Below are 144,179 nucleotides of genomic sequence, written 5' to 3'. Positions count from 1 at the left end.
CTTAGAGATGTCTCAATCATGAAACGTTTATTGTGCATTCGCAACTTACGTTATTTTCAAACAACGGCTTTGTAACGACCTTTGTGTCACATACTTATGTTAATGCTTCTATTCTTAGGAAGCACGTTATCTTTTGTAAAATGCTATCTTTTTATAAATGCAAAACTGGTTTTCAAACAGCATGTAGTGTTTGACCGTGTAAAGATCCTGTTGTGGACGAATCGTACACGATGGTTTTGTACGGGGCATCACAAATGTTGTTATATTGGTGACCCTTGTCGCTGTTTCTTCCCACTTCCTCTTGCCTTCTTTTATTTTTGCCTCCTCGGCCGCCTGCCCTTTAAATCTTCCCTCAATCTGGCCCATGTGACAACCCGGAAATTTCCGACTAAATTTAAACTTTAATCTTTATATTATTCCGACACGATAAGCAAAGTTTGTTAAGTTGAATTTCCAAAAATCTTAAACTGTGTTCATACAACCTCGACCAAATTCCAACGATTCACGAACCATTATATAAATAGATATGATTATATATATATATATATATATATATATATATATATATATATATATATATATATATATATATATATATATATATATATATATATATATATATATATATATATATATATTATAACTTGATAATGTTAACAAAGTATTAAAGGTATAATATTTTACATGATGTAATTGCTCCAATATGTTTATCGATGGATTAGAATATTATATCAAATGATTGAACTATTAGATACATTGAATTATGATTACGAGTCTTTATTGAGAGGTGCACATTGATTTGAGAAATCTTTCCAATTTAACAATATTCGGAAAAATGGTAAAGTGATTTACAAGTAAGAACAAATAGGTCAATTAACGATAACTGGACAAAGGTTAGTAGAGATTAACTTTCAACACAATGATTGCCTCGTGTCTTTTGATAAGATAATTATTAGTTTTCATAATATTGAAAACGTTTTATGACATAGATGAAATCTTTTAAAGAATGAATTTGAATATATACAATAAGTCGAAATGTTAATTGTTAGAACTAAATATATAAATAACTTGCAACATGTATTTAAAACGTGTTCATTAAATATATATGTTTTCAAATTAGTCAAGTACACGATAGTAACACTCGCTTAGTGATGCGATTGATATTTAAAACGTTAGTACATAAATGAATTACATCTATTTAAGTTTTAAAATGAAAACGTTATATGATATAATATTTCTATTACGTAAATGATCTAAATTATACTTGGAAATATAATTGTTTTAAAAAAAATAAATATTATATAAATATTTCAACTCTATATAAATGTATAATTTTTATTTTTAAAATATATATATATATATATATATATATATATATATATATATATATATATATATATATATATATATATATATATATATATATATATATATATATATATATATATATATATATATATTTTACAATGTAATAAGATTTTAATTGGATACAAAAAAGTTTTGGATTTTTAATTAATATTATCACATTGATGACAACGAAACGATGAATTAAAGAAGCAAATTACCACAACCCTCAAATATATAAGTTACATTTCTTATAATATGATTCATCGATGTTTAAGTCTAACTTTTGTTAAAGGTACACGTCGCATAACGTAAAGTACTAGTTTTCTCAGCGTACGAAAGTGAGTTCGAGAAACCGGAACCAGGACATGAGTCGAGTGACAACTTCCATGTCATTAAACCAAAAATTACATTTTTACCATACTCGTAAATATAATATATTATTTAAATAATTACCTAGATTAAACATACATTAATATTTATATATATGTTATATAATTTAAAACGAGTGTCGGCAACGATGATTGATCAATTGTGAGCTGGGAATGCAAGCCATGCGATCGCATGGCTGTCACCCACAAAGCCCATGCAATCATATGGGTGGGTTAGGCGGGTTACATCCTTTAAATTCGATCGACTCAGTTTGTGAAGTTCATATATCCATCTATCTCACTACAAACATATATACACATATAAATATTATAATTAATATTATTATTATTAAGATTAAGATTAATATTATTATTAATCTTATTAGTATTATTAGTAGTATTAATATTATTATTTATACATAAAATACTACGACGAGGTTCTGCTTGCATGTTTTCAAAATGGGTTTTTCGAGAGGGATAGAGCTAAGGAAGTTATGGGTTATAGCGTTGGAGGTTATGGGTATGGTTAAGGGGTATGCTGGTAAGGTCAATCTAGTGTTTATCATCTCCGTTGCGTCTACATACTTTCCTGCAATATTGAATCACAATATTGATACGTGAGCACTCATAACTTAACTGTTATATATTAATAGTGTATCTCTGACTAGTGCTCGAGTATATAAGATTATGCATGCTTGTACGTTTGATATTGTCGTTAGATAGGTTATGTTGAATCCTGAATTAGATACATATGCTACTAAGATAAGGTATATGATATGCATGTCGTTGGGAAGCTAGCGAAAAATTAAGAACTTTTCATTTAGAACTCGTGTGATTTCGATGAACGGATTAAAAGATATAGTCAACTGAATTTTATTGATTTTAGTATTATTATTGTTAAAATGATTATTATTACTATCATCGTTATTATCGTCGTTATTATTATTATTATTATTATTATTAATATTATTATTATTATTATTATTATTATTATTATTATTATTATTATTATTATTATTATTATTATTATTATTATTATTATTATTATTATTATTATCATTATCAATATAAATATTATCATTAAAAGTATCGTTATTGTTATTATTAATACTATCGTGATTATAACTAAGTTATTATTATTATTATTATTATTCTTCTTATTATTATTATTATTATTATTATTATCATTATAATAATTAATAGCATTATCATCAGTATTATCATAATTATTATTTTTAGTATCATTATCATTAAAACTAATATTAGTATCATCTAATTATTATGATTACTATTATTATCATTATTATGAATGCGATATAAAAGAAGTCGATTCGGAAATAACGACTATAAATATCATGATGAAATTAAAATATTGTAAGATTTTGATTTAAAAAAATATCATTTTCAGTATTTTATCATTATTATTATTAGTAAAAGTATCATTAATATTAAAACTATCATTTTTATCAAAATAGTCATTTTTAATAGAAATATTATTGTTATTATAAAATATCATTATTATTATCATTTTAGTATTATTATTATTAAAAATTACCATTTTATAATTAATATCATCATTAGTAAATAAATATTGTTATTACTATTACTAGTAAAATAATAATAATTATTGTTATCTCAAAATAATATAATTTTTATTCATTATTATTATTATTATCTATAGTATTTAAATATGTGATACAAATATATTTTCATCACACGTTATATAATTACATTAATAATACATACCACTATATTTTTATGATATTAAGTAAAATTTATAAATTTTATTACTTAAGATATACAAAAGTATATTTTTATCATATATATATTTTAATGTAAAATTTTATTAATAAATGGCTTTTATTAATTACTTTAATAAAATTTGTTAAATATATTTAAATATATAAAATGACTATATTTAAGTTATATAATAATCATGTATAGATTTTGAAAGTCATTTTGGTCAAATTGACTTTTATTGACTTTTGCATGATAATCTCGAGCACTAGGATTGTGATACACTATGACCTGACCTAAATTGTTAGATAGTTATTGACCAACATATAAATATATATAATTAATATAGGTTCGTGAATCCGAGGCCAACCCTGCACTTGTTCAGTTCCATCATATACATTATTGCTACGAAATACAGTATTGTGAGTTCATTTGATTCCCTTTTACTCTTTACATTTTTGGGACTGAGAATACATGCGCTGTTTTTATAACTGTTTTATTAAATTCTTTTGAGATATATTTCTAAACTGAGAATACATGAACTGCTTTTATAAATGTTTGACGAAATAGACACAAGTACTAAAAACTACATTCTATGATAGAATTATTTGGATTCAGATGTTCGATTTTTATAAAGATTGTATTATCGACCATCGGTGAGAAATTTTTGCATTGCACAATGCATTAGCTACCGAAATGGTTCGATTTATTAGCTACTATCAGTGAGAAATTTTTGCATTGCACGATGCATTAGCTACGGTTTTAGCTATCCTCGGTGAGAAATTTTTGCATTGCACGATGCATTAGCTACCGAAATGATTCGATTTATTAGCTACTATCGGTGAGAAATTTTTGCATTGCACGATGCATTAGCTACCGTTTTAGCTACCCTCGGTGATAAATTTTTGCATTGCACGATGCATTAGCTACCGAAATGGTTCGATTTATTAGCTACTTTCATTGAGAAATTTTTGCATTGCACGATGCATTAGCTACCGTTTTAGCTACCCTCGGTGAGAAATTTTTGCATTGCACGATGCATTAGCTACCGTTGGTGAGATTGTTTTGAAAATATCCGGTGTTCTTCATATGAATGATTTGTACAGCAGTGAGTAGACCTGCACAGATTGTTTTCGAAATATAAGTATCTTGTGGTCTATTATATTATTGGAAATGATTGATTATGATAAACTAATGAACTCACCAACCTTTTGGTTGACACTTTAAAGCATGTTTATTCTCAGGTATTAAGGAAATCTTCCGCTGTGCATTTGCTCATTTTAAAGATATTACTTGGAATCATTTATGGCATATTTCAAAAGACGTTGCATTCGAGTCGTTGAGTTCATCAAGATTGATAATAAGTCATTCATAGTTGGAAATATTATGAGATAGTATGCATGCCTGTCAACTTTCGTTTTAATGAAAGTTTGTCTTTTAAAAACGAATGCAATATTTGTAAAATGTATCATTTAGAGGTCAAATACCTCGCAATGTAATCATATGTTATTGTATTCGTCCTTATAGATTAGGACGGGTTGTCTCATGTGGTATCAGAGCGGTGGTCTTAGCGAACCAGGTCTGCATTAGTGTGTCTAACTGATAGTCGTTAGGATGCATTAGTGAAGTCTGGACTTCGACCTTAGCTGCATGTCAAAAGTTTTGCTTATCATTTTCTGTCGGCAATTACCTGCTTATCATTCTTAGTCTAGACACATCTTACTGCATTGATTGCATAAATAGTGTATAGACAAAATTCATATCTTAGCGTATCTGCTAATCTATATCTTAGCGTATATGTTACTGTAAACTTTGCCTAAAATATTCTGTAAATTCCTCCGTAATCTACGAAATCTTTTGTTCTATATATATATAGATATTCTATGTAATTAGAATACTATTCGATAGCCGAAAATCATTTTCATATCGAAAAACCTTTATTAAATCATACAAAATGGAACTCGCCACTAGTTCAAGTTCCTCAGATTCTGATATGGAATTCCACTCAAGCTCCGAAAGCAGTGTGACCGGAATGGATCAACCAATCAGCCATCATCTATTCTGGATGAATTGGGGATGGGTTCGTAGCCTACTTAATCACTAGAGACAAGAGGAAGGTGATCCCTTCCATCCACCACATTGCCCTCTTGGCGAAGAACCTGAAGCACTTACCGGCGAACCTATTCGTAACACCACTTTCTCTCTCATTTCCAGAGTATCTCGTCACGATTATATACTATTTCAATTTCTAGATCTTATTCACCCGCTCGTTCGAACCACCAATCATTTTGGTGTAATAGAAGAAGTTAACGAGCTTTGTGCTAGAGTGGTGCTTTAGAGAATATGATGCACAATTTGCAAGCATCACAAGCACCACAAGCACCATCATCAGCAGCACCACCGACAACATCTGCATCCCACACCTCAATATCACAATCTGTACCTCGAACATCAACATCATACTCACTGTAAATACCAAGGAGTATCAACAAAAACAAACGATGAAGTATTGATTCATAACTTCATCGAGGAAATTTTCTGCAGAGAATATGTAGTTTCTAAAAGTTTTAGAAATTATTTATTCTAATCATAGCCGTAAACCAAGATGAATGGATGGATAGAGATGATACATGGAAGAATAGAAACCCTGAAAAGGATGGTGCACGAATTACAAGCTAGACTTGTTTACCAGCAGCACCGTCAGTACCGTCAGCATCGTCAGCACTAGCAGCACTTATAACATCACAAGCTCCGTCAGTTCAAGAATCACTGCGAACAACATCACTAATCAACAACAAGTATGTCATATCAATGAGTTATGAAGTATTAACTCATACCCTCTGAAGAATTTATATGTATATTCTATATATATATAAAATTTTAAACCACAATAAATCTTTCCGCACTAAGCTATTATGTGTGAATAGTAACTACTCGGTTAATTCATATTACTGATATGCTATGATGTACATCCTTCGTCAGCGACTTAACCATCATTAACTACAATCACTGTTTCAATTCAATGAATTCCATTTCATAATAAATCAAGTGTATTATTCAAATATATGTTTGATTTAACACTATCATCATCGATGTACTCGAAACTTTTCAGATAGCATCATTCGTACCTTGCGAAGTTCACAAGAATTCCACAAACACCAACATCATGCCTCAACAAATAACAAAGTATTGATTCATAATTTCAATTACATTGAAGAAATACTCCGTAAAAGTTATGTAACTTCTAAAGTTTTAGGGATTATTCAATTCTAGTTTCAACCGTAAATCAAATGAGTTTAATTTAATATTAACTCATTAAGTCTATGTTACATCTGAAGAAAATATACACATATATATTTTCATAAAGACTGTAATAAATTTTTTTTGTACAAAATATTAATTGTCAATTTTTTTAACGGGTAGGTAATACCCGAGAGATATATAAAATTCACAATTAATATGTTATATCCTTAGGTTCTGATTCAGCAAATTATCAATTATACTCCCTATTTTCACAACAATATACATTCTTTTATAGAAATCAAAACAACCATGCTCATTCAAATCTAATTACATATTTTGATTTTGAATTCAATTCGAGATATAACCGAAATCATCACTCTTAGATTCCTACATCTTTCAAAACTATACTTTGACTTCAAAACTGTACTAGAACATCATTTCTATTCATGGAACCCAAAAAAATATTTGTATCATTCAAAATCCTAGAACATCATATGTATATTAACAATTACAATATGTGTTCAAACCCTTCGAAATTCCTGCAGACACTTCAAATAATGAACAATCGAGATGATGATCCAACCACATATTACTCACAGTCATACACCTGAAAAACTCTCGAAACCAAAGTAAAAGTTTAACACATAGCTGTGGCATTTATTAGCAAAAAATAACTTTGCGATTCCTTTTCAAATTAGCCAGTTTTGTCACAGCTCCAGCAAGTCAACTTCGACTTATCAGTTAGAATAGTCTTATTATAACCTCGATATATACGTTGCCCTTTCATCATCATTACCGGAGAACCTTTTATATCTCATCACATTAGCAGTAAACTTACCAACAACTTCATTGATCTTTAAGCCTCTCCGAAAAATCACGATACTTATTCATTGAAACTCTATCAAGTACTAATCTACAACTTGTAACAATAATTGCCATACCAACTACTGGGAATTAGCAATCAGTATTTTGAATCTCGCAGTAATTTTACGCCAACAGTTATATATATATACATATAACGTCTACCTCCAAGACTTACATACTTCGAATGTGAAGTTTCTGAAAAACACCCTGGACTTCAAAATTTTGAAAAATGCTGATGAAGCAGCAAAAACTGTAAACAATCTTAACAGTCAATAGTTTGATGCTAAAGAATAGTGCTTTGGCAAAGCTCAGAAAAAGAGAAGGATTGAAACTGAAAAACGGATTGAGCAAACTATGAAGGAGGCTGTGGACAAATCACAAGGACTAAATCTGCCTTCAAAGAATCCAAATGATTCAGTGTCTGCCGAAGTCATTAACAAATACCTTACTCCTGACTCTAAAACCCTTACAGATAATATTCTTCATCATCCTCTGATCTTAAATATTCTAAGATATCATCGTATCTTTCGTTATAAATATTCTCGATATTTCTGAAGATATATTCATAACTATTCTCATCTAAGAATATTTATCTCTTCGCGCTATCTATGTTACATCATAAAAAAACTATTTTAGTTTCTAAATTCTGAAACCTTCGAGTTTAAAATATGAATGTTTTTGAAGAAGTGTTGGGAACAGAATCATGAGTTAGTATAATATAATGACACTTGATCAACGTGATTATATTACAGTAAGTCATGCTGAGTTTCTAATGGAACATGAAGATTCACAGACCATACCATCATCATGTGGCATGTTACACGACTCTTACATTTTATCTAATCTAGAAACATATCAAGAACATATTTTCTTGATAGTTCTATCTTTCCCTTGAATTCTGGTAAGTTGACAAGTCAGATTGTGCTATTACTGTTTCTTTCTTAAAACATTAACTATGTTCATTCCGAAATTCATATCTATGAATTCTGGACCATTATTCGCTTGACTCAAAGTCGGGAAGAATAGACAAAAGCATGGAATTCTTAAAAGGAAGATATAAAGCCCAACAATAACCCGAAAATTACAAACCATATATATCAATGCATATAACAATATAAAGACACGGGAGAACTAGAAATACTATAAAACCAAGAGTATAGTAGAAGTAAATAGATTCTTCCGGCGGTAGATAAAAAAGAAGAATGACAGATATGAAAGTTAGGAATATATCAAGAAGCAGAACTGGATGAAGCATATTAATGAATGCTTTAAAGTATGAGTTGAGGAAGGAAGAATAGAAGGTGAGCTGTGGAAATAAAGATACGAAGGGAGTGGATTTATAGCGAAAAATCAGACAGAGCAATCGTGACAGGTTATCGCATTTAATCAAAGAAGATCCTAATTTCCTTAATTACCGAAGAATCAAATCTTATTACAAAGATTTTCTCTAAATCCCTTGAACTCCGAAAATCAATCCTATCTACGTCAAAAGATATGATGAATCTACATTTATTCATTTCACTCTTTTGTGATAACTTCACTCGTACTTTTCACAAAAATCGAATTGTTTTATCTATATTACTCAATGATGACAAAACTCAAATTTTCAGCTCGTATGCGTCACAAAAACATACTCATTGTCAGCCATGACCATCCCGATAAAATTTCGGGGACGAAATTTCTTTAACGGGTAGGTACTGTGACAACCCGGAAATTTTTGACTAAATTTAAACTTTAATCTTTATATTATTCCGACACGATAAGCAAAGTTTGTTAAGTTAAATTTCCAAAAATCTTAAACTGTGTTCATACAACCTCGACCAAATTCCAACGATTCACGAACCGTTATATAAATGGATATCATTATATATGTATATGTATATATTATAACTTGATAATGTTAGCAAAGTATTAAAGGTATAATATTTTACATAAACGTAATTGCTCCAATATGTTTATCGATGGATTAGAATATTATATTAAATGATTGAACTACCAGATACATTGAATTATGATTACGAGTCTCTATTGAGAGGTCCACATTGATTTGAGAAATCTTTCCAATTTAACAATATTCGAAAAAATGGTAAAGTGATTTACAAGTAAGAACAAATAGGTCAATTAACGATAACTGGACAAAGGTTAGTAGAGATTAACTTTCAACACAATGATTGCCTTGTGTCTTTTGATAAGATAATTATTAGTTTTCATAATATTGAAAACGTTTTATGACATAGATGAAATCTTTTAAAGAATGAATTTGAATATATACAATATGTCAAAATGTTAATTGTTAGAACTAAATATATAAATAACTTGCAACGTGTATTTAAATCGTGTTCATTATATATATATGTTTTTAAATTAGTCAAGTACACGATAGTAACACTCGCTTAGTGATGCGATTGATATTTAAAACGTTAGTACCTAAATGAATTACATCTATTTAAGTTTTAAAATGAAAACGTTATATGATATAATATTTCTATTACGTAAATGATCTAAATTATACTTGGAAATATAATTGTTTTTGAAAAAAAAATATTATATAAATATTTCAACTCTATATAAATGTAAAATTTTTATTAAAAAAAACTATATATATTTTACAATGTAATAAGATTTTAATTGGATACAAAAACGTTTTGGATTTTTAATTAATATTATCACGTTGATGACAACGAAACGATGAATTAAAGAAGCAAATGACCACAACCCTCAAATATATAAGTTACATTTCTTATAATATGATTCATCGATGTTTAAGTCTAACATTTGTTAAAGGTACACGCCGCGTAACGTAAAGTACTAGTTTTCTCAGCGTACGAAAGTGAGTTCGAGAAACCGGAACCAGGACATGAGTCGAGTGACAATGTAACATCCCACCTTTTTCCATTTACTTTTCTGTTATACTATTTTAAACTCCGTTATATGCTTATAACATCTCCCGTTAATACGCGTTTTAAATTATCTCGTTTAGGTAATTCACGCACCCGAACGAAAGTTGAGGGACTAAACTTGACAAGGGATCAAACCCTTGACTAGGTCAAAGGGTCAAACCCCTTTCATCCATTCATATTCATCCTCATCTTTTACTACTTCCAAATCCTCTCAACATTCAATCCTTAATTCATCATCTAAATCCGATTTTGGAGGCTAACATAAAAACAAATTACATATTTGGAATCCTCTCTTCATTCTCTACGTTTTGATACTAATTTCATCTCGATTGGGTAATTTTCTAAAAATTCTAAATTTCATAATCTTAGTGTTCTTGACATAAAAGTGTGTTTATTAGTGTCTATGGCTCATTGTGATGTCGTATATGTAATTTGTATGCTCGATCTTGTGATTTGACATAACTAGCATGAACTTGAAAAAGTGTTTGTTAAATCTTTGATTTTGGATGATGAAATATGTTTAGATGTTAATGTTTGTATGTTCAAAGTGTTAGTTACTACATTAGCTTCGTTTTGGTGTGTTGTTTGACATGAAAACCTTACATTAACATGATTATTGGTTTTGAGATTTTGGTTAGGGTTTGACAGGCTTTATATGAACTTTTGATGAATCAAATGCTATGAGATGTTGTTGATAAGTGTTTGGTTGCAATGTGTGTTTGATTACCTTCAAAACGGCATATCATATGTGTGAATTGGTTTCCCGAAACTTAAAATGCATTTGATGAACTTGAAACATTGATTTTGAACGTTTAACGATCATTCGACGAGGTTTTTGTTGTCTTAAATGATGAACTTGATTTAGGAAATGTATCTAGTTGTGTTCCTTGTCAAAAGAGCTTTCCGATGATATAAGATACATGTTTTGGTTGTTTGCGGATCATAAAATGTGTTAGTTTGGTTTTTGGTTCGTGCACTTAGGAGTTTTCTACATCAGACTTGAATACCAATCTGGACGCCGTCCAGATCTTTGGACGCTGTCCCAGCCTTCAAAGCTGGACGCCGTCCAGACAATCTGGACGCCGTCCAGATACACTGGTAGGCTACTGTCTTCGTTGGTCATTTTACGGAAAATGTTTGCTATGCTATGGACCTCCGATTCACATGTAACTTGTTCTAACATGCTCATATATGATTAAAAACCTCAGAAAAATAGTTCGGGACCCGACCCGAACATGTTGACTTTTTCATTGACTTTGACCCGACCTAAGTTGACTTTTAATCAAACTTAACCAAATGTTTGTGCAATCGTTCTAACATGATTTTATACTTGTACCTTGCATGAAACATGACAATTTGATTCACATGCTATTATGATCGAGTCTTAACGAGCCATAGGACTAATTGAACTTCCTTGATCAAATATGTTTACCATTATTGATACGACCTATTTGTTTAGGTCAAGACTAGCATTGTTCTTTGCACACGTCACTTGTCGAAGTACTTAGTTACGCTTGCGCTCAAGGTGAGATCATAGTCCCACTTTTACTCTTTTGCACTCACATTTGGGATGAGAAAACATAAACATTTCTTTTTACTAAGTGAACACAAGTACAGGAAAACAAACATTCTACATACGAGTTTGAACAAAAATCCTCAATTCGATTATCATTAGTTACACTTGCCGGGTGTAAGCGAGAACTTATGTTATATGGCCATATGGGTTTGACAAACCCTCATTCAAACGGTTCGCTACCGTTTACGAATGAAATATATTTTCATGAAACAGTGTATGTTCTAACACTATTGTGATGGGGTTCTATGGAAGGAAAGTTAAGCATTGATAATTGGGTGCTCGTGAAACAAACTTTTGGAATGTGTTACTATTATATCATTGTTGCAAATCTTGTGGTTCACTTGTACCTACTTTCTCAAACCTATGATTTCACAACGTTTTCGTTGACAGATTTCTATGTTTTTCTCAGGTCCTTGAACATTTGTGTGATACATGCTTCCGCTCATTTCTTTTGATACTTGCTTGGATGTCGAGTAAACATGCATACGTGGAGCGTCTTTTGGCTACTTTCATTTGTGTCGCATATGTTTAAATTGTACTTTAAACTTTGTTATGTAACTAGTTGTCGAACTACCTTGTAAACCTTGAAACATCTTTACTTTTGAAATGAATGCGACATACTTTTGGTCAAACGTTGTTTTAAAGACTTATGACCACGTAACGGGACCTAAGTAGACGGCGCCGTCAATGACGATTTTGTCCAGGTCACTACAGATGGTATCAGAGCGTTGGTTGTAGGGATTTAGAGTTCATTGGTGTCAACCCCGAGTCATAGGGTACATTAGTGAGTCTAGACTACAACCGGCATATAGACTTGAAGTAGGAATTAATTGACTACTTGTGCATTATACTCGAACGTTTCTACTCATATCTACTTTTATTTCATCTTAATCTCAAGTTGTTTAATTTGATTGATGTGCCACCTTGACTTAGTGAAGTAATGTCGAATGCACATATGAATTAGGGTAATATAATTTCTGGGATTATATTACGGTGACTCATATGAACGTTCCGACATTATGACACAAAGAATTTAAGGCGAGTCAAAGAAAATTTTTCTCTCTATCCTATTTCCATATCATGATTAGTATTATTGAAAATACTAATCAACGGTATTCTTGTGTTTTGAAGGAACAATGCCTCCTCGTCGTGTGCCACGCCATGAGACTCCCGAACAAGCTCTACAACGAATGATAGCCACCGCCGTGGAAGCGGCCATGGCCGATCACTCCTCCAACAATAACAACAACCACAACAACAACAATCTAGGGGCCGGTAACTCAAGCCAAGGGTGCTCTACAAAGCCTTCATGGGGTGCAAACCTCACACTTTTGATGGAACCGGGGGACCGGTTGTACTCACTCGATGGTTCGAACAAACGGAAGCCGTTTTTAGCATAAGCGGTTGTCGAGACCAAGATAAAGTCAAATATTCCACCCACACCTTTGCCGGTATCGCCCTCACGTGGTGGAACACCTATGTACAATCGGTGGGTACTGATGAAGCTCACGCCCTCTCTTGGGCCGACTTGAGGGAAAAGATGATTGTCGAATATTTCCCTCGCGAAGAAACCCGAAAGCTCGAACAAGAGCTAAGATCCTTAGAGGCGGTCGGAAACGATCTCAAGGCCTATAATCAACGATTCGCCGAACTATCCCTGATGTGTCCAAACCTCGTGAACCCCGAATCTCAAAGGGTCGAACTTTATATGTATGGTCTTCCAAAGAGCATCAAACAAGGGGTGATGTCATCCAAACCCGCTAACCTACAACAAGCTTTGAACATGGCCCGCCAATTGATTGAAACGGTTGACGAAATCATAGTTCCGGCACCTAAGGCCGAGGATAAATTGGGCGGCAACAAAAGAAAGTGGGAACCCTCCCAATCAAGCAACAACAACTTTGCTAAGAAGCCTTACACCTCCGACGGCAAGAAGGGTTATGCCGAGAACCTACCTCTTTGCAACAAATGCAACAAACATCACTTTGGTGAATGTGGCAAGTTAATTTGCCACCGGTGCCAAGGAGTTGGTCATAAGGCCAATGAGTGTAAAAGTGTTGCCCCCATCGCTCGAAAGGGGCCCAATGCACCAAAAACGGGCACTTGTTATGAATGTGGCCAAACGGGCCATTATAGAAATGCATGCCCGAAGAGGAAAGATAACCCCAATACGCGCGGCCGAGCTTTCAACATCAACACCGAGGAAGCCCGAGATGACAATGAATTAGTCACGGGTACGTTTCTTCTCAACAACACTTATGTTACTTGTTTATTCGATTTGGGTGCCGATAAATGCTTTGTATCCGAGACTTTGATTCATTCTTTTAGCACTCCACCACTCCCACTAGATACCACTTATACCATTGAAGTGGCCAGCGGGAAACTATTGAGTGCCGACACATATTACCGGGGGTGTACGATAAACATTTTGGGTAATGAGTTTGAAATTGACTTGATACCCATGGAACTAGGAAGCTTTGATGTAATAATCGGTATGAATTGGCTAGCCAAAACGAAATCTCACATCCTTTGTGATCTTAACCCAATCCGAATTCCTATCGAGAATGGTGAACCTTTGATCGTCTATGGCGATAAGAGTTGCACCGGACTCAACCTCGTTTCATGCATTAAAGTTAGAAAACTACTCCGTAAGGGTTGTTTTGCGATCCTTGCTCACGTTAAGAAAGTCGAGTCCGATGAGAAGCACATCGATGATGTGCCAATTGTTAGTGGCTTTTCCGACGTATTTCCCGACGAATTGCCGGGTCTTCCACCTCATCGACCGGTTGAATTCCAAATCGATCTTATTCCGGGAGCCGCACCCGTAGCTCGTGCACCATATAGACTTGCTCCATCCGAAATGCAAGAATTGCAAAGTCAAATCTAAGAACTACTTGACCGTGGCTTTATCCAACCTAGTCATTCACCTTGGGGCGCTCCGATTTTGTTTGTTAAAAAGAAAGACGGATCCCTACGAATGTGCATTGATTATCGTGAACTAAACAAATTGACGGTTAAGAACCGATATCCTCTTCCTCGCATCGATGACCTCTTTGATCAACTACAAGGGTCTTGTGTATATTCAAAAATCGATCTCCGCTCGGGTTATTGTGTATATTCAAAAATCGATCTCCGCTCGGGTTATCATCAATTAAGGGTTAAGGGGGAAGATGTCTCCAAAACCGCTTTCCGAACTCGTTATGGTAGTTATGAATTTCTTGTAATGCCATTTGGTCTCACTAATGCACCGGCGGTGTTCATGGATCTTATGAACCGCGTGTGCAAACCGTATCTTGATAAATTCGTTATTGTGTTCATCGATGACATCTTGGTCTATTCTAAAAGCGAAGAAGAACACGAACAACATCTCCAACTTGTGCTTGAACTCTTGAGACAAGAACGACTCTATGCCAAATTCTCCAAATATGAATTTTGGTTGAAGGAAGTTCAATTTCTTGGTCATGTTGTAAGTAACCAAGGTATTAAAGTCGATCCATCAAAAATCGAAGCCATTAGTAAATGGGAGACTCCTACAACACCTACTCACATTCGTCAATTCTTGGGTCTCGCCGGATACTACCGTAGATTCATCAAGGATTTCTCTTTGGTTGCTCATCCTCTAACCGCATTAACTCACAAGGGAAAGAAGTTCATTTGGGCGACCGAACAAGAATCCGCATTTCAAATCTTGAAAACAAAGCTAACCACCGCTCCTATCTTGTCACTTCCCGAAGGCAATGACGATTTTGTTGTGTATTGCGACGCCTCGAAACTTGGTTTTGGGTGTGTGTTGATGCAACGAACGAAAGTCATTTCTTATGCTTCTCGACAACTCAAAATTCATGAACGAAACTACACGACACATGATCTCGAACTCGGAGCCGTTGTCTTTGCACTTAAAATGTGTAGGCACTATCTTTATGGAACCAAGAGTACTATCTTTACCGATCACAAAAGCCTCCAACACATCTTCGATCAAAAGCAACTAAACATGAGACAATGACGGTGGATTGAAACTTTGAACGATTACGATTGTGAGCTTCGTTACCATCCGGGAAAGGAAAATGTAGTAGCCGATACCTTAAGTCGAAAGGAAAGAGCGGTGCCTCTTCGTGTCCGAGCTTTAAACATCACCATTCACACCAACCTTAATAGCCAAATTCGGGTAGCCCAAGATGAGGCTCTCAAGGATGAAAACGTTTCACACGAGCTCTTGAACATTCTCGTCTCTCGATTTGAAGTTAGGGAGACCAGACTTCGATATTTTGCCGAAAGGATTTGGGTGCCTAGATATGGGGACCTACAAAGCCTTATTTTAGATGAGGCCCATAAGTCACGATACTCGATTCACCCCGGTGCCAATGAGATGTACCACGACCTTAAACAACAATACTGGTGGCCGAACATTAAAAGGGACGTAGCTACTTATGTTTCCAAGTGTTTGACATGTTCCAAAGTCAAAGCCGAGCACCAAAGACCGTCCAGACTACTTCAACAACCCGAGATCCCGCAATGGAAGTGGGATAGGATAACGATGGATTTTGTCACTAAACTACCAAAAACTACGGGCAGTTATGATACCATTTGGGTTATTGTTGACCGTCTCACCAAATCCGCACACTTTCTCGCCATGAAGGAGACCGACAAAATGGAGAAACTTGCACAACTTTACATCAAGGAAATCGTAGCCCGACACGGTGTACCTTTATCGATCATCTCCGACCGAGATGGCCGTTTTGTTTCTAGGTTTTGGCGTACCTTACAAGAAGCGTTGGGAACACGTTTAGACATGAGCACCGCATATCATCCCCAAACCGATGGGCAAAGCGAACGCACCATTCAAACCTTGGAGGACATGTTACGAGCTTGTGTGGTTGATTTTGGAAAAGCTTGGGACAAGCACTTACCTCTCGCCGAGTTCTCCTACAACAATAGTTATCACGCGAGTATTAAAGCCGCACCTTTTGAAGCGCTATATGGCCGAAAATGTCGTTCACCTCTTTGTTGGGCCGAGGTAGGCGACGTGCAAATCACCGGACCCGAACTCATTCACAAAACCACCGAGAAGATCGTACAAATCCGAGATAGGCTTCGGACGGCCCGAAGTCGTCAAAAGAGCTATACCGACAAATGACGTAACGACCTCGAATTTCAAGTCGGTGACCGAGTAATGTTAAAATTCGCGCCTTGGAAAGGTGTAATTCGTTTTGGAAAACGTGGGAAATTAAATCCGCGGTATATTGGTCCTTTCGAAATCTTGGAGCGTATTGGAACCGTTGCTTATCGTTTAGATCTTCCGCTTCAATTGAACTCCGTTCATCCTACTTTCCATGTATCTAACTTGAAAAAGTGCCTTGCCGAACCCGATATCCTCATTCCTCTCGAGGAACTTACTATTGATGACAAACTTCATTTTGTGGAGGAACCGGTTGAAATTGTGGACACCTCCGTCAAGATATTGAAACAAAGCCGAATTCCGATTGTTAAAGTCCTTTGGAACACCAAAAGGGGACCTGAGTTTACTTGGGAAAGGCAAGATCAAATGCAAAAGAAATACCCTCACTTATTCCCGATTCCGGAAACGCAAGATTTCGAGGAAGAAATAACGACTACTTCGCTTACTTAAATTTCAGGACGAAATTTCTTTTAAGGAGTAGGTAATGTAACATCCCACCTTTTTCCGTTTACTTTTCCGTTGTACTATTTTAAACTCCGTTATATGCTTATAACATCTCCCGTTAATACGCGTTTTAAATTATCTCGTTTAGGTAATTCACGCACCCGAACGAAAGTTGAGGGACTAAACTTGACAATGGATCAAACCCTTGACTAGGTCAAAGGGTTAAACCCCTTTCATCCATTCATTTTCATCCTCATCTTTTACTACTTCCAAATCCTCTCAACATTCAATCCTTAATTCATCATCTAAATCCGATTTTGGAGGCAAACATCAAAATAAATTACATATTTGGAATCCTCTCTTCATTCTCTACGTTTTGATACTAATTTCATCTCGATTGGGTAATTTTCTAAAAACTCTAAATTTCATAATCTTAGTGTTCTTGACTTAAAAGTGTGTTAATTAGTGTCTATGGCTCATTGTGATGTCGTAAATGTAATTTGTATGCTCGATCTTGTGATTTGACATAACTAGCATGAACTTGAAAAAGTGTTTGTTAAATCTTTGATTTTGATTGATGAAATGTGTTTAGATGTTAATGTTTGTATGTTCAAAGTGTTAGTTACTTCATTAGCTTCGTTTTGGTGTGTTGTTTAACATGAAAACCTTACATTAACATGATTATTTATTTTGAGATTTTGGTTAGGGTTTGATAGGCTTTATATGAACTTTTGATGCATCAAATGCTATGAGATGTTGTTGATAAGTGTTTGGTTGCAATGTATGTTTGATTACCTTCAAAACGGCATATCATATGTGTGAATTGGTTTCCCGAAACTTAAAATGCATTTGATGAACGTGAAACATTGATTTTGAACGTTTAACGATCATTCGACGAGGTTTTTGTTGTCTTAAATGATGAACTTGATTTAGGAAATGTATCTAGTTGTGTTCCTTGTCAAAAGAGCTTTCCGATGATATAAGATACATGTTTTGGTTGTTTGCGGATCATAAAATGTGTTAGTTTGGTTTTTGGTTCGTGCACTTAGGAGTTTTCTGCATCAGACTTGAATACCAATCTGGACGCCGTCCCGATCTTTGGACGCCGTCCCAGATTTCAAAGCTGGACGCCGTCCAGATCTTTGGACGCCGTCTCAGCCTTCAAAGCTGGACGCCGTCCAGACAATCTGGACGCCGTCTAGATACACTGGCAGGCTACTGTCTTCGTTGGTCATTTTACGAAAAATGTTTGCTATGCTATGGACCTCCGATTCACATGTAACTTGTTCTAACATGCTCATATATGATTAAAAACCTCAGAAAAATAGTTCGGGACCCGACCCTAACGTGTTGACTTTTTTGTTGACTTTGACCCGGCCTAAGTTGACTTTTAATCAAACTTAACCAAATGTTTGTGCAATCGTTCTAACATGATTTTATACTTGTACCTTGCATGGAACATGACAATTTGATTCACATGCTATTATGATCGAGTCTTAACGAGCCATAGGACTAATTGAACTTCCTTGATCAAATATGTTTACCATTATTGATACGACCTATTTGTTTAGGTCAAGACTATCATTGTTCTTTGCACACGTCACTTGTCGAAGTACTTAGTTACGCTTGCGCATAAGGTGAGATCATAGTCCCACTTTTACTCTTTTGCACTCACATTTGGGATGAGAAAACATAAACGTTTCTTTTTACTAAGTGAACACAAGTACAGGAAAACAAACATTCTACATACGAGTTTGAACAAAAATCCTCAATTCGATTATCATTAGTTACACTTGCTGGGTGTAAGCGAGAACTTATGTTATATGGCCATATGGGTTTGACAAACCCTCATTCAAACGGTTCGCTACCGTTTACGAATGAAATATATTTTCGTGAAACAGTGTATGTTCTAACACTATTGTGATGGGGTTCTATGGAAGGAAAGTTAAGCATTGATAATTGGGTGCTCGTGAAACAAACTTTTGGAATGTATTACTATTATATCATTGTTGCAAATCTTGTGGTTCACTTGTACCTACTTACTCAAACCTATGATTTCACCAACGTTTTCGTTGACAGATTTCTATGTTTTTCTCAGGTCCTTGAACATTTGTGTGATACATGCTTCCGCTCATTTCTTTTGATACTTGCTTGGATGTCGAGTAAACATGCATACGTGGAGCGTCTTTTGGCTACTTTCATTTGTGTCGCATATGTTTAAATTGTACTTTAAACTTTGTTATGTAACTAGTTGTTGAACTACCTTGTAAACCTTGAAACATCTTTACTTTTGAAATGAATGCGACATACTTTTTGTCAAACGTTGTTTTAAAGACTTATGACCACGTAATGGGACCTAAGTAGACGGCGCCGTCAATGACGATTTTGTCAGGTCGCTACAGACAACGTCCATGTCATTAGAACAAAAATTACATTTTTACCATACTCGTAAATATAATATATTATATAATCTAAAACTAGTGTCGGCAACGATGATTGATCAATTGTGAGCTGGGAATGCAAGCCATGCGATCGCATGGCTGTCACCCACAAAGCCCATGTGATCGCATGGGTGGGTTAGGTGGGTTACATCCTTTAAATTCGATCGATTCAGTTTGTGAAGTTCATATATCCATCTATCTCTCTACAAACACATATACATATATAAATATTATAATTAATATTATTGTTATTATTATTATTAAGATTAAGATTAATATTATTATTAATCTTATTAGTATTATTAGTAGTATTAATATTATTATTTATACATAAAATACTACGACGAGGTTCTGCTCGCATGTTTTCAAAATGAGTTTTTCGAGAGGGATAGAGCTAAGGAAGTTATGGGTTATAGCGTTGGAGGTTATGGGTATGGTTAAGGGATATGTTCGTGAGGTCAATCTAGTGTTTATTATCTTCGTTGCATCTACGTACCCTCCTGCAATATTAAATCACAATATTGATACGTGAGCACTCATAACTTAACTTTTATATATTAATATTGTATCCCTGACTAGTGCTCGAGTATATAGGATTATGCATGCTTGTACGTTTGATATTGTCGTTAGATAGGTTATGTTGAATCCTGAATTAAATACATATGCTACTGAGATAAGGTATATGATATGCATGTCGTTGGGAAGCTAGCGAAAAATTAAGAACTTTTCATTTAGAACTCGTGTGATTTCGATGAACGGATTAAAAGATATAGTCAACTGAATTATTATTGATTTTAGTATTATTATTGTTAAAATGATTATTATTACTATCGTCGTTATTATCGTCGTTATTGTTATTATTATTATTATTATTATTATTATTATTATTATTATTATTATTGTTATTATTATTATTATTATTATTATTATTATTAATATTATTATTATTATCATTATCAATATAAATATTATCATTAAAATATCGTTATTGTTATTATTAATACTATCGTGATTATAACTAAGTTATTATTATTATTATTATTATTATTATTATTATTATTATTATTATTATTATTATTATTATTATTATTATTATTATCATTATAATAATTAATAGCATTATCATCAGTATTATCATAATTATTATTTTTAGTATCATTATCATTAAAACTAATATTAGTATCATCTAATTATTATGATTACTATTATTATCATTATTATGAATGCGATATAAAAGAAGTCGATTCGGAAATAACGAGTATAAATATCATGATGAAATTAAAATATTGTAAGTTATTGATTTAGAAAAATATCGTTTTCATTATTTTATCATTATTATTATTAGTAAAAGTATCATTAATATTAAAACTATCATTTTTATCAAAATAGTCATTTTTTAATAGAAATATTATTGTTATTATAAAATATCATTATTATTATTATTATTATTATTATTATTATTATTATTATCATTTTTGTATTATTATTATTAAAAATTATCATTTTATAATTAATATCATCATTAGTAAATAAATATTGTTATTACTATTACTAGTAAAATAATAATAATTATTGTTATTTCAAAATAATACAACTTTTATTCATTATTATTATTATCTATAGTATTTAAATATGTGATACAAATATATTTTCATTACACGTTATATAATTACTTTAATAGTACATACCACTATATTTTTATGATATTTAGTAAACTTTATAAATTTTATTACTTAAGATATATAAAAGTATATTTTTATCATATATATATATACTTTAATATAAATTTTTATTAATAAATGGCTTTTATTAATTACTTTAATAAAATTTGTTAAATATATTTAAATATATAAAATGACTATATTTAAGTTATATAATAATCATGTATAGATTTTGGAAGTCATTTTGGTCAAATTGACTTTTATTGACTTTTGCATGATAATCTCGAGTATTAGGATTGTGATACACTATGACCTGACCTAAATTGTTAGACAGTTATTGACCAACATATAAATATATATAATTAATATAGGTTCGTGAATTCGAGGCCAACCCTGCACTTGTTCAGTGTCGTCATATACATTATTGCTATGAAATACAGTATTGTGAGTTCATTTGATTCCCTTTTACTCTTTACATTTTTGGGACTGAGAATACATGCCCTGTTTTTATAACTGTTTTATTAAATGCTTTTGAGATATATTTCTGAACTGAGAATACATGAACTACTTTTATAAATGTTTGACGAAATAGACACAAGTACTAAAAACTGCATTCTATGATAGAATTATTTGGATTCAGAGGTTCGATTTTTATAAAGATTGTATTATCGACCATCGGTGCGAAATTTTTGTATTGCACGATGCATTAGCTACCGAAATGGTTCGATTTATTAGCTAAAATCGGTAAGAAATTTTTGCATTGCACCATGCATTAGCTACCGTTTTAGCTATCCTCAGTGAGAAATTTTTGCATTGCACGATGCATTAGCTACCGAAATGGTTCGATTTATTAGCTACTATCGGTGAGAAATTTTTGCATTGCACGATGCATTAGCTACCGTTTTAGCTACCCTCGGTGAGAAATTTTTGCATTGCACGATGCATTAGCTACCAAAATGGTTCGATTTATTAGCTACTATCGGTGAGAAATTTTTGCATTGAACGATGCATTAGCTACCATTTTAGCTACCCTCGGTGAGAAATTTTTGCATTACACGATGCATTAGCTACCGTTGGTGAGATTGTTTTGAAAATATCCGGTGTTCTTCATATGAATGATTTTTACAGCAGTGACTAGACCTGCACAGATTGTTTTTGAAATAAAAGTATCTTGTGGTCTATTATATTATTGGAAATGATTGATTATGATAAACTAATGAACTCACCAACCTTTTGGTTGACACTTTAAAGCATGTTTATTCTCAGGTATTAAGGAAATCTTTCGCTGTGCATTTGCTCATTTTAAAGATATTACTTGGAGTCATTCATGGCATATTTCAAAATACGATGTATTCGAGTTGTTGAGTTCATCAAGATTGATAATAAGTCATTCATAGTGGGAAATATTACGAGATAGTATGCATGCCTGTCAACTTTCGTTGTAATGAAAGTTTGTCTTTTAAAAACGAATGCAATGTTTGTAAAATGTATCATTTAGAGGTCAAATACCGCGCAATGTAATCATATGTTATTGTATTCGTCCTTATGGATTAGGACGGGTCGTCTCAGCCCATGAGTTTGTGAGCCATTCTACTTGCGTTCTGAATTGAGTTAGGCGCGGATGCACTTACGTTCTCCTGAATTCTCACTGGCAGCCCCTTCACAAACGCGTCAAATCTATTCTTCTTCATCCTCAAACATTCCCGGACACAATAGGGACAACTCTGTGAATCGTCGCTCGTAGGTGGTGATATCATTTCCTTGCATTCGTAGTTCCCTAAGCTCCATCTTGAGCTTATTGACCTCATTCCTGGGACGGTACTGCTTATTCATCACGTGTTTGAATGCTGACCACGGTAGTGCGTAAGCAACATCTTGTCCCACCTTTTCGAGATAGGTGTTCCACCATATTAACGTAGTACCTGTGAAAGTATGTGTGGCGTATTTCACCCTATCCTCTTCAGTACATTTGCTTATTGCAAATACAGATTCCACCTTCCCGGTCCACCGTTTTAGTTCGACTGGTCCTTCGGTTCCATCTAACTCCATGGGTTTACAGGCAGTGAAAGCCTTTTAGGAGCATCCTACACGATTTCCTGTGGAGTTAGTTCCACTGCTCGACCCTGAGTGATTGTTGTTGTTGTGCATTGCAGCCTGCACTACGGCTATGTTCGTTGCAAGGAAAGCACGGAAATTCTCCTCGCTCATGTTCAAGGTTTGTCTAGTTGTTGGAGCCATTTTCTTTAAAAATAGCCAAAAGAGTTAAGTTAATCATATAGAATATTAGGAGTAGTCAATAGTATTTTGTAGCATAATATGAACTTATTATTATAAAAGTCTTTTCTTCATATTAGCATTTTATAATTGTATTTCGGGTAGTACCTACCCGTTAAAGTTCATAGTTAATAGATAATACACAAATTAACTACTACAATTCTATCATGAAAAACTATTGTTAGTTATTATGTTATCACATAATAATAAGTAGTAATAATAATAATAATAATAAGCCTTCCATACCTATTTTTATTATTATACAGTCCTAAATAAGGTAAATTACATCGCAGATTTTCACACAAACTTAAACACACGTTATAATACATATATTACAAGGCATGGTAAAAGTTAATAACTGCGAACTCTTCAATCGGATTTATTTTCTTCTTCTTCTTCGAACTTAGTTCATTTGCCAACTGTTTGCCGAAGTGCGTACCAACCCTAATTCGAGCAGTCATTTTCATACCCTTTTCAGAAGGACCTAGTCTCTTAGATGTTCCAGGTCGATAATCAAAGTTTAAGTGATACGGGTGTTTACGTTATGAATGATCAGGGTTACTCCTGAAAACTAAAGGTCCATAGGGTTTGGGATCGGGTTTTTATATTTTGATAGATTAAGATTTTCCCTTATTATTTTTCTTTCCTTTATTGAACTGTGCCGGTGTAATTTCTATTATTTCATCGGAATCCTCTTCGGGATTCTCTTCCGGTTCCTTGGGAAATTGGGAATCTTCCCAGTATTTTTCTTCTTCGGCGTTGACACCATCGACCAATTTTAACTTTGGTACATTGGTTGAAGGTTTTGACTCAATATCTGAGTCGCTTGAGTAACTACTGTAATCGGAGTCGCTTGAAAAACTAACATGATCGGATGAAGCCATCTATCACATAATAGCAAGCACGTTAAGAGATTAATATATCATATAATATTTTCATGTTAAGAATATATAGTTTCCAACAAAAGTTTTAAGCGATCGTTTTTAAAGAAGACAAGGTCGAAGTTCAGACTCACTAATGTATAACAAACTCGATTAGACATACTAATGCAAATTTCTGGTTCTCTAAGACCAACGCTCTGATACCAACTGAAATGCCCCATTCATATTGATTATAAACGTTTCATATTAATTGGTTTCGTTGCGAGGTTTTGACCTCTATATGAGACGTTTTTCAAAGATTGCATTCGTTATAAAAAAATAAACCATAACCTTTATTTTATCAACATAGGTTTAAAAGACATATCCTAGATTATCAATCCATGATAATCTAAAATACAACGTTTTCACACCAACCATTACATAATGGTTTACAAAATATATTACAACTCATGAATCCCGAATGCAAGTTTTAATATAATACAAGCATGCTGACTTCAAAATCCTGACCAAGATAGCATGCAAACAGCGGAATTCTTTTTAATAATCACCTGAGAATAAACATGGTTAAAAATGTCAACAAAAATATTGGTGAGTCATAGGTTTAACCTATATCATAAATCGTAATAATACGCCACAAGATTTCTTTCATAAACATACAGGAATAACCATCTGTAAAAATCATTTATATGATAAGATGTCTGGTAACCGCCATTAACAAAAATGCATATAGAATATCCCCAAATGTACAGGAATAACCATCTGTATATACAAGTATCATCTGTATAATAATCGAAGTACTAAAGCATTCCATTTTCCAGAATGGGGGGTGTTAGTGCCCATAGATCTATCTTTAAGATTCGCATCAATTACTGCGGACACTAATTATTAAGGTACCAAGCAAAAACAGGGATATCCGGTATAACAAATCCATCATAGAATGTAGTTTCATTACTTGTGCCTATTTTGTAAAACATTTATAAAACTGCATGTATTCTCATCCCAAAAATATTATCTAGTAAAAAATGGGACTATAACTCACTTGAGTAGATTTTCAAATTGTTGAAAATTAGACTTGGCCTCGAAATGTAATACAATTATTTTCATATCATATTTTCAGTTATGTGTGTTGATTTAATTTGTCAAGTTAGTAGTCCATCGTTAGTAGTCCAACGTTAGTAGTCCAATAGTCCAATATATAATCTTAAAATTTAATCAAGACATATTGTATACGTATTGTTATAGACTCAATCATGACCCAAGGTACGCGTATTTTCTTAGAATTAACCCAGACGTATTGTGTACATGGTGTCTTACGATCTATCTGAACGTATTGTATAACTATTTTCTTAACTAATCAAGATTATATTATATTGTCTCGGAATTAACCAAGACTAGGATATTACAAGGAAATACTCATGACATGTTATACATGTAGGATATAGGAAAAGTTAGCTAGGATATGGTTAGTATAGATTTTGTGGAATTAAAATCGTAGCATATATAGCTTGTTTCTAACCAATATCGTTTTACCCATAATTTCTTCATTACAAATCAGTTTTGAGTGATTCAACTTGCTATGGTTTTGTAATGAACTCAATTTTCTAAAACTAAACTTTAAAAGTGGTGGTTTATAGTCAGAGTTACAGGTTACAAATCAACTTAGGAAGAGGCAGTCATTTCCGTTTTAAAAATGTCATCTTGATGACCATTTTGAAAAACATACTTCTACTTTGAGTTTAACCATGATTTTTGGATCTATTATCATGTTCATATGAAATAACATTTTCCCAGAAAACAAACTTTAATTTCAAAGTTTATGATAGGTTTTAAATATCCAACCCAAAACAGCCCCCGATTTTACTTCGACGGCGTATGCTCAGTTTTACGGTGTTCTTCGAGTTTAGAAGTTTTAAATCCTTATGTTAGCATATCATATAGATATATTACATGTGTTTAAATGTTTTTAAATTTCAAGTTAAAAGGATTAACTTTATTTGCAAACAAGTTTAGAATTATCTAAACTATGTTTTAGTGATTACCGGTTATATACTCCGAATAAGATAGCTATATAAATATGAATCGAACAAGGTTATGAACAAGGTTACTACCTCAAGTTTAGAAGGTAAACCTACTGAAAAAATAAGAAATAATCTTGAGCTTGAAAAGATCTTTGATGGCTTGGAAACTCTTGAAGAAGAATCATGGAATGAAAACAAGTTCAAGTAAAATTACTACATGATTTAATATAGTTATAGTTATAGAAATCGAATCAAAGCTTGAATATGAATATTACCTTTATTTAGAATGATAACCTACTATAAATAACAAGGGTTTCTTAATCTTGGATGATTTTTTGGAATGGATTAGAAAGATTGAAAGTAATCTTGCAAGTTTGAAAGATTCTTGAAGTGTTCTTGAAGTGTTCTTCCTATGATGATTGTAGCTTGATTCTTGAAGTAGTTTTTGATGAAGATAATGATTGGTTTGCTGGATATTTCATTCTTGAGTGTATGTGTGTGTGTGTGTGTGTGTGTTTTGAGAGAGAATTAGAAAGGAAATTGGAAATGAAATGAAGTGAATGGTGAGTGGTGAGTGGGGTTAAAAGGAGTTCTAGTTTTGTTTTCTTGCTCATAAGTCATGCTAGTTGTCTAATGGTTGGTTCCACATGTTTGTTGACTATCTAGGGCTGCTAAGACCTGATCATTACGTGTACATACCAATAGTATATACATCCAGAAGCTGAGTATTATACGAGTGAAAATACCGTATGAATACGAGTAGAATTCTTAAGAAAATCGAATGCGAATATGAGTGTAGTTATCTTTGTTGAGTATAAGTATTTTGATATATGTATTTAAGTCTTTCAAAAGTGTATTAATACATCATAATACGATACATATGTATTCATTTTGATTAAGGCGTTATTTCGTTGTTAAACGTCATATATATATATATATATATATATATATATATATATATATATATATATATATATATATATATATATATATTGTTCCGAAACCTTTAAGTTAGTAGTTTCATTTTATGTATATAGTTCATTATTAATATACTTAATGAGATACTTAATTATCATTTTATCAAGTTATATATATATATATATATATATATACCATTGTATCATTTTTACAAGTTATGACGTTCGTGAATCGTCGGACGAACTGGGTGGTCAAACGTTTATGTAAAATCCGTTTCAAACATTCAAGTCTTAACAAGTTTGATTGCTTAACATGTTGGAAACATTTATTTATGTAAATATTAATATATATATATATATATATATATATATATATATATATATATATATTCATGGAAAAATTCGGGTCGTTACATTAGCGTTGTTAAAAAACAAAATAAAAAGACATTTAATGGCGGTGTTCGACGATTACCTGCGGCGGAGGCGGTTTCATGGTGACCGGAGTTCAGATCTTTGTGAGGGATAACATTTAGCGATGGCAGAAGGCAGATGCAAGGTGATTAGAAGCGGCTGAGGTTGGTGGTGGTGGGAGACTGAGGTTGGTGGGGTTGGACGGAGCTGATTTAAAGGGAGTGGGAAGTGGGGTTATTTTAGATCTTGAGCTGAGAGTTCAAGATTTTGGTGATTTGATTCCCAACATAATTTACTTTTACTCATTTATTTAAACATGAAGACAATGGAATAAAGGACCCAGATATACTAACAACCCAATATGCCTTCATGTAAAAACTATTTACAATTAGTCTAGACAGCGGCAGAAGATATAAAAATTGACAAAATCAGAACCTTTGAAGCACCAAAAATATACTCCGTAATATTTATTTAATATTTTTGTTAATAAAAAACTCTTTTATTTAAAGGAAATGTATAATACAAAAAATAAAACTAGATCGTATTTCCTATTTAATGACGATAAGGAAAAATGCAAATGGCAACATGTGAATAATTAAGATTTACTGTATTATAAAAAGTTACTCACTGAAAGTTTATTTTAACCATCATTTTCTTTTAATTACTCCAATATTTCTCCAATGTTTACAAGATGTTGTTAAAAAACAACTACCATAGTAGACATCAATAATAAAAAAATAAAATAAATACAGTCTACAGAGTATTTATAATTATGAGATTATAAATTCGCAACATTGAACTATTGTACTAAACACCGTTTCAAAATCACATGAGAAGTACCCACTTAATAACCCAACCCGTAGTGAAGTGCGGGAAAGGCCAATTAACTAACCGCTAACCGACCAAAACCGTCGATCGTTAACCGACTGAGATCACCCCGCAGTGAAGCGTGGGTTCATTTTCCTCGTTGTGTATAAAGTTAAAGCCATCTTTTAAAATGCTACGAAATATTTTCTAGTGGTGAATTATTATCATATAACGAGTTTATAACTCGCAAATTCGTAAATTTATACAATTAAAATTTTGTTAAACATTTAAATAATGTAAAGAATTATATCAAACTTTATAATAAGGCTATTTTTTCGGCAAAAGAGAAGATTATTTTGATTACCATGGAAACCTTCATCAATATAATGAATGGTCACAATGCAATATTGTAGTGACCCGAACTTTTCCATGTTTATATATATTAATTGAGATTGATATTTACATGATTAAATGTTTCCAACATGTTAAGCAATCAAACTTTTTAAGACTTGATTAATTGAAATATGTTTCATATAGACAATTGACCACCCAAGTTGATCGGTGATTCACGAACGTTAAAACTTGTAAAAACTATATGATGACATATATATGGATATATATATATAGTTAACATGATACTATGATAAGAAAACATATCATAAAGTATATTAACAATGAACTACATATGTAAAAACAAGACTACTAACTTAATGATTTTTAAACGAGACATATATGTAACGATTATCGTTGTAAAGACATTTAATGTATATATATCATATTAAGAGATATTCATACATGATAATATCATGATAATATAATAATTTAAAATCTCATTTGATATTATAAACATTGGGTTAACAACATTTAACAAGATCGTTAACCTAAAGGTTTCAAAACAACACTTACATGTAACGACTAACGATGACTTAACGACTCAGTTAAAATGTATATACATGTAGTGTTTTAATATGTATTTATACACTTTTGAAAGACTTCAATACACTTATCAAAATACTTCTACTTAACAAAAATGCTTACAATTACATCCTCGTTCAGTTTCATCAACAATTCTACTCGTATGCACCCGTATTCGTACTCGTACAATACACAGCTTTTAGATGTATGTACTATTGGTATATACACTCCAATGATCAGCTCTTAGCAGCCCATGTGAGTCACCTAACACATGTGGGAACCATCATTTGGCAACTAGCATGAAATATCTCATAAAATTACAAAAATATGAGTAATCATTCATGACTTATTTACATGAAAACAAAATTACATATCCTTTATATCTAATCCATACACCAACGACCAAAAACACCTACAAACACTTTCATTCTTCAATTTTCTTCATCTAATTGATCTCTCTCAAGTTCTATCTTCAAGTTCTAAGTGTTCTTCATAAATTCCAAAAGTTCTAGTTTCATAAAATCAAGAATACTTTCAAGTTTGCTAGCTCACTTCTAATCTTGTAAGGTGATCATCCAACCTCAAGAAATCTTTGTTTCTTACAGTAGGTTATCATTCTAATACAAGGTAATAATCATATTCAAACTTTGGTTCAATTTCTATAACTATAACAATCTTATTTCAAGTGATGATCTTACTTGAACTTGTTTTCGTGTCATGATTCTGCTTCAAGAACTTCGAGCCATCCAAGGATCCATTGAAGCTAGATCCATTTTTCTCTTTTCCAGTAGGTTTATCCAAGGAAATTAAGGTAGTAATGATGTTCATAACATCATTCGATTCATACATATAAAGCTATCTTATTCGAAGGTTTAAACTTGTAATCACTAGAACATAGTTTAGTTAATTCTAAACTTGTTCGCAAACAAAAGTTAATCCTTCTAACTTGACTTTTAAAATCAACTAAACACATGTTATATATCTATATGATATGCTAACTTAATGATTTAAAACCTGGAAACACGAAAAACACCGTAAAACCGGATTTACGCCGTCGTAGTAACACCGCGGGCTGTTTTGGGTTAGTTAATTAAAAACTATGATAAACTTTGATTTAAAAGTTGTTATTCTGAGAAAATGATTTTTATTATGAACATGAAACTATATCCAAAAATTATGGTTAAACTCAAAGTGGAAGTATGTTTTCTAAAATGGTCATCTAGACGTCGTTCTTTCGACTGAAATGACTACCTTTACAAAAACGACTTGTAACTTATTTTTCCGACTAGAAACCTATACTTTTTTTGTTTAGATTCATAAAATAGAGTTCAATATGAAACCATAGCAATTTGATTCACTCAAAACGGATTTAAAATGAAGAAGTTATGGGTAAAACAAGAATGGATAATTTTTCTCATTTTAGCTACGTGAAAATTGGTAACAAATCTATTCCAACCATAACTTAATCAACTTGTATTATATATTATGTAATCTTGAGATACCATAGACACGTATACAATGTTTCGACCTATCATGTCGACACATCTATATATATTTCGGAACAACCATAGACACTCTATATGTGAATGTTGGAGTTAGCTATACAGGGTTGAGGTTGATTCCAAAATATATATAGTTTGAGTTGTGATCAATACTGAGATACGTATACACTGGGTCGTGGATTGATTCAAGATAATATTTATCGATTTATTTCTGTACATCTAACTGTGGACAACTAGTTGTAGGTTACTAACGAGGACAGCTGACTTAATAAACTTAAAACATCAAAATATATTAAAAGTGTTGTAAATATATTTTGAACATACTTTGATATATATGTATATATTGTTATAGGTTCGTGAATCAACCAGTGGCCAAGTCTTACTTCCCGACGAAGTAAAAATCTGTGAAAGTGAGTTATAGTCCCACTTTTAAAATCTAATATTTTTGGGATGAGAATACATGCAGGTTTTATAAATGATTTACAAAATAGACACAAGTACGTGAAACTACATTCTATGGTTGAATTATCGAAATCGAATATGCCCCTTTTTATTAAGTCTGGTAATCTAAGAATTAGGGAACAGACACCCTAATTGACGCGAATCCTAAAGATAGATCTATTGGGCCTAACAAACCCCATCCAAAGTACCGGATGCTTTAGTACTTCGAAATTATATCATATCCGAAGGGTGTCCCGGAATGATGGGGATATTCTTATATATGCATCTTGTTATTGTCGGTTACCAGGTGTTCACCATATGAATGATTTTTCTCTCTATGTATGGGATGTGTATTGAAATATGAAATCTTGTGGTCTATTGTTACGATTTGATATATATAGGTTAAACCTATAACTCACCAACATTTTTGTTGACGTTTTAAGCATGTTTATTCTCAGGTGATTATTAAGAGCTTCCGCTGTCGCATACTTAAATAAGGACAAGATTTGGAGTCCATGCTTGTATGATATTGTGTAAAAACTGCATTCAAGAAACTTATTTTGTTGTAACATATTTGTATTGTAAACCATTATGTAATGGTCGTGTGTAAACAGGATATTTTAGATTATCATTATCTGATAATCTACGTAAAGCTTTTTAAACCTTTATTGATGAAATAAAGGTTATGGTTTGTTTAAAAATGAATGCAGTCTTTGAAAAACGTCTCATATAGAGGTCAAAACCTCGCAACGAAATCAATTAATATGGAACGTTTTTAATCAATAAGAACGGGACATTTCAGTTGGTATCCGAGCGTTGGTCTTAGAGAACCAGAAAATTTGCATTAGTGTGTCTTATCGAGTTTGTTAGGATGCATTAGTGAGTCTGGACTTCGACCGTGTTTTCTTTAAAAATGATTGCTTAACATTTTTGTTGGAAACTATATATTTTTAACATATGAATATTATGTGATATATTAATCTCTTAACGTGTTTGATATTATGTGATAGATGTCTACCTCTAGAACAAGTCCCATTGACTCACCTAATAATAATGAAGAGTCAAATGTAAATTGGAATGATTTGTGGACTGATTCACAAGTTCCCAAAGAGGAACCGGAAGAAGAGTCGGAACCGGAAGAAGAATCGGAACCGGAAGAAGAATCGGAACCGGATGAAGAAATAGAACCGGTGGGGGAAATAATAAAACGGTTAAGTAAAAGAAAATCCTCAACCAACCGACCAAAGTTAATTATGGTCAATGGTGTTTCCGCCAAGGAAGCAAAATATTGGGAGGATTACCAATTCTCCGATGAATCGGATTCCGACGAGAATTCCGATGATGTTATAGAAATTACCCCAACTGAATTTAAAAAGGCAAAAGAAAATAATAAGGGAAAGGGCATAAAAATAGAGAAATCTAATTCCAACCCCGATGAACTTTATATGTATCGTCAACCCCCGAAGTCCTTAAGTTGTAACAATGACCCGGGAACCTCTAAACCACCAGGTTTTTCTAAACCAATGTGGACAACGACGGCTCGTATTAGGGGAACATCATATATCCCTAGAAACTTGGCAAAACGAACCAAAACCGAAGAAGAAGAAACGAGCGAGTCGGAATAAGATAGTTGTATTCGTGTGGTGTAATATATGTAATATAGTGTTCTTATGCTTTATGATATATGTAAAAATTGCTTGTATTAATAAGTATTTTTTTTATGAATCTAACTCTTGTCTATTTTACAGTTTAAAAACACAAAATGGATAGACAACCCAATATTTTAAGAGACCTACCCGGAGACATGATTGATGAAATCTTGTCTAGAGTCGGCCAGAATTCTTCGGCACAACTATTTAAGGCGAGATCAGTTTGTAAGACATTCGAAGAACGTTCCAAGAATGTCTTGGTTTATAAGAGACTTTCGTTTGAAAGATGGGGGATATCACATTGGGAAACCCATAAGTTACGATGTGTTTACTTTGACGCATATATTGCGGGGAACCCAAATGCTATTTTACGCAACGGGTTAAGAAATTATTTTGACTCAATATATCCGAATATTGGACTTCGTGATTTAGAAAAAGCGGCTAACATGCAACATAAAGAAGCATGTTATGCTTACGGATTAGTAATGTTCGCTTCTCACCAAAGTGAGAACAAGAACATCGGGCTACAACTATTAAACAAAACGTTTCCACAAGTGACGGAGTCGGTAATTGGGGTAAGAAATGAGGTTTTTAGATTATTACGGGCTGTTGGACATTACGTAACCCTCGTCCCTTTGATGACGTTACAACACGCTGTCTTATCAACGGCCATAACGGTTATGTTGCACAAGACCAAGGATGGGAAGTAGTCCTAGTAAAACCAGAATGCATGACTTGTTTCTGGACGTATGAATTACGTGTCTTTATTGCCTTTGCCGAACGACTTGTGTACTATCTAGAATTGTCTTCACAACTATCTTGTATCAAAGTTATTGTGTGCTATATTTCATGCTTTATGTAAAATAAGCGGTATTGTAAGTTTGTAAAATATTGTATAAAAGTTTGAACGCGAAATATTATTACAATCAGTTTTTCATATAGAATTGTAGTAGTTGAATTGTATATTAGCTACTAAGTATGAACTTAACGGGTAGGTACTACCCGAATTTAAACTTATAAAATGCTAATATGAAGAAAAAGCTTTTATAAATGAGTTCATATTATGCTACGAAATACTATTAACTACTCTTAATATTCTGTATGATTAACTTGTTCCATTTAACTATTTTGAAGGAAATGGCACCGACTACTCGACACACCGTGAATATGAATGAAGAGGAATTCCGTACTTTTCTAGCTTCAAACATAGCCGCAGTACAGGCTGCGCTACATACCAACAATAACCTTGGATCTAGCAGTACAGGAAATCGTGTAGGATGCACCTACAAAGAATTCACTGCCTGCAAACCTTTGGAATTTGATGGAACCGAAGGACCGATCGGATTGAAACGGTGGACCGAGAAGGTTGAATCGGTGTTTGCCATAAGTAAGTGTACTGAAGAGGACAAAGTGAAGTACGCTACGCATACCTTCACAGGTTCTGCGTTAACATGGTGGAATACCTATCTAGAGCAAGTGGGACAAGATGATGCGTACGCACTACCGTGGTCAGCATTCAAGCACTTGATGAACGAGAAGTACCGTCCCAGAACCGAGGTCAATAAGCTCAAGACAGAACTTAGAGGGTTACGAACCCAAGGATTTGATATTACCACGTACGAAAGACGATTCACAGAATTGTGCCTATTGTGTCCGGGAGCATTCGAAGATGAGGAAGAGAAGATCGACGCGTTTGTGAAAGGATTACCGGAAAGAATCCAAGAAGATATAAGTTCACACGAGCCCGCCTCCATACAACAGGCATGTAGAATGGCTCACAAACTAGTGAACCAGATTGAAGAAAGAATTAAAGAACAGACTGCTGAAGAGGCCAATGTGAAGCAAGTCAAAAGAAAGTGGGAGGAAAACGGTGATAAGAATCACCAATACAACAACAACAGCAATTACAACAATAATCGCAACAATTATCCCAACAATCGCAACATCAATCGCAACTACAACAAACGGCCCAACAACAACAACAACAACAACAACAACAGCAACTACAACAATCATCCCAACAACAATAATAACCGCAACAACAACAACAATCAGAAGCAGCTATGCCAAAGGTGTGAAAAGAATCACTCGGGGTTCTGCACCAAATTTTGCAACAAGTGTAAAAGAAATGGTCATAGCGCGGCGAAGTGTGAGGTCTACGGACCAGGGGTTAATAGAACGAAAGGAACAAATGGTGTCGGAACGAGTAATGGCGGAGCAAGTAGTGTCGGAGCAAGTTATGCCAATGTAGTTTGTTATAAATGTGGAAAACCAGGCCACATTATTAGAAATTGCCCGAACCAGGAGAACACGAATGGACAAGGCCGTGGAAGAGTTTTCAATATTAATGCGGTAGAGGCACAGGAAGACCCGGAGCTTGTTACGGGTACGTTTCTTATTGACAATAAATCTGCTTACGTTTTATTTGATTCGGGTGCGGATAGAAGCTATATGAGTAGAGATTTTTGTGCTAAATTAAGTTGTCCATTGACGCCTTTGGATAGTAAATTTTTACTCGAATTAGCAAATGGTAAATTAATTTCAGCAGATAATATATGTCGGAATCGAGAAATTAAACTGGTTAGCGAAACATTTAAGATTGATTTAATACCAGTAGAGTTAGGGAGTTTTGATGTGATAATCGGTATGGACTGGTTGAAAGAAGTGAAAGCAGAGATCGTTTGTTACAAAAATGCAATTCGCATTATACGAGAAAAAGGAAAACCCTTAATGGTGTACGGAGAAAAGGGCAACACGAAGCTACATCTTATTAGTAATTTGAAGGCACAAAAACTAATAAGAAAAGGTTGCTATGTTGTTCTAGCACACGTCGAGAAAGTACAAACTGAAGAAAAGAGCATCAATGATGTTCCCATTGCAAAAGAATTTCCCGATGTATTTCCGAAAGAATTACCGGGATTACCCCCACATCGATCCGTTGAATTTCAAATAGATCTTGTACCAGGAGCTGCACCAATAGCTCGTGCTCCTTACAGACTCGCACCCAGCGAGATGAAAGAACTGCAAAGCCAATTACAAGAACTTTTAGAGCGTGGTTTCATTCGACCAAGCACATCACCGTGGGGAGCTCCTGTTTTGTTTGTCAAGAAGAAAGATGGTACATTCAGGTTGTGTATCGACTACCGAGAGTTGAACAAACTTACCATCAAGAACCGCTACCCACTACCGAGAATCGACGACTTATTTGATCAACTACAAGGCTCGTCTGTTTATTCAAAGATTGACTTACGTTCCGGGTATCATCAAATGCGGGTGAAAGAAGATGATATTCCAAAGACTGCTTTCAGAACACGTTACGGTCATTACGAGTTTATGGTCATGCCGTTTGGTTTAACTAATGCACCAGCTGTGTTCATGGACCTTATGAACCGAGTGTGTGGACCATACCTTGACAAGTTTGTCATTGTTTTCATTGATGACATACTTATTTACTCAAAGAATGACCAAGAACACGGTGAACATTTGAGAAAGGTGTTAGAAGTATTGAGGAAGGAAGAATTGTACGCTAAGTTTTCAAAGTGTGCATTTTGGTTGGAAGAAGTTCAATTCCTCGGTCACATAGTGAACAAAGAAGGTATTAAGGTGGATCCGGCAAAGATAGAAACTGTTGAAAAGTGGGAAACCCCGAAAACTCCGAAACACATACGCCAGTTTTTAGGACTAGCTGGTTACTACAGAAGGTTCATCCAAGACTTTTCCAGAATAGCAAAACCCTTGACTGCATTAACGCATAAAGGGAAGAAATTTGAATGGAATGATGAACAAGAGAAAGCGTTTCAGTTATTGAAGAAAAAGCTAACTACGGCACCTATATTGTCATTGCCTGAAGGGAATGATGATTTTGTGATTTATTGTGACGCATCAAAGCAAGGTCTCGGTTGTGTATTAATGCAACGAACGAAGGTGATTGCTTATGCGTCTAGACAATTGAAGATTCACGAACAAAATTATACGACGCATGATTTGGAATTAGGCGCGGTTGTTTTTGCATTAAAGACTTGGAGGCACTACTTATATGGGGTCAAAAGTATTATATATACCGACCACAAAAGTCTTCAACACATATTTAATCAGAAACAACTGAATATGAGGCAGCGTAGGTGGATTGAATTATTGAATGATTACGATTTTGAGATTCGTTACCACCCGGGGAAGGCAAATGTGGTAGCCGATGCCTTGAGCAGGAAGGATAGAGAACCCATTCGAGTAAAATCTATGAATATAATGATTCATAATAACATTACTACTCAAATAAAGGAGGCGCAACAAGGAGTTTTAAAAGAGGGAAATTTAAAGGATGAAATACCCAAAGGATCGGAGAAACATCTTAATATTCGGGAAGACGGAACCCGGTATAGGGCTGAAAGGATTTGGGTACCAAAATTTGGAGATATGAGAGAAATGGTACTTAGAGAAGCTCATAAAACCAGATACTCAATACATCCTGGAACGGGGAAGATGTACAAGGATCTCAAGAAACATTTTTGGTGGCCGGGTATGAAAGCCGATGTTGCTAAATACGTAGGAGAATGTTTGACGTGTTCTAAGGTCAAAGCTGAGCATCAGAAAACATCAGGTCTACTTCAACAACCCGAAATCCCGGAATGGAAATGGGAAAACATTACCATGGATTTCATCACTAAATTGCCAAGGACTGCAAGTGGTTTTGATACTATTTGGGTAATAGTTGATCGTCTCACCAAATCAGCACACTTCCTACCAATAAGAGAAGATGACAAGATGGAGAAGTTAGCACGACTGTATTTGAAGGAAGTCATCTCCAGACATGGAATACCAATCTCTATTATCTCTGATAGGGATGGCAGATTTATTTCAAGATTCTGGCAGACATTACAGCAAGCATTAGGAACTCGTCTAGACATGAGTACTGCCTATCATCCACAAACTGATGGGCAGAGCGAAAGGACGATACAAACGCTTGAAGACATGCTACGAGCATGTGTTATTGATTTCGAAAACAGTTGGGATCGACATCTACCGTTAGCAGAATTTTCCTACAACAACAGCTACCATTCAAGCATTGAGATGGCGCCGTTTGAAGCACTTTATGGTAGAAAGTGCAGGTCTCCGATTTGTTGGAGTGAAGTGGGGGATAGACAGATTACGGGTCCGGAGATTATACAAGAAACTACCGAGAAGATCATCCAAATTCAACAACGGTTGAAAACCGCCCAAAGTCGACAAAAGAGCTACGCTGACATTAAAAGAAAAGATATAGAATTTGAAATTGGAGAGATGGTCATGCTTAAAGTTTCACCTTGGAAAGGCGTTGTTCGATTTGGTAAACGAGGGAAATTAAATCCAAGGTATATTGGACCATTCAAGATTATTGATCGTGTCGGACCAATAGCTTACCGACTTGAGTTACCTCAACAACTCGCGGCTGTACATAACACTTTCCACATCTCGAATTTGAAGAAATGTTTTGCTAAAGAAGATCTCACTATTCCGTTAGATGAAATCCAAATCAACGAAAAACTCCAATTCATCGAAGAACCCGTCGAAATAATGGATCGTGAGGTTAAAAGACTTAAGCAAAACAAGATACCAATTGTTAAGGTTCGATGGAATGCTCGTAGAGGACCCGAGTTCACCTGGGAGCGTGAAGATCAGATGAAGAAGAAATACCCGCATCTATTTCCAGAAGATTCGTCAACACCTTCAACAGCTTAAAATTTCGGGACGAAATTTATTTAACGGGTAGGTACTGTAGTGACCCGAACTTTTCCATGTTTATATATATTAATTGAGATTGATATTTACATGATTAAATGTTTCCAACATGTTAAGCAATCAAACTTTTTAAGACTTGATTAATTGAAATATGTTTCATATAGACAATTGACCACCCAAGTTGATCGGTGATTCACGAACGTTAAAACTTGTAAAAACTATATGATGACATATATATGGATATATATATATAGTTAACATGATACTATGATAAGAAAACATATCATAAAGTATATTAACAATGAACTACATATGTAAAAACAAGACTACTAACTTAATGATTTTTAAACGAGACATATATGTAACGATTATCGTTGTAAAGACATTTAATGTATATATATCATATTAAGAGATATTCATACATGATAATATCATGATAATATAATAATTTAAAATCTCATTTGATATTATAAACATTGGGTTAACAACATTTAACAAGATCGTTAACCTAAAGGTTTCAAAACAACACTTACATGTAACGACTAACGATGACTTAACGACTCAGTTAAAATGTATATACATGTAGTGTTTTAATATGTATTTATACACTTTTGAAAGACTTCAATACACTTATCAAAATACTTCTACTTAACAAAAATGCTTACAATTACATCCTCGTTCAGTTTCATCAACAATTCTACTCGTATGCACCCGTATTCGTACTCGTACAATACACAGCTTTTAGATGTATGTACTATTGGTATATACACTCCAATGATCAGCTCTTAGCAGCCCATGTGAGTCACCTAACACATGTGGGAACCATCATTTGGCAACTAGCATGAAATATCTCATAAAATTACAAAAATATGAGTAATCATTCATGACTTATTTACATGAAAACAAAATTACATATCCTTTATATCTAATCCATACACCAACGACCAAAAACACCTACAAACACTTTCATTCTTCAATTTTCTTCATCTAATTGATCTCTCTCAAGTTCTATCTTCAAGTTCTAAGTGTTCTTCATAAATTCCAAAAGTTCTAGTTTCATAAAATCAAGAATACTTTCAAGTTTGCTAGCTCACTTCTAATCTTGTAAGGTGATCATCCAACCTCAAGAAATCTTTGTTTCTTACAGTAGGTTATCATTCTAATACAAGGTAATAATCATATTCAAACTTTGGTTCAATTTCTATAACTATAACAATCTTATTTCAAGTGATGATCTTACTTGAACTTGTTTTCGTGTCATGATTCTGCTTCAAGAACTTCGAGCCATCCAAGGATCCATTGAAGCTAGATCCATTTTTCTCTTTTCCAGTAGGTTTATCCAAGGAAATTAAGGTAGTAATGATGTTCATAACATCATTCGATTCATACATATAAAGCTATCTTATTCGAAGGTTTAAACTTGTAATCACTAGAACATAGTTTAGTTAATTCTAAACTTGTTCGCAAACAAAAGTTAATCCTTCTAACTTGACTTTTAAAATCAACTAAACACATGTTATATATCTATATGATATGCTAACTTAATGATTTAAAACCTGGAAACACGAAAAACACCGTAAAACCGGATTTACGCCGTCGTAGTAACACCGCGGGCTGTTTTGGGTTAGTTAATTAAAAACTATGATAAACTTTGATTTAAAAGTTGTTATTCTGAGAAAATGATTTTTATTATGAACATGAAACTATATCCAAAAATTATGGTTAAACTCAAAGTGGAAGTATGTTTTCTAAAATGGTCATCTAGACGTCGTTCTTTCGACTGAAATGACTACCTTTACAAAAACGACTTGTAACTTATTTTTCCGACTAGAAACCTATACTTTTTTTGTTTAGATTCATAAAATAGAGTTCAATATGAAACCATAGCAATTTGATTCACTCAAAACGGATTTAAAATGAAGAAGTTATGGGTAAAACAAGAATGGATAATTTTTCTCATTTTAGCTACGTGAAAATTGGTAACAAATCTATTCCAACCATAACTTAATCAACTTGTATTATATATTATGTAATCTTGAGATACCATAGACACGTATACAATGTTTCGACCTATCATGTCGACACATCTATATATATTTCGGAACAACCATAGACACTCTATATGTGAATGTTGGAGTTAGCTATACAGGGTTGAGGTTGATTCCAAAATATATATAGTTTGAGTTGTGATCAATACTGAGATACGTATACACTGGGTCGTGGATTGATTCAAGATAATATTTATCGATTTATTTCTGTACATCTAACTGTGGACAACTAGTTGTAGGTTACTAACGAGGACAGCTGACTTAATAAACTTAAAACATCAAAATATATTAAAAGTGTTGTAAATATATTTTGAACATACTTTGATATATATGTATATATTGTTATAGGTTCGTGAATCAACCAGTGGCCAAGTCTTACTTCCCGACGAAGTAAAAATCTGTGAAAGTGAGTTATAGTCCCACTTTTAAAATCTAATATTTTTGGGATGAGAATACATGCAGGTTTTATAAATGATTTACAAAATAGACACAAGTACGTGAAACTACATTCTATGGTTGAATTATCGAAATCGAATATGCCCCTTTTTATTAAGTCTGGTAATCTAAGAATTAGGGAACAGACACCCTAATTGACGCGAATCCTAAAGATAGATCTATTGGGCCTAACAAACCCCATCCAAAGTACCGGATGCTTTAGTACTTCGAAATTATATCATATCCGAAGGGTGTCCCGGAATGATGGGGATATTCTTATATATGCATCTTGTTATTGTCGGTTACCAGGTGTTCACCATATGAATGATTTTTCTCTCTATGTATGGGATGTGTATTGAAATATGAAATCTTGTGGTCTATTGTTACGATTTGATATATATAGGTTAAACCTATAACTCACCAACATTTTTGTTGACGTTTTAAGCATGTTTATTCTCAGGTGATTATTAAGAGCTTCCGCTGTCGCATACTTAAATAAGGACAAGATTTGGAGTCCATGCTTGTATGATATTGTGTAAAAACTGCATTCAAGAAACTTATTTTGTTGTAACATATTTGTATTGTAAACCATTATGTAATGGTCGTGTGTAAACAGGATATTTTAGATTATCATTATCTGATAATCTACGTAAAGCTTTTTAAACCTTTATTGATGAAATAAAGGTTATGGTTTGTTTAAAAATGAATGCAGTCTTTGAAAAACGTCTCATATAGAGGTCAAAACCTCGCAACGAAATCAATTAATATGGAACGTTTTTAATCAATAAGAACGGGACATTTCAAATATTACAATGGTGGATCGACAACTCGATCATGAAATCAAAAACATTGAATTACATTGTATGAATGAAATAAATCTAAAGACATAACATATATGGATTTTGATCCCATATAAAAGATTGAAACCCATGGCATAAATTCATATTGGTAGATCAAAGGAAGACTTTTAACTTGATACTCCGAACGATGATCGAACAACATGAAAACTTCCCGTTGAAAATAATGTCATTTCTTGCTAACCAAATTGCCTACATTATAATAAGGCTATTAATTGATTGATATTGACCTACGGAGCATCTACTAATCTATCTATATTCATATAAACCTCTAAAATGATGATGTAATCATTTCATTAATTAACCTTTCAATTTTTATAATAATGATGTCATTATTATACAAAATAATAACAAAAGATATAAAATCAAAACAAATAAATACTCTAATTAAAAAAGATACAAAATCAAAACAAATAAATATCGAGAATACATCTCCACCATATATTATCACCACTCTAAAACAAATAAATATAAAATAATAGATATAAATCTCTGACATCTCCACCACATATTGTTAATCGTTTTTTCAAATAATTATTCTCTTTTATGTGTTGTTCGATTATTCATCACACCTTGAATGTTTCACGTATGCAAACCTATTTAGAAGCAATGCCAATAGTTATACATTTTGAAAATTCAATATTGTTCCTAACTGTTACTTGCAATTCACAGTATCCTGTTATTGTATGTGTGTTAAAGAACGAGAATCTGAAAACCGATAACATACGTCAAATTATATTGCGAGTATTTATAATAAAGGTATATAGTATGATAGAAGAATTCAAAAATTTTATGACAAGAAAAATATTAATTGTGTTAAAAATTGGAAGATGGTGGTGGGAGAATAAATGTAGTTCATATATTCTGACCAAGTTAAGTATATCAATATGTTTGTAAAAACAACGAAAATTTTCTTAGTCGGAATGCGTGGTTCCACAGGGCATTAAACTAAATGACTTTAGCATTTACATTCACTTAATACCTAAAACATATGATTAAATTATTTCGTTTAAACAAACCCGTGATTCCACGGGTCATTTAACTAGTGTTTTTAATAAATACATTCTTTAATATGCATTAAATAGTTTAATATCTAATGTACAAATCAGTAAAGTAGGATAAGGTAAATTTATCAATTACATGAGTGTTATATCAGCACCTTATAATAATCTTTGAAATATATTTTGTTAATCTGAATTAATCTATATTATTTCAGTTAATGGTAATCGGCATTACTTAATTATCGATTTTGTGAAAGGAATAACGCACATTTAACAATAAACGTTATTGTTTAAAAATACAATATCAACGATGATTCGCGAAATTACGAAAGTAAAGTTCATTTCACATGTTGGCTAATAATTAATTGTAATTACATGGAAGTAAAGATTTGGACAATTTTTAGATATTAAAATGCAGATAAAAGTAAAATAGAATTGAAAACTTTTTACCAATGTAGTAATAGCTCATTAGTACTCACACGATACCTTTGAAGCTAAGACCCGCTATGTGGAAGCTTTGACAAAAAATAGGCGCTCAATCCCTGCTCGCGGCATGAATTTACAACTCTTGTGGCAGTGGGATGCTGATTTCTCTTGTCACATGTGTGGAGACCCGGTGGAAGTACTTTTCCTACATCCGACTCTTTCAGACGAGTCTGGTGGGTTTCCAAAGAAAATAGAGTCGAGGTATCCCTTCCAAACGTACACCTTCTGACATAGAAATGAGAACTTTTTACCCATTACCTTTATAAAAAATAATGTATTTTAAACAACGTTTTATCATTTCAATTTTAAAACATAAGAAGTTAATGCTATTCATCATAATTCGCACATTTGTCTTATTGAAAGATAAAAATAGCTACAAATATCGTACAATATAGTATAAAATTTTAAACAATTAATGTGGTTAGATGTACATATCAATCAATCATTTAAACAATACATATATATTCATGATAATCATTATATAATATTATTGAATAAATACATTTATTTGTATCAACGATCCATAAATTTATGATAAATGGTTTGTAGACACTTACCATACTAATTGCAATTCAACTTTGAGAGGCTTTCCTTTATAAGTTTTCTCCTAACGAAAATGAAACCAACATCATGAATAAATTTTTTGCCATAAGATAAATAAAGATTTCAAACTACAACAAGTAGATAAGAAAACCACAACAATTAGTGTATGTTTTTTACTCTGACTTTGGGATAAAAACTTCAGTATTCTATTTCTAAACTTGCAAGATATATTGATGACTAATGACCCGTATATAACTTTATTTTTCATGTAGCATAACTTGGTGTCGTATGTCATATTACACGATATAGCTTATGACCATCTCTTTAGGTAATCTTTTTTTTCTTGGTTGCACCATTAGAGATTTCCGTTTCACCAGTTTTGACATCTTTTGATGATCTACCAAATAATTCACATTACTATTCTTGCAAATAGCTACTAACTAGTGGTTAAAGACATAATCTTTTGGTGTAAACCATGTTAGATCACGAGCTTTCCCCTATGAACTAATGCCACCTTTTGCACTGGACCATACGCTTGAGTCAGAGACCTGCAATTTCCGACAACTATCAATATTTGTTGCTTTATTATGTCATCAACATTTTGTGAAAATCTGTGAGTAACACTAGGGTGACTACTTATGCACAGGTTGCATGACTGATTTGTTGATTCATTGGAGATAAACATCACCCATAATGACCCATTCATAAGTCAATGGGTCACAACTCCTACTTATGAATATAAACATATAAAAGTGTGACAAAACTATTTTATTTGTTACTTATACATTACGGACTGGAACAAACTGGACAATATCTTGTTGGATCTCTAGAAAAAGCAAATTATGTATCAAGGATTGTGAGAGAGGTGTCTATAGATAAGGGCTATATATAGAACACTTAGCCTCCCTCACTCACTAATATTAGCCACTGTTTTGTAAAAAGTTCATGAGAGTCGTGGAATGATAAGTTTGACTTGTTGACTTATGCTCTCAACTTTATGGCTAACTGTCCAACATTCATCATATTCATGTATCTTACGTCCTAATAATTGGTATCAGAGCGAGGTTTCAATCATGAGACTTGCGGGTTATGGGCCCACCACGCTTCTTAACGTCTCAAATAATCCCCAAGGATGTAGAAGTCTCTTTTTGTTTTCCTTTGCTCACTCGTCAAATAAGTAACACTTTGACTTTATCACTTTGAAGAATGAGTCCAATATTGTACGTGTATTGAAGTTAAAGTCAAATCATCATTTGACTTTGATTATGAAGCTTCGTCGAATCCTATTAACTCCCCTTGATAACGAGTATGGGCACAAGTTTCAACTTTAGAAACCTTTCATGAACGTTCGAAGATTTTAGGGCGAGATTTAAACCAATCTTCATATTTAACTCACTATAAGATGCGGGATTTTCGTTGAATCTTTCTTTGCTTCTCATTAAATCAAACAATAACTTGAACATACGTACATTAACCATATACATATGTCCCCCACATATGCTTGTGTGGAATAAAAGCTTCATTGTAACATGTGGTTGATGTAATCGGCAATCCCCCAAAGTATATCAAATAACTCCAATGAGAAAAGTCGAGAGGATATTCGGACGTCAAGATTCGGACGCCAAATAATTCTCAAAATGTTAAAATCTCAAAAATATCAACTTTAGTTAGCCTCTGTTAGCCTTCATTAGTTGATTTGTATTAGTCTGTTAGGAATTTAACAGATTCGGTCAACTGTCGTTAAGTTTTTCACTTGTTGAAAATATTTTGCACATGAAGTTCTAATTCAGATGGGGACCTTCCTTGCAAAATATGAGATCCTGACATGGACTGATTTTGTAAATGTGTCAGATTCGTACATTTGGGCTCAAACAAGTTGGGTTCAACAAATTCAGACAGTCCTTTAAGAGATTCGGTCAGCCCAATAAGTTTCGGACAACCTAATTCGGACAGCTATTCAGATTAACAGATAGCCCAGTTAGCTCATATCTAGGCCCAAATAACTGTAACATAGATCCATTGATCAAATACTGTGCGAATATGAAATTACAATTATCATCGTGCGTCTAAGATTTTAAATCATTGTGCGAATCACAACCATTTCAACATCAACTGTGTGAATCATGTAACTGTTTCTGTTGTGCAAAATTGAAAAATAACCGCTTTTGTTGTACGAATCATTAGTGAATTTCCAAGCTGTGCAAATGATTCTCACTACATGTAGTATACGAATCACAAACATAAGAATCATTATCATCGGATGTGCGAATCTGATTATTGGATTTGTATGTACGATTCCTTCAAGTGGTGTTCTTAGTCCGATAACTTCATCTTCTTCACGATTACAATAACCTATATCTGTTTGATTCTGTTCGTCATCGATGAATTGTGATTTCTTAAGCTATCAATTCGAACAAATTTAAACTTGAAATTAGTTGCAATATCTTTCTAAACTAGTGACTAATATAATATGTGAAGAAGTTACGTCCAAAATAGCTTCTAATTTAAGAATCAAGTATGAACAGTGTCATCTTCTTCAAGTTCTTCATGAAGATTAAAATTTCGATTAACTTGTTTTTAGAACTCAATCTCTACATAAAAGTTTTTGCAAATACAAATACAAACACTCGACAAGTGAAATCTCATTATGAGACAACACAAGAATCACGAATTTGATTCATGAAGTTTCGGTTGACGTTTGAATCTAAACATTGAATTTGAAATTTGAAATTGATACTTCAAATTAAGATCTAGGATTTTGCAGACACCTTAACGAAATGAAATTTAATAACTCTGCACTTTTACAATTCTCAAATTCATGCCGGATTGATCCAGAGGCCAAATCACACTCGTTTTTGGAAAAATGAAGAACACGATTGAATTCTTTGAAATTTGCTTATGTTTAGCTGTTATGATCAATCATGAGTGTTAGGTTTCATGTAATTATAACTTTTTTGAGCTTAATTTGTATACAAAATCATCAAATATTGATTTCACAAAATTTTGAACTCATGAAAATAACGAACTGTATCAAATAAGAACATGAATCTCATATCGTATTGTGAATTCTGAATTTGAAATGTTGTTATGATAATGATTAAGATCTCAGGATGTTTTTGTTTGTGATTTGTATAATGAATTTATGAATCTGATAGATTTTGGTGACGTCCGAATGTGAGATTCAGACGGATGAATATGATTCGGATAGATGAACATTCATCGATATTCATGTGGATCATCTTTTATTCGTTGAAGATCCCGCTCTAATACCAAGTGTTGGATCATAAGATCTCATGAATATGAATGAAATGAATAGCCGCATGAAGTTCAAGGAAAGTAGAAAGAAAATGGTATTTTCATTCTACATCTTCCTTGATCTCATTTCATTGCATTGGCTATTATTAGTTTCTATAGAGTCCCTAGGTCCTTTATATAGCCCTCATCTAAAGGACCTCTTAGGAGTATGATTGACTCATAAATAGGGTTCTAACATATCCCGAGTAGTTAATATTCACGTTGAGCTCTCTAGTCATTGTCTATTATAATCATCCAAAATATGTTAGAAACCACACACATATCGATGCTTGCAATAAACAAATGATAATATTCGTACATTGTTAATCTTTGATTCGATGATGACAACATGCTAAGAGTGATTATACGTGGAATTAAGTAAACACGCAAGTTCATAAATCTACTTTTTCTCTAGCAAACGACTAAAACACATAACGCATAAAAGTGTCAAAAGTGTCAAATGCAGCATGTCTGCGGTCTAAGTCACGGTTGACCGCAGGTTTGACCGTGAGTGTTTAGTACCATAGTTTCTGAGAAACGTGGTGCACGGTCGACACCACGGTGGACCGTGGTTCGGCCGTAGATGTTCTGATCAAATCTTCTATCCAAATAAAGTTTAATCACCTCGGGCATCTATAATTCACGAAACATTTTTTAACATGCCTAGTATAGTTGCCCTTTTCCTATTCAAAAGAGTTCCGGTCACTACGACACTAATCCTAGTTAATTACACCTAATGATGTCTTAATGATATTTTAGCTTATGATTATGGAAACATATAAGTGTTGAAAATATATTTTTGATCCTAAAATGTATCGAGACGTATTTAGGATAGTCACCAAGTCCCATTAGGAGATGCTCCTCCCTAATACATGTGTCGGCATATTGAGTGTACGTTATGCACAATTTATTTAAATGACTTGTGTGACTAAGTGTGCTTTATAATATCTTTAAAAGGTGATAGGTCAGATCATGTTGAGATTGAGAGAAACGATAAGATAGAATGAGATTCAGTAGGCGAGAAGGAGATTCGGTAAGAGAGAGAATTGGTACAAATTACATTCCACAGCTTCTAGAACTTAGTTACAATGCAATGGCTATCTAATTAGGACTACCTAGGTTCCTTATATAGCCATCTTCTAAGGAATCTTCATTTAAGCTTATTTCACATTAACACTATACAACTTCGAGGTCCTAACAATCTTCCCCTTAGTGTTAAATGTGAACTTTACAATATAATCCTATTAAAACATCTAAAGGAACTTTGTTCCTCTGAAGTGAACTTTGGATTTGAATCCTTTGAGATTCTCATATCTTCGTATGTTCACTCTTATCTTTAGACGACTTTTCAATCTTGTGAGAATGTATTTGACAATCTCATTATCTTAAGTTGAATAGCAGTTATTGATCAGTCTCCATCTCAAATATTTGAAAGCATACATCAACGTTCCGTCTGAGTATCTTCTGAAGTCTGAGACTCTGATGAAAATCTTTGTATAGTGAGAATTGACAAACATAAACCCATAAGGACTGTCACTTACTTCAAGTAAGGACATAAATCTTAGCTCTTCAATTACTTGATTTGGCAGTTTTATTCCGAGCTTTTTGTGTCTAGATTCTAACCCCATTTGAAAATCGTGAACGGACATCCATCTCATCGAGTCAAGAATAAATCTGTAGACTGCCTTCATCGCGGTAGCATGATAAATTGTTGCAGATTCATTCAAGTTAATCAAGTGGTTGTAAATGAAAATAATGCCGTCTATCTTCAATCTATCAAAATCTGCCTCAGAGAATTGATAATCTTCATCATCCATTCTTGTTACCTGAAACAATGGCATCTTCACTCCATCCTTGTTAATCATCAAAATCTTATTTATGCTTTTGATCTCTGAATTTCGATGAACTTGAAGTTTCTCTTAATTCTTCAATTTTTATTTGTCACGAACACTCAGATAAGCTTTGAGATATTCTGGTTTCTTATGATATTTCCATGCACCCAGAACACTCATTGATGCAGAAAGGATGAGATCAGAATCACCATAGATTCTATACGCTTGTTGTTCAATGAATGGTGAACGAAGAATCATCTTCTCTTCTTCCTCACTTAATTGGAAATCAGCATCACGCTCAAGAACAATCTCTGCAATTTGAAATGGAACATTCAGATCAGGAGGAGTCGTTGTATCTTCCTTGCCATTAGAGAAAATCTCCTTATCAAAGTGTATCCCAAATTCATCAGTTGGAGATGACAAGTTAACAAATTGATGATCGTTGAATTCATTAGCGACACTCGACGACCCCTTCAAAATATCTTCAATATTATCGAAATTTTGATTATCCTCTTGAGCTGACTTATTCTCTACTTGATCAGCTGAATCCATAATCATAAGCATCCCTGAGTCACCCTCTCTCCGACCTTCTGATTCATCTAGAAAACTTTCACACTGAATTTCCTCAATTTCAATCGCTTTCAGAATCAGATATATCAACAACATCTTGATCCTTATGTTGACTAGATGTACCAGCTTCATACGTTAACCTTTAAAAACCACTGGACCGATAACCACCTTGTCTATTCTCCCCCTCATGAAGATTGTCGGGATCGAAATCATCATGATCAGGCATGTGAATTGGTCCAAGTGACTTGCATGGAGATGAAGGATATACTACTCTTGCTTGCTTAAGATAAATCATCATAGTCTCGCGAACTTCATCAAGATCAGGTCGTTTAGCAAACATAGCAAGATATAGTTCCTCCACCTCATTGTCAGAGAGATATTGTAATCCATATCTATCCGAGCTCTGAGAAGGTGACCCAGTGGGTGAAACAACCGTGTAACCACGAACAACATCAGCATCAGCAGCAACTGTTAGAGGCGATATCGGTGGAAGTGTGTGAGTTACTGTGAGGGTAGGTAAGGATGTTTGTGTGGTATTATTCTTATATGTAGGGCTGTACATACTTCTAGTCAGATTCGTGATATCCCCTTCTGATGGAGGTTGGGCAACAACCGGAGTTGTCGCTGGCGAAGTTTCTTTCGAAGCATCTGCCTCCATGACTTTAGTCTCATGGGACTCTGACAAACTAGTAGAACTACCCGTCGGTTTTGATCTCGCAGAGATATTGCTATCTCCGACTCCTGAAATCATTGATATACCATGAGGTGGTACATCTCTTTCAGTTAACAACTCATTCTCCAGACCCTGAGTTTCAGAATCTGAAAGAAAAGTGGTTTGAACCAATGGATCACTTTCATGAACCAAAGGATCAGTCTGCTGGAAGTCTGATAAATATCCCGAAGGATTGTCATGTTGACTCGTTTCCATGGGACGTGGCAGATCTCCCTCATCAAGATAAGCCGGACCTTGCGACCCTGTTGTACGTTGAGGCACAGGAGGATTTCCAGCCGATACGCAGGGTGCCTTTTCAAGATTTTTTGGCTCCCCTTCGACCGTTCTGGACTTCAATGATTGAGTTTCCTCAATCGATTTAGTCAACGCAGACTTTACTGCAGAGGAGGACTTTACTTCCCTAGATGCCAAAGCGTCTTGCTGTGTAGGATTTATTATTAAGTCCTGTTTAGATTGGATTGTCTTAGTGGTCTTTTTACCATCCTTGCGTTTAGATCTCTTGCCTACCGAAGCTTGCGCTTCATTTAGCGTAGGGCTTACTGTTATTATTGGATGTGATACGGAGATGGGTGAGGGTGACCTAATTGGTTCTAGGTCTTAGTCTGTATCACCAACGGTTGGAGTAACTGTTTGGCGGACGATGGGTGTCGAAGTCCTAGATCTAGTTACTCGTTGGGTTGGCGGAGTCTGAATCATCTCATCAGGTATAAATCGAGTTCTCTTAGGAGAAGGTTCAGAAGATGACTCAGTTACTGAAGAATTAGTATCACTGCTCACTTCGGGTATTGTTGAAAGGGTTGGTTCAATCCTAGGTGAACTAGGCTCCCTGATCCTCATGGGTTGAGCTTGGTGTGCTACCCTAGAACGTTTGAGGTTCACCCTAAGTGGAGGATTAGCTGGTCCAGGTGGTTGTACTAAAGGTTCCTCTACAACCTCTGGGACTGGAACCACGGCGAGTTCAACTTGTTCTTGTTGTGCTGGGTTAGGAAGAGGTATTCCTACAGCCTCAAAATAAGAGCGTATTCTAGCGTCTTGGAGTACATCTAGCCCCACAAGCCAATTTGGAATCAGCGTAGTGAATTGATTTTCAGAAATCACCGGGGTATTCATCTTCAGCACCCCAAATCTTTTCATCTGTAATCCATGAGCACTTGGTACAAAAATATTTGCATTTCTTCAAGCAGTGATAGCATCATGGATAAAGATACAGAAAAACCTTTCACAAGGGATGTATGAAGCCCTTGGCTTATCAACTTGTGCCTGAACCAGTTCCCATAGAAGCTCAGCATAGTTAGGAGCCTCTATTCTTATGAAAGAGTAGAACAACTTCAGCATTGGCAAGGTAAGGCTGTAGGATCCACTCCTTGTCATCAGCAAGCATCTATTAATGATTGAGAATATGACATACCACCTTGAGTGCAGATATTTCTTCTGAAACTTTGCTGGTGGAACATTGATAGCTCCAACATAACCAAGATCGAAGACTGCATTCATCATTTGCTGAGTAGCAGGGAAAGCAGGAGCATTCTGTACAAGAGGAAGTCTAAAGATCCTCCTGAAATCAGCCTTAGTGATACTCCATATCCCTTAAACTCCCCTTAGTTGAAATTCGAAGCGAGCTTGTGATCCCTCTGGATTTGCAGCAGTAGGTTGTGTAGCTTCCATAAACCTAATAGTTCTATGAAGTAGCTCCAGATCTGTCATTGCCACACTGGCAGTAGTACTGAGAGCAGGCCATAATGTGTGCCTCTCCGGTATTGCAGTCCAGTAATTGCAGGGAATGTTGGTTTTAGAGTTGATGAAGTGATTGTTTACCATTTAGCTGTATGAATAAGAAATAGAAGACCACAAGATATTTAACATAAATCACATATCTCTATTCTTATTTGCCTTTGAAATCCTTTGTATTCTTCAAATTTTATAATTTTTTATGGTTTTTCTAAGTTAAAAACACCATTTATTCCAAATATGCACAAGTAACTAACAAAGATGACATTCTTATGATATTCATTACTGTATAAAGTCATCATGCAAAGTCAATTATATAACACAAAGAATCAGAATAACACTTAGTCAATTTTAAACACAATTAAGCAGATTCGGTATACCAAAAATTTTAAGATTTGGAAACTAAATGAGTTTTGAGTTTTCAATTCAAAAAGATCCAGAATAAACATGTTAAGTGTTCGAAGATAAAAAATCAGAAAGTATCGAGGTACCAAATGTCAGACTCGGTATCAAGACAAGAAAAAATTTGATATCTTACAAATTAACAGAAAGTCACTCAAACATGCATATTCTATCACATATCATGCAAGAACACAACCAAAATCAATTAACCACTTAATTAAAGCATAACAACATGTTAATTGTTTGAACAGACTCGGTACTGTCGATAGAACACATTCGGTATATACAGAATCCATCAAATAAGCAATTAACCATGTGTCTATACTCGGTCAAATGATAAATCAATCAAATTTAACTCAGATTAGACAAGATTTCATGTTAATTATCCAAATCAATTGACTTTAATCAAAGATTAAAAGAGTACGACTCAGATTCGGTATAATCAACAATATATCAAAATTGAAAGTCATAATCCAGTTATTTTGATCTTTTCTGGTTGATAAACACTTAATTATCTCAGATCTACAATTACGTATCTTAAACATTGATTAAAATGAAAATATACCAAAGATTTGAAGAAAGAGAAGGACGAACTAGGTAGATTAGGCAGATTCGGTATGTTCAGTCAGACTCAGTAGGTAATTAAGAATAGTAAGAGAGTTAGTTTGACTTTGACCCTCCTTTTATAGATACCGAAGATAAAATACCGAATGGGCTTTACCGAATGACCCTATTATACCCAATACAGTCCAGTTTTCAAAACTTTATCAATTTAACTTCAAATCTTGACAAATTGACTTTTCCTCTCAATATTCATTTCAATATTTTCATGAAAAATAAATTTGAGACAATTATTGAAAATTTTGAACTTACCGAATCTGCACTGTTGGTTGTCAGATTCGGTATAATGCTAAAATTAGCATTTATTCAGTAAAATTCAAATATTTTTTGGATTTTTTCTTTTTCAATTTTTATGAATTTGATCAAAACAAGATTTGTACTTAGAAAATATTGAATTATGTACAAAGTACAAATCTTCAGTGATACCAATTGTTAAAACGGGTTGTATACTGAGATGTATACAAGCCTTAGTAAATTATTTCAGATAAAAACAAAGAATTTATGAAATTCACTATTGAAAAACAGTTTTCTTTTCATTTTCTCCCCCTCAAAATGTGATATACAAGAAAGTAAATCATCATTTTGATATATTCCCAAGGAAATGAGTTAACTCCCCCTTGAAATATGATATCAATGAGTTACCTCTCCCTTTCGTAACCATTGAAATTTAATCCCAGAAAGTTAACAGAATTCTAAAAGTAAGGCTCCCCCTTGAAAGATGTTATCTAAAGCAAAAAGAAGTAGTTGCTCCCCCTAGAATGTATCAACTCCCCCTAAACACAAGATCCTAAGTATAAGTCCCAACAGATCTAAGGAATGTCAAGCACTATACTCTACCATGCCAATTTCTTTGATCAAGAACAATAGCTTAAGTTCATCTAAGGGCTTAGTGAACATGTCAGCTAATTGCACTTTGGTAGGCACAAAGTATAACTCTACATCCCCTTTTTCTACATGGTCCTTAATGAAATGATAACGAATATCAATGTGTTTAGTCATAGAATGCTGGACCGGGTTGCTCGTAATTGCAATAGCACTTTGTGAATCACAGTAAATTGGGGTCTTAGAAATCTTAAAGCCATAGTCCAAAAGTTGAATTTGCATCCACAAAACTTGTGAACAATAGTGAGCTGCAGCAATGTACTCAGACTCAGCTGTTGAAAAAGACACACAGTTCTGCTTTTTGGATGACCAACCAACTAGCCTATTACCAAACATCTGAATTGATCCAGATGTGCTTTTTCTATCAACATGGCAACCGCCATGATCCGCATCAGTATAAGCAGTGAGATTGAAATCAGATCCATGAGGATACCAGATCCCAAGGTTAGGTGTACCTTTAAGGTATTGAAAAATCCTAACAACCGCTTTGGAGTGAGATTTCTTAGGGTTAGACTGAAAGCGGGCACAGACAGTTACAGCAAGTGTAATGTCTGGTCGACTTGCAGTCAGATACATTAAAGAACCAACCATGCTTCGATAAAGCGTTACGTCAAAAGGTTCCCCATTAGCATCGTTATCCAGTAAAGTCCTCATTGGGGTTGTCATTGGTCTTAAATCAGTCATTTTAAAACGTTTTAGCATATCATTGATATACTTTGTTTGACTAATAAAAATCCCATTTAGTAATTATTTTACTTGTAACCCCAAGAAGAAATTAAGCTGTTCAAGCATGCTCATTTCAAATTTGTTGGCCATAAGGTCACCAAATTCTTTGCACAAGGCCGGGGATGTGGAACCAAAAATAATATCATCAACGAAAATTTGAACCAAGAGAATGTGACCGTGGTTTTTACGGATGAATAGCGTTGTATCAATCGTTCCACGTGAGAAGCCGTTATCCAGCAAATACTTTGTCAAGGTCTCATACCATGCACGCAGTGCTTGCTTCAGACCATATAAAGCTTTCTCCAAGTAGTAGACGTGGTTTGGATGAAAGAGATCGACAAAGCCTTCTGGTTGATCAACATAAACTTCCTCTTGAAGATGACTATTCAGAAAAGCAGTTTTGACATCCATTTGAAACACCGTGAACTTCATATGAGAAGCAAATGCAAGGAAAAGATGAATAGCCTCAATCCTAGCAACCGGAGCAAACATTTTGTCATAATCAATACCCTCTTATTGTCGATATCCCTTGGCTACAAGACGTGCCTTATTTCGAACCACAATTCCATCAGAGTCCTTCTTGTTCTTAAAAATCCATTTAACCCCTATTGGTCGTTGACCCGTTGGTCTTGGAACTAATCGCCATACTTTCAAACGATCAAATTGACTGATCTCTTCTTGCATTGCTACTACCCAGTTTGGATCTAGTAAAGCTTGAGCAACCGTTGTTGGTTTAATCTTACTAAGAAAGGCAGTGTATAAACACATATTCCTAGTAGCCCTTCGAGTTGAGACTGGAGTAGATGCATCACCAATGATAAGATCAATTGGATGACTTTTAGTCCATCGGTTGTTATGTGGAAGAGGTTTTACATCAGTGTTATCCGTTGGAACATCAACCGTTGTTGACGTTGAGCCTTGATCCGCTTGATCTGATGTAACACCATCTAATGGATTCAATTGAGTATCTGGAGAAACAACTGGAGTTGTATCAACTGATGAATCTTGAATTGGTTCAAGATTATCTGTATCTGGAGGTGGGAGGGAGGATGAAGAAGCAACGGGTGAATCAGTTGGTGTTGTATCTTCATCAAAAAGACTTGATTGAGTCTCCACAGTAGTTGACTGTGATGGTGCAACCAGTATGGTTTGAACATTTATATTTTGTTGAGGAGCATAAAGACTATCAAACAAGATATCCAGTTCCACTATTGTAACCGTAGGAACACCCTTCTTCAAGAAATTTAAGTTTTGTGCGGAAGAAGTAATAGCCAGGTTAGGATCGGGTTTTGAACTGAGTTGTTCAAAAGTCATTCCCGATAATTCATCAAACCTTACATTAATGCTTTCCTTGATCGTCTTTGTCCGTTTGTGATAAACACGATAGGCAACTTTGTTCGAAGAATAACCAAGAAATATGGCCTGATCGCCATGAGGATCAAACTTTCCGAGGCTGTTAAAATCGTTAAGTACATAGCATATACAACCAAAGACACGGAGATATTTGACATTCGGGCATCTACTATATAGTAACTCATAAGGAGTTTTATCAAAACGCTTATTAATGATGCAGCGATTTTGAGTATAACATGCAGTAGAAATGGCTTCCCCCCACAGTTTCGGAGGTAGTTTGGAGTAAGCAAGCATCGTTCGTGCTGCTTCGCACAACGTACGATTACGTCGTTCGACTACTCCATTCCGTTGAGGGGTTCGTGCAGCAGAGAACTGATGTTCAATGCCTTGGGCCTTCAAATAACTATCAAGCAGGTCATTCTTAAATTACGTCCCATTATCAGTTCGAATACTCTTAACATGTTTGTTAAAAAAGCGTTGAGTCTTTTTAATGAACTCAATGATAATGATGGGGGTTTCTGACTTAGTCTGAAGAAGGAAAATCCATGTAAATCTGGTATAGTCATCAACAATGACAAGCACATGTTTCCGGCCACCAAGACTAGAAATCTTCATGGGTCCACATAAGTCCATATGCAATAATTGCAAGGACGACGAAGTACTGGGGTGTTGCTTAGTCGGATGAGAAGTCCGTTTCAGCTTACCCATCGCACATGATGGACACACATGATGCTTATCATATTGAAAGCTTGGAATACCATCAACTAAGTCTTTAGAGACTAGTCGATTAATAACTTTGTAATTCAGGTGAGACATCCGATGATGCCATAACCATGAATTCTCCTTCGTTGACCGAGTAACCAAGCACATGGTTCCATGTGATGGTGCATCATTGAGGTAAATAGTATAAAGTGAAGCACAACGTTTACCAACAAGGAGATCGTTTCCATCGGTGGATTGCACCAAGCATTGACGATGTTCAAACAAAACTTTGAGATCTCCATCACAAAACTGGCTAACACTAAATAAACTACACCCCAAACCCTCAACATATGAGACCCGTTTGATCGTTATGCCATTCTTCACAAAATCTCCATAACCCATTATTGCTGCAATCTCATCATTTCCAAAAGTAACCGTTCCTAGGAATTTGTCAATGAAATTGACAAGCAAGGATTTATCGCCCGTCATGTGTCGAGAACAACCGGAATCGATATACCAAACACAGACGTCGAAACCCTCTAAAAGTTAATTTTCTAGAGTTTAGGTACCCAAAGTTTCTTGGGTCCTTTTCAGTTAGTACCAACAATAAACTTTGGATCAACAATGAGATAATCACGTAAAGCATCATGCAATTTAGACAACAAAGCATCATTTAAAACCACATTACATGAAGCATCATACGTAATATCAAGTTTTACATCGTTATTAGAAGTCTTAACACACAACTTATTCCAAGTAGATATTTTGTTCACAGACGAAAATCGAAAAACATGAGATGATTTCCTAGGCCGACTAGTAGATTTCTTTGGTTTAGTTGCGACTTTCTTAGTCGTGGACTAAGGAACCCATACAGACTTGTAAGTCAAATTTGGATTATAACCCGTGACACGAAAAACATCTCTGTTAGTTAGTCGTCCAAACTTTTCAGTTGACACATGAGATGACTGATTTTGAAAAATTTCTAATTTGATTTTACGTTCCTTTGCATCATACTGATAATGCTAAAAATGAATATATATTTCATAGCATTATCCCTCAAGAAAGATAAGCTTTTAGTTGCAATTGTTCTATTTACAAGTGATATTCATTTAAATAATAAAAGGTGAAGACAAAAGACAGATTCGACGAATTGAAGACGCAAACGACCAAAAAGCTCAAAAGTACAAAGTACAATCAAAGTGGTTCAAATTATTGATGAGAAACGTCTAAAAGTTACAAGAGTACGAGCCGCAAAGCACAAAGTACAAGATATTAAATAGATCGAAAGGACGTTCAAAAATCCGGAACCGGGACCAGAGTCAACTCTCAACGCGCGACGCAACGGACTAAAAATTACAAGTCAACTATGCACATAAATATAATATAATATATAAATAATTCTTAAAATTATATATATATTATATTTATTTATTAAAACCGTCTGCAAATAAAAAACAAAAGCATGTGAGCTGTAAAAGAAGGCCATCCAATCGCATGGCCAGGAAGACCAAAAACCATGCGATCGCATGGTGCACAGTATCAGCTCAGGTCCTATAAAGTTCGCGTATTTTGGCCGAAAATAAGACATAATTTTCAATCTCTCTCTCTCACAGATATATATATATATATATATATATATATATATATATATATATATTAATTTTAATTTTAATTTTAATTTTAATTTTAATTTAAGATTAATAATAATAAGGGTATGTTAGCGAATGTTATAAGTGTGTAAGTCAAAATTCTATCCGTGTAACGCTACATTTATTATTAATCATTGTAAGTTATGTTCAACCTTTTTAAATTAATGTCTCGTAGCTAAGTTATTATTATGCTTATTTAAATTGAAGTAATCATGATGTTGAGCTAAAATATTAAAGACAGGGTAATTGGGCTTTGGACCATAATTGGGGTTTGGATAAAAGAATGACACTTGTGGAAATTGGACTATGGGCTATTAATGGGCTTTATATTTGTTTAATTGAATGATAGTTCGTTAATTTAATATTAAGATTTACAATTGGACGTACTTATAAATAACCACATACACTCGATCGGACACGATGGGCGGGATATTTATAAGTACTAATAATCGTTCATTTAACCGGACACGAGAATGGATTAATAGTCAATGGACTTATTAAAATAGGGGTGAATTATATACAAGGAAAATTGGTGTAATTATAGTTTAAGTCCCCAATTAGTTGGAATATTTAACTTCGGATATAAGGATAATTTGACGAGGACACTCGCACTTTATATTTATGACTGATGGACTGTTATAGACAAAAATTAGATGGACATATTGAATAATGCAGGACAAAGGACAATTAACCCATGGTAATAAACTAAAATCAACACGTCAAATATCATGATTACGAAAGTTTAAATAAGCATAATTCCTTTATTTCATATTTCATCGCATTTTTATTTACTGTCATTTTATTTAATTGCACTTTTAATTATCGTACTTTTTAATGCAATTTTATTTATTGTCATTTTATTTATTTCACTTTAATTTATCGCACTTTAATTATTGTCATTTAATTTACGCTTTAAATTAAGTTACATTTATTTTTAATATTTTACATTAGGTTTTAACTGCGACTAAAGTTTTAAAATCGACAAACCGGTTATTAAACGGTAAAAACCCCCTTTTATAATAATAATACTACTTATATATATATATATATATATATATATATATATATATATATATATATATATATATATATATATATATATATATATATATATATATATATATATATATATATATATATATATATATATATATATATATATATATATATATATATATATATATATATATATATATATATATATATATATATATATATATATATATATATTTATATACAAATATAGTTTTAAAAAAATATAGCGTTAAACTTGGCTAGTTCCCTGTGGAACGAACTGGACTTACTAAAAACTACAATACTGTATGATTAGGTATACTGCCCATAAGTGTTGTAGCAAGATTTAGGTATATCCACTCTATAAATAAATAAATAACTTGTGTAAAATTGTATCGTATTTAATAGTATTTTGGAATAAAAGTACAACTATTTCGTATACACCTCTACGCACATCAAGTATTTTTGGCGCCACTGCCGGGGAACTGCTTAAATGCCGGAAGCGAAACACTATAAAAAAAAGATTTTTATCAAGTTTTAATTTTTTTATATAAAAAAATACGTTTTTAATTATTAAAAATACAAAAATTTAAAAAAAATATAATATATATATATTTTTAAGAGTTTGTTAAATATATATAAAATTATAATGTTTCTTTATTTTTATTTTAGTTTTTAAAATATAAGTTTTTATTTACTCTATTTAAATATTTTATAAAAACAGAAAAATAAATAAATAAATAAAACATTTGAACCTGAAATTTTCGACCTGCATCAGAATCTGAAACTGCATCCATGCGATCGCATGGTTACAACGTTTTAAACTCATGCGATCGCATGAAAGGTTCTGACACGCCCAACTGAACCTGGTACTGCATTAATTACCGAGTATTATTATTAATTATTATTGATTAACCCTAATTAGGGTATAGTTATTTTATTATTTAGTTTTATTTTGTATTTTTAGTTTTAAACTAGTTTTAGTAAATTATAAAATTAATACTTTTATAAAATAAATAATATAAAAATAATATTTTTATAAAAATAATATTTTTATAAATTTAAGTTTCTTTTTATATTTATATCTTTTTAATCGTTTATTCGTAATATTTATATTTTTTCGCTCGTAATTAGTTTTAAATTATAGTTTTTGCCGTAGTTATTTTTATTTCTAGATTTTTAGGCTTTGCCGTAAAATCCCTTAATTGCTTTTTCTCTAAACTAAGATTTAGGTGCTTTAGAATTTTGCGACGCCGTTTTAAGATTTTAGTACTTTTTAAGTTATTGCCGTTTTGAATATAGAATTCCTTTTAAGCTTTAATACCTTTAGACGTAAGTTTTAATATTTAGTTTTTAGACTTTTAAGTTTCGACGCTTATTTTCTTATTTTATTATTTTTCGACGCTTATTTTTCGACCTTTTATTTTTCGACGTTTTTCGACGCGTTTTTTTTCTTTCTTATTTCTCTCCGATCTAGTTTTTAGGACATAGAATTTTTTTATTTTCTTTAAATTTCAACGAAAAATTATTTTAAGCGGTTAAATTGATTGACATCCAAAATTTTCTGGTTCATAGTAATAGTTGGATTTGTTAATGGCGAGTTGTGGGCTTCCGATTTAAAGGGTCCTGGCTACCTGCTACATCTATTGGCTATTCGAAACGTGGGCAAAATCAGAAAAGTCTATTAATTTGATAACTTATATAATTTTTATCTTTTATAACTAATAGGATATTCTGTGAATGCACTGAGCAAAACGTTCACCACCTTTTATACGTTCACCACCTGTAACTCGATCAAGACATCTAGCCAATATTGTCGCCGTTGATTTTTCTTTAGAATCGTTGTCAAGTCGACCAAATACTCCAATTCAAATTTCCGATAATCCATTTTTTGAACCCGACTTCACAATTGAGAACCCAGAGGATATTCAGGGACAATTCAGAGATCCTGATCCAGTAATCATTCATCCAGAGATTGTCGAGGAAGAAACCATTAAGTCAGAATCCTCTAGTGATTCAGATTCAAAAAATTCAATCATGGAAAATCTGGAACCTTTGAGTACGGAAGACCGAAATGAGGGTTAAACGCACTGGCCAAGGTCACGCAATTACTCACCCAGACATTAATGAGCCAGATTATGAAATCAAAGGACAAATTCTACACATGATAACTAATCAATGCCAATTTAGTGGTGCGCCGAAGGAGGATCCAAACGAACATCTTCGCACCTTTAATAGGATCGGTACTCTATTTAAAATCAGAGAAGTGGAGGATGAATAGATATATCTAATGTTATTTCCCTGGACTTTAAAGGGAGAAGCCAAAGATTGGTTAGAATCGTTACCTAAAAGGGCGATTGATACATGGGACGTTTTAGTTGAAAAATTTCTTAAACAATTCTTTCCGGCATCTAAAGCCGTAAGACTTCAAGGAGAAATTGTTACGTTCACACAGAAGCCAAATGAAACTTTATATGAGGCGTGGACAAGATTTGGAAAGTTATTGAGAGGATGACCGCAACATGGTTTAGATACTTATCAAATAGTACAAATATTCTACCAAGGATGCGACATCACTACAAGAAAAGACATCGATATAGCAGCTGGTGGTTCCATTATGAAGAAAACCGCAACTGATGCTTATAAAATTATTGATAACACTGCTTCCCACTCACATGAGTGGCATCAAGAAAACGATATCATTAGATCATCTAAAGCAGCTAGAGCCGATTCTAGCCATGACTTTGATTCCATTTCCGCAAAGATAGATGCTGTTGAGAGACAAATGGAAAAGATGACTAAAGATATTCACTCAATAAGAATTAGTTGTGAGTAGTGTGGAGGACCACATTTGACAAAAGATTGTCTCAGTATTGAACAAACAATGGAACAAAGAGAGAATGTTTCATACATGAACCAAAGGCCTGGAAATAATTATCAGAATAATTATCAACCGCCAAGACCAATCTACAATCAAAATCATAATTATAACTGAACTGTTCCATACAACAATCAACAAGGTCCTAGCAATCAACAAGTATCTAACAATGCTTACAATCAACAAAGACCTATTTTTCAAAACAAACCACCACAAACCGATGATAAAAAGCCAAATTTAGAAGATATGATGTCGAAGCTAGTTGAATCTCAAACTCAATTTTTCACATCTCAGAAACAAACCAATAAACAAAATGCTCAAGCATTTAGAAATCAACAAGCTTCTATTCAAAATTTTGGAACAAGAAGTAAGTAACCTAGCAAGGTTGATAGGTGAAAGAAAACCGGGAAGTATACCTAGCAATACAAATGCTAACCACCGGAATGAAACAGCTAAAGCCATTACCACGAGAAGTGGTATTACACTTAAATCACCTGAAATACCTGTAATTTCTGATGACTCTATTCCTACTCCACAAGAACCACAATCTGAGCAAGAAAAGGAAAAAGAACCGGTAGTTGAAAAGGTTAATGAAAAGGATAACACAGTTAAGGCTAAACCTTATGTTAAACCATACCAACCACCACTTCCTTGCCCGAGTAAAATGAGAAAAGAAAGACTTGAAGCCGAGCAGTCCAAATTCTTGGATATGTTTAAACAAATAAATGTAAATCTTCCTTTCATTGATGTGATTTCAGGAATGCCTAGATATGCTAAATTTTTGAAAGATCTAATCACAAATAGAAAGAAAATGGAAGAACTCTCGGCTGTTACTATGAATACTAATTGTTCTGCAGTGTTGTTGAATAAGATATCAGAAAAATTATCAGATCCAGAAAGTTTCACAATTCCATGTTTTCTGGGTAGTCTTAGTTCAATAGAAGCATTGGCAGACTTAGGTGCTAGTATAAATTTAATGCCATATTCACTATACGCTAAACTAGACCTTGGAGAATTGAAACCAACACGAATAAGCATACAACTAGCCGATCGATTAGTAAAATATCCTAGAGGGATAATGGAAAACATGCTAGTTAAAGTTGGTACTTTAGTATTTCCAGTAGATTTTGTTATTCTGGACATGTAAGAAGATTCTCGAGTTCCTCTCATATTAGGAAGACCATTCTTAAATACGGCTAAAGCAATAATAGACGTGTTCGGTAAGAAACTGACCCTAAGTATAGAGGACGAGAGTGTTACCTTTTCTATTGATAGAGCCATGTAACAACCACAATCTACAGATGATACATGTTATTATATTCAAACTATAGATTCACATGCAGAATTGTTAGAAGAATTTCCAGAATTACAAGGAACAGGAGAATGTTCTTTAGGAGAAGGAACTGAACCAATTGATGAAGCTGAAATGTTAGCTACACTCATGGTTAATGGATATGAACCAATAACAGAAGAAATTCAAATGCTAAAAGAGGAAGACAGATATCGATATAAATCATCGATAGAAGAACCACCGACATTAGAGTTAAAGACACTTCCAAACCATTTGGAATACGCTTATTTACATGGTGAATCTGAATTACCTGTAATAATATCATCTTCTCTTACTGAAAATGAAAAATCTCAACTCATTTATGTGCTAAAAGCTCATAAACCAGCTATTGCATGAAAGATTCATGATATTAAAGGAATAAGTCCTTCGTATTGCACACATAAAATCCTTATGGAAGAAGGTCATAAAACGTATGTGCAACTCCAACGAAGACTAAATCCTAATATGCATGATGTTGTTAAGAAAGAAATTATTAAACTGCTAGATGCAGGTTTAATTTATCCAATCTCTGATAGTCCATGGATAAGCCCAGTTCAATGCGTACCTAAGAAAGGTGGCATGACTGTCATCACAAATGAGAAAAATGAGCTTATTCCTACTAGGACTGTAACAGGATGGCGTGTTTGTATTGATTATAGAAAATTAAATGACGCCACCAGAAAAGATCACTTTCCCTTACCTTTCATTGATCAAATGTTGGAAAGGTTAGCCGGAAATAGTTACTACTGTTTTCTTGATGGTTTTTCCGGATACTTTCAAATTCCAATCGCACCCGAGGACCAAGTGAAAACCACGTTCACGTGCCCTTATGGTACTTTTGCTTACAAACGCATGCCATTTGGACTTTGCAACGCCCCTGCTACCTTTCAAAGGTGCATGATGGCGATTTTTCACGACATGATAGAAGAATGCATGGAAGTTTTCATGGATGACTTTTCAGTCTTCGGTAATACATTTGAAACATGTCTAGTTAATCTTGAACGAATTCTAATTAGATGCGAACAATCAAATCTAGTACTTAATTGGGAGAAATGCCATTTCATGGTTAAAGAAGGCATCGTTCTTGGTCATAAAATTTCAAAGAAGGAATTGAAGTGGATAGAGCCAAAGTAGATGTAATTGCTAAACTTCCACATCCCACCAATGTTAGAGGAGTTAGGAGTTTTCTAGGGCATGCCGGTTTTTACCGACGTTTCATAAAAGATTTTTCTAAAATTGCCACTCCTATGAATAAACTCCTAGAAAAGGATGCCCCATTCATCTTTTCAGATGAATGTATCAAATCTTTTAATATTCTTAAAGAAAAACTCACTAATGCGCCGATCATGATAACGCCAAATTGGAATCTACCGTTTGAACTCATGTGCGATGCAAGTGATTTTGCAATGGGAGCCGTTTTAGGACAAAGGATTGAAAAACGATTTCAACCTATTTATTACGCTAGTAAGATGTTACAAGGAGCACAAACGAATTACACAACTACTGAAAAAGAACTCCTTGCTATTGTCTTTGCTTTTGACAAATTTCATTCATATTTCGTTCTAGCTAAAACGGTGCTCTATACCGATCATTCTGCTCTTAGATACCTATTTTTGAAACAAGATGCCAAACCCCGATTAATTCGTTAGATCTTACTCTTACAAGAGTTCGATATTGAAATCCGAGAAAAAAAGGGAGCAGAAAATCTCGCAGCTGATCATCTTTCTCGTCTTGAAAATCCTGAATTAGAAGTTCTAAATGAATCGGCCATACAAGATAACTTTCCTGATGAATATCTATTGAAGATAGATTATAATGAAATTCCATGGTTTGCAGACTATGCAAACTATTTAGTATGTGGATTCCTTGAAAAAGGGTTGTCGTACCAAAAGCGAAAGAAATTCTTTAGTGATATAAAACACTATTTCTGGGAAGATCCACATTTGTTTAAAAGTTGTCCCGATAGAATAATACGCCGATGTGTATTCGGGGATGAAGCCAGTCAAATTTTAAACCATTGTCACACAGGACCAACAAGAGGGCATTATGGGCCTCAGCTCACAGCAAGAAAAGTTTACAATGCTGGGTTCTATTGGCCTACAATTTTCAAAGATGCACACCTTCTTTGCAAATCCTGTGATGCTTGTCAAAGGGTCGGAAAAATAAGTCAACGTGATAAAATTCCACAAAATGTCATTCAAGTATGCGAAGTATTTGACGTTTGGGGTATTGACTTTATGGGTCCATTTCCAAAATCTCATAATAATCTCTACATTCTTGTTGCCATTGATTATGTATCTAAATGGGCGGAAGCACAAGCTCTCCCAACTAATGATACACGAGTTGTAGTCAACTTTTTAAAATATCTTTTTGCAAGGTTCGGAACACCGAAAGCTTTAATAAGTGATCGGTGTACTCATTTTTGTAATCATCAACTTGAGAAAGTTCTCAAAAGATATGGAGTAACTCATAAAATCTCTACCGCTTATCATCCACAAACAAGTGGACAAGTTGAAAATACCAACTGAGCATTAAAACGTATTCTAGAGAAAATCGTAGGATCAAATCCAAAGGAATGGTCCATGAAATTGGAGGATGCACTCTGGGCTTTTAGAACTGCCTACAAAACTTCAATTGGAACCACACCTTTTAAACTCGTTTACGGAAAAGTATGTCAACTTCCAGTAGAAATTGAACACAAAGCATTTTGGGTTTTGAAGACATGTAATCTTGATTTACATGAAGCTGGACGTCTACGGTTAAGTCAGCTAAATGAATTAGAAGAATTAAGACATGAAGCATACGAAAATTCGTTAATCTATAAGGAAAGAACGAAGAAATGGCATGATAAAAGAATCATAAGTTCAAAAGAATTTAAAGAAGGAGACAGAGTTCTTCTTTTCAATTCACGATTCAAGCTATTTCCTGGAAAATTGAAATCAAGATGGTCTGCCATTCATAGTCAAAAGATTTTTCCCATACGGAACAATAGAGTTGATAAATTCAAATGGGATTGAATGTAAAGTTAATGGTCACAGAGTTAAACATTACATACATGATCCAATGGAAGTCGACAACGAAGTTAATCACAATTTCGACACCACAGCTAACTAAGTGTGGGGAGAATCAAGTCTTTTAAGGATAATATATATTTCTGTTAGAGTTAGATATTCTGTTTTCGTGTAGTTTCCAAGAATGGAATCCGAATGGTCTTTCCCTAGCAGACCCTAAAGAACTAGTCTTCTCCCTCCATTCTGAATTTTTATTTTTTTTAGGTTTTACGAGAAGAAAGATTCCTTTGATTTGAACCATGGTCTAGTGCTACACGCTTTGATAACTAAACGTAATAATGACACACTCCCGAGTGACCTGGTGTCAGTAATAAGAGGCATATGTGATGAAGTAAGGAAAGAACTCAGGAAAGATCATCATAAGATACATTTTGGTAAATGCAAATCAAAGTCCGCAACAAAAAGAAGAGCACGACACCTTGAAAGATGTTATAAATGCGGAAAATGGTCACACGAAGGTAAATGTTCAAATAATCAAACATATTCAAATACCGAATTTGTTACTCTATGCAGAGAAGGACCGTTCATGTGTTTAGAAGAAAAGATATTGAAGAATCGAGGTTACGCTTACGTAGCTATGGAGAACCAAATCACACGACTCTCCTATGAGTCGGCTAAAGCAGGTCTCTGAGAATTCTTTCTCATAGGTAAGTATGTACAGTTTTTATTTTTATTGCTTTTAACCTTTTGATAATAAACGCTGAATCGTTCACTATAAAGTATTAAATTGGTATTCAATAAAATTAGGTATGCGTAACCGAAATTATTGATATCATACAAAAATTTATTACATCACTGCAAAATTTACCGTTTATTCTTAAGGTATAAATATCTTTAATCAATCAACCCAAAATATTTCAAAAATTCGCCAGGAGTAAAACTAGGTTATGGAACCGAAATTACTTTACCCAAAAGAGGGACATACATTGTTGATAATATTTGATTGATTAAAGTGGGATAAAAGACCAAAAAGATTTTTAATTTTAATTTTTACCTTGTTTTTAAAATTAATATATAAATATTAAATTAATATTGTAAACTTTTTAAAATCAATATATTTAAGTTTGTAAATATTTGAAAATTTTAATATTTTTAATATAAGTTTGTATGTATAAAAATATTAATGATATTTGAATTTTTAATTTTATGCATTTTAAATTTATGTTTGGTGTGAATTTAAAAACAAAAATTTACTTTATTTCATTAAGTTAAAAATTTGATATTTAAAATTCGTCGTAAGTTGAAAACTAGGTCGTTGAACCGAAATTGCTTTACCCAAGGGAGGGACGAGAAATTTTATTATCATTATTTTTAATCTTATTGAATTAAAGTATGCCAAAAAAAACATTAAAAAATCCAAAAATCTTTGCCTTTAAAACGACGCTTAAAAAGTAACAAATTTTAAAACTTTGTTGAGAGACGGACTAGGACAACGATCCGAAACGCCCTCACTCCTAAAAAGAAACAAATTTTTAAAAATTTATTGATTTATGTTTTATTAAGTGAAGGTTTTTATATTTAAAAAAAAAATCAGACCCCATGCGATCGCATGGGGTTTCCTCTTCATTTTCATGCGGTCGCATGGAGACCGAATACTGGTCAGGAACAAAAGCCAGCGAGTGTTCTCTGCCTTCTCACAAAATATACACACACATACGAGCAAACACACACATAAACCCCTATAATCATCAATTTTTCATCAAAATCAACCAACTCTCTTGCTATAATCCGCTTTAATCATGAATTTGTTAAGAAGTTTTTCAATAAAGGTAACAATTACATCCCTAAAACTCTTTAAATTTGAATTTTAGTGTTCTTGAGCTAATTTTTACCTAATTTGATTTTGTTAATTTCTAGTGTAATTAGAGTTAAATTGTTAGTATATTATGCATGTATAACCTAGATTGATGCTATTTAACATGATTTGAAGCCAAAAACTTCAAATTTTTTAGAAATATAGGGTTTGTGTTCTTGAGCAATTTGGGGCTTTTTGATATAAGCAGGTTATGGCCAATTTTTGTCATGAATTATTGCTAAATTAAGTAGTGTAACATGTTTAGGTAGCTAAATGATCCAAACTTTGATCATAAACATGATTTTTGAGAATTAAAGTAGACTTTTTAAGTCTAAAATTCATGAACTTGATTAAATTGATATAAATGCCATTTGAAACTTGTTTCATTGCTAGTAATGGTTATTTTAACATGTTATTTGAGTTGAATGCTTATGAACTTTGTAAACATTTTCATATATGCTTATTTGAAAAAGTGTAGAATTGTTAAAATTGTGAAAATGTGTGTAAGTTTAATTTTGATTGAACATGTTATTGTAGTTGTTTTAAGTTGTTATTTTGCTAACACTAATGCATATTTGGATGCACAAATTTTGTGTTTAATGTGTTTTGCAGAGATATACCGATACTGATGGTGCATCATCATCATCTAGGCAACCTGCTCCGGAACCTGAACCAGAAATGCAATATGAACCGGAGCAACAACAGGAACAACAACAACAACCTGATCAACACGTACCATACCATGATCCGCAACAAGAATATATTAATGCCTACGTACAATTTCCGATTCATCCGATAATAGAACACCCAACGATTCATGAAGAACAGTTACATCCCAATTTGAGATTTGATCGAAGTTGGAGATATTACCCTACGTATCAAAGTAACAAATTTAAACTGGTAACGAAAAATGTAGAAGTGCCGAGGGTAATCGATTGGGAACCTTTGGAAAGGGTCCAACTAGTTAACTAAGTTAGACAGCATCTGATCCAAAGGTATGGCAGCTCTTCTTTTTCCGATTGGGAACGTTTATTCACCATTTGTAGGCCTATATATAAAGAGTGATGTGTTGAGCTTATGAGTACTATATCACTTGATGCGGATGTAGTTAGGTTAGATAATAGGAATTTTCTTAGATTTTTACTTGGCTGTAGGATGTATAGGATGTCCATGCTGGACATGGCCAGGGCTTTATAGATTTACACTCGTGGTGAATTACTACTACCTGATTGTACAAATTTGATTTATCATGGTGAAAGGGTAGATAGGAATTTTGACGCGGACGCCGTCTGGAGGCGTATGTCAAATTATAATGTTTTTACGCTGGGAAGAAGACACTCCTATTTAGATATTAACAAAGCAGAGCTTCGTATTATACATAGATTTTTAGCTAATTCGATTACACAAAGAGGTAAAAACAAGTAGAAGATGACCTTACACGATTTATTTTACCTTAAGTGTATTCGAAACCCTAGAAGCTTTGTTAATATCCCCTACTGTGTTGGTTTTTATCTGTCCAAAATGGTGGCAGGAATACAGGACGGGGGAATAATAGGAGGAGGTATTTTTGTTACTCTCATTGGAGAGTATTTGGGTGTAGATAACGATCAAGGGGGTCCACTGATGGTGTGTAGGGAACAGGTTGACACTTTTGGATTGAAGGTCTATCAGGGTGCTATGGTATTAAAGAGTAGACACAATTAGGCAGTACCATATGATGGTCATCATCCACAGGTAGAGAGAGGTTCAGATGAGGAAATGGAGGAAGCGGATGACATTATGGATGTCATTAGGGAGGCTACCACTGACATCTACCAACGTATAGATGAGGTAGAAATGACGAACGAGGCTAGACATAGTCGGTACGAGCAGTGGCAAGCCGAGAATGTGTACGAGCATTCCAGGGAACGATAGCATGATAGATGGCACTATCATCAGCATCAGATCATGAGCCGGCTATCACCTCAGGTACCACATAACTACGTACCGACCCGACCTGCTTACTATCCTCCACACCAGCCCGATATGCGACCACCATTTACTCTCTATGACCCTAACCAGGCCTATCAGTACACCTATAACCAACCATGGAACCCGACCGACGACATGAACTGGAACCCCTATCCAGATTGATACAGTTCCCATTGGTGATTTTTAGTGATTTTTATCTTTTATTATTTTTATTTACTTATGTTTAAAACATATAATATTGTGATACTTTTAATGTAATGTTTAATATTTTTATTATGTTGTACTAATATTTCATATTTGATTTGAAAGTGGGATGTTAAGTCCCATTTCAAATTACCATGCATGTTATTATTTGTATGTATGTATATTGTCAATTGTACACAACAGGGTAAAATAGCGAACTTTCAAAGACTGGCATTAAGTTCAGCAAAAGCTACTAATTTTGACGACAAAACGAAAAACAAATGTGATGTAACAACAAAACGGAATGAACAAATGATGTACACCATTTATCATTCAACAAACAAACACCAATATGTTTGGAAACTTTGATAAAATTTAATCATTTTTCTACGCTACTCACCCTCAATAATTTAAATAGCTACTGATTTCTTGCAAATGAGGGCATTGCAAGATCTTAAGTGTGGGAAGGGGTTAAATTCTTTCGGATTTTTAAATTTTTTGACTTATACACTTGTTTACCATTAAAAATACTAGTAACGCAGTAGTTGTATTAGAATCTAGTGCTCTCTGATAATAAAGAACAGCCCTAGTCTTATATACTGACTACCCAATTCTAGTAAAATTTTTCAAAATTTTCAATTAAATGAACTCAAAATCATGTTTATACATATTTATGAGCGATAAAACTAGGTATCAACACCGAAATTATTGTTACCTTGGAAAGGACATAAATTGAGAAACAACTTAAAATGTTAGAATTCATTTAAAATGGAATAGAGGAAAATAAAAAGGCAAAGAAAGGAAAATAAAAGCCAAGTGTGGGAAAAATTTACCAAAGTTATTTAGAACATATGTCACATATTTTTGAACAAATAATTGAAGATACTTTTGTTTTGGACAAAATTAACTGTTTCCTGATTTACTATAATATATTTGAAAGAAAGATGGATCTACATGATGAATCAATTCCATCATTAAAAGAAAGTAAAGTCTTCCGAAAAAGACACGCGCTTCTTGATTTAGGTCAGGAAGTTGTCATCCAGACCAGTTGTAGAGTCTACGAAAAATCTTGAAAAGTTTTCTCGAAAATCAGCTGGATATCCATGGACCTCAGCATCAAACAGGGTCGCCAAGTGGTCAGACTTATCCTAACCATGAGAGGATATGTCTCGTACAATGGGGGGCACCATCCAAATTAGCTTATAAGACTAATGAATCAGATCCCCAGAAAGGATAATCTCCTTAAAGATCAAAAATCAGCTTTTAAGACTAATATTACTCAATCCTTGAGATTGACCTTAAAGATTGAGAATTCAAACTCATGGAATTAGATGATATCTAAACTCGATCTTGAACGAGAAAATATTTTGATCAAATTACAAACCGATTTGTTTTCTGAAAACCCATTTTTAATGCGTTCATTACCATTGAACGTAAAATCCTAGGAATTTACCTGGAATTCATTAGGTCACCTGAACCAAATCGGGTGTCAACCGTAAGAACGGTGGTTGCATAGCATGGTCAAAGACAGGACCTTGTGCCAGACCAAAAAACTATAGGGTGATCTTTACTATTGATCCTACAAAGGATAGTAATTGCATCCAACACGATATAGACCATAATCAAAAGCATGTCACGGGACATTGCCTTAACAGTTGCTTGTTCAACACTTTCCTTTACAACCGGATGGTAGTTTACCGAAAGGTAATATACGGAGCAAGTATGCTGGACGTGTTACTTTCCTAAATACAAGGATAGCAAGTGGGTGACACAAAACCTCAAGTTTTGAGCTAAAATTTTTAAATATGAAACCCACAAAACCCACAAAAAATATTTTGCAAACACCGGTGAAGGGTTATTTCGGAAAACTTATCTAGGGTAAAAGCTAGATTGAATTTTCAAAAGATCAAATGTTTTCATAAAGATCCAATTTCCTTAAGGATCTAAATTTTCATAGTCATGTGGGACTGTAAACCACAACGTTACTATCATTGTTCATACCGCCAAATCGAAATCACTGATGTACAAAGTGTGAAGAATAAAGAAGTGATTCTAGTATTTTTATTTCAAGACTATATTGCTTGAGGACAAGCAACGCTCAAGTGTGGGAATATTTGATAATGCTAAAAACGAATATATATTTCATAGCATTATCCCTCAAGAAAGACAAGCTTTTAGTTGCAATTGTTCTATTTACAAGTGATATTCGTTTAAATAATAAAAGGTGAAGACAAAAGACAGATTCGACGAATTGAAGACGCAAATGACCAAAAAGCTCAAAAGTACAAAGTACAATTAAAGTGGTTCAAATTATTGATGAGAAACGTCTAAAAGTTACAAGAGTACGAGCCACAAAACGCAAAGTACAAGATATTAAATAGTACGAAAGGACGTTCAAAAATTCGGAACCGGGACCAGAGTCAACTCTCAACGCGCGATGCAACGGACTAAAAATTACAAGTCAACTATGCACATAAATATAATATAATATATAAATAATTCTTAAAATTATATATATATTATATTTATTTATTAAAACCGTCGGCAAATAAAAAACAAAAGCATGTGAGATGTAAAAGAAGGCCATGCGATCGTATGGCCAGGAAGACCAAAAACCATGCGATCGCATGGTGCACAGTATCAACTCAGGTCCTATAAAGTTCGCGTGTTTTGGCCGAAAATAAGACATAATTTTCAATCTCTCTCTCTCTCTCTCACAGATATATATATATATATATATATATATATATATATATATATATATATATATATATTATAATTTTAATTTTAATTTTAATTTAAGATTAATAATAATAAGGGTATGTTAGCGAATGTTGTAAGTGTGTAAGTCGAAATTCTGTCCGTGTAACGCTACGCTATTATTAATCATTGTAAGTTATGTTCAACCTTTTTAAATTAATGCCTCGTAGCTAAGTTATTATTATGCTTATTTAAATTGAAGTAATCGTGATGTTGGGCTAAAATATTAAAGACGGGGTAATTGGGCTTTGGACCATAATTGGGGTTTGGATAAAAGAACGACACTTGTGGAAATTGGACTATGGGCTATTAATGGGCTTTATATTTGTTTAATTGAATGATAGTTCGTTAATTTAATATAAAGATTTACAATTGGACGTACCTATAAATAACCACATACACTTGATCATACACGATGGGCGGGATATTTATAAGTGCTAATAATCGTTCATTTAACCGGACACGGGAATGGATTAATAGTTAACGGACTTATTAAAACAAGGGTGAATTATATACAAGGAAAATTGGTGTAATTATAGTTTAAGTCCCCAATTAGTTAGAATATTTGACTTCGGATATAAGGATAATTTGACGAGGACACTCGCACTTTATATTTATGACTGATGGACTGTTATGGACAAAAACCAGATGGACATATTGAATAATCCAGGACAAAGGACAATTAACCCATGGTAATAAACTAAAATCAACACGTCAAACATCATGATTACGGAAGTTTAAATAAGCATAATTCCTTTATTTCATATTTCATCGCATTTTTATTTACTGTCATTTTATTTAATTGCACTTTTAATTATCGTACTTTTTAATTATCGCAATTTTATTTATTGTCATTTTATTTATTGCACTTTAATTTATCTCACTTTAATTATTGTCATTTAATTTACGCTTTAAATTAAGTTATATTTATTTTTAATATTTTACATTAGGTTTTAACTGCGACTAAAGTTTTGAAATCGACAAACCGGTCATTAAACGGTAAAAACCCCCTTTTATAATAATAATACTACTTATATATATATATATATATACAAATATAGTTTTAAAAAAATATAGCGTTAAACTTGGCTAGTTCCCTATGGAACGAACCGGACTTACTAAATACTACACTACTGTACGATTAGGTACACTGCCTATAAGTGTTGTTGCAAGGTTTAGGTATATCTACTCTATAAATAAATAAATAACTTGTGTAAAATTGTATCGTATTTAATAGTATTTTGAAATAAAAATATAACTATTTCGTATACACCTCTACGCACATCACATACTCACTCAAATCAGGTTTTGGACCCTTGTGTTGTGTTGACTTGACTGATTTTTGTAAAAGACTTTCCTTTGATTGATTTGACATTGGAATCATAGGAATCTTTTCAGTTAACACAGAACCATTTTGAAAATGAACTTTCTTGACAACAAATTGTGTTGAAGGTGCAACTTTTGAAACACGGTTTCAAAATTGAGAACGTAGTGGGTTTTTAAGAATAGTAATAGGTTTTACATCCTTAGATGTTATTGTACCCTTCCCCTTCTTAGTCATCCCACCTACACTTGTTGACACAATGGTTTCAACAATAGATGATTGCTTAAGTGTGTTAGCCTGTTTCAGTTGAATTATTTTTTGTTTTAAGCTTTTAATCTCAAGACATAATTTCTCTGCAGAAACTATCACTTCACCTTCCTTAAAATCATAAGTACATTCTTTCTTAGGAAGTGGATGCAATTTATCACACAAAGCAAGCATTTGTTCTAATGATTGACACTTAAGTTGCAAATCAACATTTTCCTGTTCAACTTCACCTAGTATACGTTTCAAGTTTTGTACAATAGGTAAGTTCGCATAAAATTCATTCAAAGGATCAATTGGTTTGTCAAAGTCTATCAGGTTTACAGGAGTTGGTTCATCTCGAGGTTCTACCTTTACATCTAAATCAGTTTGACCTAGGGATTCTGTCTCAAAGAAGACAGTTAATTCATGTGCTAGGTCTTCACGAAAAATATTATCAGAACATGCAGGCAAATCTGGTAGAATTGGTTTCACATCAAAAGTTGGTTCATCAAACACCTCATCTATGGCAATAATGCTAGAACTAGGTTTGTTAAACACTTCATTCTCAAGCATTAAAATTTATTTTTCTAGCATGAGTGCTGGGATATAAACCAGTCTACGCTTAGGCACATAATTTTCATGTTGCATATTCTTTTCAGTTTCAACAAGTTCCTTCAAGAAATCAGGATTAGATTTACCCAATTTAGCATTAATTTTCTCATACATTAAGCTAATTTGATGGTATTTTTCTAGATTTGCGATTAACAATAATATCATCAAAATCAGCATCAGAAGCAAGCACAAAATGATATGGTAAACTAGCTTGAAAGTAATCAGAATGATATAATCCTGGAATCTTTTTGGAAGCATTGTCTAAGATCTTAGGATCTTCATAACCCAACCCCCACTTGTTACCATTAATTGTTTTTGGTCTATTCATAAAAATCGTTTGTTTTGAAAGTTTCATATTCATGATAGCTTTGGATTGATATGTTCGATAGAGTTTTTCCTCATATCGAGCAAGTTGTGCCTTCATTTCAAAAGATTCTTTTGAAGACGAAGAGATTTCAGAGTCCTTTTCAAGGATGTTGTTTTCCAATTGAATAATTTTCTTGTTTAGCTTTGAAAGTGTGGGTTCATGTTGAGTTTTCAAATCAGAAAGATCATTTTCTAGAAATTGAACTTTTCTGCAAGTCGTTCCAATTTTAGACGATAATCTGTCCTTTCGACCTTAATCTGATGAACTGATTTTTTAAGATCTTCCAACTCAGTTTCCGTGGAGCTGAGTTGGACAGTCAATCTTTGCAGTTCCGATTGTAATTTAGATGAAGATGGGTTGGTCTCAAAAAGTTTGATTTTATCTTTTAAAATCTTGTTTTCAGATTTTAAACCTTTAACTTCTTTTGACATTGATAAAATCAGGTGGAATTTCAGATGATTGTACCTCATCATCATTAGATGCTGAGTCAGAATTCTACATTGCTTCCGTAGCTTTTATGAGCTTAGTCACCTTGCAAACATTTGCATGTTCAACCTCTGAATCTGAATCGTCAGTCCAGTTAAACCGAGTATCATCAACCGGTTTCAGCTCTCCCCCAGTTTCTACAATCTTAGCCAACAACATTTTCTTCTTGTAGTAAGCTGCATCCTTCTTCTTAGGCATTTTGCATTCACGAGAATAATGACCAGCTTTGCCACAATTGAAATAGATTGAATCATCCTTTTTGGAATCATCAGCACGTTGTTGTTGTTTTGATTGATCAGCTTTATTGTAGTACGAGGAAGATGATAAATTCTTGCGTTGATTGCTTGATTTGCCTTTGAATTTGTATTTATTCAAGGCTTTTGTGAACATGGCTGCCATCTTGACTAATTCAAGGTGAGAATCATCAACATCAGATAGATTCAATTCTTCAAAATCAGTTGAATCTTCAACAAGCACTTTCTTGGACAAGCTTTTAGAAGTCGTAAATGATTTGCTCTTTTTTTTGGCAATGAGAGCAAGAGGATCACTTGGAGATGACTCTTTCCTTCCTTCTTGAAGTTTAGATACTTTAGGTTGGTAATGCATAAGAACTCCAACAAGCTCATGAATAGTCATCTTGTCAATCTCTTTGGTTGATCGAACAATGGTTCCATAAGGAAGCCAATCAGCATTGAGCTTTTTGAGAAATTTCATGTTGACTTCAAAATTTAATTTTATGATCTTGCACCTTTTCAACTCATTGAGAACACCATTGAAATGACGGTAGGTATCCTTGAGTGGTTCATCAGGTTCCTGCTTGAAGTCTTCATAAAATCCCAGAGCCTTATTTAGTTTAGTAACATCTGACATGTCATAACCTTCTTGCTGTCGTTTGATCTCATCCTATATATCTTTTGCTGTTGTGTTGCTATCAACATTTTCAAATAATTCATACGGGATAGCTTGCATAGAAATGTTCTTTGACTCTATGTCACCCTGAGCTCTCTCACGTTTATCACCAGAAAGTTCATAGACTGGAATTGGCATACCAGTATCCGGATGATAATCTACAACTGGACCATCTCTCAGAGAAGCCCATATGTACTTTGCTTTCTCACCCATGTAGTCTATGTACTGAGTGATACGGTGAAGCTAATGAGTGTACTTGCCATCAAACAAAACTGGAGGATGGGAATCTGATCCAATGATCAAAGTATCTTGAGTAGACATCTTGAAAATGAGGTAGATTCGGTAAAGATTCGGTATTACACAAATCTAAGATGAAAAATCACAACAATCTAACAAGAATGTTAGATTCGGTAACAGATTCGGTACTGTAGCCGATTCGGTACAGCTACTGTACTGTAGCAGATTCGGTAAACCAGATTCTATAACAGAATCTGATCAGAAATACAAGTAACACACCCAGATTCAGTATAGATTCGGTAACCACAAGACTTGAAGCCTGAGAACACTTAAACCATTGAGTTAAGTGATACAGAGATTCAGATTCGGTATCTGACTCGGTAGTCAGATTCTTTATGAATATGAAGTTCAAACACAATACAATCCCTTTGAATTAGATTCTGTAACCTTGCTGCACAAGGAAACACATTAGTATCACACAAAATAACAAAGATACCGAATGTATAGAATACCGAATGTCAACTGTAGCAGTTGACAATACCGAGTCTAAGTATGAAACCTTAGAATTTCAAACAAATCCTTTCCCCAATCACATCAACTAGCTGCGTATGAACAAACCGAATGTGATAGAATCACAAACACACCACAATCTGCAACACTGAATGAGAATTATTAACTTGAAGCAGATTTGGTATAGCAGTTACGATACCGAATGTGTATCATATCTTCAAAACTTGAAGAATTGATGAAATTAAACCATCAGAAATGTGATTAAACACCTCACGATCACAACTGAAACCTCAAATCTTTACTTAACTACAGAATCAAGCTAGAAATGATGAATACCGAGAGTTTTAGCCATAAACTCTAAAAATCAACTTGATTCTCCATAATTGATGTTAAAAAGCTGTAATGATGATCAAAACTCTTTCTAATCAACCTAATACACCTTCGCTGAACTTATCACAAGAATCTGAATGTCAGATTATCAGATTCGATTATACCGAGTCTGATTCAAAATTCTGAGAGTGTTCAGATTCGGTAATCTTTAATCTCTGGATCGATCTAGTGATGTAATATCACTCCCTGGAAGCTCTGATACCAAATGATAGGTCAGATCATGTTGAGATTGAGAGAAATAATAAGATAGAATGAGATTCGGTAGGTAAGAAGGAGATTCGTTAAGAGAGAGAATCGGTACAAATTACATTCCACAGCTTCTAGAACTCAGTTACAATGCAATGGCTATGTAATTAGGACTACTTAGGTTCCTTATATAGCCCTCTTCTAAGGAACCTTCATTTAAGCTTATTTCACATTAACACTATACAACTTCGGGGTCCTAACAAAAAGTCATTAATTATCTACCATGATTTATGAACTTTAAATATGATGAATGATTGCTTTCTTGAGATGAACTTAATGTTCACATATGCTTATTTATCCATTGATGACATTATATTTCAATGGTTAATTATTGTTTCACATTTAATCTCAAAAGCATGACATGTTACTATTGATAATTAGATTATTTAAGCTTAATTAAACATGTTTTTCTTAGTCAAATAATCACATGCATGCATCCAAGTTTAAATGAGTTTTGGAAGATAGCCATGTGTCAAGGAACAATGACATGCATTTACCCTTTTTGGAAGCTTGCTTGCTTAAACAATGACATGCATTTCCAGCCACTCAATATGGAAAATGGTCAAAAAGTGCAGATTACAACGGCTCTATAATGGATCTATTATTAGTACGGCAGGTGCACAGTTGATCGACGGTCCACCTTGAGGTGAGCCGTGGAGGTTCTGTCAGCTTTTTGGTTTTATAAAAATACCAAGCTTTGGAGTCATTGAACACTACCTCTTGCAAACACACTTCCAAATAGTCATTAAGTGAACTCCCAAGCTTTGTCTACATATACTTAGAGATCATGAGCAAGAGAGATTCTACTTAATTAGTAGAATCATAATGTAAACTTTATACTTATAATTTGTATCCTTTAAGTTTACTTTGTGAGACACTTCCTTACAGGTCAAGGAAGTTAAATAGTTCTTGTGATAGGAAACACCATTGATATGACCGAAATGGACAGTTTTATTTATGCGATGTCGTTAGGCCGCAAGGCGTCAGAATCAGCTATCCGGAGGTGAGAGTAATAGTTTTAAATTTATATTTAGCGGGACCTAAATCGTACTACTCCTTATTATGGTGAGTAAGGGACGTATGACCTAGGGTCGAATTTTTTAGATATCAGTAGAATCGAGCCTATAACTAAAACTTAAGATAATCCTAATGTGAAGGAGTAGTGGTATATTACCTAATTTTGAGTTTTTCTAGTTTATAAGATAAAATAAAGTAAATGTGATAATATTTGTGATTCAGATAAGGTTAAAGCAAGTGCATACTATGATTTCGTCAGTTACTTTTTCGAGATTATGGAATGCTGGCTCATGAATAGGTAGTGACCTTGTATTCACTACACTGGTCCTAACGCCCCTGTCATAAGACATGTCAATGGGTAATGCGTTAGGCTTGATGATTCTGAATAGACATGAACGTCCCTTACCCCCGATGCCTGTACAGTATGACTATAGGCATACAGTTCAAACAGCTCATCCAATTGAGCGACTCAGTTGGGTGACGTATTAACATTCCACAAAGGTTTAAACTTTCTTAAGCACAATGAAGTACAAGGTATGCCATATTCGAGAGACGTGATGTGTTTCGATGCTTTCGTTAATGATTGGGTTTAAAAAGATAGTTAGGCCCTTAAAAAGAGTTCAACCTTCAAGAACACCATGGCTAAGTCCGTTTGACTTCCATGAACACGTTCGGTTATCCTAATGGTCCAATCCTTTATGTGTTTAAACAAACAATTCCTCAATTAACTAAGAATCCCTCACGCAGGGTGCAATGCTTGAGACCACGTTATGGTGAAGTGTACTAATTAGCACTGACCGGGTTCCATTGCCTTACTTAGCAGAGGTACAGCTTACAACAACCGTTGTGCTTCAGCCTACCTGTACGAAGTTTATATGCTTGGTGGCTACACTAGCATGGTCTAGGTTTGACAATGTACTATGGGCCTAGTTAGATGTTTCACTACGAAAGAGTCCTCAGTCGGAATCCAAGGCTCGGCGGACTTACTACAATCGGTGTGCCTCAGTCAAACTTATGTTGTATCTGATAGACTTCTCTTACTAAGGGGTGCTACAGATAGTGTACTCTTAATCGGGGTTCAAAACTTTCCAATAACATAGCCGGTAACTACGTTCTGTTAGTTGGAAAAGTGATTGAGTTTAAAGCATAATCAAAAAGCATCTCAACAACATACACAAACCATAATATTATTTCAGCATTATAACTGACTATATCATAGCATACACTAAAGACAACTACTCGCTAATCATGGTAACAATATTATAAATCATAATAATGAAAGACATTATATAAAGACAAATGATAGAAGTACTAGTAGTTTAAACGAATTCCGAATACAAAAGTGACACTTCAAAGTCTAGACCGCTCCTTATACAATCTTTGACATTCTTCTCTGGGTACTAGGTTTCCCACACGGAGTTGATGACCTTGAAAGTATGACTAATATTGTAGAAAGAGAGAGAGAGAGAGAAGTGAATTAAAGTGTGTGTAAAAATAGATGACAAATGCCAACTTTAAATAAGAAATGGTTTTGATGTCATACTGTTGGCAGGCCGTATGGCAAGCTATTTGGCAAGCCGTATGGCCTGGCCGGATGCATGGCAGGCCGTTTTCCATGTGGCAAGCTGTATGGCTACCCCGGTTTACTGTTTTTGCTGGATCGTAACTTGGTTTCCGGGGTCGTAACTTGTCTTTCACCATTTTCGCTCTAGAATCTTCGTTTTAGCTCTGATTCTCTTGATTCTTTTTTGCACCGGCTTCGTAATCACTTGATCTTCACTTTTATCTGACAAAATGAGTATTTTGGCAATAAAGCTCGAAACTTTATTGTTTTTGGGCCTCAATACTGGAGTGAAAATGTGACTTTTTAGCCGATATCAAATATCTCCACATTTAGACTTTGTCTGTCCTGAATAAAACTTCTCATTTTTACTTCAAGAAAACTTTTTGGAGTTTCCTTTCTATTAGCCTAAGCGGTTTGCTTTTTATTATAACAGCAAAAAATAAGGTAAGTTATCTATGTTAGGGTTGAAACTATCTCTGCAAGCATGCGAGGAGGTTACATGATTTAGGCTAGCTTTCACGGGTCACTCAGATCACACAAGTGTTTAGGGTTCCCTATAGATCTAAGAAATGAATTCACTCATAGCCAGTCATGCTTCACCCATCGTCATAGGTTGGATAAAGACTCAAATCCTTGCTACTAATGCAAAAACGGTAATAACCATAGCTTCTAGGTCATTTGTCAGTTTTGTAGGATGGAAAGGAATTTTAGAGTGGTGGTGAAGTTGTTTTAAGGGGTGTGAAAGGGTAATATAGTCTTTTGAAGACTTCTATTCTGAGTTTCGGAAATGAAAGATAGATACGAGTGCTGATACTTTTGAGAAGCACTTTCGAACTTTTCTCATTTTGGAGTGATAGGAATTCTTCTATCAAGTACTTCTTTGTCGTTTCTCTTTATAAGTTCTGCTCATTTTCTCAGAACTTTGAAAATACACTTTATTATTATTATTTTTTTGGAGATTTTATCTCGAGAAACTTTCTGCCAATAAACTTTTTGCAAGACCTTTTCCGTGATACTTGAGAAGTTCATAACATCGGGTTTTCGGAAGAAATCTCATTTTCTGGATTTTTTGAGTGATACTAAAGATGATGTGAGTGATGGTTTGATGTGGTAGAAGTGGTGAATGTGTGAAGGTTTTATTTTGACAAATGGTAGCTCTTTTGATTTTACACGAATCACATTTCATTACTTGGTAATGCAGATCTAGAGCAAGTTCTGATTTTGAGTACAGACATAGGCACTCTCAACGGAAAATAGTGAAGCATTAAAGATGAATGCGTATATGGTCTTATTTGGGTGCCACACCATAATCAATTTAGGTCAATAATTCCTAGTCATGCAAGCTCTATTAGAGATTCAGTTCGTCCCAACAAGATTTCTACCTTACTTAAGGCTAAACTTTTATTTACAAACTTTTTTGGTTTTCGAAAGTACTTTTTTCGGGAAGGCTTTCTTTTGTTATAAATTTTGAAATTTGGCTCAAGAATTTGAAATCTTTGTAATGGGGTTATTTTTATACGGCATAAAAAGATTATACCAACATCCCACACTTAGACAAACATTGTCCCCAATGTTCCTAGTGTATCCCACACTTAGGAATTTTAGCTAAAGATTTTTGGGAATATTTGTCTAGTTTTTATTTGGGTTGGAATCCCACACTTAGTGATAAGCTAGGATGTGGCATAATTTAATTTTGAGTTAGTAACGAGAAGAAAGGAGTACCCCCAGTGGATGGTCGTGGTTGCTTGTAAGAAATTGATTGGCTTGTGAAGGCAGGTTGCACGGGTTGCCTTTCGAGAAATTGTTTAAGGTCGTTGGCTCAACGATAATGATGCCTAAAAAGCAGACATTCCCCTCTGTAGTTCTAATCGTGTTCTTCTCGAGGGAATGTGAGTCTTGGTGGATAGATTCGGAGAAAGTGCCGGACCAAGAGTGGTAGAAGATCTGATATTTCTCTCGAAGATCTTGTGAAGGAGAGATAATGTGCGGTTGCATCTCGTGACAAATTTTGAAGTTCGATGAGAATATTGTCTACGACTATACTAATTAATCCATAAATGTCAATTATCGAGGCAGTGCTTGTAGTGATTGTTTCTCTGACGGGATGTTTATTTCAGAGGTCTTCAAATAGTGTCAAAAATTGTATCTTCAGTATCTCAAAATCTTTTAAAAGGTGGTCTCCATAGTAGGAGTATGTAGCTTTGCACAAATTTGTTAAGAGGCGAAGCTGAAAAGAAGTGAAAAGCAATCCTGACCCAAGCATTAATGCCACCGTCTTCGAATATATCTCCCGACATCCAACCTTGAATGTGAAACTAAGATCAGTGGATTCGTGAAAGATACGCGCTATCTACTTCGTAACAAAGGTGGCAATGTTGACTCGGTCGGGTTCCAGGTGTGAGAATGGATTGTTGCGTCTTCCTTCTTCTTCTACTACGTCTCGTAACTCCTTGATAATCAGATCAGCGTGGTGATCAATTGTTACATAAATCACTAGTCTGTCTGGTGTGCTTTCGAAATTATCTCTTTCCAAGAGAACGAAGAGGCTATGAATATCTTCGATCATTTGAAAATCAGAGTGATAAGTCGGGCGTCCGATGGAAAGATCCATATGCTTCTAGATGAGAGTCTAGTCCTCGTTGGTTTGCTGAAAATGGAAGTGCAGATCTAACTAAGGTGTTGTAAACCTTAGAGTAAATGATCTTCTGATCTTGACAAAATCTTGTCTCGTAAATAGTGCGAACCACTGAATTGTGCTCTCCTTGCCTTTCTTCATGGTAGATATAATCGTGAAGAGTATTGATGAAGTCTTGAATGCTCCCTTCTAAGATTTCAACATTATTATCTTCTCTTGGTAGGTAGAGGTTGTATTCATCCTCGATAGCCTTGATCTACTCCTTTAAACGAGGTGTGAAAACAATTGTCAACCTACGAATGGCTTCGAGAATATCTTCAAATTCCTTGGTGTCATTGATGAAGGTTATCATGTAGGCGTGATTAAATATGACCAGAATCTAATCTGAAGAATAGTCCGGCTTCTCTTGATCTGCCGTGGGTGGAGAATATGATTCATCCAGAATATCTTCATTTTGCTCTTCTTCCTCGTCATCGCCGGTATAGTTTTCTTCTGTAGATTTTTCTAATGAACGGGCTTATTCAGTATTCTGGTGCTTCGCTTCGACACTTGCAGGGTCAATCTCTATATCTTTAACTTCAGCCTTATTAGTTTTCCTTTTGAATCGAATAATAAACTATGATCCTCCATCTCTAGCCTCATTAATTTTTTATGACGTTCTAAGCTTATAGAGAGTACTATCACAGTTTCTTTTACGTCTCCCATTTCTTCTTCCTCCTCAGATTCTTCCTTTTCCTCTATTTCTTTGCTGGGATCCTCTTCTTCTATTTCTGTGTCATTAACAGACTGTGATTCGACACACATTTCGATATCATCGGCTGGTGGTAGAGACTCATCATCGGAATTAATCCGTCCGGTGGAAATAGCAAAAATCTCAGCCTATCCAGAAAGATCGGTAGGTCGGTCAATTTCGAAGGTAACGCTCTCCCCATGTGATCGCAAGATCAAGGTTTGATTGTACACATCAATGACAGTCCTAGCTGTGTTCATGAAAGGTCTCCCTAATACTATCGGCATATGTAGGTCTTCCTCATTATTCATCACTACGAAATCCGTAAGATACAAAAATTTGTTGACTTTCACCAAGACATTCTCAACTATGTCCGTAGGATATCGAATTGTGTGATCGAAAAGTTGGATTGACATTTTGGTTAATGACAAGTCTCCTAACTCTAATCTCTTGTAAAGAGAATAGGGAATTCGGTTGATACTTGCTCCTAAATGTACTAGCGCATGAATGGTTCCAGATTGGTAGATTGAGCATGGGAAAATGAATCGGCCCGTGTCTCCAAGTTTCTTCAGTAGAGAGTTTCTGATCAATGCCGATCATTCTTCACTCAGCGTATTTTTGTTGGAATCTGGAATCCTTTCCTTTGTAGAGAGAAACCTTCGGATGTATCTCTTTTGGTTGGGAACTTTGGACATGGTGTCCAGGAATCTTTCGTCAAGTTTGTAGGTATCAAGCTTGGATGGTTCTTCCAGTAGCCTTCCAAGATAAGGTATACAAACTGGAGTTTGAGTGGGCAGCTTCTGAGTATATGTCGATTTGTTCTTGAGCCTAGCTGACCTTCTCCATTATTTTTCCTTTGGGATTATGGAAACCATTTGGTTAGCTTCCTCTATGTGGGAATTTTGGATAGTGTTACTAGGTAATCTTCTTTGTGGTAGTGTTTCAAGGCGTCGTGATAACTGTTCGGACTGCATTTCTAGACTTTTGAGCAGTGCCAATTGGTTTCGCATGAGAATCTCTGTCTATTCTTGTCTAGACGCGGTTCTCTGATTTAGATGTTGTTGTCCTTGAATGAACCGAGTCAACTGATCATCAGTCCCGAGAGCAGGGTTGGTTACTTTCGTAATTTGGCTGGTTGGGGAATTTTCCTGAACAACATAGGTCAATTGAGATTGTTGGGGTGGATAAGGTAGGTAACGATTGCGAAAAGGCTGGTTATTTCTTTAAAATTGGTTAACCCTAGGTTGTTGATTGAATTCGGGATTTGATTGACGAGCTGGGTATTGAACGTAACAGACTGAATCGTCAGGATTCTCGTATTGAACTTAAAATTCTTCAGTGGGTTATGGGTTGGTACAATTGATACATGACTGAGCCTGGTTAACGTGCTGCAGTTGCGTCTTCAATTCTCTGAGTTGTTTGGCAAGAGACTCCATCTTGTCCGTGAGGGATTTGATGGCCTCTGTTTGGTTATTGATTGCGGAGAGTGAAGGAGATGATGAAGTTGTTTCACCACTGTTCCAGTCATGATGATGCATTGTCAGGTTCTTAAGCAACTCCCATCCTTCGTCTGCGGTTTGGTTCATCAGATTTTCTTGAGCTGCTGCGTCGATCGTCGTTCTATGATTTACCGTAAGACCATTGTAGAAGGTACAGATTTAGGCTGACCATTCTAGTTGGTGATTAGGGTATTTCTTCAGTAGGGTTTTGAATTGCTCCCAAGCGGTGTAGAGAGATTCATCGTAACTTTGTTTAAAGTTAATAATGGGATTCTTAAGCTTGATTTGTTTAGAAGGAGGGAAATATTTGGTTAGGAATTTAGTAGCCATCTCCGTCCATGATGTGATGGAATCTTTTTCCAATCCTTCAAGCCATGTCTGTGCATGATGAGTGATATGCCCAAAATGGACGGTTTTATTTATGCGGTGTCGTTAGGCCGCAAGGCATCAGAATCAGCTATCGAGAGGTGAGAGCAATAGTTTTAAATTTATATTTAGCGGGGCCTAAATCGTACTACTCCTTATTATGGTGAGTAAGGGATGTATGACCTAAGGTCGTATTTTTTAGATATCAGTAGAATCGAACAAATAACTAAAGCTTAAGATAATCCTAAAGTGAAGGAGTAGTGATATATTACCTAATTTAGGGTTTTTTAGTTTAAAAGATAAAATAAAGTAAATGCGATAAAATTTGTAATTCATATAAGGTTAAAGCAAATGCATACTATGGATTCATCAGTTACTTTGCCGAGATTGGAATGCGCGCTGGCTCATGAATAGGTAATGACATTGTATTCATTACACTGGTCCTAACTCCCCTGTCATAAGACATGTCACTAGGTAATGCACTAGGCTTGAAGATTCTGAATAGACAGCAACGTCTCTTACCCCCGAGGCCCGTGCAGTCTGACTACATGCATACACGTTCAAACAGCTCATCTAATTGAGCGACTCGGTTGGGTGACGTATTAACATTCCACAAAGGTCTAAACTTTCTTAAGCACAATGAAATACAAAGTATGCCATATTCGGGAGATGTGATGTGTTTCGATGCCTTCATTAATGATTGGGTTTAAAAAGAGAGTTAGGCCCTTAAAAGAGTTCAACCATAAAGAACACCATGGCCAAGTCAGTTTTGACTTCCATGAACACGTTCGGTTATCCTAACGGTCTAATCCTTTATATGTTTAAACAAACAATTCCTTAATTAACTAAGAATACCTCAAGCGGGGTGCAATGCTTAAGACCGCGTTATGGTGAAGTGTACTAATCAGCACTGACCGGGTTCTATGGCTTTACTTAGTAGAGGTACAGCTTATAACAACCGTTATGCTTCAACATGCACGTATGAAGTGTATATGCTTGGTGACTACACTAGCATGGTCTGGGACCGACAATGTACTATGGGCATAGCTAGATGTTTCACTACGAAAGAGTCCTCAGTCGGAATCTAAGGCTCGGTGGACTTACTACAATCGGTGTGCCTCAGTCAAACTTACGTTGTATTCGATAGACTTCTCTTACCAAGGGGTGACAGAGATAGTGTACTCTGAATCGGGGTTCACGAATTCCAAATAATAGAGCCGATAACTACGTTCTATTAGTTGGAAAAGGGATTGAGTTTAAAGCATAATCGGAAAGCATCTTGACAACATACACAAACCATAATATTATTTAAGCATTATAACTATTCATAATATACACTAAAGATAACTACTCGCTAATCATGATAACAATATCACAAATCACAATATTGAAAGACATTATATAAAGACAAAGGATAGAAGTACCAGTAGATTAAACGAGTTCAGGATACAAAAGTGACATCTTCTAACTCCAAACCGCTCCTAATACTATCTTCGGCATTCTTCTCCGGGTACTAGGATTCCCGCAAGGAGTTGAAGACCTTGAAAGTATGACTAATATTCTAGATAGAGAGATAAAGAAGTGAATTGAAGTGTGTGTAAAAATGGATGACAAATGGCCTTTAAATAGAAGTGAATTTTGCTGTCATACGGCTGGTAGGCCCTATGGCAAGCCGTATAGCCTGGCTGTATGACCTGGCTAATCGTTTGACCTGGGCGTATGCATGACAGGCTGTATCCCCTTGTGGCAAGCCGTATGGCAAGCCGGGTGGCAAGCCATATGGCTTACCCTAGTCTGCTACTTTTGCGGGACCGTAACTTGATTTTCGGGGTCTTAACTTGTCTTTCACCATAGAATCTTCGTTTTAGCTCCGATTCTCTTGATTCTTTTTGCACCGACTTCGTAATCACTTGATCTTCATTTATAATTGACAAAGCTAGTATTTTGGCAATAAAGCTTGGAACTTTATTGTTTTTGGGCCTCAATATCGGGGTAAAAATGTGACTTTTTAGCCAATATCAAATATCCCACACTTAGAATTTGCTTGTCTTCTAGCAAACTTCTCATTTTTACTTTAAGAAATATTTTCGGAGTTTCCTTTCTATTGGCCTAAGCGGTTTGCTTTTTATTATAAGAGCGAATTAAAAAGGTAAGTTATATATGTTAGGGTTGAAACTATCTTTGTAAGCATGTGATGATGTTACATGACTTAGGATAGCTTTTCACGGGTCACTCAAATTACACAAGTTTTTAGGGTTTCCTATAGATCTAAGAAATGAATTCACTCATAGCCAGTCATGTTGCACTCATCATCATAGGCTTGATAAAGACTTAAATCCTTGCTACTGATGTGAAAATGGTAATAACCATAGCTTCTAGGTCATTTTTCAGTTTGGAAGGAAATGAATTTTGGAGTGGTGGTGAAGTTTTTTTAAGGTTGAGAAAAGGAGCAATATAGTCTTCTTAAAGACTTTTATTTTGAATTTCGGAAGTGAAAGATAGATAGGAGTGCTAATATTTTTGAGAAGCACTTTTGAACTTTTCACCTTTTGGAGTGATAGGCATTTGCGGTCAAGTTCTTCTTTGGTGTTTCCCTTTATAAGTTCTGCTCCTTTTCTCAGAACTTTGAAAATACACAAAATTTATTTTATTTTGTTTTATGGAGATTTTATCTCGAGAAAATTTCTGCGGTAAACTTTTTGCAAGACCTTTGCCATGATACTTGAGAAGTTTATAACATCGGATTTCTGAAGGAATCTCTTATTCTGGATTTTTGAGTGGTAGTAAATATGATGTGGATGTGGTTTGATGTGATAGAAGTAGTGGAAGATGTGAAGGGTTTATTTGACAAATGGCTAGCTCTTCTGATTATACATGAACATTTTGTTACCTGGAAATGTAGATCTAGATCAAGTTCTGATTTCGAGTACAGACATCGGCACTCTGAACGGAAAATAATGAAGCATTAAAGATGAATGCTTATATGGTCTTATTTTGGGTGACACACCATAATCAATTTAGGTTGATAATGCCTAGTTATGCAATGCCCTATTAGAGATCGGTTCGTCCCAACAAGATTTATACCTTACTTAAGCATTAATTTTTATTTACAAATGTTTTAGGTTTTCGAAAGTACTTTTTCAGAAAGGCTTTCTCTTATTAATTTTTTTTTTTAAATTTGGCTTAAGAACTCGGAATCTTTGTAATGGGGTTATTTTAATACAGCATATAAAAAAATTATACCAACATCCCACACTTAGACGAACATTGTCCCTAATGTTCCTAGTGTATCACACACTTAGGAGTTTTAGTTAAAGATTTTTGGGAATATTTGTCTAGTTTTTATTTGGGTTGGAATCCCACACTTAGTTATAAGCTAGGATGTGGCATAATTTAAAGTTTGCGCTAGTAACGAGAAGAAAGGAGTACCCCCAGTGGATGGTCTTGGTTGCTTTTGAAGAAACTGGCTGGCTTGTGAAGGCAGGTTGTTTCAGCAATCTTGGAAGTTATGCCCTTTATTGATTGACTCATTTGTCATCCTTTATTCTTCTACTCTACTTTATTGTAGGGGTTGGCTCCCGAGAAGCGCTTTTGTTTAAGGTCATTGGCTCGACCATAATGATGCCTAAAAAGCAGACATTCCCCTCTGGTAGTTGTAATCGTGGTCTTCTCGAGGAAATGTGAGTCTTGGCGGATAGATTCGGAGAAGGTGCCGGACCAAGAGTGGTAGAAGATCTGGTATGTCTCTCGAAGATCTTTTGAAGGAGAGATAATGTGCGGTTTCGGCTCGTGACAAATCTTGAAGTTCGATGAGAACATGTTCCACGGCTCTGCTGATTGATCCATGAATGTCAATCATCGAGGTCGTGCTTGTAGTGATTGTTTCTTTGATGGGATGTTCGTTTCGGAGGTCTTCAAATAGTGACAGAAATTGTATCTTCAGTATCTCAAAATCTTCTGAAAGGTGGTTTCCATAGTAGGAGTCTGTAGCTTTGCACAAATTTATTAAGAGGCGAAGCTGAAAAGAAGTGAAAAGCAGTCCTGACCCCAGCTTTAATGTCACTGTCTTGGAATATATCTCCCGACATCCGGGTTTAAATGTGAAACTAGGTGGCAATGTTATCTGCTTCGTAACGAAGGTGGCAATGTTGACTCAGTCAGGTTCCAGGTGTGAGAACGGATTGTTGCGTCTTCCTTCTTCTGCTACTACGTCTCGTAACTCCTTAATAATCAGATCAGCGTGGTGATCAATTGTTACGTAAATCACTAGTCTGTCTGGTGTGCTAACGAAATTATATATTTCCAAGAGAATGAAGAGGCTGTGAATATCTTCGATCATTTGCAAATTAGAGTGATAAGTCGGGAGAACGGTGGAAAAATCCATATATTTCCCGATGAGAGTCAATAGTGCTCATTGGTTTTCTGAGAATGGAAGTGCAGATCCGGCTAAGGTGTTGTAAACCTTAGGGTAAATGATCTTCTGATCTCGACAAAATCTTGTCTTGAGAATAGTGCGAACCACTGAATTGTGCTCTCGTTGCCTTTCTTCATGGTAGATATGATCGTGAAGAGTATTGATAAAGTCTTGAATGCGCTCTTCTAAGATTTCAACATTATCATCTTCTCTTATAGAGGTTGTATTCACTTTCGATAGCCTTGATCCGCTCCTTTAAACGAGATGTGAAAGCTATTATTGATTTACAGATGGCTTCGAGAGTATCTTCAAATTCATCGGTGTCATTGATGAAGGTTATCATGTCGGCGTGATTAGATATGACCGGAATCTGATCTGAAGAAGAGTCCGACTCCTCTAGATCTGGTGCGCGTGGAGAATATGAATCATCCATAATGTCTTCATTTTTTCTTCTTCCTCGTCATCATCGGTATAGTTCTCTTCTGCAGATTCGTCTGATGAACGAGCTTCTTCAGTATTCTGGTGTTTCACTTTGACACTGGCGGGGTCAATCTCTATATCTTAACTTCGACAGCCTTAGCAGTTTTCTTATTGAATCGAATAAATAAACTGTGATTCTCCATCTCTAGCCTCATTAATTCCTCGTAACGTTCTAAGCTTATATAGAGTACTATCACAGTTTCTTTTACGTCTCCCATTTCTTCTTCCTCCTCAAATTCTTCCTTTTCCTCTATTTCTTCGCTGGGATCCTCTTCTTCCATTTTTGGGTCATCAACAGACTGTGATTCGACACCAATTTCGATATCATCGGCTGGTGATGGGGACTCATCATCGGAAGTGATCCGTCCGGTGAAAATAGCAAACATCCTTGCCTGTCCAGAAAGATCGGTGGGTCGGTCAATTTTGAAGTTAACACTCTCCCTATGTAATCTCAAGATCAAGGTTTGATTGTACACATCAATAACAGTCCTAGCCATATTCATGAAAGGTCTCCCTAATACTATCGGTGTATGTAGGTCTTCCTTAATATCCATCACTACGAAATCCGTAGGATAAAAGAATTTGTCGACTTTCACCAAGACGTTCTCAGCTATGCCCTTAGGATATCGAATTGTGTGATCGGCAAGTTGGATTGTCATTTTGGTTGGTGACAAGTCTCCTAACTCTAATCTCTTGTAGAGAGAATAGGGAATTAGGTTGATACTTACTCCTAATCTGCAAGCGCATGAATGGTTCCAGATTAGTAGATTGAACATGAGAAAATGAATCGGCCCATATCTCCCAGTTTCTTCAGTAGAGAGTTTCCCGAGCAATGCCGAGCATCTTCACTCAGTGGAGTTTTGTTGGAATCTGGTATTCTTTCCTTTGTAGAGAGAAGCCTTCGAATATATCCCTTCTGGTTGGGAACTTTGGACATGGTGTCTAGGAATCTTCCATCAAGTTTGTAGGTATCAAGCTTGGATGGTTCTTCCAGTAGCCTTCCAAGATAAGGTACACAAACTGGAGTTTGAGTGGGAAGCTTCTGAGTATATGCTGATTTGTTCTTGAGCCTAGCTGACCTTCTCCGTGGTTCCTCCTCTGGGATTTTGGAGTCCATTTTCTTAGCTTCCTCTATGTGGGGATTTTGGATGGTATTACTTGGTAATCTTCCTTGTGGTCGGGTTTCAAGGCGTTGTGATAACTGTTCGAGCTGTGTTTCTAGACTTTTGAGCAGAGTCAATTGGTTTTGCATGAGTATCTCCGTCTGGTTTTGTCTGGACGTGGTTCTCTATTTTAGTTGCTGTTGTCCTTGAATGAACTGAGTCAACTGATCATCAGTCCTGAGAGCTGGGTTGGTTACTTTCGTAATTTGGGTGGTTGGAGAATTCTCCTCAGTTGGTGGTCCAGTGAGTGGAAGTGGTTGATCGTAAGTCAATTGAGATTGTTGGGGTGGATAAGGTGGGTAACGGTAGCTAAAAGGCTGGTTGTTTCTCTGAATTTGGTTAACCCTTGGTTGTTGATTGAATCCGGGATTTGATTGACGAGCTGTGTATTGAACGTAACAGACTGAACCATCAGGATTCTCGTACTCATCTTGATATTCTTTAGTAGGTTGCGGGTTGGTACAGTTAACACATGCCTGAATGTGACGACCCGGAAATTTTTGACCAAATTTAAACTTAATTCTCATATGATTTCGACACGATAAGCAAAGTCCGTTATGTTGTGTCTCAAAATTTTTGAACTATTTTCGTACATTCATTTGACTTCGATCATTTCCGACGATTCACGAATAGTTAATTGTAAATAGATATGTGTGTATATAGACATATATATAAATAATAATTGAAAATATAATTTTAAATATTATATGTTGTTGTTATTAAAATTAATTATGTAAAATAAAATAAAAATGTGATATTATGATAATTATTATTTAAAACACATCTATATAAATAAACTATATTAAAAAAAATATTAAATGATTGTAATACTCGTTGGATGATTCGATTATTATTTAGAGGAGTTTAATTCGAACTTATGTGATTTTAAAATAAACGGTGATTTGAAAATGAGTTATATGAATCATAGGCCTATTAAAAATATATTTAGAAGCTAACTAATAAATTTTAACAATTTTTATATATTACCTGGAATCGAGCGCGGATAGTGATTTAATTTTTATTTAATAATTTCAAACAATTAATGACCATTTTTATAAAATAATGGTTAGAATAAAAATTTATTTTAAGATTTTTTAAGAAGATCTTTATCCGCCACTGATAATCAGCGGAGCACGAATTTCAGTCCATGATTGAAATAGTAGACGACGGCTAACTTAATCACACGTTTATAATTTAAATTATATTATAATTATTATTATATTATTAATATTAAAGTTTTTGAATTCTATTTTCAATTGATTGAACCCGAAAATTGGAATCAAGTGAAAAGATTAATGTGTTGTGATTGTTCCTCTTTCCAACTGTCATATTATTTAATACATACACTACACAACTATCTATTCTCTATATGCATATATATGTAGTTCATGAATATGGAGATTAAGAATCACCACATCCATACTTTCCATCTTTATTATTCTCTATACTCCACCACTTCACCACAACTATCCTCATCACCGAAACCCACAATTCAACCAAACACGAACCACCATCACTTGCAACCATCTACCATCATTTTTCTTCTTCGTTGGTGTTTATGATGCTACGTGTGATACCACTCGAACCACCACCTTCTATCACACCCATCGGCCACCATCACCATGGTCCACTCTGGAATCATTAGCCACGGTCGAGCTGGCTTCTCAGTTACTTTTCATTGTTTTAACTGTAAGCGTAAGTCACGAAGCTACCATCCTTCACCCCACACGACTGCACACCCCATTTCGGTCAATAATGCAACCCATAACAATCACCCATAGACAACCTCACTCTTCTACTGTTGTACTTTGATTCATTGTTGTTGCTTTGAAGTTATTGTTGTTCAAACCACCACCCGTTACCACTCCCACGTCCACCTATCACCTCTTCTTCCACCACCCTACCACCACCATCTTCAACCTTGAACCTAAACCATTCACGAATATCACCTTGCACCACCAGAATTCACCATCTGTCACCATCTTCAGCCCTCGAATTGCTACTCCTGTCGATACCTTTACTGCCCGAACCACAGCCTGGGTTACTACTTCTGATTTTCTATTTCAATCGTCATCATAAAACCATCAACATGTTACGAATCAATGCTATCTGTTTCCTATTCCAGCCCGACAATCACCAAGGACATTATTTTGTTTTCTGATGTAACGTTTTCTATTCTTTTCTCCTGTTTCTATTCTCGATTCACAGCCTGCAAATACCATCAAATTATCTATTTGCACATGATCAACAGAAACCCACACATACAACACCACCATTAAACATGCCATCGTTATTATCAGATACTGCTACTCGCTACTTCTGTTGCTGTTTTCTTCTTCTATTTGCAGTCCAAACAATCAATCACCATAACCACCGCCACTTTAATGTTTTCTGTTTCTAATTTAAACCGCCATATTTTTTTGCTTTTATTTCCAAAACCCATTTGCTAACAAACAAATAATAGTGTTGGTTGCATGTTATTTTCCTTTGTGGCCGACAAAATAAAACCCTTTAAAATTGACGTGGTGATTGGAAGCAAATTAAACAATACGTGATAATGATAGCTGCTGCATAATTTTTTTGTTATTCAATCGGGCTTCTTGAAAATAACCAAACAGCCCCATGAAAACTTTTAGATTTATTACATCGCTATATGGGCTTGGATTATTGCTGTTAGGCTGAAGGATTGGGCCTATGTTTCATTTTTATTTTTGGCCGAATCTAATGGTTGTGAGGCTGCAGTCGATTAGGGTTAAGGAGAAAAGCATAAGGATAAACTAGTTATATGGATTTAATCTGGAAAATAAAATAGAAAGTGATGGTCAGTGAAATGGTTGAGGGTGTTGTGTTTAGTTGAGAGGTCACGGGTTCGAGTCTGGACTAAGGCAAATTTTTTTTAGAAACTCACTCTTTAAGGTAGTATTCTTTTATTAATTTTTATTATTATTATTATTATTATTATTATTATTATTATTATTATTATTATTATTATTATTATAGATATTATAAGTATTATTATTATTAATATCATTATTATTATCATTATTAGTAAAAACATTATTATTATAGATATTATAGTTATTATTATTATTATTATTATTAAAAACATCATTATTATCATTATTAGTATTGTTATTATTAAAAATTATTATTTTTACACCTATATTATTTTTATTATTATAATTTTAATTACTAGTATCATTATTATTATTACAACTATATTATTATTACAAGAATCATTTTTAGTAAAATTATCATTTTTATTAAGGTTATTATTGAAATTTTTATTTTAAAAATTAACATTTTTATTATTACTATCATTATTATTATTATTATCCTTAATCTAGTATTATTACGATTAGCAATATAACAAATAAATGATCTTTATATAAGAATATATTTAATACCCATAACTTAACTATATTAATATCTTTACTTATTTAAAATATAAAAAAAAATTGAATATATTTAATTAAATAATGAAACCTATAAGTTATTAATATAAAAGTGTTACCACTAATAAATATATATATATATAAATTTGTTCGACTACAATTATATGTGTTAATATATATATAAATGATATAGGTTCGTGAATCTGAGACCAACCTTGCATTGTTCAGTTCCGTCGTATGCATATCTTTACTATAAAATATCGTATTGTGAGTTTCATTTGCTCCCTTTTTAAATGCTTTTGCAATATATATTTTTGGGACTGAGAATACATGCGTTGCTTTTATAAATGTTTTACGAAATAAACACAAGTAATCGAAACTACATTCTATGGTTGGATTATCGAATCGAATATGCCCCTTTTTAGCTTGGTAGCCTAAGAATTAGGGAAATGGCCCCTAATTGACGCGAATCCTAAAGATAGATCTATGGACCTTGACAAGTCCCATTCGGGGTACGAATGCTTTAGTACTTCGATTTATCATATCCGATGAGAGTCTCGGAATGATGGGGATATTCTATATGCATCCTGTTAGTTCGGTTATCAAGCGTTCACCATATGAATGATTTTTTATCTCTATGCAGTGCGATATGCCTGATATGAGTTGATGTTTATGAGAAATGGAAATGAAAATCTTGTGGTCTATTAAATTAATGGAAATAATTGTTTATGATAAACTAATGAACTCACCAACCTTTGGATTGACACTTGAAAGCATGTTTATTCTCAGGTATTAAAGAAATCTTCCGCTGTGCATTTTCTCATTTTAAAGATATTAATTGGAGTCATTCATGGCATATCTCAAAAGACGTTGCATTCAAGTCGTTGAGTTTAATAAAGATTATTAAGTAAATGACAGATTAGGTCATTTATAGTGGGGATATTATGAAATGATATGCATGCCTGTCATCTTTTAATGTAATGAAAGCTGTCTTTTAAAAATGAATGCAATGTTTGTAAAAATGTATCATATAGAGGTCAAATACCTCGCAATGTATCCATATGTTATTGTATTCGTCCTTATGAATTAGGATGGGTCATCTCACTGAACCTGGTTAACTTGCTGCGGCTGCATCTTCAATTCTCTGAGTTGTTTGGCAAGAGACTCCATCTTGTCTGTGAGGGATTTTATGGCCTCCGTTTGATTATTAAGTGCGAAGAGTGGAGCAGATGAAGAAGTTGTTTCAGCACTGTTCCAGTTATGATGATGCATTGTCATGTTCTCGAGCAACTCTCATGCTTCGTCTGCGGTTTGGTTCATCATATTTCCTTGAGCTACTGCGTCGATCGTCGTCCTCTGATTTATCGTAAGACCATTGTAGAAGGTACAAATTTGGACTGACCATTCTAGCAGGTGATTAGGGCATTGCTTTAGCAGAGTTTTTAATCGCTCCCCTGAGGTGTAAAGAGATTCATCATAACTTTGTTTAAAGTTAATGATGTCATTCTTAAGCTTGGTTTGTTTAGAAGGAGGGAAATATTTGGTTAAGAATTTAGTAGCCATCTCCGTCCATGATGTTTTAGCTAGAACGAATGTCCTTGAATTTCTGGGAATCTGATTGGTCCTCCTCGACCTTTAATCGAGGGTTTGGTGTTTTCGGCTAGAGTAACGCTTAACGCCATTTGATTTCTAATTCCTTTCTTCTTTGCGTGCTTTAGATATTATTGCATCTGGATCAGGTATGAATAACAACGGCCCTGGTCTAGATCGGATTTGGGTCATACACTGAGTATGCCCTTTTCTTTTAAATCTTAGGTAGATATACAGATTCCTAATTTAGTCTAAAGTAAACTAGAGTAAAAGTAATCTAAGGTAATTATCCTATGATAAATATGTTTTTGGTTCTTGCTACTGATTCCCTGGTATTTTGAAAAAACAGAGCTTCGTACGAACTATTCAACAAACCAAGTGGCCAGGCCGACTACGGAGAGGAAGGATCCTTTTGGTTCCAATATAATTGGAGACTGTTCAGAAAATCTAACAACCAAGTCCGTGTATAAGTGTCTTTCTTAGACACTACTAATTGTTTGCAAATAGGTTTGATAGAAGCGGTATTGTCTTATACCAGTTCCCTGGAAGCGGCGCTAAAAACTTGTCAGCCTCTTGATATGGCCAAAACGGACGGTTTTATTTATGCGGTGTCGTTAGGCCGCAAGGCGTTAGAATTAGCTATCGAGAGGTGAGAGCAATAGTTTTTAATTTATATTTAGCGGGGCCTAAATCGTACCACTCCTTATTATGGTGAGTAAGGGAAGTATAACCTAGGGTCATATTTTTAAGATATCAGTAGAATCGAACCTGTAACTAAAGCTTAAGATATTCCTAAAGTGAAGGAGTAGTGGTATATTACCTAATTTTGAGTTTTCTAGTTTATAAGATAAAATTAAGTAAATGAGATAAAATTTGTAATTCAGATAAGGTTAAAGCAAGTGCATACTATGGATTCATCAGTTACTTTGCCGAGATTATGGAATGCTGGCTCATGAATAGGTAGTGACCTTACATTCTTTACACTGGTCCTAACGCCCTTGTCATAAGACATGTCACTGGGTAATGCGTTAGGCTTGAAGATTCTGAATAGACAGCAACGTCCCTTACCCCCGACGCCCGTGCAGTGTGATTACAGGCATACACGTTCAAACAGCTCATCGAATTGAGCAACTCGGTTGGGTGACGTATTAACATTCCACAAAGGTCTAAACTTTCTTAAGCACAATGAAATACAAAGTATGCCATATTTGAGAGACTTGATGTGTTTTAATGCTTTCGTTAATGATTGGGTTTAAAAAGATAGTTAGGCCCTTAAAAGAGTTCAACCATAAAGAACACCATGGCCAAGTCAGTTTTGACTTCCACGAACACGTTCGGTTATCCTAACGGTCCAATCCTTTATGTCTGGGACCGATGTGCTTTAGCATGGTCTGGGACCGATAATGTACTATGGGCCTAGTTAGATGTTTCACTACGAAAGAGTCCTCAGTCGGAATCCAAGGCTCGGTGGACTTACTACAACTGATGTGCCTCAGTCAAACTTATGTTGTATCCGATAGACTTCTCTTACCAAGGGGTAACACAGATTGTGTACTCTGAATCGGGGTTTGCGACTTCCTAGTAACAGAGCTGATAACTACGTTCTATTAGTTGGAAAAGTGATTAAGTTTAAAGCATAATCGGAAAGCATCTTGACAACATACACAAACCATAATATTATTTCGGCATTATAACTGACTACATCATAGCATACACTAAAGATAACTACTCGCTAATCTTGGTAACAATATCACAAATCGCAATAATGAAAGATATTATATAAAGACAAATGATAGAAGTAACAGTAGATTAAACGAGTTCCGAAAACAAAAGTGACAATTTCAAACTCTAGATGGATCCTAATACAATCTTCAGCGTTCTTCTCCGGGTACTAGATTCCAGCACGGAGTCGAAGACCTTGAAAGTATGACTAATATTGTAGAAAGAGAGAGAGAGAGAGAGAGAGAGAGAGAGAGAGAGAAGTGAATTGAATTGCAGTTTGTGTAAAAATGGATGACAAATGGCCTTTAAATAGAATTGAATTTTGCTGTCATACGGCTGGTAGGCCGTATGGCAAGCCGCATGGTCTGGCCGTATGACCTGGCAGCCCGTTTAACCTGGGCGTATGCATGGCAGGGCGTATCCCCTTGTGGAAAGCCGTATGGCAAGACGGATAGCAAGCCGTATGGCTTGCCCTGGTCTGCTGTTTTTGTTAGATCGTAACTTGATTTCCGAGGTCGTAACTTGTTTTTCACCATTTCCGCTCTAGAATCTTCGTTTTAGCTCTGATTCTCTTGATTCTTTTTGTAACGGCTTCGTAATCACTTAATCTTCATTTTTAACCGACAAAGCGAGTATTTTGGCGATAAAACTTGGAACTTTATTGTTTCTGGGCCTCAATACCGGGGTGAAAATGTGACTTTTTAGCCGATATCAATGAGTGAGATAATAGGGGAACAAGTATAGCCGGACTATTGATGTGCGTAGAGGTGTATACAAAATAGTTATATTTTTGCTACAAAATACTATTAAATACGATATAATTTTACACAAGATATTTATTTATTTATAGAATGGATATACCTAAACCTTGCTACAACACTTATAGGCAGTGTACCTAATCGTACAGTAGTGTAGTTTTTAGTAAGTCCGGTTCGTTCCACAGGGAGACTTAGCCAAGTTTAACGCTATATTTTTAACTTATGATTGTAAAAATACAAAAATATATATAAGTAGTATTATTATTATAAAAGGGGGTTTTTACCGTTTAATGACCGGTTTGTCGATTTTAAAACTTTAGTCGCAGTTAAAACCTAATGTAAAATATTAAAAATAAATATAACTTCAATTAAAGCGTAAATTAAATAACGATAATGAAATTGCGATAAATAATAGTGCGATAAAATAAAATTGCGATAATTAAAGAGTACGATAATTAAAATGACAATAAATTAAAGTGCGATAATTAAAAGTGCAATTAAATATGAAATATATAAATTATGCTTATTTAAACTTCCATAATCATGATGTTTGACGTGTTGATTTTAGTTTATTACCATGGATTAATTGTCCTTTGTCCTGGATTATTCAATATGTCCGTCTAGATTTTGTCCATAACAGTCCATCAGTCATAAATATAAAGTGCGAGTGTCCTCGTCAAATTATCCTTATATCCGAAGTCAAATATTCCAACTAATTGGGGACTTAAACTATAATTACACCAAGTGTCCTTGTATATAATTCACCCCTGTTTTAATAAGTCCATTAACTATTAATTCATTCCCGTGTCCGGTTAAATGAACGATTATTAGTACTTATAAATATCTCGCCCATCGTGTCCGATCGAGTGTATATGGTTATTTATAGGTACGTCCAATTGTAAATCTTTATATTAAATTAACAAACTATCATTTAATTAAACAAATATAAAGCCCATTAATAGCCCATAGTCTAATTTCCACAAGTGTCGTTCTTTTGTCCAAACCTCAATTATGGTACAAAGCCCAATTACCCCATCTTTAATATTTAGCCCAACATCATGATTACTTTAATTTAAATAATCATAATAATAACTTAGCTATGAGACATTAATTTAACAACAAAATTAAACATAACTTACAGTGGGTGTTATTAGCATAGCGGTACACGGACAGAGTTTCGACTTACAAAACCTTAAAACATTCGACTAACCTAACCTTATTATTATCACTAACTTAAAATTAAAATTACAAATTGAGATTAATATTTGGAGTGATAATTGATACATATATTATGTATATAGAGTAGGAAATAGAAAAAGATGTAAAAAATTCGATCAGAATGCGCGACTTTTATAGCCCCACATTTCACTGTAGACCTCCGCGAGTGCGGATATTTTGTTCACAAAAGTTCTGCGAGTGCGGAGGTATGGATTACAGCTCATCTCTTGATTTAAACGTGGGCTGCTGTATTTTTTTAATATATATATATATATATAATATATAATTTATATAATTATATATATATTATATTATATTCTTGTGCATATTTGACTTGTAATTTTTGGTCCGTTGCATCGCGCACTGAAAGTTGGTTCATGTCTCGGTTCCAGATTTTCGAACGTCCTTGCGTACTATTTAATATCTTGTACTTTGCGTTTTGCGTCTTGTACTCTTGTAATTTTGAGACGTTTCTCATCAATAATTTGAACCACTTTGATTGTACTTTGTACTTTTTAGCTTTTTGGTCTTTTGCGTCTTCAAATCGTCGAGTCTATCTTTTGTCTTCACCTTTTATTATTTAAACGAATATTACTTGTAAATAGAACAATTGCAACTAAAAGCTTGTCTTTCTTGAGAGATAATGCTATGAAATATATGTTCGTTTTTAGCATTATCAAATATTCCCACACTTGAGCGTTGCTTGTCCTCAAGCAATATAGTCTTGAAATAAAAATACTGGAATCACTTCTTTATTCTTCACACTTTGTATATCAGTGATTTCTATACGGCGGTATGAACAATGGTAGTAACGATGTGGTTTACAGTCCCACATGACTATGAAAATTTAGATCCTTTAGGAAATTGGATCTTTATGAAAACATTTGATCTTTTGAAAATTCAATCTATATTTTACCCTAGATAAGTTTTCCGGAATAACCCTTCACCGGTGTTTGCAAAATGTTTTTGTGGGTTTGGTGGTTTTCAGATTTGAAAATTTTAGCTCAAAACTTATGGTTTTGTGTCACCCACTTGCTAACCTTGTATTGGGAAAGCAACACGTCCAGTTTACTTGCTCCGTATATTACCTTTCGGTAAACTACCGTCCGGTTGTAAAGGAAAGCGTTGAACAAGCAACTGTTAAGGCAATGTCCCCTGACATGCTTTTAATTATGGTCTATATCGTATCGGATGCAATTACTATCCTTGGTAGGAGCAATAGTAAAGCTCACCCTTATGGTTTTTCGATCTGGCACAAGGTCATGTCTTTGACCATGCTATGCAACCACCGTTCTTACGGTTGACACCCGATTTGGTTCAGGTGACCTAATGAATTCCAGGTGAATTCCTAGGATTTTACGTTCAATAGTAATGAACGCATTGAACATGGGTTTTCAGAAAACAAATCGGTTTGTAATTTTGATCAAAGTATTTTCTCGTTCAAGCTCGAGTTTAGATATCATCGAATTCCTTGAGTTTGAATTCTCAATCTTTAAAAGTCAATCTCAAGGATTGAGTAATATCAGTCTTAAAAGCTGATTTTTGATCTTTAAGGAGATTATCCTTTCTGGGGATCTGATTCATTAGTCTTATCAAGCTAATTTGCACAGTGCCCTCCCCATTTTACGAGACAGATCCTCTCATAATTATGATAAGTCTGACCACTTGGCGACCCTGTTTGATGCTGAGGTCCGTGGATTTCCAGCTGATTTTCGAGAAAACTTTTCAAGGTTTTTCGTAGACTCTACAACTGGTCTGGACGACAACTTCCTGACCTAAATCAAGAAGCGCGTGTCTTTTTCGGAAGACTTTACTTCCTTTTAATGATGGAATTGATTCATCGTGTAGATCCATCTTTCTTTCAAATATATTACAGTTTTTCCGGGTAAAACGGTTAATTTTGTCCAAAACAAAAGTATCTTCAATTATTTGTATACAAATATGTGATATATGTTCAAAATAACTTGGTAAATTTTTCCCACACTTGGCTTTTATTTTCCTTTTTATTGTCCTCTATTCCATTTTAAATGAATTCTAACATTTTGGTTTGTTTCTCAATTTATATCCTTTCCGAGGTAACAATAATTTCGGTATTAACACCTAGTTTTATCGTTCATAATTATGTATAAACATGATTTTGAGTTCATTTAATTGAAAATTTTGAAAAATTTTACTAGAATTGGGTAGTCAGTATATAAGACTAGGGCTGTTCTTTATTATCAGAGAGCACTAGATTCTAATACAACTACTGGGTTACTAGTATTTTTAATGGTAACCAAGTGTATAAGTCAGAAATTTTAAAAATCCGAAATAATTTAACCCCTTCCCACACTTAAGATCTTGCAATGCCCTCATTTGCAAGAAATCAGTAACAATTTAAATTATTGAGGGTGATTAGCGTAGAAAAATGATTAAATTTTACCAAAGTTTCCAAACATATTGGCGTTTGTTTGTTGAATGATAAATGGTGCACATCATTTGTTCATTCCGTCTTGTTGTTACATCACATTTGTTTTTCGTTTTGTCGTCAAAATCAGTATCTTTTGCTGAACTTAATGCCAGTCTTTGAAAATGCGCTGTTTTACCCTGTTGTGTACAATTAACAATATACATACATACAAATAATAAACATGCATGGTAATTTGAAATGGGACTTAAAATCCCACTTTCAAATCAAATATGAAACATTAGTACAACATAATAAAAATATTAAACAATACATAAAAGTATCAAAATATTATATATTTAAACATAAATAAATAAAAATAATAAATAATAAAAATCATAGAAATCACCAACTAAAACTATATCAATCTGGATAGGGGTTCCAGTTCATGTTGTCGTCCGGATTCCATGGTTGGTGATAGGTGTACTGGTAGGCCTGGTTAGGGTCGTAGAGAGTATATGGTGGTCTCATCTCGGGCTGATGTGGAGAATAGTAAGCAGGTCGGGTCGGTACGTAGTGATCCTGAGGTGACAGCCGGCTCATGATCTGACGCTGATGATAGTCCCATCTATCATGCTGTCGTTGCCTGGAATGCTCATAATCATTCCGGGCTTGCCACTTCTCCATCCGACCAAATCTATCCTCGTTTGTCATTTCCACCTCATCTACATGCTGGTAGACGTCAGTCATAGCCTCCCTAATGACATCCCTAATGTCATCTGCTTCCTCCATTTCCTCATCTGAACCTCTCTCTACCTGAGGATGACTACCAACATATGGTATTGCTTGATTGCGTCTACTTTTCAATACCTTAGCACTCTGATAGATCCTCAATCCTAAAGGCTCAACCTGTTCCCTACATACCAAAAGTGGACCACCTTGATCCCTATCTACACCCAAATACTCTCCAATGAGAGTAACAAAAATACCTCCTCCTATTATTCCCCCTTCCTGTATTCCTTCCACCATCTTAGATAAATAATAACCAACACAGTAAGGGATATTAACAAAGCCTCTTGGATCTCGAATACACTTTAGGTAAAATAAATCATGTAAGGTCATTTTCTCCTCATTTTCGATCTTGTTCAAGTTCATATTGCAATTCTGGCTCAGGTTCCAGTTGTGGTTCTCTAGATGATGATGATGCACCTCCAGTTTCAGTATATTTCTTCTTTGAAAAGCTTCTGAACAATTTCATGATTAGAACTCGCTGGCCTTAAGTTTCTGCCCAGATATTTGGCACCATGCGATCGCATGGTGTTTGTGAAGGAACCCCATGCGATCGCATGGGGTCTGCTTTTTTTTTTTTTTATAAAACCTTTAACTTATTAAAACATAAATTAATAAAATTTTAAAAATTTGTTTCTTTTTAGGAGTGAGGGTGTTTCGGATCGTTGTCCTAGTCCGTCCCTCGACAAAATTTTAAAATTTGTCAATTCAAAGCACGGTTTTAAAAGTAAATATTTTTGGGTTTTTTTTTTATGTTTTTGGCTTACTTTAATTCAATAATATTAAAAATAATGATAATAAAAGTTCTCGTCCGTCCCTTGGGTAGAGCAATTTCGGTTCAATGACCTAGTTTTCAGCTCACGACGAATTTTAAAAATCATATTTTTATCTTAGTGAAATAAAGTAAATTTTTGTTTTTAAATTCACACCAAACTTAAATTTAAAATGCATAAAATTAAAAATTTAAAATTTTAAAAATTCACACCAAATTTATATTATAATTTTGTTTTTATACATACAAACTTATATTAAAAATTTTAATTTTTTAAATATTTACAAACTTATTTATATTGATTTTAAAAAGTTTACAATAATAATTTAATATTAATTTTAAAAACAAAGTAAAAATAGAATTAAAAATCTTTTTGGTCTTTTATCCCACTTTAATCAATCAAATATTATCAAAAATATACGTTCCTCTTTTCGGTAAAGTAATTTCGGCTATATTACCTAGTTTTACTCCTGACGAACTTTTGAAATATTTTGGGTTGATTGATTAAAGATATTTATACCTTAAGAATAAATGGTAAATTTCGAAGTGATGTAATAAATTTTTATATGATATCAATAATTTCGGTTACGCATACCTAATTTTATTGAATACCAATTTAATACTTTATAGCGAATGATTCAGCGTTTATTATCAAAAGGTTAAAAGCAATAAAAATAAAAACTGTACATACTTACCTGTGAGAAAGAATTCTCAGAGACCTGCTTTAGCCGACTCATAGGAGAGTCGTGTGATTTGATTCTCCATAGCTACGTAAGCATAACCTCGAATCTTCAATATCTTTTCTTCTAAATATATGAACGGTCCTTCTCTGCATAGAGTAACAAATTCGGTATTTGAATATGTTTGATTATTTGAACATTTATCTTCGTGTGACCATTTTCCGCATTTGTAACATCTTTCAAGGTGTCGTGTGAAATGTCCCGTTCTTATTGATTAAAAACGTTCCATATTAATTGATTTCGTTGCGAGGTTTTGACCTCTATATGAGACGTTTTTCAAAGACTGCATTCATTTTTAAAACAAACCATAACCTTTATTTCATAAATAAAGGTTTAAAAAGCTTTACGTAGATTATCAAATAATGATAATCTAAAATATCCTGTTTACACACGACCATTACATAATGGTTTACAATACAAATATGTTACATCGAAATCAGTTTCTTGAATGCAGTTTTTACACAATATCATACAAACATGGACTCCAAATCTTGTCCTTATTTTAGTATGCAACAGCGGAAGCTCTTAATATTCACCTGAGAATAAACATGCTTTAAACGTCAACAAAAATGTTGGTGAGTTATAGGTTTAACCTATATATATCAAATCGTAACAATAGACCACAAGATTTCATATTTCAATACACATCCCATACATAGAGATAAAAATCATTCATATGGTGAACACCTGGTAACCGACAATAACAAGATGCATATATAAGAATATCCCCATCATTCCGGGACACCCTTCGGATATGATATAAATTTCGAAGTACTAAAGCATCCGGTACTTTGGATGGGGTTTGTTAGGCCCAATAGATCTATCTTTAGGATTCGCGTCAATTAGGGTGTCTGTTCCCTAATTCTTAGATTACCAGACTTAATAAAAAGGGGCATATTCGATTTTGATAATTCAACCATAGAATGTAATTTCACGTACTTGTGTCTATTTTGTAAATCATTTATAAAACCTGCATGTATTCTCATCCCAAAAATATTAGATTTTAAAAGTGGGACTATAACTCACTTTCACAGATTTTTACTTCGTCGGGAAGTAAGACTTGGCCACTGGTTGATTCACGAACCTATAACAATATATACATATATATCAAAGTATGTTCAAAATATATTTACAACACTTTTAATATATTTTGATGTTTTAAGTTTATTAAGTCAGCTGTCCTCGTTAGTAACCTACAACTAGTTGTCCACAGTTAGATGTACAGAAATAAATCGATAAATATTATCTTGAATCAATCCACGACCCAGTGTATACGTATCTCAGTATTGATCACAACTCAAACTATATATATTTTGGAATCAACCTCAACCCTGTATAGCTAACTCCAACATTCACATATAGAGTGTCTATGGTTGTTCCGAAATATATATAGATGTGTCGACATGATAGGTCGAAACATTGTATACGTGTCTATGGTATCTTCAAGATTACATAATATACAATACAAGTTGATTAAGTTATGGTTGGAATAGATTTGTTACCAATTTTCACGTAGCTAAAATGAGAAAAATTATCCAATCTTGTTTTACCCATAACTTCTTCATTTTAAATCTGTTTTGAGTGAATCAAATTGCTATGGTTTCATATTGAACTCTATTTTATGAATCTAAACAGAAAAAGTATAGGTTTATAGTCGGAAAAATAAGTTACAAGTCGTTTTTGTAAAGGTAGTCATTTCAGTCGAAAGAACGACGTCTAGATGACCATTTTAGAAAACATACTTCCACTTTGAGTTTAACCATAATTTTTGGATATAGTTTCATGTTCATAATAAAAATCATTTTCTCAGAATAACAACTTTTAAATCAAAGTTTATCATAGTTTTTAATTAACTAACCCAAAACAGCCCGCGGTGTTACTACGACGGCGTAAATCCGGTTTTACGGTGTTTTTTGTGTTTCCAGGTTTTAAATCATTAAGTTAGCATATCATATAGATATAGAACATGTGTTTAGTTGATTTTAAAAGTCAAGTTAGAAGGATTAACTTTTGTTTGCGAACAAGTTTAGAATTAACTAAACTATGTTCTAGTGATTACAAGTTTAAACCTTCGAATAAGATAGCTTTATATGTATGAATCGAATGATGTTATGAACATCATTACTACCTTAATTTCCTTGGATAAACCTACTGGAAAAGATAAAAATGGATCTAGCTTCAATGGATCCTTGGATGGCTCGAAGTTCTTGAAGCAGAATCATGACACGAAAACAAGTTCAAGTAAGATCATCACTTGAAATAAGATTGTTATAGTTATAGAAATTGAACCAAAGTTTGAATATGATTATTACCTTGTATTAGAATGATAACCTACTGTAAGAAACAAAGATTTCTTGAGGTTGGATGATCACCTTACAAGATTGGAAGTGAGCTAGCAAACTTGAAAGTATTCTTGATTTTATGAAACTAGAACTTTTGGAATTTATGAAGAACACTTAGAACTTGAAGATAGAACTTGAGAGAGATCAATTAGATGAAGAAAATTGAAGAATGAAAGTGTTTGTAGGTGTTTTTGGTCGTTGGTGTATGGATTAGATATAAAGGATATGTAATTTTGTTTTCATGTAAATAAGTCATGAATGATTACTCATATTTTTGTAATTTTATGAGATATTTCATGCTAGTTGCCAAATGATGGTTCCCACATGTGTTAGGTGACTCACATGGTCTGCTAAGAGCTGATCATTGGAGTGTATATACCAATAGTACATACATCTAAAAGCTGTGTATTGTACGAGTACGAATACGGGTGCATACGAGTAGAATTGTTGATGAAACTGAACGAGGATGTAATTGTAAGCATTTTTGTTAAGTAGAAGTATTTTGATAAGTGTATTGAAGTCTTTCAAAAGTGTATAAATACATATTAAAACACTACATGTATATACATTTTAACTGTGTCGTTAAGTCATCGTTAGTCGTTACATGTAAGTGTTGTTTTGAAACCTTTAGGTTAACGATCTTGTTAAATGTTGTTAACTCAATGTTTATAATATCAAATGAGATTTTAAATTATTATATTATCATGATATTATCATGTATGAATATCTCTTAATATGATATATATACATTAAATGTCTTTACAACGATAATCGTTACATATATGTCTCGTTTAAAAATCATTAAGTTAGTAGTCTTGTTTTTACATATGTAGTTCATTGTTAATATACTTTATGATATGTTTTCTTATCATAGTATCATGTTAACTATATATATATATCCATATATATGTCATCATATAGTTTTTACAAGTTTTAACGTTCGTGAATCACCGATCAACTTGGGTGGTCAATTGTCTATATGAAACATATTTCAATTAATCAAGTCTTAACAAGTTTGATTGCTTAACATGTTGGAAAAATTTAATCATGTAAATATCAATCTCAATTAATATATATAAACATGGAAAAGTTCGGGTCACTACAGTACCTACCCGTTAAATAAATTTCGTCCCGAAATTTTAAGCTGTTGAAGGTGTTGACGAATCTTCTGGAAATAGATGCGGGTATTTCTTCTTCATCTGATCTTCACGCTCCCAGGTGAACTCGGGTCCTCTACGAGCATTCCATCGAACCTTAATAATTGGTATCTTGTTTTGCTTAAGTCTTTTAACCTCACGATCCATTATTTCGACGGGTTCTTCGATGAATTGAAGTTTTTCGTTGATTTGGATCTCATCTAACGAAATAGTGAGATCTTCTTTAGCAAAACATTTCTTTAAATTCGAGACGTGGAAAGTGTTATGTACAGCCGCGAGTTGTTGAGGTAACTCTAGTCGGTAAGCTACTGGTCCGACACGATCAATAATCTTGAATGGTCCAATATACCTTGGATTTAATTTCCCTCGTTTACCAAATCGAACAACGCCTTTCCAAGGTGCAACTTTAAGCATGACCATCTCTCCAATTTCAAATTCTATATCTTTTCTTTTAATGTCAGCGTAGATCTTTTGTCGACTTTGGACGGTTTTCAACCGTTGTTGAATTTGGATGATCTTCTCGGTAGTTTCTTGTATAATCTCCGGACCCGTAATCTGTCTATCCCCCACTTCACTCCAACAAATCGGAGACCTGCACTTTCTACCATAAAGTGCTTCAAACGGCGCCATCTCAATGCTTGAATGGTAGCTGTTGTTGTAGGAAAATTCTGCTAACGGTAGATGTCGATCCCAACTGTTTCCGAAATCAATAACACATGCTCGTAGCATGTCTTCAAGCGTTTGTATCGTCCTTTCGCTCTGCCCATCAGTTTGTGGATGATAGGCAGTACTCATGTCTAGACGAGTTCCTAATGCTTGCTGTAATGTCTGCCAGAATCTTGAAATAAATCTGCCATCCCTATCAGAGATAATAGAGATTGGTATTCCATGTCTGGAGACGACTTCCTTCAAATACAGTCGTGCTAACTTCTCCATCTTGTCATCTTCTCTTATTGGTAGGAAGTGTGCTGATTTGGTGAGACGATCAACTATTACCCAAATAGTATCAAAACCACTTGCAGTCCTTGGCAATTTAGTGATGAAATCCATGGTAATGTTTTCCCATTTCCATTCCGGGATTTCGGGTTGTTGAAGTAGACCTGATGGTTTCTGATGCTCAGCTTTGACCTTAGAACACATCAAACATTCTCCTACGTATTTAGCAACATCGGCTTTCATACCCGGCCACCAAAAATGTTTCTTGAGATCCTTGTACATCTTCCCCGTTCCAGGATGTATTGAGTATCTGGTTTTATGAGCTTCTCTAAGTACCATTTCTCTCATATCTCCAAATTTTGGTACCCAAATCCTTTCAGCCCTATACCGGGTTCCGTCTTCCCGAATATTAAGATGCTTCTCCGATCCTTTGGGTATTTCATCCTTTAAATTTCCCTCTTTTAAAACTCCTTGTTGCGCCTCCTTTATTTGAGTAGTAATGTTATTATGAATCATTATATTCATAGATTTTACTCGAATGGGTTCTCTGTCCTTCCTGCTCAAGGCATCGGCTACCACATTTGCCTTCCCCGGGTGGTAACGAATCTCAAAGTCGTAATCATTCAATAATTCAATCCACCTACGCTGCCTCATATTCAGTTGTTTCTGATTAAATATGTGTTGAAGACTTTTGTGGTCGGTATATATAATACTTTTGACCCCATATAAGTAGTGCCTCCAAGTCTTTAATGCAAAAACAACCGCGCCTAATTCCAAATCATGCGTCGTATAATTTTGCTCGTGAATCTTCAATTGTCTAGACGCATAAGCAATCACCTTCGTTCGTTGCATTAATACACAACCGAGACCTTGCTTTGATGCATCACAATAAATCACAAAATCATCATTCCCTTCAGGCAATGACAATATAGGTGCCGTAGTTAGCTTTTTCTTCAACAACTGAAACGCTTTCTCTTGTTCATCCTTCCATTCAAATTTCTTCCCTTTATGCGTTAATGCAGTCAAGGGTTTTGCTATTCTGGAAAAGTCTTGGATGAACCTTCTGTAGTAACCAGCTAGTCCTAAAAACTGGCGTATGTGTTTCGGAGTTTTCGGGGTTTCCCACTTTTCAACAGTTTCTATCTTTGCCGGATCCACCTTAATACCTTCTTTGTTCACTATGTGACCGAGGAATTGAACTTCTTCCAACCAAAATGCACACTTTGAAAACTTAGCGTACAATTCTTCCTTCCTCAATACTTCTAACACCTTTCTCAAATGTTCACCGTGTTCTTGGTCATTCTTTGAGTAAATAAGTATGTCATCAATGAAAACAATGACAAACTTGTCAAGGTATGGTCCACACACTCGGTTCATAAGGTCCATGAACACAGCTGGTGCATTAGTTAAACCAAACGGCATGACCATAAACTCGTAATGACCGTAACGTGTTCTGAAAGCAGTCTTTGGAATATCATCTTCTTTCACCCGCATTTGATGATACCCGGAACGTAAGTCAATCTTTGAATAAACAGACGAGCCTTGTAGTTGATCAAATAAGTCGTCGATTCTCGGTAGTGGGTAGCGGTTCTTGATGGTAAGTTTGTTCAACTCTCGGTAGTCGATACACAACCTGAATGTACCATCTTTCTTCTTGACAAACAAAACAGGAGCTCCCCACGGTGATGTGCTTGGTCGAATGAAACCACGCTCTAAAAGTTCTTGTAATTGGCTTTGCAGTTCTTTCATCTCGCTGGGTGCGAGTCTGTAAGGAGCACGAGCTATTGGTGCAGCTCCTGGTACAAGATCTATTTGAAATTCAACGGATCGATGTGGGGGTAATCCCGGTAATTCTTTCGGAAATACATCGGGAAATTCTTTTGCAATGGGAACATCATTGATGCTCTTTTCTTCAGTTTGTACTTTCTCGACGTGTGCTAGAACAGCATAGCAACCTTTTCTTATTAGTTTTTGTGCCTTCAAATTACTAATAAGATGTAGCTTCGTGTTGCCCTTTTCTCCGTACACCATTAAGGGTTTTCCTTTTTCTCGTATAATGCGAATTGCATTTTTGTAACAAACGATCTCCGCTTTCACTTCTTTCAACCAGTCCATACCGATTATCACATCAAAACTCCCTAACTCTACTGGTATCAAATCAATCTTAAATGTTTCGCTAACCAGTTTAATTTCTCGATTCCGACATATATTATCTGCTGAAATTAATTTACCATTTGCTAATTCGAGTAAAAATTTACTATCCAAAGGCGTCAATGGACAACTTAATTTAGCACAAAAATATCTACTCATATAGCTTCTATCCGCACCCGAATCAAATAAAACGTAAGCAGATTTATTGTCAATAAGAAACGTACCCGTAACAAGCTCCGGGTCTTCCTGTGCCTCTATCGCATTAATATTGAAAACTCTTCCACGGCCTTGTCCATTCGTGTTCTCCTGGTTCGGGCAATTTCTAATAATGTGGCCTGGTTTTCCACATTTATAACAAACTACATTGGCATAACTTGCTCCGACACTACTTGCTCCGCCATTACTCGTTCCGACACCATTTGTTCCTTTCGTTCTATTAGCCCCTGGTCCGTAGACCTCACACTTCGCCGCGCTATGACCATTTCTTTTACACTTGTTGCAAAATTTGGTGCAGAACCCCGAGTGATTCTTTTCACACCTTTGGCATAGCTGCTTCTGATTGTTGTTGTTGTTGCGGTTATTATTGTTGTTGGGATGATTGTTGTAGTTGCTGTTGTTGTTGTTGTTGTTGTTGGGCCGTTTGTTGTAGTTGCGATTGATGTTGCGATTGTTGGGATAATTGTTGCGATTATTGTTGTAATTACTGTTGTTGTTGTATTGGTGATTCTTATCACCGTTTTCCTCCCACTTTCTTTTGACTTGCTTCACATTGGCCTCTTCAGCAGTCTGTTCTTTAATTCTTTCTTCAATCTGGTTCACTAGTTTGTGAGCCATTCTACATGCCTGTTGTATGGAGGCGGGCTCGTGTGAACTTATATCTTCTTGGATTCTTTCCGGTAATCCTTTCACAAACGCGTCGATCTTCTCTTCCTCATCTTCGAATGCTCCCGGACACAATAGGCACAATTCTGTGAATCGTCTTTCGTACGTGGTAATATCAAATCCTTGGGTTCGTAACCCTCTAAGTTCTGTCTTGAGCTTATTGACCTCGGTTCTGGGACGGTACTTCTCGTTCATCAAGTGCTTGAATGCTGACCACGGTAGTGCGTACGCATCATCTTGTCCCACTTGCTCTAGATAGGTATTCCACCATGTTAACGCAGAACCTGTGAAGGTATGCGTAGCATACTTCACTTTGTCCTCTTCAGTACACTTACTTATGGCAAACACCGATTCAACCTTCTCGGTCCACCGTTTCAATCCGATCGGTCCTTCGGTTCCATCAAATTCCAAAGGTTTGCAGGCAGTGAATTCTTTGTAGGTGCATCCTACACGATTTCCTGTACTGCTAGATCCAAGGTTATTGTTGGTATGTAGCGCAGCCTGTACTGCGGCTATGTTTGAAGCTAGAAAAGTACGGAATTCCTCTTCATTCATATTCACGGTGTGTCGAGTAGTCGGTGCCATTTCCTTCAAAATAGTTAAAAGGAACAAGTTAATCATACAGAATATTAAGAGTAGTTAATAGTATTTCGTAGCATAATATGAACTCATTTATAAAAGCTTTTTCTTCATATTAGCGTTTTATAAGTTTAAATTCGGGTAGTACCTACCCGTTAAGTTCATACTTAGTAGCTAATATACAATTCAACTACTACAATTCTATATGAAAAACTGATTGTAATAATATTTCGCGTTCAAACTTTTATACAATATTTTACAAACTTACAATACCGCTTATTTTACATAAAGCATGAAATATAGCACACAATAACTTTGATACAAGATAGTTGTGAAGACAATTCTAGCTAGTACACAAGTCGTTCAGCAAAGGCAATAAAGACACGTAATTCATACGTCCAGAAACAAGTCATGCATTCTGGTTTTACTAGGACTACTTCCCATCCTTGGTCTTGTGCAACATAACCGTTATGGCCGTTGATAAGACAGCGTGTTGTAACGTCATCAAAGGGACGAGGGTTACGTAATGTCCAACAGTCCCGTAATAATCTAAAAACCTCATTTCTTACCCCAATTACCGACTCCGTCACTTGTGGAAACGTTTTGTTTAATAGTTGTAGCCCGATGTTCTTGTTCTCACTTTGGTGAGAAGCGAACATTACTAATCCGTAAGCATAACATGCTTCTTTATGTTGCATGTTAGCCGCTTTTTCTAAATCACGAAGTCCAATATTCGGATATATTGAGTCAAAATAATTTCTTAACCCGTTGCGTAAAATAGCATTTGGGTTCCCCGCAATATATGCGTCAAAGTAAACACATCGTAACTTATGGGTTTCCCAATGTGATATCCCCCATCTTTCAAACGAAAGTCTCTTATAAACCAAGACATTCTTGGAACGTTCTTCGAATGTCTTACAAACTGATCTCGCCTTAAATAGTTGTGCCGAAGAATTCTGGCCGACTCTAGACAAGATTTCATCAATCATGTCTCCGGGTAGGTCTCTTAAAATATTGGGTTGTCTATCTATTTTGTGTTTTTAAACTGTAAAATAGACAAGAGTTAGTTTCATAAAAAAATACTTATTAATACAAGCAATTTTTACATATATCATAAAGCATAAGAACACTATATTACATATATTACACCACATGAATACAACTATCTTATTCCGACTCGCTCGTTTCTTCTTCTTCGGTTTTGGTTCGTTTTGCCAAGTTTCTAGGGATATATGATGTTCCCCTAATACGAGCCGTCGTTGTCCACATTGGTTTAGAAAAACCTGGTGGTTTAGAGGTTCCCGGGTCATTGTTACAACTTAAGGACTTCGGGGGTTGACGATACATATAAAGTTCATCGGGGTTGGAATTAGATTTCTCTATTTTTATGCCCTTTCCCTTATTATTTTCTTTTGCCTTTTTAAATTCAGTTGGGGTAATTTCTATAACATCATCGGAATTCTCGTCGGAATCCGATTCATCGGAGAATTGGTAATCCTCCCAATATTTTGCTTCCTTGGCGGAAACACCATTGACCATAATTAACTTTGGTCGGTTGGTTGAGGATTTTCTTTTACTTAACCGTTTTATTATTTCCCCCACCGGTTCTATTTCTTCATCCGGTTCCGATTCTTCTTCCGGTTCCGATTCTTCTTCCGGTTCCGACTCTTCTTCCGGTTCCTCTTCGGGAACTTGTGAATCAGTCCACAAATCATTCCAATTTACATTTGACTCTTCATTATTATTAGGTGAGTCAATGGGACTTGTTCTAGAGGTAGACATCTATCACATAATATCAAACACGTTAAGAGATTAATATATCACATAATATTCATATGTTAAAAATATATAGTTTCCAACAAAAATGTTAAGCAATCATTTTTAAAGAAAACACGGTCGAAGTCCAGACTCACTAATGCATCCTAACAAACTCGATAAGACACACTAATGCAAATTTTCTGGTTCTCTAAGACCAACGCTCTGATACCAACTGAAATGTCCCGTTCTTATTGATTAAAAACGTTCCATATTAATTGATTTCGTTGCGAGGTTTTGACCTCTATATGAGACGTTTTTCAAAGACTGCATTCATTTTTAAAACAAACCAAAACCTTTATTTCATAAATAAAGGTTTAAAAAGCTTTACGTAGATTATCAAATAATGATAATCTAAAATATCCTGTTTACACACGACCATTACATAATGGTTTACAATACAAATATGTTACATCGAAATCAGTTTCTTGAATGCAGTTTTTACACAATATCATACAAACATGGACTCCAAATCTTGTCCTTATTTTAGTATGCAACAGCGGAAGCTCTTAATATTCACCTGAGAATAAACATGCTTTAAACGTCAACAAAAATGTTGGTGAGTTATAGGTTTAACCTATATATATCAAATCGTAACAATAGACCACAAGATTTCATATTTCAATACACATCCCATACATAGAGATAAAAATCATTCATATGGTGAACACCTGGTAACCGACAATAACAAGATGCATATATAAGAATATCCCCATCATTCCGGGACACCCTTCGGATATGATATAAATTTCGAAGTACTAAAGCATCCGGTACTTTGGATGGGGTTTGTTAGGCCCAATAGATCTATCTTTAGGATTCGCGTCAATTAGGGTGTCTGTTCCCTAATTCTTAGATTACCAGACTTAATAAAAAGGGGCATATTCGATTTTGATAATTCAACCATAGAATGTAATTTCACGTACTTGTGTCTATTTTGTAAATCATTTATAAAACCTGCATGTATTCTCATCCCAAAAATATTAGATTTTAAAAGTGGGACTATAACTCACTTTCACAGATTTTTACTTCGTCGGGAAGTAAGACTTGGCCACTGGTTGATTCACGAACCTATAACAATATATACATATATATCAAAGTATGTTCAAAATATATTTACAACACTTTTAATATATTTTGATGTTTTAAGTTTATTAAGTCAGCTGTCCTCGTTAGTAACCTACAACTAGTTGTCCACAGTTAGATGTACAGAAATAAATTGATAAATATTATCTTGAATCAATCCACGACCCAGTGTATACGTATCTCAGTATTGATCACAACTCAAACTATATATATTTTGGAATCAACCTCAACCCTGTATAGCTAACTCCAACATTCACATATAGAGTGTCTATGGTTGTTCCGAAATATATATAGATGTGTCGACATGATAGGTCGAAACATTGTATACGTGTCTATGGTATCTTCAAGATTACATAATATACAATACAAGTTGATTAAGTTATGGTTGGAATAGATTTGTTACCAATTTTCACGTAGCTAAAATGAGAAAAATTATCCAATCTTGTTTTACCCATAACTTCTTCATTTTAAATCTGTTTTGAGTGAATCAAATTGCTATGGTTTCATATTGAACTCTATTTTATGAATCTAAACAGAAAAAGTATAGGTTTATAGTCGGAAAAATAAGTTACAAGTCGTTTTTGTAAAGGTAGTCATTTCAGTCGAAAGAACGACGTCTAGATGACCATTTTAGAAAACATACTTCCACTTTGAGTTTAACCATAATTTTTGGATATAGTTTCATGTTCATAATAAAAATCATTTTCTCAGAATAACAACTTTTAAATCAAAGTTTATCATAGTTTTTAATTAACTAACCCAAAACAGCCCGTGGTGTTACTACGACGGCGTAAATCCGGTTTTACGGTGTTTTTTGTGTTTCCAGGTTTTAAATCATTAAGTTAGCATATCATATAGATATAGAACATGTGTTTAGTTGATTTTAAAAGTCAATTTAGAAGGATTAACTTTTGTTTGCGAACAAGTTTAGAATTAACTAAACTATGTTCTAGTGATTACAAGTTTAAACCTTCGAATAAGATAGCTTTATATGTATGAATCGAATGATGTTATGAACATCATTACTTCCTTAATTTCCTTGGATAAACCTACTGGAAAAGAGAAAAATGGATCTAGCTTCAATGGATCCTTGGATGGCTCGAAGTTCTTGAAGCAGAATCATGACACGAAAACAAGTTCAAGTAAGATCATCACTTGAAATAAGATTGTTATAGTTATAGAAATTGAACCAAAGTTTGAATATGATTATTACCTTGTATTAGAATGATAACCTACTGTAAGAAACAAAGATTTCTTGAGGTTGGATGATCACCTTACAAGATTGGAAGTGAGCTAGCAAACTTGAAAGTATTCTTGATTTTATGAAACTAGAACTTTTGGAATTTATGAAGAACACTTAGAACTTGAAGATAGAACTTGAGAGAGATCAATTAGATGAAGAAAATTGAAGAATGAAAGTGTTTGTAGGTGTTTTTGGTCGTTGGTGTATGGATTAGATATAAAGGATATGTAATTTTGTTTTCATGTAAATAAGTCATGAATGATTACTCATATTTTTGTAATTTTATGAGATATTTCATGCTAGTTGCCAAATGATGGTTCCCACATGTGTTAGGTGTCTCACATGGGCTGCTAAGAGCTGATCATTGGAGTGTATATACCAATAGTACATACATCTAAAAGCTGTGTATTGTACGAGTACGAATACGGGTGCATACGAGTAGAATTGTTGATGAAACTGAACGAGGATGTAATTGTAAGCATTTTTGTTAAGTAGAAGTATTTTGATAAGTGTATTGAAGTCTTTCAAAAGTGTATAAATACATATTAAAACACTACATGTATATACATTTTAACTGAGTCGTTAAGTCATCGTTAGTCGTTACATGTAAGTGTTGTTTTGAAACCTTTAGGTTAACGATCTTGTTAAATGTTGTTAACTCAATGTTTATAATATCAAATGAGATTTTAAATTATTATATTATCATGATATTATCATGTATGAATATCTCTTAATATGATATATATACATTAAATGTCTTTACAACGATAATCGTTACATATATGTCTCGTTTAAAAATCATTAAGTTAGTAGTCTTGTTTTTACATATGTAGTTCATTGTTAATATACTTTATGATATGTTTTCTTATAATAGTATCATGTTAACTATATATATATATCCATATATATGTCATCATATAGTTTTTACAAGTTTTAACGTTCGTGAATCACCGATCAACTTGGGTGGTCAATTGTCTATATGAAACATATTTCAATTAATCAAGTCTTAACAAGTTTGATTGCTTAACATGTTGGAAACATTTAATCATGTAAATATCAATCTCAATTAATATATATAAACATGGAAAAGTTCGGGTCACTACATCGTGCTCTTCTTTTTGTTGTGGATTTTGATTTTCCTTTACCAAAATGTATCTTATGATGATCTTTTCTGAGTTCTTTTCTTACTCCGTCCATTTTTTCTCTTTTGAATGATACCAGTTCACTCGGAAGTGTGTCATTATTACGTTTAGTAATCATAGCGTGTAACATTAGACCATGGTTCAGATCAAAGGAATTCTTCATCTCGTAAAACCTAAAAAAAAATAAAAATTCAGAAACCATTCGGATTCCATTCTCGAAAACTACACGAAAACAGAATATCTAACTCTAACAGAAATATATATTTTCCTTAAAAGACTTGATTCTCCCCACACTTAGTTAGGTGTGGTGTCGAAATTGTGATTAACTTCATCTTCAACTTCCATTGGATTATCTATGTAATGTTTAACTCTGTGATCATTAACCTTAAATTCAATTCTATTTGAATTTATTAATTTTACTGTTCCGTACGGGAAAACTCTTTTGACTATGAATGGTCCAGACCATCTTGATTTCAATTTTCCAGGAAATAGCTTGAATCGTGAATTGAAAAGAAGAACTCTGTCTCCTTCTTTAAATTCTTTTGAACTTCTGATTCTTTTATCATGCCATTTCTTCGTTCTTTCCTTATAGATTAACGAATTTTCATATGCTTCATGTCTTAATTCTTCTAATTCGTTTAATTGACTTAACCGTAGACGTCCAGCTTCATGTAAATCAAGATTACATGTCTTCAAAGCCCAAAATGCTTTGTGTTAAATTTCTACTGGAAGATGACATGGTTTTCCGTAAACGAGTCTAAAAGGTGTGGTTCCAATTGGAGTTTTGTAGGCTGTTCTAAAAGCCCAGAGTGCATCCTCCAATTTCATGGACCATTCCTTCGAATTTGATCCTACGGTTTTCTCTAGAATACGTTTTAATGCTCGGTTGGTATTTTTAACTTGTCCACTTGTTTGTGGATGATAAGCGGTTGAGATTTTATGAGTTACTCCATATCTTTTGAGAACTTTCTCAATTTGATTATTACAAAAATGAGTACCCCGATCACTTATTAAAGCTTTCGGTGTTCCAAACCTAGCAAAAAGATTTTTTAAAAAGTTGACTACAACTCGTGCATCATTAGTCGGGAGAGCTTGTGCTTCTGCCCATTTAGATACATAATCAATGGCAACGAGAATGTAGAGATTATTATGAGATTTTGGAAATGGACCCATAAAGTCAATACCCCAAATGTCAAATACTTCACATACTTGAATGACATTTTGTGGCATTTCATCACGTTGACTTATTTTTCCGGCCCTTTGACATGCATTACAGGATTTGCAAAGAAGGTGTGCGTCTTTGAAAATTGTAGGCCAATAGAATCCAGCATCGTAAACTTTTCTTGCTGTGACTTGAGGCCCATAATGCCCTCCTGTTGGTCCTGTGTGACAATGGTTTAAGATTTGACTAGCTTCATCTCCAAATACACATCGGCGTATTATTCCATCGGGACAACTTTTAAATAAATGTGGATCTTCCCAGAAATAGTGTTTTATATCACTAAAGAATTTCTTTCGTTTTTGGTACGACAACCCTTTTTCAAGGAATCCACATACTAAGTAGTTTACATAGTCTGCAAACCATGGAATTTCATTATAATCTATCTTCAATAGATATTCATCAGGAAAGTTGTCTTGTATGGCCGATTCATTTAGAACTTCTAATTCAGGATTTTCAAGACGAGAAAGATGATCAGCGGCGAGATTTTATGCTCCCTTTTTGTCTCGGATTTCAATATCGAACTCTTGTAAGAGTAAGATCCAACGGATTAATCTTAGTTTGGCATCTTGTTTCGAAAATAAGTATCTAAGAGCAGAATGGTCCGTATAGACCACCGTTTTTGCTAGAACAAGATATGAACGAAATTTGTCAAAAGCAAAGACAATAGCAAGGAGTTCTTTTTCAGTAGTTGTATAATTTATTTGTGCTCCTTGCAATGTCTTACTAGCATAATAAATAGGTTGAAATCGTTTTTCAATCCTTTGTCCTAAAACGGCTCCCATTGCAAAATCACTTGCATCGCACATAAGTTCAAACGGTAGATTCCAATTTGGAGTTATCATGATCGGTGCATTAGTAAGTTTTTCTTTAAGAATATTAAAAAATTTAATGCATTCATCTGAAAAGATGAATGGAGCATCCTTTTCTAGGAGTTTATTCATAGGAGTGGCAATTTTAGAAAAATCTTTTATGAAACGTCAGTAAAAACCGGCATGCCCTAGAAAACTCCTAACTCCTCTAACATTTGTGGGATGTGGAAGTTTAGCAATGACATCTACTTTAGCTCTATCCACTTCAATTCCTTCCTTTGAAATTTTATGACCAAGAACAATGCCTTCTTTAACCATGAAATGTCATTTTTCCCAATTAAGAACTAGATTTGATTGTTCGTATCTAATAAGCATTCGTTCAAGATTAACTAGACATGATTCAAATGTATCACCGAAGACTGAAAAGTCATCCATGAAAACTTCCATGCATTCTTCTATCATGTCGTGAAAAATCGACATCATGCATCTTTGAAAGGTTGCAGGAGCGTTGCAAAGTCCAAATGGCTTGCGTTTATAAGCAAAAGTACCATAAGGGCATGTGAATGTGGTTTTCTCTTGGTCCTCGGGTGCTATTAGAATTTGAAAATATCCGGAAAAACCATCAAGAAAACAATAGTAACTGTTTCAGGCTAATCTTTCCAACATTTGATCAATGAAAGGTAAGGGAAAGTGATCTTTTCTGGTGGCGTCAGTTAATTTTCTATAATCAATACAAACACGCCATCCTGTTACAGTCCTAGTAGGGATAAGCTCATTTTTTTCATTTGTGATGACAGTCATGCCACCCTTCTTAGGCACGCATTGAACTGGGCTTATCCATGGACTATCAGAGATTGGATAAATTAAACCTGCATCAAGCAGTTTAATAATTTCTTTCTTAACAACATCTTGCATATTCAGATTTAGTCTTCGTTGGCGTTGCACATACGTTTTATGACCTTCTTCCATAAAGATTTTATGTGTGCAATACGAAGGACTTATTCCTTTAATATCATGAATTTTCCATGCAATAGCTGGTTTATGAGCTTTTAGCACATTAATGAGTTGAGATTTTTCATTTTCAGTAAGAGAAGACGATATTATTACAGGTAATTCAGATTCACCATGTAAATAAGCATATTCCAAATGGTTTGGAAGTGGCTTTAATTCTAATGCCGGTGGTTCTTCTATCGATTATTTATATCGATATCTGTCTTCTTCTTTTAGCATTTGAATTTCTTCTGTTGTCGGTTCATATCCATTAGCCATAAGTGTAGCTAACATTTCAGTTTCATCAATTGATTCAGTTTCTTCTCCTAAAGAACATTCTCATGTTCCTTGTAATTCTGGAAATTCTTCTAATAATTCTACAAGTGAATCTATAGTTTAAATATAATAGCATGTATCATCTGCAGATTGCGGGTGTTGCATGGCTCTATCAACTGAAAAGGTAACACTTTCGTCCTCTATACTTTGGGTCAGTTTCTTACCAAACACGTCTATTATTGCTTTGGCCGTGTTTAAGAATGGTCTTCCTAATATGAGAGGAACTCGAGAATCTTCTTCCATGTCCAGAATAACAAAATCTACTGGAAATACTAAAGTACCAACTTTAACTAGCATGTTCTCCATTATCCCTCTAGGATATTTTACTGATCGATCAGCTAGTTGTATGCTTATTCGTGTTGGTTTCAATTCTCCAAGGTCTAGTTTAGCGTACAGTGAATATGGCATTAAATTTATACTAGCACCTAAGTCTGCCAATGCTTCTATTGAACTAAGACTACCCAGAAAACATGGAATTGTGAAACTTCCTGGATCAGATAGTTTTTCTGGTATCTTATTTAACAGCACTGCAGAACAATTGGCATTCATAGTAACAGCCGAGAGTTCTTCCCTTTTCTTTCTATTTATGATTAAATCTTTCAAGAATTTAGCATATCTAGGCATTCCTGAAATTACATCAATGAAAGGAAGATTGACATTTATCTGTTTAAACATATCCAAGAATTTGGATTGCTCGGTTTCAAGTCTCTCTTTTCTCATTTTACTTGGGTAAGGAAGTGGTGGTTGGTATGGTTTAACATTAAGTTTAGCCTTAACTGTGTTATCTTCATTAACCTTTTCAACTACCGGTTCTGTTTCCTTATCTTGCTCAGACTGTGGTTCTTGTGTAGTAGGAATAGAGTCATCAGAAATTACAGGCATTTTAGGTGGTTTAAGTGTGATACCACTTCTTGTGGTAATGGCTTTAGCTGTTTCATTCCGGGGGTTAGCATTTGTATCACTAGGTAGACTTCCAGGTTTTGTTTCACCTATCAAACTTGCTAGATTGCTTACTTCTTGTTCAAGATTTTGAATAGAAGCTTGTTGATTTCTAAATGCTTCAGCATTTTGTTCACTGGTTTGTTTCTGAGATGTGAAAAATTGAGTTTGAGATTCAACTAGCTTCGACATCATATCTTCTAAATTTGGCTTTTTATCATCGGTTTGTGGTGGTTTATTTTAAAAATAGGTCTTTACTGATTATAAGTATTATTGGATACTTGTTGATTACTAGGACCTTGTTGGTTGTTATATGGAACATTTCGGTTATAGTTCTAATTTTGATTGTAGATCGGTCTTGGCGGTTGATAATTATTCTTATAATTATTTCCAGGCCTTTGGTTTATGTATGAAAAATTCTCTCTTTGTTCCATTGTTAGTTCAATACTGAGACAATCTTTTGTCAAATGTGGTCCTCCACACTGCTCACAACTAATTCGTATTGAGTGAATATCTTTAGTCATTTTTTCCATTCGTCTCTCGACAGCATCTATCTTTGCGGAAATGGAATCTAAGTCATGGCTAGAATCGGCTCTAGCTGCTTTATATGATCTAACGATATCTTTTTCTTGGTGCCACTCATGTGAGTGGGAAGCAGTGTTATCAATAATTTTGTAAGCGTCAGTTGCGGTTTTCTTCATAATGGAACCACCAGCTGCTATATCTATGTCTTTCCTTGTAGTATATTTGTACTATTTGACAAGTGTCTAAACCATGTTGCAGACATCCTTTCAATAACTTTCCAAATCTTGTCCATGCTTCATATAAAGTTTCATTTAGATTTTGCGTGTACGTAACAATTTCTCCTTGAAGTCTTACGGCTTTAGATGCCGAAAAGAATTGTTTAAGAAAATTTTCAACTAAAACGTCCCATGTATCAATCGCCCCTTCAGGTAACGATTCTAACCAATCTTTGGCTTCTCTCTTTAAAGTCCAGGGAAATAACATGAGATATATCTGCTCATCCTCAACTTCTCGGATTTTAAATAAAGTACAGATCCTATTAAAGGTACGAAGATGTTCATTTGGATCTTCCTTCGGCGCACCACTAAATTGGCATTGATTAGTTACCATGTGTAGGATTTGTCCTTTGATTTCATAATCTGGCGCATTAATGTCTGGTTGAGTAATTGCGTGACCTTGGTCAGTGCGTTTAGCTCTCATTCGGTCTTCCATACTTAGAGGTTCCAGATTTTCCATGATTGAATTTGTTGAATCTGAATCACTAGAGGATTCCGATTTAATGGTAGGTTCCTCAACAATCTCTGTTTGAATGATTGGTGGTTCCGGAGGAAAGATTAGTGGTTCAGGATCTCTGAATTGTCCCTGAATATCTTTCGGATTCTCAATTGTGAGGTCGGGTTCAAAAAATGAATTATCGGAAATTTGAATTGGAGTACTTGGTCGACTGGATGACGATTCTAAAGAAAAATCAACGGCGACAATATTTGCTAGATGTCTTGATCGAGTTACAGGTGGTGAACGTTTTGCTCGGTGCATTCACTGAATATCCTATTAGTTATAAAAATAAAAATTATATAAGTTATCAAATTAATAGACTTTCTGATTTTGCCCACGTTTCGAATATCCAATAGATGCAGCAGGTAGCCAGGACCCTTTAAATCGGAAGCCCACAACTCGCCACTAACAAATCCAGCTATTACTACGAACCAGAAAATTTAGGATGTCTATCAATTTAACCACTTAAAATAATTTTTCGTTGAAGTTTAAAAAAATTTTAGATAAGAAATAGAAAATTCTATGTCCTAAAACCTAGAGTGGCGAAAAATAAGAAAGAAAAAGAGCGCGTCGAAAAACGTCGAAAAATAAAAGGTCGAAAAATAAAAATAAGAAAGTAGCGCATCGAAACTTAAAAAGGAACTAAAAACTAAGAATTAAAAGTTGCGTCTAAAAATATTAAAGCTTAAAAGAAATACTATATCCAAAACGATAATAACTTAAAAAGTACTAAAATTTATAAAATGGCGTTGCAAAATTCTAAAGCACCTAAATCTTAGTCTAAGGAAAAATCACTTAAGGGATTTTACGGCAAAGCCTAGAAATCTAGAAATAAAAATAACTATGGCAAAAACTATGACTTAAAACTAATTACGAGTGAAAAATATAAATATTACGCTAAAACAAATAAAAAGATACAAAATATAAAAATAAACTTAAAGTTGTAAAAACACAATTTTTATAAAAATATTATTTTTATATTATTATTTATAAAAGTATTAATTTTTATATATTAATAAAACTAATTAAACTAAAAACACAAATTAATAATAAAAACTAAACTAATTAATAAAAAACTAAACCCTAATTAGTAATAATAAATAAATAAATAACCCTAATTTCGTAATTAATGCTGCAATGTTTGACCTATCAGAGACCTCCGCGAGTGCGGATGCCAACTGGCAAAAAGTACCGCTAGTGCGGATACCACAGATGCAGGTCGAATTTTTTTTTTTAGTCTCAGTTTCTATTTTTTTTTTACTTTTTATGTTTTGTTTTTTAATTTTCTGTTTTTATTTTATAGAAAATGTTTTATAATATAACTAAAACTTATATTTTAAATAAAAATCACTTATTAGTATTTTATAACTAAAAATACTTTTTTTTTATATAGCGTTGCGCTTTCGGCAAAACCGCGGCGCCAAAAATACTTGATGTGCGTAGAGGTGTATACAAAATAGTTATATTTTTGCTACAAAATACTATTAAATACGATACAATTTTACACAAGATATTTATTTATTTATAGAATGGATATACCTAAACCTTGCTACAACATATAGGCAGTGTACCTAATCGTACAGTAGTATAGTTTTTAGTAAGTCCGGTTCGTTCCACAGGGAGACTTAGCCAAGTTTAACGCTATATTTTTAACTTATGGTTGTAAAAATACAAAAATATATATAAGTAGTATTATTATTATAAAAGGGGGTTTTTACCATTTAATGACCGGTTTGTCGATTTTAAAACTTTAGTCGCAGTTAAAACCTAATGTAAAATATTAAAAATAAATATAACTTAAACTAAAGCATAAATTAAATAACGATAATGAAATTGCGATAAATAAAAGTGCGATAAAATAAAATTGCGATAATTAAATAGTACGATAATTAAAATGACAATAAATTAAAGTGCGATAATTAAAAGTGCAATTAAATATGAAATATATAAATTATGCTTATTTAAACTTCCGTAATCATGATGTTTGACGTGTTGATTTTAGTTTATTACCATGGGTTAATTGTCCTTTTTCCTGGATTATTCAATATGTCCGTCTGGTTTTTGTCCATAACAGTCCATCAGTCATAAATATAAAGTGCGAGTGTCCTCGTCAAATTATCCTTATATCCGAAGTCAAATATTCCAACTAATTGGGGACTTAAACTATAATTACACCAAGTGTCCTTGTATATAATTCACCCCTGTTTTAATAAGTCCATTAACTATTAATTCATTACCGTGTCCGGTTAAATGAACGATTATTAGTACTTATAAATATACCGCCCATCGTGTCCGATCGAGTGTATATGGTTATTTATAGGTACGTCCAATTGTAAATCTTTATATTAAATTAACAAACTATCATTTAATTAAACAAATATAAAGCCCATTAATAGCCCATAGTCTAATTTCCACAAGTGTCGTTCTTTTGTCCAAACCCCAATTATGGTACAAAGCCCAATTACCCCGTCTTTAATATTTAGCCCAACATCATGATTACTTTAATTTAAATAAGCATAATAATAACTTAGCTACGAGACATTAATTTAACAACAAAATTAAACATAACTTACAGTGGGTGTTATTAGCGTAGCGGTACACGGTCAGAGTTTCGACTTACAAAACCTTAAAACATTCGACTAACCTAACCTTATTATTATCACTAACTTAAAATTAAAATTACAAATTGAGATTAATATTTGAAGTGATAATTGATACATATATTATGTATATAGAGTAGGAAATAGAAAAAGATGTAAAAAAATTCGATCAGAATGCGCGACTTTTATAGCCCCACATTTCACTGTAGACCTCCGCGAGTGCGGATATTTTGTTCACAAAAGTTCCGCCAGTGCGGAGGTATGGATTACAGCTCATCTCTTGATTTAAACGTGGCTGCTGTATTTTTTTTAATATATATATAATATATATATAATTTATATAATTATATATATATCATATTATATTCTTGTGCATATTTGACTTGTAATTTTTGGTCCGTTGCGTCGCGCACTGAAAGTTGGTTCATGTCTCGGTTCCGGATTTTCGAACGTCCTTGCGTACTATTTAATATCTTATACTTTGCGTTTTGCGTCTTGTACTCTTGTAATTTTGAGACGTTTCTCATCAATAATTTGAACCACTTTGATTGTACTTTGTACTTTTTAGCTTTTTGGTCTTTTGCGTCTTCAAATCGTCGAGTCTATCTTTTGTCTTCACCTTTTATTATTTAAACGAATATTACTTGTAAATAGAACAATTGCAACTAAAAGCTTGTCTTTCTTGAGAGATAATGCTATGAAATATATGTTCATTTTTAGCATTATCAACTATATCTTGTCCTATCCCTGGCTATTTGTAGGAGTTCGAAAGAGATATGAATTTATCAAGGTGAGAGTTAGGATTATCATTCGGTAATCCATGAAATTGACTGCCATTTTGGATGAGCTGTATAATGTGATGTTTTAATTCGAAAGAGTGTTCTTGAATCTCTGGGAATCTGATTGGTCCTCCTCTACCTTGAATCGAGGATTTGGTATTTTCTGATAGAGTAACGCGTAACGCCATTTGGTTTCTGATTCATTCTTCTTTGCGTGCTTTAGAGATTAATGCGTTAGGATCAGGTACGAATAACAACGGTCCTAGACTAGATCGGGTTTAGGTCATACACTGAGTATGCCTTCTTGTTTTAGGTAGATAAGCTAAGTTCCTAATTTAATCTAAAGTAAACTAAAGTAATCTAAGGTAATCTAAGGTATTCTAAGGTAACTATCCTAGATTTAATTATGTTTTTGGTTCTTGCTATTGATTCCCTGGTATTTCGATAATAGAGCTTCACACGAACTATTTAACAGATCCAGTGGCCAGGCCGACTACGGAGAGGCAGGATCCTTTTGGTTCCAATATTATTGGAGACTGTTCGGAAAATCCAATAACCAAGTCCGTGTATAATTGTCTTTCTTAGACACCACTAAATGCTTGCAAATAGGTTTGATAAAAAGCAGTATTGTCTGATACTAGTTCCCCGGAAGCAGCGCCAAAAACTTACCTACCTCCTGATATGACCGAAACGGAAGATTTTATTTATGCGGTGTCGTTAGGCCGCAAGGCGTCAGAATCAGCTATTGGGATATGAGAGTAATAATTTTAAATTTATATTTACCTGGGCCTAAATCGTACTACTCCTTATTATGGTGAATAAGGGAAGTATGACCTAGGGTCGAATTTTTAAGATATTAGTAGAATCGAACCTATAACTAAAACTTAAGATAATCCTAAAGTGAAGGAGTAGTGGTATATTACCTAAATTTGGGGTTTTCTAGTTTATAAGATAAATAAAAGTAAATGTGATAAAATTTGTAATTCAGATAAGGTTAAGCAAGTGCATACTATGATTTCATCAGTTACTTTGCTAAGATTATGAAATGCTAGCTCATGAATAGGTAGTGACCTTGTATTCACTACACTGGTCCTAACGCCCCTGTCATAAGACATGTTACTGGGTAATGCGTTAGGCTTGAAGATTCTGAATATACAGCAATCTCCCTAACCCCCGATGCCCGTGCAGTCTGACTACAGGCATACACATTCAAACGGATCATCCAATTGAGCGACTCGGTTGGGTGACGTATTAACATTCCATAAAGGTCTAAACTTTCTTAAGCACAATGAAGTACAAGGTATGCCATATCCGAGAGACGTGATGTGTTTCGATGCTTTCTTTAATGATTGGGTTTAAAAAGATAGTTAGGCCCTTAAAAAGAGTTCAACCTTAAAGAACACCATGGCCAAGTCGGTTTGACTTCCATGAACACGTTCGGTTATCCTAACAGTCCAATCCTTTATGTGTTTAAACAAACAGTTCCTTAATTAACTAAGAGTCCCTCAAGTGGGGTGAAATGCTTGAGACCACGTTATGGTGAAGTGTAGTAATTAGCAGTGACCGGGTTCTATAGCCTTACTTAGCAGAGGTACAACTTACAACAACTATTGTACTTCAGCTTGCATGTACGAAGTTTATGTGCTTGGTGACTACACTAGCATGGTCTAGGACTGACAATGTACTATGGGCCTAGTTAGATGTTTCACTACGAAAGAGTTCTAAGTCGAAATCCAAGTCTCGGTGGACTTACTACAACCGGTGTGCGTCAGTCAAACTTACATTGTATCCGTTAGACTTCTCTTACCAACGAGTGACATAGATAGTGTACTCTAAATCGGGGTTCGCGACTTCCCAATAACAGAGCCGATAACTACGTTTGATTAGTTGGAAGCACGATTGAGTCTAAAGCATAATCGGAAAGCATCTCAACAACATACACAAACCATAATATTATTTTGGCATTATAACTGACTATATCATAGGATACACTAAAGATAACTACTCGCTAATCATGGTAATCATATCATAAATCATAATAATGAAAGACATTATACAAAGATAAAGGATAGAAGTACCAGTATATTAAACAAATTCTGAATACAAAAGTGACAACTTCTAACTTCAGACCACTCCTAATACAATCTCTAGCGTTCTTCTACGGGTAATAGGTTTCCCGCACGGAGTCAAAGACCTTGAAATTATGACTAATATTGTAGAAAGGGAGAGAAGTGAATTGAAGTGTCTGTAAAAAGGGATGACAAATGCCCTTTAAATAAGAAATGGTTTTGCTGTCATACGGTTGGCAAGCCGTATGGCCTACCCGTATGGGCTGGCAAACCGTTTAGCCTGGCCGGATGCATGGCAGGCTGTTTCCCATGTGGAAATCCATATGGCAAGCCGGATGGCAAGCCATATAGCTACCCTAGTTTGCTGTTTTTGCTGGATCGTAACTTGGTTTCTGGGGTCGTATGTAACGACCCTACTTTTTCCGTTATCTTTTACCGTTAATTATTTAACGACCGTTAACTGTTATTCGTGCCACGTCATTTCTATGACCTATATTATTATTTTTGTAATAATATATTAATTATTATGTGTTAAATGAATATTTGTATTCATATTTTAAATCGTACGTTTCTACGTGTCGCGGATTTCTATCCGGCGAATCTTTTCGGTTTTCAAACCAACGGTTGAGCTTTTGAGATTTTTAAATTCTAATTATTTTAAATATGATATTTTAATGTCATATATTTATATATAGTGTTTATATATATTTTTCATCGTGTATTTGTTATCTCTCCGAATTTTCAATCGCGAGTAGCGTTTTCACGTTTCGGACTTCGTTTGGGCGTTTGTACCACAAGAGATTATCCACATGATCAAAGTGGGCCATGTGGGGCCCAACCTTTCCAAATTCAGCTGAACATAGGCTTACACCCCCACCATTTCTCATTTTCCATTTTATTTCTAATTTACACTTCTAATTTTCACCTAAAACCTAATTTTGTGTTCTCTCCTCTCCCTCCTTTCATTTTGGCCGAACCCTAGCACACTCCTATCATAAAATTCGGCCAACATCATCAACCAATCAATTCTTCATCATTTTTCAAGGCTAGAGACATATCCGGGTTGCTATTTTCGCGTTCTTTCATCCTCTTCTTCTCGATTCTTGATTAGAGTATATACATAAACCCTAGCTTTTTCATTTTCAATTAATTTTTATGTATTTTGATGTTATATTGATAGTATTATAGTTACATGTTATTGTATTGATGATCGTATGCGTAGAATTGCTCGATTATATATGTTTTCGGTTTGATTAATTTGGGACAGCAGCATTTTTGTTCATTTCTGATTGTGTAACTGATATAAAAGTGAAATTAAATTATCTAGATGAGTTCCTCTCATCAATACATTAATTTTAGACTCCGGATTCATGTCATTTCGATTCCCGGAGCTTAAGATATAATTAAAATGGTGTTATGTGGAGATTAAATTATGAAAACGAATTGAACCAGGTTTGGTCCGACTTTGTGACCATTTTTAGAGTCCTTAGGGTGTACTAGTGTGTTAGGATTGATGATGGTATGAACTTTCATGTTCAGGTCATCGAAATCCGAGCCACGGATCACCCGTTATGACTAAAACACGTTTTTGAGCGGATTAAAGGTCCAAACTGATTAGGAGCTGTAAGTCATGACTTGGTGACTGTTCTTGGGATGTTCTTGAGCATACTAATGTGTCGGGTGGGTTGGTTAGGCGAAGATATATATAAGGCTCGCCGAAAACTGATTCCCGGGGCTCAAGTTATGACCCGATGAACTTTTGATTAAAACTTATGGTTATTAATTATGACTTATGATAAAAATAATGATTTTCATTATTAATAAATTACTTATGATATAAAAATTAATTAATTTAATTTAAGACTTATGATATATATTTATTATATCATTTATTAATTACTTATGATTTAATTAAACATTTAATTAAACTTATGATTAATAATAGTTTTATTATTAATGAAAAATAGTTATGGTAAGTATTAAACTTATATTATGAGATTATTATAATAAGACTTATAATAAGGATTAATTAATTATTTAATTATTATAAGGCTTAGTTATTATTTAATTATAATTTAATTATTAAATACTTATGATTTAATAATTAAAATTAGAAACTTATGATATGATTAATAATTCATTATTAATTAATAATACTTATGATATGACTTAAAATTTATTATTAATTAATAATACTTATATTATGATTAATATTTAATTAATTAATTAAATATTTATGTTATATTAATTATATCATTTAAACTTATGTTAACTTTAATAATTCATTTTAATTTAATTAAACTTATGTTATAACATAATTATACATATTTAACTTTAATTAACATTATAACTTATATTATTATTACAACTTACACTTTAAAAACTAATGTTGACTATTTTTGACCAAGGTTGACTTTTGAGTTGACTTTCGATTGACTTTGACTTTCAGTTGACTTTTGTTAACTTTCTAATTAAGCTAACTTTCCTAACTTATACTTTCTAAAAATAGAACCTTTCTAAATTTGGAAACTTTCCAAAAATAGAAACTTTCCTAAAATAGAAACTTTCCTAAAATAGAAACTTTTCTAAAACAGAAACTTTCCTAAAATAGAAACTTTCCTAAAATAGAAATTTTCCAAAAATGGAAACCTGCTAAAAATATAAACTTTCTAAAAATAGAAAGTGTGTGTCTGTACGCTATTCCGATCAAACCGATGCATGTTGAGTACTGTTCTATGTCTACTTGCAACATGTACAATAGCTATCATACTAAGACTTGACCTAAGTTAGTTATTTATATCGACCTGCTTTATTTATAGGTCGGCGTTGTGATCAATCCTGATCACTTTACTTCGTTTGATGTTCGCTTATTTGTGTTGGTTACTTCGTTACTATTAAGGTGAGTTATAGTCCCATTTTTCTATCTTAAATCTTTTGGGATGAGAATACATGCAATTTATTTTATATTTTGGACACATGTGGAAGTTGGTTTAAATTATTCATTGTGAGTTGAACAAAAATATTCTCTAGTCTGGTAACTGTAATCACTGGTTTCTACTGGTGAACGCGAATCCTACGGATAGATCTATCGGGTTTGACAACCCCATTTCAAGCTAGTCGCGCTAGCAATTTATAATCGGAATGTTTAGTACTTCGTATTTAGTTGAAGATACACTTGTTTGGTGTATATTATTTATTGTGTTTGGCAAGGGTAAATAAATGGTTAAGTGGTTACCAGGTGGCTCACAGAAAATGGAATAATATTTTTGTATGTTTTCGAGCATATAATTTTGTGGTCCAAAAAGGAGTTTTTATGTTTTCAAACATAAATTTTTATTGTTTAAATTAAATATTGTTTGCAATATTAAACCTATAATTCACTCAACATTTTTGTTGACAGTTACTCGCATGTTTTATTCTCAGGTTCATGATTGATTGCTTCCGCTGTGCTTAGAGAGTCTGCATATTTATGATGGCAGCTTTTGTTAAACATTAACTTGCATTCTATTTTGATACATTTAATAGTGGATGTTGTTGACTTTGTTTTGGTCAACTTTTGATTAAGTAATAATGTATGGTTTTTCTAAACTTACATATTTTGGTAGGTTTCCTCTATAGGAAATCATTTTTAAATAAAGAATGCAAGGTTATTTATTAAATTCATATAGAGTTATGATCAAGCTGTGGGACCAAGATAACGATGGTCGTCAAGTGTACTATGACGGGTCATTAAATCGTAACTTGTCTTTCACCTTTTTCGCTCTAGAATCTTCTTTTTAGCTCCGATTCTCTTGATTCCTTTTGCACCGGCTTCGTAATCACTTGATCTTCATTTTTATTCGACTAAGTGAGTATTTTGGCGATAATGCTCGAAACTTCATTGTTTTTGGGTCTCAATACTGAAGGTATTTCGTATGCCCGAGAGACATATTAAAATTAATGTGGCTAACATGTTATGATCCAAGTCGGGTCATACCCAATAACAAGCTTACCGACACCTTATATGTATTTAATCTTTAACGAATGGATCGTTAAATGAATACGCGACACTTGGATTTTAGAAAATGGGTTTTCTAAAATATAATCACTCGAGATAAATTATTTAGATAATTTATATATGATATGGATATAATTATTTATAGGCTTAAATAATTATGTTGTGTTATATTTTATAAAATGGTTTATAAAATGTAAATAAATTAACAAGTGCAAGGTATTTAATAACAAGTTCATGCATTTATAAACTTGTTTATAAGTTGCAAATCTTGTTATTAAATAAACTAATGTGTGCAGATTTTAGGTCTCCAAGAAGGCACACCCATGCTTATTCTTGTTACTTTTAAGACCACACTTCCATATAAGCATGCAAGACACCAAACACCAAGCATCTTTGACTCAAATACACATGTAATACTCATTAAAAAGTGAAAGAAAATTCTGTTTCACCTCTATTTCTGGCCAAACTATTTTGGGTTCAAGAGAGGTGTTCTTTGCTTGCTATTTTAATACATTCAAGTGTCTAAAGTCCTAACATAACAAAGGAAGGTGTTGGTGATCAAAAGCTTGGGGTATTACATACTTGAGGCTTCAAGTTAGAAGCTCATTTTGCATCATCTTCTTCTTCATTTCTGCTGTCCAAAATTCAGCCCTCAATAATCTTTGAGGAGGTATAAACACTCTTCTTTTCTTGTTATATTTGTAAGCATTTATCCAAGACTTGATATTATCATGGAATTTAACTTAAATGGCTTAACATGTTAACATGACTTTACATATTGCTTCCGCTCGCTTTAACTACATTAAATTGGTTTAATGATCATGTAAACTATATGAACATGTTGTTTTCAAACTTATTAAATTCCATCAATGGTATCAGAGCCGAAGTCTATGGATTATGCTTCTTATATATGGTCTTTAAAACCCATAAACTTTGCATTCTACTAACATGCATGAAAGTAAAATGCAAAATTAATGGATTTGGGAGGGTTGTATAAGGTTGGCCGATTTTATGGAGTTCCAAAAGGGGTTTTGGAACTTGGAAATTGGTCATATTTGTTGTATGTTGTAGTTCACAATCAATGCCTTGACCTTGTGGTTGAATGAATGTTTGTTTGGTTAATTTGTTAATTTCAATATGGTTGTAATTATTCATTCAATTGGTTTGTAATAATATTCATTTGGTTATGTAATTTATTTTATATTTGGCATGTAAAATAGATTAGGTTGTATTTTCATTTTCTAGACAAAATGTATTAGGATATATTTTGTAACAAGATGAAGATGCATGAAGATCACAAGGAAGAACACAAGATGCATGTGGATGCAAGGTTAAGTGGGAGGTTAAACCTCTTACTTTGTGTTTCACCCATTGACCGGTGGCATTTTGTTTTCCGCTAAACAAAATGTCTACCAAAAGGCTTGATTGTGAACATTTGTTTTGCATGCGTGGTTGTTTTAATTCCTTGTATGATTGTGAATTGTGTTTGTTACTACAACAAGTTATCACACAAGTTAACAACAAGCAAAACTACAATTTAATTGGTTAAATTATTAACAACATGAAATTTACCAAACCACAATTTAATCGGTTAAATTGAAATGGCTAAAAGGACATTAATAAATGGTTATTAAGAACTAGAAACGGATTGCACATATAAAAGGTTTATATCAAGGTAATAAAATTGGCATTATTACATGACATGAAAATGGATTTTCATAAGTATCATACATTAAATGCATGTTGGTGTATGGCATAAAAGTTTTCTCAAACTAGAAATAATGGAAACTTAAAATCCCTTATACAAGGTGAACAAGTTAAACGCCATCCTTTTGTGTAACACTTAGACATATTAGGGAACTCATGATTTGATAAAGGTCACCTAACCGTCATGAACAAACTAATATGATTAAGGTAAAATTTGCATGCTTGTGGGATAAAGGTCACCTAACCACTTGTATGTTAAGTTTACACATTTACACAAGTAGGACGACTTGATTTGGAAATCATGAACTTAGGGTCACCGAAGCATGATGAACAAATAGGCGTTGATGGGATAATATGCCATGCAAAAGGATTGCATGATCCCATAACTTAGAAGTTGCAAAAGGATTGCAATTGTCATATAATGACTACCTAGCTAAATCAAATGACGGGATAAAGGTCACCTAACCGAAATTTGGTTTACCGTTGGATTCTAAAATTTAATAAATATCAATTGGATTTAAAGGGTATTGATTGTTAAATTAAAAATAATACTTAAACAACTTTATTAAATTTTGTAGATGGCCGCCAATAACAACAACATTCCTAACGCACCAATCAACTTTAACAACCTATCGTTGAGGTCAATCCTCGAAAAGGAAAAACTCAACCATACGAACTTCATGGATTGGTTCCGCAATCTAAGAATTGTCCTCAAACTTGAGGATAGGGCGTATGTGTTGGAAGACCCCATTCCCGATCAACCGGACGAGGATGATACGGAAGGCATGGCTTATTGGGAGAAATATTGCACCGATTCGTTGTAAGTTTCTTGCCTCATGCTTGGGACTATGATACCTGAACTCCAAAAGGATTTTGAACATCATAGTGCATATGACATGATCACACAGTTGAAGGAGATGTTCCTTCAACAAGCTCGTGTCGAGTGCTTTGAAATAGTCCGAGCGCTTCATGCATGTCGGATGGACGACACCCAATCCGTTTCATCTTATGTCCTTAAGATGAAAAGCCTAATTGATAGAGCAAACCATCTTAATTGCAACGTGTCTAATGAATTAGCCAGGACCTTATCCTTAACTCATTGTCAAAGAGATTTGACACATTCGTGTTAAATTATAACATGAATGGTTGGGATAAAAGCATTGGCGAATTACATGCCATGCTTAACACGGCCGAAGCGAGCATGGGTAAAAGGGCTTCACCCATGTTTATGATCAATGAAGGCGGGTCCAAAAACAATAACACTTCTAAGCCGAAGGCGGCTAAGAGGAAAGGACCCGCCTACCAAGGCAAGGGCAAGGGAAAGGGGATGATGGTTACCCCAACCAACAACAACAAAAAGTAAAAGGTTGCCGGTAAAGCAAACCCCAAGGAAGATCCGTGCTTTGGTTGCGGTGAAATGGATCACTGGAAATGAAACTGCCCGATCTACCTTAAGGAGTTGAAGGAAAAGAGGGATGCAGGGAAAACCTCAGGTAATGTATATATGGTATACATTGAGCTTAGTATTACTTCTTCTAATACATGGGTATTAGACACAGGATGTGGAACTCATATTTGCAATTCTTTGCAGGGGTTCAAAAGAAGTGATCAGGATACAGGAACAACAAGTCTCTTCATGGAAAATGGAGCAAGGGTGCAAGTGAAAGCTTAAGGAGACTTTGTTTTGAAGCTACCAAGTGGTTTGGAGCTTATTTTGAAAAATGTTTTGTATGCACCCAATTTATCACGAAACATTATTTTTGTATCCCGTTTGAAACAATGTGGTTTTAATCTTAATTTCATTAATGATGATATCCAAGTTTCTTTAAATAATGTGTTCTATTTTAAGGCTTCACCGTCGAATGGTATTTATGAATTGGTTCATGATGACACAGCATACAATAGCTCAATATACCATGCAAACACCAAGAAACTCAAAAGGGATTTGAGTGATTCCTACTTATGGCATTGTCACCTTGGTCACATAAACAAGAATCGAATGCATACACTTCAAAAGAATGGACTTTTGAAATCAAATGAACTAGACTCGTTTGATGTATGTGAGTCTTGTTTACAAGGAAAAATGACTAAAGCACCTTTCAAAGGGACCTATGAAAGGGCTAAGGACTTATTGGGATTAATACATTCGGATGTATGCGGACCCTTTAAGCCCATAACTAGGAATGGTGAAAGATACTTCGTTACTTTCATTGATGACTTCAGTCGTTTCGGATATGTCTACTTGTTAAGACATAAGGATGAAACTTTTGAAGCATTCAAAGAGTATCAAAACGAAGTACAAAATCAACTCAATAAGACAATCAAGGTACTTCATACCGATAGAGGAGGTGAATACCTAAGGGATGCTTTCCAAGATCATCTTAGAAGTTGTGGGATTATCTCGCAACTCACTCCTCCTGGAACACCCCAACTTAATGGAGTTTCCGAAAGGAGGAACCGAACCCTAATGGATATGGTTCGATCTATGATGGCTAGAAGCTCGTTGCCTCTATCATTTTGGGGTTATTGTCTATGCTCCACGGCTCGTATTCTAAATATGGCCCCAACCAAGAAAGTGGAATGAACTCCTCATGAGATGTGGTTTGGAAAACCTCCATCTCTATCATACTTAAAAGTATGGGGATGTGAAGCTTATCCCAAGCATTACGTCCCTAATAAATTGAATGCTCGATCCACGAAGTGTATCTTCATAGGATATCCCAAGGATAATATGGGATATTATTTTATGATCCCTCCGATCAGAATGTATTTGTTGCTCGGAAGGCTGAATTCCTTGAAACTAAATTCCTACTGGAAGGTGATAGTGAAAGGAAGATAGATCTTGAAGAGGTTCAAGGTCAAGTAGATGATACACAATTGGTTAACACTAGCACTCAACGTGAAAATGTTGAGAATGATCAAATGGATGATCAAAATACACAAGACGTTCGCAGATCTGGTAGGATTAGTAATCCTCCTGAGAGATATGGGTTTCTCATGGATGGTTGCTATGTGGTTGATTTGGATGAACCGACAAACTACCAAGATGCTTTATCAAGGATTGATAAGGAAAAATGGCAGGAAGCCATGAACGCTGAGATGCAATCCATGTATGACAACCAAGTTTGGGAACTGGTTGTATAACCTACTGGCTCAAGGCAAGTTGATTGTAAATGGCTTTTCAAAATGAAAACCGACATACATGGAAACTTGGATACATATAAAGCTAGACTTGTAGCAAAAGGTTTCACTCAAACTCAAGGGGTTGACTATGATGAAACTTTTTCGCCAGTGGCAATGCTAAAGTCTATTAGGATATTACTTGCCATTGCTGCTCATTATGATTATGAAATATGGCAAATGGATGTCAAGACCGCTTTCCTAAATGGACATCTTGAGGAAGATGTCTATATGATTCATCCTGAAGGTTTTGTTGATCCGAAATATCCTAAAAGGGTATGCAAGTTAAAGAAGTCAATCTACGGATTGAAACAAGCATCTAGAATGTGGAATCATCATTTTAATGAGGAAGCCGAGAAATTTGGCTTCATTAAAAATGGTGATGAAGCTTGTGTATATAAGAAAGCTAGTGGGAGTACTATCATGTTCCTTGTACTATATGTGGATGATATATTGTTATTTGGAAATGATATTCCGGCAATGCAAGGAGTTAAAACTTGGCTAAGTAAATGCTTCTCCATTAAGGATCTTGGAGAAGCACAATACGTTTTGGGGATTGGGATCTACAGGAATAGATCCAAGAAACTGATAGGTTTAAATCAAAGTGCATACATTGAAAAGGTCTTGAAAAGGTTCAAGATGGAGAACTCTAAGAGTGGTTTGGTACCTATTCAAAGAGGAATACCTCTCAGTTCATCTCAGTGCCCTACCACGAAAGATGAACAAGAGAGAATGAAGAGAGTCCCTTATGCATCTGCTATTGGGTCAATCATGTATGGAATGATATGCACTAGACCGGATGTGTCATGCGCCCTAAGCTTGACAAGTAGATACCAGAATAACCCAGGAAACAGTCATTGGATTGTGGTTAAAAGTATATTGAAATACCTTAGGAGGACTAAGGATATGTTTCTAATATATGGATCTGGTGAGGAGGAACTCGCTGTAAAAGGTTACGTGGACGTGAGTTTCCAAACTGAACGAGATGATTCTCGATCGCAGTCCGGTTATGTCTTCACGTTAAATGGAGGTGCGGTCTCTTAGAAGAGTTCAAAACAGGATGTTGTTACATTATCCACTACAGAGTCGGAGTACATTGCCACCTCATTGGCAGCTCAGGAAGCTGCATGGATGAAGAAATTCATCGACGACTTAGGAGTAGTCCCTTCCATTCAGGACCCTCTTGAGATCTTTTGTGACAACGAGGGTGCGATTGCACAAAACAAAGAACCTCGTTCTCCCCAAAATACCCGTCACATTGAGCGGAGATTCAACTACATGGATCAAAACATACAGGACATGTTTGTGCATTAGGGCTTCAATATTCTAGTAATTGGTCATGATCTGTTTTAAGTATTGTAACGGAACAAAATTGTTCAAACTCATTAATATAATTATGGTATTAATTTATTTTGAGTCATGTTCCTATTTTGCATATTTTATCCATGAATAAGTAATTATTCTAAATTCCGTAGCCGATCACATTCGTGGGAACACGTGTGAGGTCTAGACTATTATGAACTTGGATTGGTATACATTCACGAGCTCAATGTGGGGCAAGGTTGCAACCAAGGTTCATAGATATTTGTGGGATACAAATATTGGAAGACCCGCACTCAAGATTTACTAAATGGAGCCTTTGTGGTTGATCACATGTAATCTTGAGTAAAGGCGAATATCATTGAATCCTATGACCTGAGATACATATTGGGTTCGGATATTTACCAAGTATTGTGCCTTGATTCTTTCCTTCGCTATTCTAAAATATGGTAGTTCATAAGGAAGAGCTCAGGAATAATGCAAGGTATATATTTAGGACGTATGTAGCCAAGATGGAATTTATCCCTCTTATTCGTTGAGAGTCAGATGTCTAAGGCCTGATAAAGTTAAATCTATAAGAGAGTGATCACTCTGTATCTCTTGGATTTAACATGACATCTAGGATGAAAGGATAAATGAAAAGATTCACCTATTCATATTCGAGATGGGAACTCGAAAGGGATGATGTTATTGAATGGCACAAAGTCATAACATATTGGGGGTGATGGGCGGTAGTTAGGTGGTATCCATCACTTGCATTAATTTCTTATGATTCTCGTGCAAGTGGGAGATTGAAGGTATTTCGTATGCCCGAGAGACATATTAAAATTAATGTGGCTAACATGTTATGATCCAAGTCGGGTCATACCCAATAAGAAGCTTACCGACACCTTATATGTATTTAATCTTTAACGAATAGATCGTTAAATGAATACGCGACACTTGGATTTTAGAAAATGGGTTTTCTAAAATATAATCACTTGAGATAAATTTTGGATAATTTATATATGATATGGATATAATTATTTATAGGCTTAAATAATTATGTTGTGTTATATTTTATAAAATAGTTTATAAAATGTAAATAAATTAACCAGTGCATGGTATTTAATAACAAGTTCATGCATTTATAAACTTGTTTATAAGTTGCAAATCTTGTTATTAAATAAACTAATGTGTGCAGATTTTGGGTCTCCAAGAAGGCACACCCATGCTTATTCTTGTTACTTTTAAGACCACACTTCCATATAAGCATGCAAGACACTAAACACCAAGCATCTTTGACTCAAATACACATGTAATACTCATTAAAAAGTGAAAGAAAATTCTGTTTCAGCTCTATTTCTGGCCGAACTGTTTTGGGGTCAAGAGAGGTGTTCTTTGCTTGCTATTTTAATACATTCAAGTGTCTAAAGTCCTAACATAACAAAGGAAGGTGTTGGTGATCAAAAGCTTGGGGTATTACACACTTGAGGCTTTAAGTTAGAAGCTCATTTTGCATCATCTTCTTCTTCATTTCTGCTGTCCAAAATTCAGCCCTCAATAATCTTTGAGGAGGTATAAACACTCTTCTTTTCTTGTTATATTTGTAAGCATTTATCCAAGACTTGATATTATAATGGAATTTAACTTAAATGGCTTAACATGTTAACATGACTTTACATATTTCTTTCGCTCGCTTTAACTACATTAAATTAGTTTAATGATCATGTAAACTATATGAACATGTTGTTTTCAAACTTATTAAATTCCATCAAATACCTGGGTGAAAATGTGACTTTTTAGCCGATATCACCATCTTACTTAGTGATTCAACTCCTTTGAAGGGATCTAGGAAGTTTATTAATTCCATTAGGATTTAATACTTGTCCAAGATGAAGACAAGTTTGATCTAAGTAAGCTTTATTATTTCTAAGTGTGTGAAAGATCAAGTTGGTGTGACCTATTGAAGAACTATGAGTAATTAAGTTGGTAGATTTGATATTGTGATAAGAACATCATCTTATCTAGTGATCCTTATTCCATGCATGTTCAAGGTGAAGACGAGTGTCATCTAGGAATACTGTTGGTGTGGATTATTGAAGATCATTTGGTGTAAACGGATCTCCACCGGGTTTGGAGAAATTCTTAGTGAAGCTAACTCTCGATAAACTGTATCGAGGAATAGATTAAGGTGGATTAGTTAACATCCACCCGAACCACTATAAATCCTTGTGTTTATGTTCTTTACTTTACTTTCAACATTGCTTCGAATATAAACATTACACACATTGAGTTTGAGTTGATTAAGTTGATCAAAGTTGATTAAATCTTGTTAATCATCGAAAAAGTTTTAAAAAAGTATTAAGTAACTATTTACCCCCTCCCCCTCTAGTTACTTACAGTTTTCTATTATAAGCATCCAAAATCTATTAGAAACCACACACACATATCGATGCTTGCAGTAAACAAGTAAATGGTTAATTAAACAACACCATATTTAACTGGTGTGAACGTAGTAAAATTTATAAGCCAAACATTGGTGGTCTTTTATTGTATTTATATATAGGGAGATTACATATTGTTACAGTCGTATACAAATACACATATTATGATTAAGAGATATTCTACAACTAACAAATCTTATCTCTTAATATCATTATTATCGCCAATACCCCCTTCCTAGCGAATGTGAGGTTGACTGACTCGAAGCTTGGTACGAAATGAGTCAAAGAGTGGCTTAGGAATACTTTTAGTAAAAAATATCTGCAAGTTGAAGACTCGTAGGCACAATTTTCGTAATAATCTTGCCCAAAGATACTAGATCTTGAATGAGGTGGTAGTCAATATCAATGTGTTTAGACCGCTTATGAGAAACCATATTTTGACTCAAGAAGAGTGTGCACA

The sequence above is a fragment of the Rutidosis leptorrhynchoides genome, chromosome 6 (assembly GCF_046630445.1).
Source record: "Rutidosis leptorrhynchoides isolate AG116_Rl617_1_P2 chromosome 6, CSIRO_AGI_Rlap_v1, whole genome shotgun sequence".
Taxonomy (NCBI): Eukaryota; Viridiplantae; Streptophyta; class Magnoliopsida; order Asterales; family Asteraceae; genus Rutidosis; species Rutidosis leptorrhynchoides.
This window is presented reverse-complemented; position numbering follows the sequence as displayed.